The sequence below is a fragment of the Python bivittatus genome, unplaced genomic scaffold (genome assembly GCF_059951505.1).
Source record: "Python bivittatus isolate LINGU-HERP-01145 unplaced genomic scaffold, Pbiv_v1 ctg000700_np1212, whole genome shotgun sequence".
NCBI lineage: Eukaryota > Metazoa > Chordata > Lepidosauria > Squamata > Pythonidae > Python > Python bivittatus.
Window position 1 is genome coordinate 1,363,579 of NW_028277098.1, and position 144,179 is coordinate 1,507,757.

At 37.7% G+C, this 144,179-nt stretch overlaps 2 protein-coding genes across 3 annotated transcripts; both read left to right on the forward strand.

Annotated features, from left to right (window-relative positions):
- The first annotated feature begins 1,878 nt into the window (after window positions 1-1,878).
- On the forward strand, window positions 1,879-96,671 carry ADCY10 (adenylate cyclase 10). Its single transcript, XM_088153430.1, has 35 exons — window positions 1,879-2,353; window positions 2,847-2,951; window positions 5,234-5,272; window positions 9,046-9,189; window positions 9,611-9,816; window positions 17,592-17,688; window positions 18,369-18,457; window positions 24,814-25,005; window positions 25,610-25,731; window positions 27,471-27,547; window positions 27,987-28,176; window positions 29,697-29,752; window positions 32,543-32,696; window positions 40,416-40,608; window positions 40,947-41,033; window positions 42,453-42,736; window positions 44,918-45,054; window positions 47,167-47,286; window positions 55,399-55,668; window positions 55,859-56,215; window positions 57,307-57,378; window positions 63,414-63,485; window positions 63,596-63,649; window positions 64,939-64,981; window positions 68,224-68,461; window positions 73,060-73,167; window positions 73,886-74,061; window positions 76,510-76,669; window positions 78,894-79,098; window positions 79,642-79,738; window positions 88,192-88,307; window positions 90,154-90,271; window positions 91,054-91,249; window positions 94,962-95,150; window positions 95,545-96,671. Exons 1-35 carry the CDS (start codon window positions 2,206-2,208, stop codon window positions 95,728-95,730), a joined length of 5,097 nt encoding a protein of 1,698 aa, XP_088009556.1. The 5' UTR covers window positions 1,879-2,205; the 3' UTR covers window positions 95,731-96,671.
- Window positions 96,672-102,176: 5,505 nt separating this feature from the next.
- NUF2 (NUF2 component of NDC80 kinetochore complex) lies at window positions 102,177-137,088 on the forward strand. Of its 2 annotated transcripts, XM_088153951.1 has the most exons (14): window positions 102,177-102,312; window positions 102,879-103,002; window positions 103,846-103,920; window positions 107,917-107,993; window positions 109,007-109,068; window positions 111,255-111,352; window positions 120,340-120,413; window positions 121,633-121,729; window positions 123,655-123,717; window positions 127,065-127,202; window positions 133,175-133,315; window positions 134,179-134,354; window positions 135,248-135,383; window positions 136,581-137,087. In XM_088153951.1, exons 2-14 carry the CDS (start codon window positions 102,880-102,882, stop codon window positions 136,698-136,700), a joined length of 1,380 nt encoding a protein of 459 aa, XP_088010077.1. In that variant the 5' UTR covers window positions 102,177-102,312; window position 102,879; the 3' UTR covers window positions 136,701-137,087. The 2 variants fall into 2 exon arrangements, with proteins under 2 accessions (XP_088010077.1, XP_088010078.1); XM_088153952.1 differs by lacking the exon at window positions 103,846-103,920 and having other exon boundaries at window positions 136,581-137,088.
- The last annotated feature ends 7,091 nt before the right edge of the window (window positions 137,089-144,179 follow it).

Sequence of the window (144,179 nt, forward strand, 5' to 3'; positions counted from 1 at the left end):
TTTCATACTCTTGTAACAATAATTATATTATTACATAGCACAGTAATATTTACACAAGATAGTTTCACTGCTTCACATGTGAAATGTATACATTACATGAGGCTTTAGCATTTATATATATGCATTTGCATTTATGTCCATGATGACCAAGATTCTCAAAACTATGTTTTCTACAAGGAGTAGCTGAGCAGATGGACTGGGCTGTAAGCAATGAACATCAATGGAATCAGGTATAATTCCTAGTTAAGTTTACCTGTTTGTTTTCCTCCAGTTCAATGTATACGTATCTCTCCAGGTGTCCTAGTTGTAGCAATAATTGAATTTTTGGAAGAAATCTAATACAGTATTGTAATACTAATTGTTTATGTTCAACTATCTTGGCTGTAGATTATAACTGAAGAAAGAAAGCAGGATATTGATGTAACAACAAACATAAGAATTCTTTTTTGAAATCCCATGGGATGATGTAATCTTTTCTACTGGACATTCTAGGGTGCAACATGTAGCATAAGGAAATCTTTCTCCACTGCAAAACCTTGAATCCAAAGTCCTGTAGTCACAGAGAATGTATCAGTCTGCATCTCCAGATTGCTGCATCTCCAGATTGCTGCTTTCTTTGTGGATAGAGAAGGTTGGCTCTCCTTTTTGCAGCAATGACATTGGCTATGAAAGAGCAATCATGTCTCCTCCCCTTCCAATATCTCTGTATTTTTCCTGTGCCTAGATACCACTGCATATATGGAACTCTCTGGAGCTGAAGAGAACAATGTAATTTCTCCTCCTTCATGTCTTCCCTGCAGGTGGAAGACAAGCACTCTCTTTCTGTGTGCAAGGGCAAATGGGACGTTCGGCTTAAAGAGGAGGCGGCTCTGACCCCTCCCTCTCCATAACCAGATGCTCTGAAGAGGAGGAGATTTCAGGGGAGAAATCCCCATGACTCCTTTTTCAGGCATGGGCTTCAGACATAAGTTCATTCTTCAAAATCCATATTCTATGGCAGGAAAATTAATGGGGAGAAAGTGCATAGTATTTAATAATATGGGGTATTTATGTTATCATTATTAATATTCTTCCCTGCATTTTAAAGGTCATTTGGTGCACTATTAAAGATACAAGGCTATTTTTGGTTGCTTTGTATATTTAAATGAATTCTGAGTTTGCTTTGCTTGATTATAATCCATTCATACATGTATCATACACTTCTTAATTAAAATATAATCTTGGGAATTGAAAATGGTGATTCTCCGTAACCAATTTAGCATGGCTCACCTGATTTTGGGTGTGGGTAAAGGACCTACCTCCTAGTGCCATTGCACCAAGAGAAAAGGGAACTGCTGCCAGTGGTGCAGAAAGAGGTCTCCCTGTGTAGAGAGTACGGAAGATGACCATGACAGAGATATGCAGAAACCATTACCTAGATAAAAGGGCTGTAGCATTTATTAAGTGCAAAATAATGAATGCATTCATTAGTTGGTCATATATGATTATTTAAAGCATAAACATTGATAATTTCAGCATGAAAAGTTGCATAATAACTAGGTTAAATTGTTAGTAAATTTGTCTGGACTTAGAACTTTTTGAAATGTGCATCAAAATGTCTTTAAAAGAAGTTTTTAGAGTTAATGTTTCCTTATATAAATGTTTATATACTTTTATTTATGAGTGGAGGCAAAGCAAATTTGGTATTTCACACTGCAATAATTCTGTTCTGCTATACCTAACATTATATAAAATGTAGAGATCAATTGTCCATTAATCTTGTTTATATTCTTAATTATAAATCTATATGGATTTATACATTTATAGAACTCAAAAGGGTAAATAAGAAAGCAGTAAATAACTGGATATCTTTGTGTATAAGAGAAAAGTTTGCAGGGTGCTGTCCAAGGGATTCAGCTTGAGTGATAGCTATTTTCCAAGAGCATCAATTGGTATTTAGATCCCATATCTGGAATCTGTAGCTAAGAGAATTCACTGGTGAAAAGGATATGCTTTAGCCTAGCAACAGTTGTTAGGTGAACTATAATCCAGTTACTGTAATTGGAGGAGAAGTTGCTGTCAGTTCATTGTGACACATAACCTGACAATGAAGATGCTATCTAAGTACACAGAAGAATCTTCACAGTATTGGGGCACCACAACAGCAGATCTAATACCTCTATAGTAGCTGAGTAGGCCTTGAAGTTGTGCTACAAATCAGAAATAATGCCTAATGAGAAGAATCAGACTGAGATTTCAACCCTTGGTAAATTAGCTGCTCATGTCCCTGATTTCATTGTGTATGGAGATTTCTCTCAGGAAGTGCCTTTCATTGAAAGCTTTGATGGTGTTCTGCTCTTTGTGGACATTTCAGGTAAGCAAGGGAGATCAGGGTGCCACTGAGGGAGGAGGACAGATTTCAGAGACTTTTTTTTTTTTTAATGGAAACTTAAAGTATTAAGTGAGCAGAAATAGCCCTACATCTTTGCTGCTCATCCTGAAAATAAAGCAAGATTTTAAAATATCCATATAAACACACATTAATCCTCAAGGGAATTACTGATTCTTCAAAATGTACATCTATTTAGCTATGATTTTTTCTTCCCTGGGCAAAAAAAAGCCTTACTTGGAGGATACAGTAATGCACAGTGCAGGAAACAATGCTCTACATGTTAACTGCCATCAAGGGGAAATTCTATGGAGATTTTCCTTTGTCAGCTGAAACCAATAGCTGCTTGTTTCTCTCCTCCAAGCCAAAACTTTCTTATGAAAGTCTAATGAGTCAACTCCTGCCTGTCCTTCCTTCCTTCAGCTCTAATCACAGTCTCAAACTGTTACACTGACAGCAATTGCTTATGATTTTCAAGGTTTCACAGCTCTGACAGAAAAGTTTAGCATGAACACCAGCTTGGATCGTGGTGCTGATGAATTAACACAGACCCTTAATCACTACGTGGGTGACATTGTTGAGGGTGAGTCTAGAACTATGTATGATCTGACCTTGAAGAATACCTATCTTAGAGTCTAACAGAGTATTTTCAAATTATCATTGTTTGAAAACAGGTATTTACTTTCTAGGAGAGAGAACAAAGCTGTGCACAGAAAACATGGGTATGAAGCAGGTGCACAGTTGTTACTTTGTTGTAGAGCTTCAGCTTCCGAAATGCCAAATTCTCCCACTGATCATATTGCAACATCTTGTTGTTGGAAGAATGTCTCAATTAGTTATACCACTGAATATTTATTAGACACAACTGTGTGTTTTGCCACACTGAAATGTGTACAGGAGATTCAGGGTTTCAAATGCAATGAATACACTAATGGAGTAAAAGCAAAAAGGATTAAGCAAAGCACTGCAAAGCTATAATTTACAGTATAATATAGACTGGGAATACCCACAGACAAGGCCGTGAAAAAAGACATGGCAACATTTGACAAAGAAATGTAAATAGAGGATAAAATCTCACTTCCCTATGATAGCTGGGAGCCCCTTGTCCCCAGATTATTCCAACTAGTGTAAAGCACCCTCCCTGGGCAGGCCTCTTCCTTCATCAGTTTCTGAAAACTTGTATAATATTCTGTGGCAATTACTCATCCTTCTAATTGTGCACATTTATTGTTTAGACTTCTTGCCTAGTAGTTATGAAATGTTTATGTGAGATAGTAACGGCTCATCTATTATGTTCTCCTCATTATCTGGCTACCCTTGGCAAAGCACTTTTAAAAGACACAAGCCTCTTGAATTCAACTATGTGAGAAAATGACCAACTAAGGTGTTGGGGTAGCAAAGAATAGAGGCCTGTGAACTTTTGAGAAGGCCCAAGCTTCACCTGGCCATACTTTGCACAAGCATGCAGAAGAGAAGCCATTGTGTACAGAAAAACACAGAGGAAAATGGGCTGCACCACTTAAACTTCCTCACGTTGGCAGAGTATTTTTTACACATTTAGAGTTGGCTTCCACAATAGCACTACAGCATGACATTTCTGATATGTTGCAACCCTTGTGCCTCTTCCCAACCTGCAAATTTGTGGCTTGCAAAAGATCTGAAACCAACCTGTGACTTGCGTGCACTTGTTTTAATTTGGCTGCAACTCCCTTTTGGCACACTGAATACTTTCTGGTATGGAAGACTTGAAAATGAGTAGGACAGAAGGAAAGCACTTCCAATTTATTATGTATGCAAAGGATATTTGTGATATTATTCTCTTTGCATTGGGAATAGCCAGACAGTTTGAAAATGGCAGGATCATCTGGATAAATCCTAACCAGAAACTTAAGAGTAACTCAGAATTCCCTAAACCTAACCTGGAGTTTCCCGTATTAGTAAAATGACAGCAGCTGTCATTATCTCTAACCAGCACAGACATCTGACAACTCATTCCAGTCTGTGCCATCCTTTGTGGCTCTTCCAACTTTTTTCAGACCACAGAGGTCTGACTTATTTCATAAAAGCAGAGCATAATATATTCCAACTATTCTTTTTAGTCTTTATGACAGTTGGATTGAACATTTGATTTAAATCAGCATTACTACATCATTATAATGCAACAGAATGTAAAAATTAATGGCAGTGCTGTACCTCCCTTTCACCTTTTTTAAACACAGGGAAATATAGTATATTAACACCATAATACAAAAGTGCTGTGGTTTTTTTTTAGTGATACTGTCCTTTATTATATCATTAATTATGTGAACTTTTAGAAATGATGAATGGTGCTGTTGTGCTACTTCCATCTTCCTTCAGAAAGAAGTCCCTCTGAGTTCAGTGGAATAAGCTCCACTGAGTCATGGAATGGCAGCCTATAAACACCTCCCATGAGCAGAAAGGGAGCTCTGGGGTTTAAAAAAATTTTTTTTTAACGATGTGGTTCTAAGGTAGCTCTCTTTCATTTTAGCCATAAAATACCCTAGTAATAACTAAAAGTTAAATTTATAAAATAAATTGGATCATAAAATGGCACTCAGCATAAGTGTCATAATGAATGTATGCTACATTTCAAATATTTCTGCCCCCATTGGCAGTTTCATGCCCAGTTGGGGTGAACATAGTGGGGATATGAAGTGCAGCACCCCTTGGATGTGTGGCAAGTCAACTGCAGTTCTGCTTGTACAATAAAAGAAAGATGACTGGGGGAATACCAGGACATCCTCTCTGGAAGCAGCTAATTGGAAGAACCATTTTTCTCATAATTTTTTCTCTGTCATGCAGTAAAAGATCTTCTGTAAATCTTTCTTTTTCTTTCATGTATAGAAGTACTGGTGTTTGGAGGTGATGTCCTGAAATTTGCAGGTATGAATTGTGAAAAATAAAATTGGAGTGACTTTATTATCTTTACGTACACATTGAACGACTGAATTATTATCTTTTCTTTTATTGTGTTAGTATAAATCTTGATAGATCATTTCAATGCAATGATATTTATATAATATACTTACATTTTTACCATTCTCTATCTTAGAGTATTGGATATAAAATTATGAAAAAGAGGAAAAAAGGTGGATATTGTTATTGATATTAGTTACAATTTAGGATATCAGTGTTATGATTATTTGGTTTTTTCATTCAAAGTTAAGTATAACACTGGAAAATAAGAGCATACTGCACATCGGGGTATTTGTTACATAATAAAGGTTTTGGTCTTAGGCTAAATTACTTGATAATTGAAATCTCCACTGTATTGTTACTTGGTACATATCTGTGAGCGTGTGTGTGCTTATACATGTTAATAGAAGGAAAAAATAGATGAACAAGACAAGTTTAACAAATTTAAAATAAGAAAAAAGAGGAAAAAAGGTGGATAAAGGTGGAAAAAATAAAAATTTGAAAAAAGGAAAAAAGCTACTAAGTTTCTGACTTCCCCCTTTTTATACATCTGCTGATTTGCAATATTTATAAGCATTTAGGCCTCCTTAAAAGCCAAACTATAGGTGATTATATTTACTGTGCTGTATATATATGCATTCTTGCTTAAATTTAGTTAAAATTCTATTGTGTGTTTATACTGCTAGTTTTGCCATTGTTGCGTATTCTCCAAGTTTAAGTTCCCAGTCAGATATTGTCAAATTGTATCTTTCTTCCAATATTGAGCAAAATTTATTCCTGCTGCTACTGTATAAGCATATTTCTCATTAAATTATGTTTCTTGTTGATTTTTTTCCAGAGATTATTCCTAGTAAGAAAAATTATGGTTTCATTTCAAATTTAAATTCCAACATTTTCTGCATTATACTATGTATGTCTTACCAGTATTTTTGGTTTTTTTTTACATGTCTACCACATGTGATAAAACATTCCTATAAATTTTTGTGGCAGACTTGGATGAAATTTGCTGACAAATAGGTGGAAGAGGTTTTTGGGTGTTTGATGCTGTGTGTGTGTTTTATCTCTGTGTGCTATGTTTTAAAAGAGGAGTTGATGTTTCCTTTTTTTATTTCTTAGGTGAATTAAAAAGAATTTCCAAACAAAATTGCGTAATTTGAGAAAATCAAGTGTGCAAAGTTTTAGGTGAATAGAGCCATATTTTCTTGTGTAACAGCAGCCTTTTACCACTTGAAATTTCCCCTCAAATTGGATGTGCTTATCCTCTTATGTATTTTTGTGGATAATGGCAAGATTACATGTTGCAGACATTTTCCCATTGTTTAAAAGAATCCATAATATTTGAAAAGGCAGGTACAAGTGAGAAGCAAAATTCTGATGTATTTGGAGTTATCCACTTTTTAAATCTCTTTTGTTCTTGTCTATTTGGATGTTTGGTAGTTTGCTTTTGCAATTTATATAAAAATGGCACAAATTATAGAGGTAAGATCTGCAAAATTTCAGGAAGGATACTGATGCTATGGAATTATGATAAATAATAAAAGTTAAGGGTTTCTCATTTTCAGTTGGTACTAAAGTAACAGGCAGTGGGTAGGATAAGAGTGGGTGACAGATGGCATCTAGTAGAAATGGCAGCATTTTAGTTTAGTTTAGTTTAATTTAGTTTCCAAACACTCAGTCCACTGTTTTCTAAGTAGGGCAGCTGTTTAATCAAGAACTCCCAATTATTTAACAGAGTTGCACACAGGTCCTTCAGCCCCTTTGGCATGGAACTCTCAGAGGGCTACTTGATCCTATTATAGGTAGTCCTCAGTTAACAACCACTTGTTGAGCAACAGTTTGAAGATACAATGACACTGAACAAGGTACTTTTGACCAGTCCTTAAAGTTCCAGCAGTCCCAGCACCCTTGCGGTCATGTGATCACAATCTGGGCACTTGGCAACCGGCTCATGCTTACGACAGTTGCAGCATCCTGCAGCCATATGTTTGCCATTTGTGACCTTCCCTGCTGGCTTCCCACAAGCAGAATCAATGGGAAAACTGGCAGGGAAGGTCACAAGTTGCTCAGGTAAGTTTTACCCACTGCAGCAGCCATCCCCAGCCCCGCTGTGCTTACGCTGTGCCAGCCCCCCACACCCTCCCACACCCTGCAGCAACCACCCCAAGCCCCGCAACCACCCCAAGCCCCGCTGTTCTTGTGCCATGTCAGACCCTTGCACACCCTCCTTTACCCTGCAGCAGCTACCCCAAGCCTCACCACTCTCATGCTGTGCCATACTGGCCCCTCACATACCCTCCTGCACCCAGCAGCAGCCACTTACCTGCCCACCAGTCTGTTTGTGAGCTGCCTGAGACTTGCAACTTCCTGCCAGCTTCCCTACTAACTTTGCTTGTTGGAAGCTGGCAGGAGTTGCAAGGAGGTCCTTGCTTAACAACCTGCGATCCTTACTTAATGATGGCAACGGTGAATGCTGAGATTGCCATTGGTAAGTGATATGGTCATGTGACGTTGCCCTTTACGACTGCATCACTTAGTGACGGAAATTCCAGTCCCAATTACCTTCATTAACCGAGGACTACCTATAGTACTTTTGACATGTTGGTAAATGGTAATCCTGCCAAGTTGATTGTTGGAAATAGGGGGGTAGGTTGCTGCCACATTGGTAAATATGGATTGAGGGAGCCATCAGGAATGGCCCCCTTGAATCAGTACAGCCAGATCTTACTCAACAGGTTGGATAGTATTTGGCTCAGTATGCCTCCATCTGTCTAAAGCTGGAGCATAGGAACTCTGTGTTAGCCAAATATAATATTATCTGTAATATCAGCCCATTATAATTCAGTTTATTTTAGGCTGTTTCTTCACTAGTGATTTATAGTATCATCCAACCAATGTACTGATATAGTAGTAAGGAGGACAGGATTTATACAGCCTTAGCAGTACCTAGGAGACTTTAGAAGATACTATAAATTACAAGTGAGGAAATGACCCTAATTGTATAAGGTAATATCCTATTTTTACTAAAAACAGTATTTTTAAAAATGCTTATGAAATTGCTGCAATTGCAAGTGTCTTCATAACTTGCAAGAGTCTCTGAATCTTTCCACTGCATTTCTGAGTCGAGAATTATCTTGGATCCCCAGCTAATTGGCACAGTGTGTTTTCTATAGTAATCTTGATCCAGCAGAAGGGTACCACTTTTTTAAATTAAAAAATGGTAGATTATATACTGTAGGTGCTTCAAGAAATGGCAGCTATGCTGGCTGGGGAATTCTTTGCCAAGTTTGAAAAACACTGATATAAATTAACTTAAATAATCGGCTTTCCTAATTTAAATAACATACTGACAGAGAAAAAGGAAGCTAACATAATCATGAAAATTAACATATGAAGTTTTTAAAAAAATAAAACATTGAAATTACAATAACATAAAGTAAAGCATTAGTAAAGCTTTACTAGCTAAGCTCAGACACAGTACAGTAGTATATAACTTCCCCTCTTCTGAAATGTGCAGACAGAATCCAGTTAATAGTTTTTTAGCAGTGCTGGGGAATTCTGGGAATTAAAGTTCACACATCTTAAAGTTCCCAAGGTTGAGAAACACTGATATGGAAGATCATTGTGTTATTCCAGGAACAAGTAGTCGTGCAATGATGCTCATTTTTTATAATTCTGTTAAACAACTGAAAATACAATCTTGAAAATACAACAAGCTCAATGATTTGTTCTCTTCTTTCCAGGCGATGCACTGTTGGTGCTCTGGAAGGTGGAGCGTTGCCATTTAAATGACATCATCACTCTGGCACTGAAGTGTAGTTTCAGCATCCAACAAGAGTATGGTGTTCGTGATACTGAAGTGGGACTCGAGCTACGAGTGAAGATAGGTACCACTCCCTTGCTCTAGAACAAAGTGTTGAGCCTATTTCTTATAAAAAGGCTGTAATATAACATGTGTGTTAACTTCATCCTGTGCTGAGAGAAACAGAAGCAAAATGAAAGCAAATGGTGGCTATAGCTAATAAATAACCTCTATTAAATTTCTATTCCTGTTCGACAACACTTAGGGTCAAAGGTAAAAAATAATGGAACCATAATTTTAAAAATGAAGCAAAGATCAGTCAAAGAACCCATTATCTTTTATCAGCAAAGAGAAAAGTTCATTAGTAAAAGTATTTCTGGATACTTATGGACTGTGAATTTATTTCACCTCCAAGCAATTATCTCACTTGCAATTCCCCTTCCCCCCATTTTATTTCAGTATGCTGTAATTAGCTTCTCTAATAAAGAAGTTGAATCTTTTCTCAGGACTCTCTGCAGGTCACATCTCAAAAGTTGTCATTGGTGACAACAGGCAACAACATTTTGTGGTAACTGGCCGGGCAGTGGATGAAGTACGGTTGGCCCAAAACTTAGCTAAAGCAAGTGAAATTATCCTGTCCCCCAACTGCTGGGAGCTCTGTGACAGGAACTTAATTGAGGTAGAGAGAATTAAAAATGAACGAGCTGTCAAGGTTGGTACCTTCTTGTGTAATAGCCCACTCTGCTTACTGTGATATTGTTTTGTTTCTAGGGAAAATCAAAGGAATGTGATTGATTTTAAACACTGTTCATGACATGATAGTTTTCACATAAAGGGTTGGAATGAGGTCAGTTCATCTGTATTAGCATGTTTGTGTTATTTTTTAAGGGTACTAGAAAAATGTAAGGTTTTTTTCCCCTCTCTTTAAGACCAAAACCGAAAGTATGCCTTACTTTGATTAACCTTGCACATTCATCTTTCTTTTCTAAACAAATGTTCAGTGGGAATGGTGGTAACTCAGGACACTGTAGCAGGCATTGTATGGGAAATAAAGCCTACTACATTCAAACCTGAATGTAGTATAGAACTGAACTGCTTTTTCAAGGAACTGGGCTGGCCTGAATCAGTATCCTCATGTATCCTCATGTATGGACAAAATTCACACTAAGCCCAATGTTTGTCTTTAACTATGGTTTATTGGAAAGCCATACATTGTAATTGCAAACTGGCTTAGATTCACGCTTCAAGCTGAACTAAAACCAAGATTATGATTTAGTGCACTATGTGAACCAAGCCATTGATATATACAACTTGTCTTCTTGCATAAGAGAGGCAAATCATTTCTTATACAAAGTGCAGTCAAGAGAAAAGTTGCAGTATGTAAATTCAGTCAAGATAAACATTTTTTCATAATCAAGATAACCTATACAGGTAGTCCTCGAGTTACAACCATTTGGCAACCATTCGGGGTTACAACAGTGCTGAACTAAGGGACTTACAACCGGCCCTCAAAGTTATGGCTGTTGTAGTACTATGATGGAATGGAATTATGAAGGCCAGGCTCAGGGAGAAAAACATTTTCTTAGCTCGCCGGAGGAGCGTGGGAGATACAAGAGGATGAGACTGGCACCTCCCTGAGGAATTCACAATGTTGTGGCTGGCTGGCTGACTTGGGAACTGGGGTTTCAGTCTGGGAAGATTCTCGCTAGAGGTTGTAGCTAATAAACATAGCTGAACTGAATTTGCATTGTCTCTTGGAGTTCCTTGGGCTAGGCCTGACAAGTACCCCTGTAATCACATGAACAGAATTTGGGTGCTTGGCACCATCTCGCACTTACGACCAGTTGCAGTGTCATGTGGTCACATGATTGTCATTTGCGCTCTTCCCTGCTGGCTTCCCACAAGCAAAGTCAGTGGGGAAGCCCCCAGGGAAGGTTGCAAGTTGCTTGGGTAAGTCTCACCCCCCACGGCCTTTCTTTGTTTGCATCATGCCCTCCTTCCCCCCTTCACTCACATCCACCCTGCACCCTCTTTCCCTGGCCTCCCTGCACTTGCACGCACTGCAGCACCCTCCTCCCCCAACTCACACGCAGCCTGTACAGGGCCTCCCAGGCCTCCCCCACCCCCTTGCAGCACCCCCACACTCCTTACCTGGGACTCCCTCCACTTCCTGTTTAGCAACCCCTGCATCTTGGGTTACAACAACAACTGGGACTGCCTGGATAGCCATTGCTAAGCGATGCAGTCCCAACTGAAATCGTAACTTGAGGACTACCTTTATGTAGTACACATTAATACACTATAAAATCCTTCCTTTAATAATTATTAGCAGAGAATGGATTGACCAGTGACCTACCTCAATTGAAGAGGATGTTAGCGGTGGGGTTTGGGGAAAATGTTACTATCAGTAGTGGGGAGCTTTTACAATGGCTGTGCTGAGATGACACAAAGATGGATTCTGCCACTGATTGTGGTTATTTTTGTTTCAAAGTGATTATTGATGGTTTTATACGTGTGTATAATGATTTGGAGGGGAGGGGTTGTGCCTTTGAGTCAGTGTTGACTCCTGGCAACTGCCCGGACTTGTCCCTGCAGTTTTCTTGGCAAGGCTTTTTGGAAGTGGTTTGCCATTGTCTACTTCCCAGGGCTGAGAGAGAGGGACTGGCCCAAGGTCACCCAGCTGGCTTTGGGGCTATGGCAGGACTAGAACTCAGGGTCTCCTGGCTTCTAGCCTGATCAGCTTGGCTCTCATACTAGTTTTTAACATGTTTTTACTGCATTGTTGTTTTTTATCTGCTGTGAGCTGCCCAGAATCCCTCAGGTGAGATGGGTGGCCATACAAATTGAATAATAAATAAATAAAAATCAGCATCAGTGGCAGTATAAACAGAGCCTGATTAGGATACTGACTTGTCCCTCCACACATAAGAAAAACAAAAATACACAGAGTTCTATGGATTTCATGTTATTGGCAAAACCTTATCTTTGAAGGATTCTTAAGGATGGTTCATGTACTGGATGACTGGAGGAGGCCTTCAGAAAGGAAACAGAACTACAGAATAGTCAGTCTGACATTAGTACCAGGGAATATTTTAGAGCAGTTCATAAAACAATGGTATGATTATTAGAAATTAGCATAGATTTGTTAAGAACAAGTTTTGTCATGTGAATTTTATTTCGTTTTTTGACTGAAGAGGTTCCTTAGTGGATTGTGGGCATAAAATAGCAACTTCAGTAAGGTAATTGACAAAGTGTCAAATGACAACATGTGATACTCTGATTACATACTGTACACACATATATACCCAGCATGTTATTCTCTTTCGCATGAGCAACACTACAGTATGCAAAATGAAGTAACTGCAAAGTGAAATTATGTAAGAGAAATTGGAGGCAGGAAACTAGAGAAAATAAAAAGAAGTACAGCAGAATCTAGTTTACACCACCACCATACCTTTTCATACTGGTCTGTCCTTGCAAACCATCCCTGCTTCTACTATATTCATTCTTTGGTTTTCTTTTGTTCTTTAAACTTCTCAGATGTCTCTTTCTCAGGATCTCACCATTCACAACCTTCTTGGTTACCTCCTCCCTTTAAATTCATCTACTCTTTCTTCATGTGTTTGTTTTGTGATTCAGTCCTCATTTATTCTCTCTACAAACTTCATTTGTACTTGTCACTCACACTTATATTCAATCCATATTCCAGAACCAATTTATTCTTGACCCTATGTACTCTTTGTACCACGCACACTCTTAAGTAACATATTCTGCATTCTCCTTACTTTTACTTACTTACTTACTCCTAACATTCCCAATTTCTTCCATATTTGACAAACATTCATTCCTCACAAAAGACAATATAATTGTGATGGAATGGAATTATGAAGGCCAGACTCAGGGAGAAAAACGTTTTCTTTCATCTCCTGAGGCGCGAGGGAAAGATAAGAGGATGAGACTGGCACCTCCCTGAGGAATTCACAGTGTTGTGGCTGGCATTACTTGGGAGCTGGGGTTTCAGTCTGGGAAGATTGATGTCAGGCCTAGCCCAAGGAACTCCAAGAGACCATGTAAATTCAGTCCAGCAATGTTTATTAGCTACAACCTCTAGCAAGAATCTTCCCAGACTGAAAACCCCAGCTCCCAAGTAATGCCAGCCACAACATTGTGAATTCCTCAGGGAGGTGCCAGTCTCATCCTCTTATCTTTCCCTCATGCCTCAGGAGATGAAAGAAAACGTTTTTCTCCCTGAGTCTGGCCTTCATAATTCCATTCCATCATAATAATGCCCACCACCTTTCTGCCTGCATTTGTAAATATTAACATTTCTCTATTCATTTTTCCATGTTTAGTAATTTTTAACATACACAAATTAATCTATTTGCTCAATTTTTGTCATTTATGTATAGTTTGCAATCATTCACTCTATTTTCGTTTGCAAAGACAACTACTTTGGACTTTAGTAAATCAATTTTCAGACCCCTTGCTTTATCATACAGCCTATCTAACTTTTACTGCAAATCATTTGGACTCTCGGGCAACAACAAGGCATTACCTGCGTAAAAAAGTACAAGTATATTTATGTCCCCAACCCGTTCCTAATATCATCACTAGCATTCCTTTTTCATTTATTCATAAATACAGTAAATAACCAGTGATATACATCTTGTCTTACTCCCTGTCATATTCAGTTCTTCCACAGTTAGACCAGTACCATCTGATATCACTTCTAGCCATTACAAGAACAAGGGACTGATGGAAACTGGGCCTCCCGCCCGAAAGAGATAGCAAACTGTCTGTTAGGGCAGCTGAAAGAAAGGTGCAAAAAGACTTAAATATTGATACTATAAATAAGCTTTGCTCCTGAAACAGCATAGTCACTGGAATTCTTTTCTTATGACCTTTTTTTCTTTTTTTAAATTTAACTTTCTTCAATAAAAAACAGTTATCAAAGGTGTAGTGGGGAGCAGCTGGCCCTTCAAAGAACATACCAGTCTTATGTGCCCAGAGGGAGTCACCTGACCCCTGAGAGCCAATAAAGAAAAGGTGGGGTATGATGTAATGGTATGTGGGAATGGCCTTGGGAGACAGGAGGAAGATCCACAGCCTAGACAACCATCATGCAAAAGGTATCTCAGCATGCAGGAACAGAAGGGGTGTTGGAAGTGCCCAAGAAGGGACCCCCTCTAGTCTTCTGGAAAGCAAAAGTAAAGGAGGGGAGAAATACTTTGAAACTTGCAAGATTGATGTCAGCCCTTCAAGGGAGTCCAGACAAGAAGCACAAACTATGGGTACTAACACTACCTTTATTGTGAGGTTACAGTAACAGAATCTTGCAAGTCTGAAAGTAGAAAGAGAAACCACAATCATATAGACCAATTTCCTTGTTGAATGTATAAGTTTTTTGCTACTATATTAGCTGATAGACTGAAGAAATGTGTTTCAGACATTATACACACTGACCAGACTGGTTTCATCTCAAAGAGAAATATAAAGGACAATAGTAGGTTCATAATCAATACAATAGAACATATAAATAAAAAGAAGTAGAAATCTGCAGTAACCTCCTTAGATGTGGAAAATGCCTTTGACAATTTGCAGCAGCAATTCATGCTGGCAGAACTGAATAAAATAAATCCTGGAAAGGAATTTCAAGCTTGAGTTAATAGTATATACCAATGGCAAAAAACAAAGATTATGGACAATGGAGCACTTTCTGCAGACTTTCAAATCAGTAAAGGAACAAGGCAAGGATGTCAACTCTCTCCTTTACGATTATCATCATGTTAGAAATACTGGCAGAATAAATCCAAGGTGATAACAGGTCTCAAAATCCATGGAGAGGAATATAAGCTTAAGTGTTATGTAGATGATGTAGTATTAACTATTACAGAACCACAGAAGTCAATTAAACAGCTAATGAGCATAATTCATAAATATGGAGACTATTCTGGATATAATATTAATGTTCAGAAAACAAAAATAATTACAAGATTTTTAATGCAAGAAGAAATTAATTTTCTGCAATAAGAATCTGGCTGCCACATAGCCCACTCAGTGAAATATCTTGGTTTGCACTTGACAGGAAACACTCAAAAAATATATCAAAATAATTATACTAAATGATGGCAAGAGATTAAAAAAGATCTTGAAATGTGGTAGAATCTAAAGCTATTTGGTCAGGATCATTTGCAATAATTAAAATAAATGTTTTACCCAAGATAAATTATCTATTTCAAATGGCACCAATTAGAATTTCTGAGGGAACTCTACAAGAATGCCAAGACACTGTCAGTAAATTCATATGGAATGGGAAAAGACAGAGTTAAACAAAAAATTCTACAAGATTCTAAAGAGAGAGGTGGCCTTGCCCTTCCAAATTTTACATTGTATTAAAAGCAAGCTGTCTGTTATGGAATACAGAGTGGATAAAGCCTCCAAATAGCAGAATGGCAATTCTGGAGGGAGGCAGTTTGGCCAATGGATTTCATATATACAGTACTTATGGTACAGAGACACAAAGGAGGATAAACATTTAAAAGAACATATTATCAGATAAAGCCTGATAAAAGTATGGAATTCTACCAAGGGAATAATAAGCCCAACAATTTCACCTTTAGCTTCTCCTTCAAATGCTTTTCATGTTGGAGACAATCACAGTAAAAGGAAGTTAATTATATATGTGGACATGGTCCACTCATATTCTATGAACTGAAAAAAGCCCCAGCAAGAATTACTTAGTAAAGGATGGAATATGCCATGGTTGTTGTATTTACAAATAGCCAGAAGGATAAGATCAGATCTTAAGGAGAAAGGAGGGACTTTAAGAAAAAAACAAAACAAAAACAAAATTTGAAATGCTAATACAAAATCAACATCACTTATTATATACAAACTTTTACTTAGACATGACACAGAGACAGAACAATCAAGAAACTGCATGATAGAATGGATGCAAAATTTCAAAGAAACAGTTACTATACAAGAATGGGAAGAATTATGGACTAAATCACACCAAGTTATAACCTAAAGGAAAATTGGTATAAAAGTTTTATAGATGGTATACTACTCTATGAGTAATAACTAAGATAGATAAATCATGCAGCAAATAGATGTTGGAAATGCCAGGAAACAGAAAGAACATTTTATCACATGTGGTGGACATGTAAAGAAAACAAAATACTGGAAAGACATAATAGTACAATGCAAAAAAAAATTGGAATTTAAATTTGAAATGACATCACAACTTTTTATTAGGAATATTCTCAGAAAAATCAACAAGAAACATCATAATTTAATGAGATATATGCTTACAGCAGTGAGAATAAATTTTGCTCAACATTGGAAGAAAAATACAATTCCCACTATACCTGATTGGGAACTCAAATTTGCAGAATATGCAGCAATGGCAAAACTAACAATATATATGTGCAACAGAAGTTCAGCAAGAATGGTTCCGATATATACAATAATCACCTACAGATTGGTTTTTAAGAGGGCCTAAACGCTTATAAATATTGCAAATTAGTAGATGTATAAAAGGGGGGAAGTCAGAAACTCAACAGCTTCTTTTTTTCCTGCTTTTTTCTTGTTTTTTCTCTTTTTTGCCATTTTTTAATTTTACTTTTTAGTATTTCAAAATTGTTAAATTTCTTTTCTTCATTTATTTTTCTTCTATTAACAGGTACAATATATATATATTGTTCATATATATATATATATATTTATATACACACACACACACACACACATACACATACATATGCGCACACACACAGACACACAAATACTCATATACACTATGCAACAATATGATAGAGATTTTAATAACAAGTAATTTAGCTTAAGACTGAAATTTTATTGTAAAATAAATACCTTGATGTATACTCTTCCTTCATTTATATTTCATTATAAATTCATTATATTTAATTTTGAAGAAAAGTCAAATAATTATAATGCCTGTAACATTAATATCCAAAACTGTACTTAATATTGATAGAATATCCACTTTTTTCTCCTCCTCTCTTATCTACATGTAGTACTCTAAGCCACCTAAATAATAGAATATTAAGAATCTAAATATATTATATAAATATCATTGTATTGAAATAACATATTGTACCAAAACTGAGAAGATGGAGCAAGAGATGGTCTATATGGCTAGATTTAATAATATGTTAAAGGATTGAGCTAGTACTATATTAACATTTTATGGATATATTTTTCATTTCTACAAATGTTACTCAGTTATTCATTATTCTACATATTCTTTTCTGATTTTATTAGCACTGTTATATTTCTGGTTGTATTTTATATCTTCTGGTTGTTATATTTACCAATAAAATATATATATTAAAAAAATCATGCCTGTGTTTAAGAGGCACCATACAATATATTTTTGGTATCTCATGTTGGAAAAATGATTGACGGTGGCTATAGATATCAGACAAAACATTGCAGAATAGCTATAATTTTATATAATTCCAGGTTAGATATATCCGAAATGTCCCTGAGTTTAATACCGAAGAATTCTTTGACAGATGTGCACAGTACCTGCATCAAAATTACATTTGTGAGAATTTTGGTGAGTTTTTCAGGTATAATTGAGATTTAGAGTGACTTCTCAGCTCATGTATTACTATTATCCCATTGCATTTGGCCTTCTAACTGAAATACCATCTTATTCTTCAGTAATCATAATGATGCAGGAAAATTTCACTCTAAAATTCATCAAAGATTTTAGATTACCTTGCCCATAAATAAAGTATAACAGCATTTTTTTTTATGCTTTATGCTCAAGAAAAATTCTATATAACTAACTATATGAGAGTTGTATTTGACAGTGGAATGCTGCTCCCATTTCCCAACCGCAACTATCCAATTATAAAAATAACCAGGAACTTCTTTTACTTGTTTTTGGAATACATGGAAGGGGGAGCGGAAAGAGGACCATGCCAGCTATCCACACTTTGGAATTGTTCTGGTTACTACCGCAAGGTCCACATATTCAACTGAAAGCGTGAGAGGATTCACAACTCCTTTCGGACCAGAAATAGACAGTCAGCAAATGGTGGCACTGCTGCCACTTACACGCACCCCCCGCCCCCCCATCTCAGAGTCGCTTCCCTACTCCTCTTTGTGCATTAGCAGAACAGGATAGAACATGCACAAATTCCACAGATAGGATGATAAATGCACCAATACTGTGTGTCATCCAAGCAGACTTCACTCATTGTCTCATTTTTTCTCACCTTTCCTTGCCAGAGATTTTGAGAACAGCCTCTGTGTTGCCTCCAAATGAAGAAATTGAAAAACGCTTGCGAAAATACGTGATGAGGAATGTCCTGAGGAAGGTACTTCAGCAAATATGCAGTTACCAGCAGTTTCATATGAGTGTAATTAATGCAACACTTTTCACAGAGGAAATGCTTCTGTAGGAATGCTATTATCATTCTGCATGATTTTTGAAAAATATAAATTTAATGTTTCCTCATTATGAGCAGTTGACCATTTTCACCAGATATTCTGAAAAAGAAAATGGAGAAGGGAGATAAGGATTTACAGTTTACATGCTTAACAATTTCCTTGCAAACTTTCTTCAATATTCCTGGAAGTGTTGAAGCTGGGCCTATATCCCAGTCAATATTCTTTTTCTTTCTTTTTTTTTTTCAGAATGCCCAAAGAGGCTTTTGCTACAATAGAATCTGGTTCTATCTGGAAGTAGAAGACTTCTAGGTTAAGTCTCATGGAATTCATATACTCACTGGATGGCCTTAGAAATATTACCCTCTGCTTATGTTAGATACAATAATCCTTCTCCACCCAATTGTTTCATAGTGCAGAAGAATTAGAGGAGGGATCACCTGGAGTCCTACTTTCCCCCTCTGGTCTACTACCACTATGTACATAAAAGGGTTAAAGCTGGAATAATGAAAGGCCACTCCTTTGGGACTATACATGCTAATTACCCACAGTGCTTCCAATGGCTCCGAAAGTTGTGTGATAGATACTGGTAGCTCCTCTGCTTTTTTATCGCTTGTCTGTTGTATTTTGCCAGTTAACTATTTTTGATATTGCTGAAGTTTAATAAATAAGCATTAAGCTATATTTTTACTGGCTGAACTGAGTGGCGTGTGTGCTTGCTCTTATCTGGATATAAGGATTACAGTAGCTGGGAGTGTTCTAAGTGCAAACTGAAGTGGAAATTGCCCAGTTATTTTTCCAACATGTTAAAGGTAACTCTTTTCTGTGCTAGCATGGCTGGCTGCCAGGAAGCTATAAATCTGCCACCACTCAGAGATAAGCAAGTTCAGTCTCCATTGTAGCTATCTGGAATAAAGCAGCCTTTGAAAAATTCCTTTTCCTTCTGTCCTTTGAGGATACAGTAGATTGTACTTCCCAAACAGGCAAGCAGGGATTGAGAGCTGTAAATTATCAGGTGATGAATCGAAAGGAGAAACAAAATACATAGTCAGAAGAAATCCAAGGTCCAAGACACAGCAATGCAGGACATTGCCTTCAAGAGCTGAGGTTTGGAGAAGTTGGTCTCAGCACCATCTAAAGGAAGTGAGTGCAATAAATAAGCCACGGTGAGCCTCCACCCATTGCACAACTGAGATTCATTAACAGTAGCTGCAGCATCTGTTAGCATTTTCATGCCTTTGGGCTAGCCTTGTGGATCTCCCAGGTTCAACTCTCTGGTCCTGGATCTTCATAAGCACCTCTGCCTAGGACTAAGTGGCTGAACTTCTCAGTCTGAGTTAGTGTCCATCGATGTGGGTGAAGGGTCCAGGGAACTCGCTGGGCCTGTCAAAATAAGAATGGGGTCACTGGGTCCAGCAGTGCTAGAATCTCCAGCTACAGGACTGCTCTTGCTCGGCGTGTTTGGCTCCACTTCCTCCCCATCCTCTCTAGCAGGATCATAACAAGCTCCCCATTTCTATCTTGGAGATAAGGATGCTGCTTCTTTCCCAGGGCTATTACAGGAACTTTAGAAGAGAGGACATGTAAAATGCCTCGAGCATTTTAATCAAATTGAAGATAAATATAACCTACGGTATTATATCTGGTTTGAAAAATCAGGACAAGCACAAGCTGGCAGCCAAGAGATTCAAAAACTTTTTTGCTGTGTCTAATGGCCATTCATATATTTGTAGCCAGACACGGTAGCCATATTATGGCCAAGTAATTGAAGGGCCTCAGGAGGCCTGGCAGTGATATAGGACTTTTTTCAGCCTCTGTGTGAGTGTGTGTGCGCGCGCACACACACATACATGTGTACATGTCATGTTTTGTTTTTCCACTTTTAAAAATAAGTGCATTTGGTCTATCAAATATTTATTTCAGTAGTTCCATGTTTGGAAAGTTTGCGGGGAAGGGGGTGGCATTGCCTGGAAGGCCTTGTTAATTCAACCTTATCTATATAATGTGAGATTTAGGATTTTAAAACAATTTTCACTTAATAAAGCACAAAGGTATATGTACTTTTTAAAAACCAAATACCATTCCAGGAATCTAATTCTTCTCAAGACTATTGTACTTTTTGATATACAATATGATTGTTTATATTTGTTGTACGCCACCCAGAGTCAAGTTGGTTGAGTTGGGCAGCCATATAAATGCTTGAAATAAATGAATAAATAGATAAATGCATCTATATGTATATTAGGCCATTGGTCTTTTTGTGGGGCTGGGAATTTTTAATTATTGAAATATTAAAGAATATACCTCTACGTTATATCAGACACACCCTGATATTACTGGGAGGTGGGACTGTAATTTAATCTGCAGGGACCTTTTATGATAAGTGTTGAAGAGAATGGACCATTTCTATATCCACTACTGTACCTCCTTTCCGACTCACAGTGTAACACCATCCACACAGTAGCTAAATTTGTCACTGCAGCAATTAACTTCAGGCTGAGCCTGATAACTCAAAGTCCTTGAACTACTTTATTTTTATTTCCCTTCTCTTTTTCTCTCTCCTCCTCTTATATAACTCTAAATTAGTATCATAATAAACAACTAAATAGGTACTAAGCAAGCATCATCAATTATACTCAAATATTCTAGGTACAGTCGTGTGAAAAAGAAAGTACACCCTCTTTGAGTTCTATGGTTTTACTTATCAGGACATAATAAAAATCATCTGGTCCTTAGCAGTTCTCAAAAGTAGGTAAATACAACCTCAGATGAACAACAACACATGACATATTATACCATGTCGTCATATCTTTTACAAAAAGAAAGCCAACATGGAGAAGCCATGTGTGAAAAACTAAGTACACCTTAGTTATAATGCCCTGATACGTAAAACCATAGGACTCAAAGAGGGTATACTTTCTTTTTCACAAGAATCTAGAATTTTATTATTTTAATGTATTATTTCTACATTTTATCACTTTATTTAACTTAATGTTTTAATAAATTAGTATTTTAATACTTTACTAGACTGTCATTCAGCAATACAGTATTGTACTTAGTTAACAGTTAAGCACTTCTTGCAATTCCCACTGCCTTACATATACTTTAAATAGGGTCTGGTACTCTAGCTCTTACCTGCTTTTCCTCCTCTTTCTCCCTTCTTTTGTGTAAATTGCACAGTTACCTGCATCTCATTCCCCTTTCCTCCCTGTAATATTGTTGCTGAATTGTACCTACATCTGATTGTTGACCATTACTATTACTATTATTATTTAATCCCGCCTGTTATATACATAAATATAAATAAATAACTCAAGAGGGCAAATATACCTAATACTCCTGCCTCCTCTTTTCCCTACAACAACCACCCTGTGAGGTGGGTTGGGCTGAGAGAGAAGGACTGGCCCAAAGTCACCCGGCCAGCTTTAACACCCAAGGGAGGCCTAGAACTCACAGTCTCCTGGTTTTTAGGCCAGCACCTTCACCATTACACCAAACTGGCAAGCAAGCAATAAATAAATAAAATAAAATAAAAAAGTATTTTATTTTGATTTGAGTCTGCTTTTCCCCTTCCCCTTCTCTTTGTATTTTTAAAAAACTAAAATAGGTGCATTAAGCCAATCAGAGACTTAAAACAGCTATCTTAGTGCTTGTTTTAAAAAACAATGGGATATACCAGTCTAATTCAGTGCTAAATGGTTGATGTGATCTTAGGAGGTTATGAGGACATTAAAGAAAAGATTTAAGGCCACATGTAGCTCCTGGGATTAAGGCTGTCTATCCCTAAATTAAACAAATACATAAATTTGCCACATAGGGGAAATTGTCATGTGTCTTACCAATACCAATAGAATATTACCAATAGAAGTGAATATGTGTAGCTCAGGGTTGAACTGTGGAGTCCTTGGGATTCTCTGAGCTTGGTTGTTTTCTTTCATAGCAAAAGAAGTGACAAAAAAGCTTGGACATCTCACAGAGAAGAGTGAATATTCTACCAACTCCTCACTACAGTGCCTCCAGAAAATCAAAGATGTACACATAGATGAAGATGAAGTTATGGTCTCATTTGATGTCACAGCACTCTTTACATCCATAAACCCAGAACTAGCGAAAGAATTCATATTAGCAATACTACACAATACCCCCGACCTAACAAAATACACCCAGATTGAAATACCCAGATTGAAATACCCAGAATCATCAACCTCTGCCTCACTACCTATTTTCAGTTTGATGGACAAATATACTAACATATCAGAGATTGTAATGCAACACCTAGAAACTATAGCACTTCCACACAACCTAAAGTATGGATCCGGTATGTAGATGACACCTTTGTCATAATAAAAAAGGAACAACTAGAGAAGACACATGAAATCATTAACAACATCTTCAAAGGAATAAAATTCACCAGAGAGGAAGAAAACAACACGCTACCCTTCCTGGATATCCTCATCAGCAGAGGAAACAACAGCAAATTAGAAACCGAAGTCTATCGGAAGACAATCCACACTAATCAAGTACTCCATTACCAAAGTAACAACCCTACCTCCCACAAGAGGAGCTGTGTAAGAACATTATTCAAACAAGCACAAACACATTGCAGCAACCCAAAACAGAAAAAGGAAACAGACTACCTGTGCAGCATCTTCCAACAAAATGGATACCCACACAACTTTATCAAAAAGTGCCTGAACACTCAACCTACTACAACACAACCAACACAAGCTATGAAAAGGATAACACTGCCATACATCAGAAGTGTCTCAGCAACTACCAACAAGACTATTACAACCACCTGGCATCTCCGTAGCACACAAACCAACTAAAGCCCTCCAAAACTTCTTAAGCAAACCAAAAGACCCAGTAGCCCAAGAAGAAAAAACAGGAGTCATCTACAACATACAGTGTAAGGACTGCAACAAACAGTATGTAGGACAGACAGGCAGAAGGCTTGCAGAGCACATCCATGAACACCAACTAGCAGTCAGAAGACATGATGAAAACTCCTTACTCTCACAACATATGGACAGACTTAACCATACTTTCAACTAGGCAAGGGAATTCCTGGAAGCTTGGTATTCAGACAAGGCAGCCATCAACAGGCACATAGAGATAAACAACATCTACACACTATTCAAAAGAGACAATAGAAAGGAAAACAAAAGACCAGAACATCTCACCAGCAATCATCACCCAGATAAGCAGAGATTAACACCAAGATTACCACCAGACATACAAGCAGTAAACAATACCTTAATCAAGGAACTACCAGAGGAAAAAAATACAACAAAACAAAACTCACACCCCCGCCAACACTGGCAGGGCATGCCACAATTTATAAACAGAGAGCAAAACCCCATTCCATTCTAGCACTGAAGATGTTACGTAGCCGGGTAATGAAACGTTTGCAAGAAAATAACCAAGCTCAGAGAACCCCAAGGACTCCACAGTTCGAATATTCCCCTTCACAGTGTAGCTAATTGCCTTATATTTTGTTTTAATTTATGTTTGTGACCTTAATAACTTGTTTGCCTGCAAATTTAATTTAGAACACACATTCTTTAAACTAAGCCAGTCATTATCCAAGCCACCTAGAGCATTAGATGATGATACCCAATTTTCTACATTCAGGTACATTAACATTGTAAAATGCCAATAGAAGAATATTTATCAAATTTAAATTGAGCAGAGATCAATACAAATATTGAGTGCATATATATATATACTTATATTTATGCCACATTTTTACAAACAGAGTACCAAACTGAAGTAGACTCCTGATTGTTGGTTAAATACATAAAAATGTATTCATGGAACAAAATGGCTGCTCTCATTAATCAATGGGATGTTCAATAATAATCTCCAGAGGAATAGCTGTTGCTCCAAAATCACAAGGAGTTTTGGTACAGTTAAAGTTTTTGGTACCGTTAAAGACTAATGGTATCCTAATCTAAAACCTAAAGCAAAGAATCACATGGAAGCAGAGATAAATCAGAAAGTTGTACCTTATAGGATTTCTTTTTTCCACTTTATGATAAGAGTATATCCTTGCTCTATAAAATTAAAACTTTTCTTTATTTTTTTCATTAAGTAGTATAGAAAACAGTTGTAAGAAAAATTATGATAATCTCTGATAAAATGTCCACTTTGAGGAAATCCAATTCTTAAAAGAATTTCTTGATTATGAAAATAACTAATTTTCAGCTCAGGGTAATATGCTTGAATATAGTTTTTTTCTCCTCAAGTTCCTGTGAAAAGTTAATGCTCCTTTCCTATTTTTCAGATTGATGATAACCAGCCACTAGATTATTTGTCAGAGCTACGTCCTGTTACCATTGTTTTTGTGAATATGCAGTTTGAAGAAAATGCCAACACACACCATCTGTGTAAGGCTGTCCAAGATGCCAACAGTATGATCACTGGAACAATATTACCCCTCGGTGGCAAGATTAATAAAGTCTTCATGTTTGACAAAGTGAGTCTCCTGTAGAAGTACCTCACAAAGCACAACAATGAACTTTCAATAAAACTAACCGATAATATTTATTTATTTATATATATATATATATATATATATATATATCAAATTTGGACACCTCCCATCTCATGAGGAAGTGACTCTGGGCGGTTTATAATAAAAACAAGTAAATATTAATTAAAATACAATAAAATAGTATAAAATACAATAAAACCAAATTCATAAATAATAGTATCTTCCAAGGTGCTGGTGATCAAAAAGATATTGATGTACAGGAGCATCTTCAAGGTGCTAAAATAAATAAATAAAATAAATTTAAAAATAAAATATGGAATTAGTATGTGAACATAGTAATGCTCCATTTCATTAGGTGCTTTTCTTGGTTTATATTGTTTCTACTGTTCAGCCTTGTTTCTTTTATTATGCTTTGTAATACATGTGTTTACGGTACTGTATGATAAGTTTACTTAGACTACTTTAGGATACCTTGACCTGAAAAACAGCATGCAACACTAAATAAGTAAATATCTTTTATGAATTGTATTTACCTATTCTTTGAAGCAGTCTTCTCTGATGTTTTATTTTCCCCTTCTCCATAAAGGGCTGTACTTTTCTTTGCATCTTTGGTCTTCCTGGAGATAAACAAGCCGATGAAAGCACGAATGCTCTCGATAGTGCCCATAAAATTCATGCTTTCTGTTCCACAGCACTCATGAAAGTAAAGTAAGTAGGTGAGAGTGGGATGTCATTGACATACATCTGATCACATGTAGTGCTCATGCCCTAACTTGCTATATCGAGGAGTGCCATGTCTGTACCCCAATTCTAGTTCTGTATTCATAGCATCATGAAGAGATGCATCAGCTAAGACTTGGGTTTAAGCTTTAGGGAAAACTATTGGGACAATCAGCAAACTAAAGCCCCTTCTACAGATAAGCATTCTTTCTTTCTAAGATCCGTTCTGTGCCCTACATCCATACAACTGTGGGAGGCCAACATGGGGCTTGGGAAGTTGAGTCAATTAACTACTGGTTTATCTCCTGCTCCAGAGTAGCACTGTGAAGGAAGTTTTGCAGTGTGTTCCCTAGAGGTCCAGGATAGGAAGCTGCCTCATCCTTCCTCTCACCCTGGATAGTTCCTCCCTCCTTCCTGCAACAAAGTGCCATGTTGAAAATGCCATGGAGGAAGAATGCTGGTGGTGAACCAAACAGTTTGAGGGGTAGGGCCAGGGGTTGTGTGAAAATATCCCAAGTGATAGGAGAGATGTTAGAATTGTACTGGTTTATCTTTCAAATAAGGTCAAGTCTAATTTTTTAAAAGCTTTGATATTTTCTTAATAGATACACTACATATTTAGCATTTTAATCCTATCTAGGACTCTTCCTTATGGCTGAGAGAAAGTGCTATCCACCATTCCTTGAGATAACAGCAAATTATATCAACACAGAATTTGCTATTCCCATTGGGAGCCCCTATCCTGCCACAGGCACTCTCTAGGGTTCCTCTTTCTGCAACAGTCAATCAATGGTCAGTGAATTGTGTCAGATTGTACCCATATCCAAATTGCCATGACTTGTTGCTTCTTGAAATGAGTGGAAAACAACTAACACTAGAAGAGTTACTACAATGTTAGAATAGCTAAGGACTACTTAATTAATTGACTGCATCAGGTATGAGTTAAGGATGAAGGCATGGTAGAAAAAGGTTGTTGGGACTTGTTCATACTGTGGTTAGGTTCAAGTAGGGACATGGCCTATATTTACCAAAAACAAAGGCAACCCTTCATTTAAAATTATGTCCCATTTTAGGAAGATAAACAGACAATTTATCTACCTCCAATGTCATATTTTCAGAGAATATGATCCCTTTTCCTGTATTAAAGTTATAATATTTAGGAGAAAGATGGTTTAGTCATTTTTCAGATAAACAGAGTGGCATCTTTCCCATTTGTTTATAAGAAACATCTATTATGTTTTTTGCATGACAAAATAGATGTATCTCTCCTACCTTTTATTCTTCTGTGTCCAGAATGCAGACTATAAGTGGCATTGCTTATATATCTAAAACTGCATCACTGGCACAAAAGGAAGGTGATAGCAATCTTTGCTGAGGCAATCCAAGGTTTGTAAACTACAGAAAATCTTATGAAAAAAAAACATTCAGAGAAAATTGTAAAGCAGCTCAAGAATGGTTGAGCATGCTCAGTGGATGCTGGGTGTATGCATGAGTTTGAAGAATGGAACAAGAAACTGAGGGATAGTAGTGAGGATGGTATAAAATGGAGTGGCTGGGACCTTAAGCAGAATTCTTTGTAGATTCCATGTTGGGTAGATAAGTGCAGGTAAGTAATTGTCCCAGGAAATCTAGTGAAGCTTAGAGGTCCAGTACAGCCTATCATTTTCAAGAGAGATTCTTGCCCCCTCTGTGAATTCAGTTACTTTTTGTTCCTCTTTGTGTTGCAGGATTGTCTCTATTGGGGTCACCGGTGGACCAGTTTTCTGTGGAGTGGTTGGTCATCGTGTGAGGCATGAATATACAGGTGCAGCTGTAATGAATCTCTTTACTCTTCCATGCCCAAGACCAGAAATTTGGTGCAACAGATAAAATATTAGCTCCCACCTCACTCTTAAAGATCGTGACAAACAGTGCTTCCTCATCTATCCCACCAGAGCCTACGTTTCTTAGTGCAACTTCTTTTAGCTATTTATTCATATTTCTGCCTCAGAACCTTTGTCCTGTTTGTCCTAGCTGTACTGCATGGGCCTCATTCTCTAATTTGGGAATGGGTTACTTTTTAGAATAGCATGCCCTTCCTTGGACCCAGATCATTTCTTGACATGAAAGTACTATTCTATACAAAAGTTACTTTAGGCAGTTGTTTTAGGTAGCTCAGTCCTAGACCTCATCTTGTTTGCAATACTGCTGGAGGAGAAATGTACATGCAGTTGAGGACTTCTTTCTGTTTCTTTCCATGTTAGTGATTGGGCGGAAAGTTAACCTTGCTGCACGGTTGATGATGTTTTATCCAGGATTAGTAAGCTGTGATGCACTCACTTATTCCAAATCCAAACTGCCACCCTACTTCTTTGAAGAACTCCCATTTGTTGAGATGAAAGGTGTTGTGAATCCTGGGACAGTCTATCAATTTCTTGGTATTACGGAGAAAACGTAAGTATTGCCTTGTTGATAGCTGGAAAAGAATTTGCTCTGGCTGCCTAAAGTTTTGAATGTAGAATAGACCCAGGAAACTTCCCTTCCAATAGATTCAGCTCTCAGCAAAGCAGGCAAATTGATGTTTGTTTTGCAAAGACCTCTTCTGCTGGACTATGATTTCCTCATATCCTCCTTGTTATCTCTACAGACAGAATCCTTTCTTCTGTCTGTTTCAGCAGTTTTGGTGACTACAAGTTACACCAAATAAATAGTATTTTCACTATTTCTTCTCTCAGGCACAACAAATCTTTGCTCATGTCCAATTGGATATATGTTAAACAAAAGAAATAGTTTAGAATGATATTACACATTATGAAGCAAATAATACATATTTTTTTTCTGTTGCAATGATATAGATCTGTAGAGAGGGGAGGACAATGTAATGGAATGCTTCTTTGAAAGGGGGTACAGTTCATCTTGAAGAAGGTGGTGGTGTGTTCCCTTCTCAAAAAGCCATCACTCAACCTAGCAGTTTTAGATAACTAGTAGTCTGTTTCCAACATTTCCTATTTTGGAGAGGGGAGTATTAAGAGGATAGAGTGGTTGCGCTTGCAGAGAGTTCATGAGGAAATGAATTTTCTGTACTTTTTCAGTCAGAGTTCAGGCCCACGTACAGAACCAAATCCGTATGGATTGCTCCCATGGCAGGAATGGAATAGGAGAAGTGCAATCCTCATGTTGTGATTCATTGCTCAGTGGCTTTAGGTATTCATCATTGTACCCTTCTGGACCATCTGCGAGGACTGGGAGTGGAGGGCAGAATTCTGTAGGGGTTTTCCTTCCTAAGTAGGCAGTTCTAGTTGATGGTAGTAGGTGATGAGAGATCAAGACCCAGGAATCTCCATTGTGGGCACCACAAGGATTAACAGTTCTCCACTCCTCATTTAACATCTACATGAAACTGGGGGAAGTCAACCATTGGCATAGAATCAGGTATCATCAGTGTGAAGATGATACTCAACTATGTATCTTAAATCTCGGCTGAACAGGAGGTGTGGCTGAGTTTCTTTCTCAGTGACTGGAGGCTGTGACAGTCTGGATGGGGAAGAATAGTCTTAAATTTAATCCCAGGAAGATGAAATGGCTTTGGGTGTGGGAGCCCTCTGATTTCAGAGATATTCCATCTTTGGTTCTGAAGGGTTGCATTTCCCTGTTCAGGGCTGATTGATAATTTGGGCTCCTCTTAGACTCACAGCTCCTGCTTGAAGAGCAAGTGTGGCTGTAATTAAGAGGGCTTTTGAACAGATCCATCTTGTGCCCCAATTATAGTCTTTCTTGGATTGGGAATCTTTGCTCACAGTCACCTCTATGTTGGTCATCCTTTGTTGGGGCTGCCCTTGAAGACCATCTGGAAGCTGCAACTGGTCTAGAATCGATGTTACTATTAGTTCTTCATCCAAGGCAATTTGAAAAATGTTAGCACAGATTTCATTTTCTTGTCTCTCCCCCACCCCCCACCCCCATTTTTTTAATAGAATGATTTACAAAGCATATTTAACCAAGGAAAGATCTGAACATTACCCTTTACTAGGTATGTGAACTGATCTACCATAACAATCAGTTACTGGGATATTAGAGCAAGCTTGCTATGGGTTTATGAGACATCTGTTTGTTTATCCTGTGTATCACATTTAATCTGCATAGCCTTGCATAGCCCTGAGCTTTTGTGCCAGAATTCCAATGTTCCATCTATGCATATCTTCAGATATTCATTACTGAACAATTCTATAGATGTCTACTCAGAAATCAGAGCTGTTACATTCAGTGATAGTGGGTATAACTATGTGGCAGTTTAAGAAGTATTGCCAGTAAATGCACAGTTGCATGTATTTGTTTATTTGATTTCATACGCATTTATTTATTTAACAAATTTATATAGCCGCCCATCTCACAAAGCTTGACTCTGGGTGACATACAATACATAAAAACAATAAACATCATAAAACACTAAGTAAAAACAGAAAAACAAAAAAAGGATAAAAACTCAAGATTTTTTAACATTGCACGTGGACTCATGGTGGTGCACTGTAACAACAACAACAACAACACAAAACCCCTTTCTTATCAACAAATTGTTGTTTCTTATCAACAATTGTTGATAAGAAAGACAGAAAAGTCTGGATAGTGGACATTGCAATACCTGGAGACAGCAGAATAGAAGAGAAAGAACTGGAGAAAATCACACAATATAAAGACCTGCAAATAGAAGTAGAACAACTATGGCAAAAGAAAGCAGAGGTAGTACCAACAGTTATAGGTGCCTTAGGTGCAATCCCAAAACATCTGGAGCACCACCTGAAGACCATCGGCATTGACAAAATCATCATCAGTCAATTGCAAAAAGCAGCTTTACTTGGAACAGCTCACATCCTGCAACTATACCTTTAACACCATCAAACCAGCAAACAACAACTTTTGCCTATCCTAGGTCCTTGGGAAGAAGGACTTGGTAGGTGGATAAAAATGCCAAATCCAGTCTAAACATCTGGCTGTGTGACCAACCATAATAATAATAATTATTATAATATAGTATAATAATATATTAAAACCAACAGACCATATAATAATTTACTGTCGCAAAACAAAAAATAACAGGCATGCCAATTACAGATTTTAACCAAAGTTCCTTCTGAACAGCTCTTGTTTGAACAGCTTTTCTAAAGATGGGGAGTGATGGTACCATCCAGATTTCCAGTAGGAAGCTGTTTCACAGGGCACGTGCCACCCCAAGACAACATAGGCTTCTGCTCTTCCCCAAATCTCATGTGCAGGAAGAACTCTGGAATGTGTGCACTAGAAGAGTAGAATCCAAGTGAAGTAGATTACAGCAATTACAGTTTCTGCATAGTTTTTAAAGTAGTCTTCAAAGGCAGCACATGTAGAGTACATTGCAATAATCTTAACACCATAATTATCTAGACAGACTGCATCTCTGGCTCCTGGCCACTCAAATCTACCCATCTGACATTTAATCTACACTCTCACTTCAGAGGGACCCATTTTCTTACCTGCCCCTTCTCAATCCCTATCCTAAAAAACTTCTTATTGGTCCCACTCCAACCCAGCCCTCTCTCACTTAGGCTGACAAAGGCAGGAACCCTCACCCCTCTGTTTTCTCATTCTAGAGGGACCTCCTTCTCCAGTCTTTCTTTCATTTAGAACTGCCTGACCTTGGATGGTGATTCTTCTGTGATGGTACTCCCAATTATAATTTGGTCAGTGTCCTAGCCTCTGAAGCCACCCAAGTTTGCTGGCAGGACTTGTGGCCTCCTGGTCCAGCTAGCTGTTCTCAGTTACAAGCTCCCAGGTCCAGCAGCTCAGCCTTCCTCACTATCTGATACTTGCTCTTTCTGTGGGCCTCATGTTTGCACAAGCTTGATGCTGCTAAAGTGGAGGAGAACCTGAATTTAGGAGGAGAATCTAATCTTCCTGTACCAGCCACTTTTCTACCTGGCCCTTTAGCTGCAATTCTTTCTAGCTCTCAGTCACATTATTTTCACCCCTCATGAATTCAGAAGTTTATAAGTGCCATTCCTCTTGTCTTTGCTATTCTGATCCTGTTCTCACTTTCTGTCATTTTTCCCATGCTGTCAACTTATCACAAGTTTCCTTCTTTCCACTTCTCAGTCCATCCCAGTTAAAGTCTGTTTAATCCAACTCTGCCAAGTCTCCTCATCTCAAAAATCTTCCCATATCACCAACTCTACCAGCTTCTCCAACAGTTTCCCATATTTCTTCAATATTACCACTCTCTCCACTTTCAGTAGCACTTTCTCCTTTGTCTATCTGCCATTACATCCCCATGCTTTTCTTTTGTCAAAGGGATGTCAACTTCTAGCCCCACATTTCTTCTCTAAGCCTTTCAAACCTGCTATATGACCCACATGATATAGACAGGAGACCGCCTTTTCTTTGCTGCCTAGCCTTCAACCATTGCTGATTTTGGATTTTACATTTTTTGTATTAATCAAAGAAACTGTGTAGGCAGAGTTTATTGTGCAAAACCTATAGAAGAAGGAAATTTCTGGAAGGAAGTTGCTGAAAAGTTTCTTTAAAGACCCTCAGAAGAGGTTAGAGTATTCTCTAAATGTGGATTTGTGGTTCTTCTGCATGCATACACACACAGAGAGATACATACAGAGACATACACATATCTCTTGTGTTTAGTAACCACGGTGAATACTCCAGTATGCCACCAACTATGCAATAGTAATTATTTGATATAATTTCTCATTCAAAAGCTAACTCATTTTGTGAATATCTGTTTTAGTGTACAAAACTATTATTTTGTTCTTTGTTCTCCTTTATTGTTTTCTTCCAGGTCGCAAGAAAGAGACTGACATCTTTGAAAGCTTACTGGACAAATTTAAAGAATCTAAATTAAGCCATGTTATAATATATGAAGGTCTCATGGGATATGGAAAAAGTCAACTAATAGTTGAAATTGCCTTTTTAGGACAGGCTCCTGGCCAAAAGTTAGTGCTTTTTACCTCTGCTGATTACATATTTTTAGCAATTCACCCTCTTCTCTCCAATCTTTTCATTTTTCCGTGGTGCTGGCTCAGGTCTGAGCACTGCAAGTATATTGTTATGTGTGTGCACTCCTGAGCAAAGAGAAGTGTCAGTGGTACTAAGACTCCATGGGTCTGAAAAGAAATCACTAGAGGTTGATGGCATTTCTGTGATAAATAGTTTATTCATGGGTCTATTCCTCACAGCAGTGGTGATCTGCTTTTCCTCCCATCTTGGCATCAGGAGGAAAGTATGTTGATTTAAAAAGTGCCGCCTCTCTTCCCATAGCTTGCCTTTACTGCATCGCAACAAGGAAGCCAGTCAGTGTTGGTGTCCTCTGCCTGCCCCCTCCCCCTTTAATGCAGAGTAATTTCAGGGTAGTAAGTGATAGACTCTTGACTGTCCTTTGTCATCTTACCCAGTGTCACCAGCAATGGGAAAACCAATAATTAGCTGGAGGTCGTTGTTCGAGTTGTCATTTTTATTATATAGGTATTTTGCCTTATGTTCCCTGTGTGCTTATCAGATGGAAAAGCATAAATACTTTTTTTATCCTGCTTCTTCAAGTCCAACTTTTGCTTCCATAGGGTGTAACAGGAAAAACCTGTTTACCTGCAGAATTCCAATCTTTGTAGATATAGATACATCATGGCATCTGAATATCTCTTTTATTCTGTGTGTGTGTGTCTGTGTGTGTGTGTGTGTGTGTATGTAAAAGTTTTTATTAACACTTTTTTAAAAAAATAAAAACTAATACAAACTAATATAGAGAAGAAAAGAGACAAAGAAATCAAAAAGAAAACAAAAAGTGCAAGAAAAGAAAAAAAGTTAAAAATAGAAAGGAAAGAAAAAAGATACAAAGTAGTGGCTTCCAATATTTTTCACAGCAGTTATAAGTACAATTATATTTTAACCTCTCTCTCTAAAGTTACATCATAATACTCTTCTTTCTATAGTCTATCTTGTCTAATTATCAGAACCATAAATCACAGGCTCATTTTTTTCATTTTTACCTAAAAAGTCCACAAGAGGTTTCCAGTCACCAAAAGATAGTGTCTTTTCTCTAATCAAATAAGTTAATTTATCCATCTCAGCAAGACCTGTCAGTTTCACTAACCATTCCTCCATAGTGGGTAGTGTTGAATCTTTCCATTTGTGTGCATATAATAATCTTGCTGTAGTAATCATATAGTGAAATAATATTCCATGGTTTTTTTTCTGTTTATCCATTTGTCCTAAAAGGAAAAGTTTTGGCTTCAATTGAATATTAATCTTTAAAATCCTCTGTATCAAAGTATGTATTTGAATCCATGTTTTTAGCTTTTTTACATATCCACTAAGCAGGATAAAATGTCCCTGCTGTTCACATTTCCAACATATGTTTGAAGTGCCTTTATACATTCGAAATAATTTCTCTAGCATCACATACTAATGATACATCACTTTATAAAAGTTCTCTTTGAGATCATAACACAATATAAATTTCAACCCTTTTAACCACATATTTCCCATTGATCCATCTGTATATTATAAGCAAAATTCTTAGCTTGCTTTATCATACATTCTTTAACCTGTTTTTCCTCTGTTTTGTACTTCAAATTCTGTCTTACTTTACTCCATATTCTAAGTCTTTTTGTCCATTTTGAATCTTTCTGATAACTTTAAATGGGAAAACCATTGACAATTATATTCTTCTGCTATTAATTGCTCTCTTGATTTAATCTTAAATTCCATTTGATGGTTTTCCAATAGTTCCTGGTAGATCAACCGTTTGTCTTTGTCTGCTGTTTCTCTTCTTTGATATTCTTCTTGAGCTGAGTTCCATAAACGTGTCAATATGGCATGTCTAATAAAATGATTTTTGAAATCCACATTAATTTTAACTTTATCGTACCATAAATATCCATGCCATCCAAACCTCACGTTGTGACTTTCTAGCTCTAAAAGGCTCTTGTTTCTCAGCAACACCCACTCTTTCATCCAGACCAAACAACAAGCAGCAAAATACAATTTGAAATCCAGTAAACCTAGTCTTCCTTTTTCCTTTGTAACTTGTAACACTTTATATTTAACTTGTGGTTTTTTCCTTTGCCATATAAATTTAGATATATCTTTCTGCCATTGTTTAAATGGTACAGCAGTTGTCAAAACAGGTACTGTGTGAAACAAAAACATCATTCTTGGCAAAGCATTCATTTTTATCACAGAGATTTTCTCTAACAGTGGCAGTTTTAATTTTTCCCATCTTAACATGTCCTTCTTAATTTCATTCTACGTCTTAACATAATTATTTTGAAATAGCATACAATTCATATTTGTCATAGTAATACCCAGGTATTTTACTTTTTTCTCAGTCTTAAAACCAGTTTTCTCCATCAGTTCTATGTAATCTTCCAATTTCATTATTTTTTGTTAACATCTTTGTCTTCCAGTTATTAATCTTAAAACCTGCTAACATATCAAATTCCTTTAATTTTCCCATTAATGTGTCTACTCCCTCTAGTGGATCTTCCAAAACTAATCCCAAATCATCCACAAATGCTCTTAACTTATAAGTTAGTTTTTTAATATTAACTCCCCTAATTCTATCATCTTGTCTTATGTCTCAATTCAGTACCTCAACAACTAAAATGAACAAAAGTGGAGACAGAGGACATCCTTGTCTTGTCCCTTTTTGAATCTCACAAGGTTTTGTTAGTTCTCCATGAACAATTATTTGTGCTTTCTGAGAAGTGTAAATCGATCTTAGCCGTCTAATAAAATTATCTCTAAGGTTCATATGTCCCAGAACTCTAAACAAAAAAGTCCACTTCATATTGTCAAAGGCCTTCTCTGCATCTTATACCTCTAGAAATATCTTGTATAAATCATATGTATTGCTGAAATAGATTGAGTCTATGATTTTTTTTGAATTCTAGACTAAAAATTATTTTCTACTATGCAAATTTTTAGATACTAGAGTAAGAGGTGAATATATCTTACATTTATACCTGTACCAAAGAAAGTTGGAAACTACCTTTCTATTTCTTTTTCTATGCCTTTTCTTTATTGATTTTCCTTTCCTTTCCTTTCCTTTCCTTTCCTTTCCTTTCCTTTCCTTTCCTTGCCTTGCCTTGCCTTGCCTTTCCTTGCCTTGCCTTGCCTTGCCTTGCCTTGCCTCGCCTCGCCTCGCCTCGCCTCGCCTCCCCTCCCCTCCCCTCCCCTCCCCTCCCCTCCCCTCCCCTCCCCTCCCCTCCTGCCTGCCCACCCACCCGCCTGACTGCCTTCTTGTATTTTAACCTTTTGGAAATTTAATAAAATTTATTTTAAAAAGGCCTCTGCATCTAAGAATATCAATGCGCTTGTTTTTCATTATGTTGCTCTAAATATTCCAAAATATCCAAAAACATGTCTAATATTATCTTGTAATTGTCTTTTAGGTAAAAATCTGCATTGATCTTCATGAATAAAGTCCTGTAAAATTATCTTCAACCTTTCAGCCAAAATCGTGGTAAACAGCTTATAGTCATTATTCAATAGCAATATTGGTCAATAGCTTCTTGTTAAAGTCAAATCTTGTGCCTCTTTAGGTCTTAATGCTATATTAGCCTCTTTCTAGCTATCAGAAATCTTTCCATTCTGTAGAATAAAATTCATCGTTTGTTGTAAAGGTTGTAAAACCTCATCCTCAAAACATTAATAGTAAGAAGCCAGCAACACATCTGGATCAGGTGCCTTTTCTGTTTTAGTCTTTTTGATAGCTTCACATAGTTCCCTTATTGTTTTAGGACCATTCAAAATTTGTCTCTGATTCTCTGTAATCTTCAGTAAATTCTGTTTATTTTAATATTCATCCACTTTTTCTGAGGAAATTTCTTGTCCTTTGTATAAAGTAGTATAATACTGATGAAACACATTTCCCATATTTGCGTTATCTGTTATTACAGTATTACTTTATTGTAACTTTAATATCACTTCCTTTTCTTTTTCTTTTTGCAGCTTCTATGCCAACCATTTCCCTGGTTTATTTGCAAATTCAAAATTTCTTCGTTTTGCATAGTTCATCTTTATTTCCATCTCTCTCACTATTAACAGTTGCCTCTGTAAAAGCTTAATTTGGTGAGTGATAGTTGTCCTCCCTGGGGAATTTTAAACTCTTCTTCCTTTTTTTAATCTCATCCCAATTCATTTGTATTTTCTCTTGCCTTTTCTTTTTAAATTCACTATGATGTTGTATACAATATCCTCTTGCAAAAGCTTTACTTGCATCCCAAACCATCCTTACTTCTGTGCTTTTATTAAGATTATTGTCAAAAAATTCCTTTAACTTCTTTTTGCAATCCTCCACTACCATTTCCTTTTGTAACAACATCTCATTCAATCTCCACCTAAAAGATCCCTTTTTCCTTTTAAAAGTTAGTTACTTAACAGGCTGTGGAAAGAGGGTGTGTGGTGTATGTGTGTATGCGAGCGCAGGGAGGGCGAGGAAAGAGGGTGTGGGGTGTGTGCTTGTGAAGGGGGGAAGGAGGGCATGGTGTGTGTGAGCAAAGAAAGACTGGGGAGGGGGGAAGCTTACCCCAGTGACTTGCAATCTTCCTTGCTGCCTTCCTATTGACTTTGCTTGGGGGAAGCCAGCAGGGAAGGTTGCAAATGGTGATCATGTGATCATGGGGCACTTGGCAACTGGTTGTAAGTAACAGGTTGCCAAGCATCCAGATTGTGATCATGTGACCGTGAGGGTGCTGGGACAGCTGCAACTTTGAGGACTGGTCATAAGTCTCCTTTTTCAGTGTCCTGGTAACTTCAAACAGTTGCTAAGTGAATGATCATAACTTGAGGGCTACCTGTACTGTCCTTAATAATAAACAGTCAGCATTCCCACGAAGGTTGGTCTGTTAGTCTAATTACTATTGCTATTTTCAAAGGCACTTTCATAAATATATATATATATTTTAAATATATATATATATATTAAAAATATATATATTTTAATCACCGTCCCCTTTATTTATTTAAAATTTTCTTGAATCACAGTCTTGTAAGCTTTTTGCTTTTAAATTAAAATCCTTTAAAATAGTGTTTTTTTCCCCCCTCTTCTTAATTTTAAAAAGAAGCCACTCACTGAGAGTCTTTGACCTTCACTGCCGTTTAGAATATATCTCTTAGGCTGTAAAGTAATTTAGTCCTAAAGTGTTTAAGAAGGTGAGGCTTTTGCCTGTCACATGTCCATTAAGGCTGCATAGCAGTTAAGGGCACATTGTAAATACCTTGGCTCCCAAGCCATTCAACTCACAATTGAGCACAAGAAACTCAATTCCTGTGGTCTCCTTTCAAAGAGCAGCTCTTCCAGAGCGCAAATGTGTGATCCCAACAATTTCTCCTTTCTCCAAATAGATTCTCATCAGCCAGAACCTGGCTCCTGGCCAATGATTCCACTGCAGTGCTGTCTCCGCTCATGGAGCTGCTGGCAGGGACATCTAACCTGCCATCAGTCCTTACCTGGAAACTGGCATCTGAGTATCTTTTCTTCCATTGCTACCCTACTAAGTGCTAGACTGTAGCATATTTGACTAGTGGTTCCCTTACTGCTGATAGGCAAAAAAGGCAGAAGCTATCCTTCATTTCCATATCTTCACTGGCAATTCAAAGAGGGGTTGCTGTACCTGTTATTAGTTTTTTATATTTAATCTTAGTCACATTTTTTTCACAATGCTCCCTGAATTTCATTACCAGAGCTTGCAGATCATTTGCTTTTCATTTTGCTGTGAACAGTGTTATCAGCATAGTGTAGAATACTGAAGTTTCTTCCTCCAGTTTTAAAACCATGCTCATCTTCTTCCTGTCCAGTCTTCCTCAATATATACAGGTAGTCCTTGCTTAACTACCATTCGTTCAATGACCGTTCAAAGTTACGGTGGTGCTGAACGAATGGTAGTTACTCCTGGTTACCAAAGTTATGGCCATTGCAGTGCCCCCGGGGTCATGTGATCAGAATTTGGGCACTTAGCAGCCCACCTGCAGTTACCACTGCAGGGGTGCTTCAACTACCTCATCCACCTATCTCCACCCACCCATCTTTGCCCTTTTGGCCACCCTGCATTCAGCTGCCTCTGCTGCCCTGCCACCCTGCACTCCACTAGCCCTGCCACCTTGCACTCCACTGGCTGTGCGCTCCACTGGCCCTGCTGGACCTGCTGCCCCAGCTGACCTTCGCTGTCTTCTTCCGCTGCTGATGAGCAGAGTGTAGGGCAGCAGGACCAGGGGACTATAGGGTGGCAGGGGCAGCGGAGCACAGGGCAGTAGGGCTGGCAGAGACAGCAGAGTGCAGGGTGGCCAAAAGAGCAGAGATTGGGGGGGAGATAAGTGGGTGGGGGGAGTTGAAGAGGAGGCAGTCCCTTACCTTGGAGAACAAAGGCTCAGAGCTGGGAGGGATCAAGCCGGGAATGGCTTGGATTGGGGTGGCTCCTTGCCTAATGAGTGGGTTGTATTTGGTTAACTGGGACTGCCAGGATTGCTGTCACAAGTAATGCAGTCATGTGATGTGCTTTATGACCACAACACTTAGCGATGGAAATTCTGGTCCCATTACCGTCTTAACCCAGAGACTACCTGTATTTAGCATATATGTTGAATAAATAAGAAGCAAGTATGCAGCCTCAGTCTGTTTTGCCATGTTCTGTCTATACTGTGGCTTCCTGAGCTGTCTATAGGTTTTGCATAAGGACAATGACATGTTCTGGTATTTTTGTTTTTCTAAGCACATTCCATAGCTTGACATAGTCAACACAATCAAAGGCCCTACAATGAAACAGATATTGACTGCTTTTGGATATTCTTTGGTTTTTCTATTATCCAGTGTACATTAGCAATAGTCTCTTGTTCCTCGACCTTTTCTAAAGCCAACTTGAACATTTGAAATCTTCCTTTCCGCATATTTCTTATATTTCACTATTAAAAATTATTAGTCTCGTTATCTTCATATTCCTGAGTGCTTTAATTTTGATAACACTAGATTTAAGTTAACACATTTTGCGAATGTGGCTTTTGACTTGAATGACACATTTAATTAAGTGATAGTCATGCTTAGTCATGCTTTATTGAATAAACTCACAATTAGCTGAGTTTGTCCAACATATTAAGCCACAATCAAATAAAACGTGTTATAATTTTGCACATACATGAAGCAGGTCCACATTTCTGCACCCAAGGTAGAAGTATAGTGATATATACACACAAATATATCAGCTACACATATATTATTGTCTAGTAAGGCCTTGAGACAAACCTAAAATAGGATGGCTTAGGCAGATAGCTAATTAGAAAGAATTGTTATACTAATCTGGGTCCTTTATTAATGGCTTGTGTGAATCAAAATTCTTGTAGAGAAGTAAGGAAATGTTTCATTGACCCCAGGAACTATCAGTCAGTACAATGGGATGTAAGGGCAGTAGTTAATATTCAGAATGAGAAATGACAGGCATGAGCTGGAAGCTCTTCCCCATATTCTTAGGCGCCTGAAGACGCTTTCTTACTTAATGATGTAGGAAAAACTTCTTCAGCATAATCAAATGCACTCCAGTCAATTAACCAAAATCCAATATCAGTATGATTTCCTTGTTTTATCCTCACAAACTGAAACAATAATCTGCTTCTGATTGATTATTTTCAAGTCAAGATTTTCACTTGTTCCTGTAATTGAGCAGGATTGTGGCAATGGAGCTGACAAAGATAAATGCATGGCAGAACTTCTTTGCTGTCCGGACACTGATGGCTATGTTCTTGGGGGTTGATGTCTGTAAAACCTATGATGCAAGACAATACATCCTTCTGAGCAAATTGCGTGGAGTTATAGAAGAACAATATCTATGCCTTTTCAACAACCTTTTTCATGTTAAGGTAAAGATGTAAAAATGGAAGATCTTTGTCTGCTGTGAATTTTTTGTATTGAAAAGTAGATGTAGATACAGTACCAGAGAAAGGCAATGTGAAGGTATAGATCACTTGATAAAGCTGCACAGATTACTTCTGAGTATTTACTGAGAATATATAAATTTGATGTATAAATAAATGAATAAATATCTAATTAAGAGTGAACATTTTTTTTATGGAGACTAAATGAATATTATAAATCTGTTTAAATGACTTCAGGGTTATCTAATTATCATAAGTAAGTGTTACTAGCAGGAATGTTAGTAATCAAATAATTATAAAATTTGTTTTTTTTTTCTGGTTAGTTTCCTACATCAGAAGTGGTTTCCCAAATGGACAATGACAGAAAGAATAAGGAGATTGAAATAATGCTTTTAAAAATTCTAGTTAATGTAAGTAATGTTTTTCCTTGTGCATAACATGGTCTACAAATGGTATGGGGAGGATTAGGTTCTTAATACAGTCCTCACTTAATGACCACAATTGGGACCGGCAACTTTGTCACTAAGTGATGTAGTCTTTAAGCGAAATATCACGTCACTGCCCTGCTTAGCGATGGCAATTCTGGCAGTCCCTGTTGCTGTCATTAAGCAAATCGTATGCGGTCATTAGGTGAGGACCAATCCCGATCCAAGCCATTCCCGGCTTGGTCCTTCCCAGCCCTGAGCCTTGGTTCTTCCAAGGTAAGGGATTGCTTCCTCTTCAGATCCCCCCAACTCTGCCTTTTTGACCACCCCACATAGTGGCATTCCTTGGCAGTGGTGGCGGTGCTGAGGCTGAAGTAGAGACTTGGGACCTTCAGCAGTTTCAGCCCACCACCATTCCTGAGCCTCTACTTCAGCACCACTACCACCACTGAGGAGTACTGCCTCAAGCCCCACACCAGGGCAAGTTGCCCCATTGCTGTGCCATGGCACAAAACCCCATTGCCATGCTGTGGCACAGCCAGCTGCCCCAGCATCATGATGCAAAGCCCTGTTGCCGTCTTGCAGCATGAAGCCCCAGCTACTGCCCCCACACGGCATGCTGCCCCAGTGCTGCAGTGTGAAGCCCCAGTCCCATTGCCACGGCATGGTGAGAAGTGCTGTGGTGCGAGAGCCGCCCCAGTGCCACAGCATGGCATGCCATCCCAGAGCCATGGCACGAAGCCCTGTTACCACAGCATGACAAGAAGCCCCAGTGCCGCAGCCTGGCAAGAACACAATGATCATGCTGAGGAGGAGGAGAGGAAGAAAGGTCAGCTGGGGGCAGCAGTGGCAGGGGGATGGTCGTAAATGTGGACAGGCCCGAATTTTTATCACATAGCTGCGGGAATGCTGCGATGGTTGGAAGTTTGAAGACCAGTTGTAAGTCTATTTTTTCAATGCTGTCATAACTTCAAACAGTCACTGAATGAATGAATATTAAGCGAAGACTAACTTCTGATAAACATAGTGAGTTTATCCATTTTCCAACAATCTCAGAAGGGTTACATTTATCATCTTCATTAGTTTGCACAAGCATGATTTTGAATGAATGTGCAAGTGAATGTATACCGTAAATCAGATCCAGGGAAACACTGGTAGTCAACTGGGATCTACAGTAGAGATCCAGTCCTTTCTATTAACCTCTGGCAATATCACCAGTTTTAGGTGAGGCATGGAAACAACATTGGCCATGGATGTCTAAGAACAAATAACTGCAAGTTTTTACAGTGTAGTTCAGCATTAGTAGAAGCATATAACAGCAGTAAGTAAAAGTTCTAGAAGCTGTGATGACAAGAATTCTGGATATAACATCATCTTATTGTATTTGTGTTATTGTTGTTTTAGGCAGCAGAAAAGGAAGTCCTCATTTTTGCAATTGATGAAGCTCAGTTTATTGATAAAGCCTCTTGGGATTTCTTGGATAACTTGCTTAAGCGTGTTCCGATCTTTGTTGTCATGGCTTTGTCTCCTATCAACATCAAGGGACGACTGCTCTGTTCCAGTGCAGCCCAAATCCTGAACAGTCCCAACACAACTTTTGTTCAGCTAAGGGAGCTAACTCCTTCAGTAATTATTCAGAAAGCCTGCCAAGACCTTGGAGTGGTCAGTATCACCAGGGAGCTTGAAACGTAAGTAGGAAGTGCCCGGCTAGGCAATCATTTAGCTGTTCCTATTAAGCTGAAGGCAAAGACAGTTGCCAGGAAGTGCTAATGTTATCATTTAAATCAGTGATTCTCAACCTTTTTGAAGCTGCCGCCCCCCTAAGGAGCGGAAAATTTTTCAACGCCACGCTTTGTGAAAATCCTGTAATTTAGGGTATGGGGACGGGGGGGAGAGTTACTGAATTATAAAAGGCAAAAATTTTAAGTAATTTTTTTCAGTAGACTTACACACCAAATTTGTTCGATTTAACTCGATACTTTTGCCCTGGAAGATAATTGCATTCCTTTTATTAAAATTAAAATGACTAATCCAAAAAAAAATGCTTAAAATGCTTTCTCAAAAAAATGCTTTCTCAAAATTAATAATTCACGACCACGATAAAGAACTAATAAGTGCACTTACCTAGCCGACTGGCCAAATAAACAATGAAAGTAAATCGAAACTGAGGGGAAAAAACAGAAATGAAGCGAACGAAATGCAACTCAAGAAACACGGGTCAAATCAAGCATTCATATTGAAAGGACGCTCAACGCACGCACTGCAATTAATCGCGCGGGAAGACAGCTGACGCATGCGCTGTGCTGGTTGGGATCGGAGAAGAATCGTAGTGTCGAGTTCTTCAAGGTCAGCCTACCTAGAATACAAATTTGTCTCACCATTCTTAAAAGTGCGTGAGGGCAGCCGTCGCGTAAGTTTGTTTTATTGCTGGTACAAATGGTGTAAACCGGATAATCGATTTAATAAATTTTTTTGGGAGTTTTAAAATTAAGTTTGAATGCCAAAACATGCTCATCGCCCCTCTACCGCCCAAAACATGCCCACCACCCCCCTACCGCCCAAAACAAGTTCACTGCCCCAGCATCCTCCCACCGCCCCCCGGGGGGCAGTACCGCCCCCGTTGAGAACCAATGATTTAAATCAACAACTCTGAAGCTTTTATTTCAAGCAAAACTACCTGACTTCTAGCCTGTTGACCAAAGCCTATAATCTTTCTGATAGCAGGTTATCAGTTACACACCCACTAGGGGAAAGTTCACCCAGAGAGTTATATATTACCACCTTCTACCACCATTTATAACTATCAGCTTTGCTATTAGTTGCACGCCACATGACTCAATTTAGTAACTTTTATTGTTAGGAAAGGGAGAATTTTGATAAGTGTAGGGATTGTGTGTTCACATATTATGTCAGAATGTGAGCTTCCTCAATTGTATTTGTATCAGTCGAGGAGTTGTTCCACTATTATGGAACAGTTGGCAGATTACACACCAACAACCACAACTAACTTACAGGCATAGCAGCAGTTCTTATAATAATGAGATTCTTTTCTTAAGGAATCAGTATCTGTAAGCTACCTACCAAACTTTATAAGGTTTAATAAAATTTTAAAATATTAAATACAGGGAGTCCCCAGGTTAAGAACACCCAGTTTTCAGACCCATAGCTAAGAATGAAGCCTATTGTAGCAAAATTCAAGTTAAATACACAATGATTCGAGTCAGATACACAATGGTTCAAGTTCATTACACAATACTACTTATACAGTATTATACAATAATACTGTTCCAGCTTACATACAAATTCGACTTAAGGACAGACCTTGGGAATGGAACTTGTTCTTAAACTGGGGACTAACTGTATTTAACAAGACCATCTATAAAATAGTTCAGAAAGAGTAGGCAGACCACACCAGCAAACCACAACTATTTTTGGGTCACATATAATGCAAAGACCTAATGTGGCTTCTTTCATCTTGGAATTTAAAGAGATGTAGAAACCATGCCATTGTGACTTGTTTAAGAAGTCCTGGTGCTGTACCAACTAATGAGAGCAATTTCTACAACGCCTGTTCTCATCTCTGGGGTTCCTAGTAGTGAACATGTGATTTGGAGAGTTGCAGTATTACTAACCAGTTCTAGGTAGCTTCATGCACAACCACTGAGGTTTCAGAAGCCCAGAGATACTTGGAGTTTATTAAGTTTACAACTTGCCTGCCTGCTGAAACAGAAGTTGGAAGCACCGTTGTAATGCAGCAGTTCACGAATTATGCCTTAAACCTGACATTTATCTATGATCATTCTTCTCCCTTTGTCTGTTTGCCTGCCTGCCCGCCTGTCTCTCTCTCTCTCTCTCCACCTTACCTACAGATTTTTAATACAAAGAAGTCATGGAAACCCATTTTACTGTGAAGAACTTCTCCGAAACCTCCACTTAAACCATGTGCTTCAGTTCCACGTGCTGGAGGAGGATGAAGAGAAAGAGGATGAGTGGGACAGCCTTTTCAGTAAGCTACTGATCATAAGCTACTAATATGGTATAGTTTCATGGCCAACTCTCAGTTCATGAATGATGTGGTTCTATTCAGGGTACATCAGGACATCTGATGGCAGTGGTGACACAGACCTGCAGTGCTGAGCAGGAAAGGAGCTAGTTGTGCAATAAATCATAACTGTCACTCATCTGATTACACAAATACTAAAGAACTAATAGTCACTGAGATACCAGAAGGCATATTACTACCTCTTGCTTCCTGATTGGCCAGTTATGAGTGGGCAGAACAATATAAACTCTAGAGCAGGGAAGAACAAAGAACTTTTATCGGTGAGGGTCATAGTTCAGATTCTTCCTTCCTTCCTTTCCCCAGGAATTGCAACATCCATGCAGTCACATCATTGAGAAAGGTGTAGTCAAAATGTTCAGTCTGGATTTTCTGTTTTCCAAGTTGGGAGGGTTCCTGTAATACAAATTGGTGCATTAAGCTTAATAAACCTATTTAACCATGCCACCCCATTGTGCTTCTATAAATCAGGAGTTGGAATTGCATAGTGCAGTCTTAGAAGTTCTGGGAGCTGCATACAATGGGCTCTTGGTTGCTTAATCCTGCCCAAGATTCACATAAAAATATGATACTAGATAAATGTCAGTGTCTGCAGAGTGACATGGATTCACTTTGATGAAGTGATTCAGGCCATGAAGGCATAATAATTCACTTCAATGAAACGAAAAGATTACCCAATTCATCCTGACAAAGCAATTCCAGTAGCTTGATCCACTTCAGGGCAGCACTTAGGGAGGAGGCTGCATCCCGAAGAGGGATTCTACCAGTTTTAGTTCTGCAGAAGCAGCTGAGAGAGGCTGTGAAGCACCGTGATGCAAAGGAACAAGGTAACTGTTGGAAATGAGAGGACATTGCTTTGCATCCTCTGAAGCTTCACATGACCTTTCTAAGCTCCCCTGAGTTCCTCCCTCCCGCCTTCATTACTGATGAAGGCACATCTCACTTCCCGGTTTGTCTGCCCATATCCTGAGCGTCATCAGAAATGGCCCCATTCATAATGAACTACCTCATTCACCATCCATGATCAAGGCATTTTAGAAGTCTAGAAAAATTAATCCTCTATGTCTGCTCCATCTCTGGAGCCATTTAGTTTTTATCCGTCATGATGAGAAAGGGGCAAAATGGGTGGGGTAGGTATACTCCCAACTCTGCTTAAGGTGGCACTGACCCCTATTGTGCTATCATGGTTGTTGTTTATTATTATTATTTTCACTTCAGCAGGGGAGAGGGGAACTCAGGAAGGGGAACTCTCAAACCCCTTTAAAGTGGTTTGAACTGGGACTATTAATATGACTGACGGGTAGCTGATCATGATCTGGTTGGCTGTGGAACGGGCTGATTTGATCAGCTAAATTGTGTAAACACATTAATGAACCTCACTCTTTCAGAGGTAATAGCATCTGATTCCTCAACTTCTTTCGTAATGGGAACCTTTCTTGTAAGAGCCATGGAAATACTACTTTTAAGGATCTAGGATCATCATTAATTCCTGTGAGGTTTATCTTAGGTAGTCAAGTAAATGAAGTGGCATGAGATGTCAGTCTAAGCCTGTAATCCTAAAACCACATTCAGAAAGTCAGAAAAAGAAACCATTGTCTAAGTAGAAACAAGGTAAGAAATTAGGTAAAGCAAGGAAACTTTACACCCCTGCTTGTACAGTGTATGATAAGAATTTCAGTTTGTTTTGTTGATATAAACTGGGGCTTGTAGAACTTTGCAGTAGTCCTCTGTGATGGTTGAATATTGGGCAAACACATTCAAAATAGGCAAACTTTTTACAGCTTAAAAACAGAGGTTTGATTTTTGGTCGGGCATAATACTGTATATTTCTCCATGCTGGCTTTAATCTTGCATATACATCTCAGTAGCAAATAGGAATCTAGCTTCTGCCAGTAGTAGTTCTGCCAGCTATTTAAAAATATAATGTTAAATGATAATATTAAAACAGTAATTTTAACCGTTGTAACTTTTTTTTTAATAATAGCCATCTGAAGTGTTTTCTGGGAAGAAAATAATATTAATGCTAATACTAAAACATTTATGATTCTCCTCTGTAAGCCACCACTGTTCTCAAGACTCAAGCATCCAAAATCTTTGAGGAAGAGACTGAATCATATATTTGCACAGTCAGGCAAAATGTGAAGCTTACCACCATCATGCTCCCTCCAACATTAAAAGGTATGGAATGAGACCAGTGCCTGTGATCTTAAGACAGATTGACAATGCAGCTGCTCTAAGAACATATGTAAGGTGTTGCAAAACCTAAGACATTTTGTACACAAAACTTCAGATATCTATCTATCTATCTGTCTATCTGTCTATCTATCTATCTATCTATCTATCTATCTATCTATCTATCTATCTATCTATCTATCTATCTATCTATCTATCTATCTATCTATCTATCATATTTATATAGCTGCCCATCTCACCCAAGGTGACTCTGGGCCTATTACCAAAGGCCAGTGATATAAGTGCTGCCTAATTCCAAACTGACTCTGAGTGACTCACAATATAATAAAAAATAAAAACACAATACAGAACAAAACAAGATGGAATCTGGTCGCTCTATACAAAAACAGAGACAAAAACACATCCAGCAAGGGGCTTCATCCATCTTAACCCAAGGCCTGGGAGAACAATCAGGTGTTCAAGGCCTTATAGAACCCCAGTAGAATGGGAGCCAGATCTCAGATTTCAGGGCAGATCTCATTCCAGAGGGCAGGGATGACTGAGGAGGCATGGTTCCTTGGTGCTGATAGATGGCACCGTGTAAAGGAACATGGAATGTGCCACCTCGATTTTGGTTTTATTGAGTGCATACCAAGGCTAATTTTATTGTGTGATAATTTAAACACATTTCTTTGGGCAAAGACATCCAGCACCCTGTTTTTAAATAACAGGCTATTATTGGTGTTATTTGAGTTCAGAAAGAATTCTGGGGAAAACCCAGAGGTATGCATATGATTGGATAAAAAAATAAACCATTTGGTGTGAGAAGGAGTGGAGAAATTCATTTGCTCCAGGAGGCACTGCTTAACAATTTGGGGATCAGGTAGTTTGAGGAGCCTAGCCCAATAATTAAATGCCTTTACAATTATTCTAGCTTTAATTGAGCGTGTACCAGTTTCTGCATAGAGAAAGTGGATAGGAGTACCATTGGGTACACCTAAAACTGTTCTAACAAGCTTGTTTTGAAAGAATTCCATATCATAAGAGGCAGAAATTCCCATAACTCTACTGCATATGAAAAGTAAGGAACTAACTTGTTTTTAAAAGAGTTAGGATTGGAGGAATTTGTCTACCACCACTTGTACACCAAAACTTTATTATTCCTACCAAAGCTTTCTCAGTTTTTATTTTTTGGGCCTGAAGCATTAAAAAGGATGCCCAAGTATCTGTAGGAGAGAACTTGCTCTATACTATATTCCCCAATTCTCCATTTGTGTCTTTTCCTTTTCTCTCCAAATACCACCACCTTTGATTTTTCCACATCCATAGTTAGACAATTTTCCACATCCACAGTTAGACAATTTAAGGAACAATAGCTATCCAAAGCTCTCAACTGTCTGCATAAGCCTATCTGAGAATGGGATGTAAGCAATAACTCATCTGCATAAAGCACTACAGACAAGTTCCTATTTCCTGCCTTTACTGGAAAAAAATTTCTCCACTCAGGGCTGGAACAATATCATTAATAATTAGATTAAATAGTAACGGTGCAAGCATACATCCTTGTTTTACTCCTTTAAAAGTCTTGATATTATCTGTCAGGTGCCCTACTGGGGTGAACCTAACCTGAATTTGAGTATTTGTATATAAAGCCGTGATCAGAATTAATAACCTTCTATCCAGATTCAACTGATCTAGTTTAATCCATAGTTTGTTTCTATCAATAGAGTCAAAACCTGCCCCAAAATCCACGAAGGCAACATACATTATCCTGTGGGCATGTTTTACATATTTATTTATCAGATGATCCAATACAAAACCATGATCAATTGTTGAATAATCTGCTCTGAACCCTGCCTGTTCCTCTGCAAGGATATTGTTATCAATGACCCAGTCCTCTAATGTACTAGCTAGATGTTTTGCATAAATTTTAGTTGTAATATTAATTAGACTAATTGGTCTGTAGTTCTCTGGGTGGCTACAATCACCTTTTTTGTATATAGCAATCACTGTGCTTGTATTCCAACCCAAAATAGGCTTCCATCAGACAATATTAGCTTTTAATAAATCACCAGGGATATAGTCTTCTCCACAGGTTTGCCTGATGGCAATGCCAGGATCAGATATTCAATTTCTTTTAAAGAGACGGGGGGCAGGGTGTAGCATCACAGAGTTTTAAATCAATTGGGGAATTAGCTGGAGTGGGATAGGGAGCAAACAGTCTAGTATAATGGTTCTCCCATTCCTCTTTGGACACTCTAGTCTCTAAGATGTTCTTATTTTTCCCCATTTACCAGTTTCCAGAATAATGTTGTGTCTTTAGAATCTATGCCAAAGAGTTGTTTGGTATAATGTCTTCTTATGCTTTAGGAGAAGTTCATATTCCCTTTTCTTCCTAAGCAGTTCTGTAATTACCCATAGGGCACAACTATCTTTTGCTCTCCTTGCCAAATCCCTAACCATGCAACGTGCTATTCTACATTCCATATCAAACCAACAGCTATCTATGTTGTTGGTGAATTGAACTTAATTTAGAGGTGTCCTGCCTTAATTCTGGTTTTAAGTTGTCAACTATTTGTTGATAGTGGCTCAGGATAACTGGAGAACGTGAATCAGCATTAATCAATTTAAGTTGACTATCTGCCAGATGCTTTGAGTGAAGCATTGTAGTGATTTTATCAGCTAAATTTAGAGACCATTTAATTCTTTTTTGGCCTGAAACTTTTAGTGCAGGCATGTGATCATTATGTATTTTCAACATTCCACTATCTTCAAAGCCAGTATACTGGAATGTGATAGGTTGGTGATCACTGCAACCTTGTGGAATAACCTCCATGTTTTGAAATTTTCCTATTTTGGCAGAGGGGATACATACATAGTCAGTTATTGATGTTCATTTGTCGATAATATGTAAAATTACCTGGATAATCTCTAGGGCAAGAGCTATTCAGAATTTGGAAATTCTGTTTGTAAAGTAAATTTAGGTTTAAGCTCTGCCAGGTTTGCTTTAGAGTCCTTCACCATATAAGGGAAAGTAAGGTGAAGTTCATCAATGTCAAGTTTCAACTGTTTTGCTATTTTGTGTTTATCACCCCATATTCCTGCATTAAAATCACCCACTATGATAATAGTATCTAGTGGAAATTTGTCCTCTAGAGCATCAGTTGTATTTTCAAGTGTAGCCCAGTGGTCCTGCTTTTGAGATTCAGCACCTCTAGGAGACATATAAACATTTAATATTATTAGGGCAATCTTACTTGTTATCATAAATCTCAGTATAAGGAAATAGGGATTACTGTCCAGGTTTATTTGCACTGCCTCCAGATTCTACTTCCTATTTAACAACATAGCCAAACCCCCAAAAGGGTGGCCTATAGAATGTAATTTCCTTGCTGGGATGACCCATGATCTGGAACCAGCTAAATAAATTATATCAGACTGGTTTTCTGGGATCCAAGTTTCTTGCAAACATACTATGTCATATAATTTTAGTAACTGTATGAAATCCTTGTCAGTAGTTTGAGCATTCCATCCTGCTATATTCCACGCTAGGATGGATAAGCTACTTACAGATCCCTGACTTAGTCATTTGTTATATTCGGTCCTCTTGTTGTTATAGAATCAGAAGGGCATGCCTCATTTGTAACTTGTGCATTATTAGTATCAGTTTGATTTAACCCGTGGGCAGGTTTGTTTTTATTTATTCTCTGACTACCAGATTAATTTTCTAGATAAGACAAACAGCCCATCAGCTACTGTATCCTGTCTCTCGATAGGAAGGAATATAATCAGTATAATTACCAGTAATTATACTGTAAATATATGTATATGTAAATGTACGTATGTAAAAGTATATGTAAATATGATTTACTGTATTACCAGGAAATCAGTATAATTACCAGTAATTTCATATCTTGGGGTAGGATTAGCCATTGGATCTGGGCATGGTGTTATTTCATCTGAGATATTTAGTCTGACCACATTTGTTTCCTTATTAAATCCAAGGGACAAATTTGGATCTCCTGCCTGCTGGATACCACGTTAATTGGATCTTGGAAAATTAAATGCAGATGGATGCAGGGTTCCTAGATCTCTATGGCAAGGGGCTATATTATCTGCTGTCCCTTGAGGAGGGAAGGCATGTATATTGTTTTCATATAGGGGGTTAATCTCTGCTATTACCTGAATCTGTTTCCCTGTTGAGATTGTAAGATCTATATTATCTTTCTGAAGATAATGTTCATTATGTTTTTGGCTACATTATCCCATGTTACAGGTCTTACCTTTATTCTCCTCCCCTTCTTCCCCTTCTTTTACATTTGCCACTGTCTCATGAATTGATCCCTCCTTTTCAGAGCTTTTAAGGTTAGGAGGGAATGTAGTTATATATGGTGACTGTGCCTGTTTATTAATCAACTCTTCTCTTAACCAGGACAATTTAACTAAGATACGATTTTGTTCCATGGGGGCATATCATTAAAAGTATTTATAAGCTCTATTTCTTCAGGTAAGAAAGTCCTGTCTGCTATTGGATTACATAAATTAGGTTTAACTAGAGGGGTTACAGACATATTCTTAAAACATCTAGTTACTCCAAGCCCTCTTGCCTGAAGAAAATATTTAAATTGATAAACCATTTGTGCCATGTTAACAGTCAAAGGTTAACAGCGCTCTAGCTGTCACAACATTGTAGTACAGGTATTCCACCTTTGAAATATCATCTGAAACAAGTCTAAGTGGGGTGAAAGTTTGAAGTAGATGAACCAAATGCAATCTTCATTCCATCTGTGAGAGGAAACTCCATGTTTTGGGAAGTTGATAAATGCCAGCTTAGCATTCATTAGTTGCAAATACCATCCTGTACATGGAACTTTTTTCTTAGTCCTCAAGAGAATGGATGATTTTGCTTAATAATAGAGTCCTCAGCAGGTATTGGACATTGCTGGATTAGAAGGCCCGCATTAGTAATTTCAATCTTATTAGAGTCCTTACTTGCTTCATTGAGTACTTTATTTACTTCTATCTTCTTCCTGGGTGGCTTTTTGGTTGGTCTGTTGTTTCTTTTGTCAGCTGTTCCCAAAATTTTAAATAAATCATTATACTTAAGTTTAGAAGCCTGTTTGGGAATAGCAGTACTCTTCCAGTTCTTACTTTTCCTTACTTGATTTTATGTTTGTGCCTTCTTTTTCTTTTTCTTGGTTTTCACCTGGGGCTTTACTTGTTTTTTTCTCTTCTTATTTGTAAAATGAGTCTGGATTTGGGAATGGTTGTGCATTAGTGAATTACCAAATACTGTGTTTTTCTGTGGTCCTATCTCATCTGAGACTAATTTGATAAGAGTTGTCAATAGATCATTTGAAGCAGATAGAAATTCTTTCAGTAGTAGTAAATCAGACGACCACTTCACGGCAAATTTGTTAAAAGCCTCATGTTGTTCTCCCAAGGTTTCTGTAATCTTTTGCAAATAGGAATCCTGTGAACCTCTCAAATAATTTGCTTCATTTACCAATAAGGGTTCCTAAACCATGTGATTGAAAGGTGTTGAAGTTGCCTTGGTAAGGGGCTTTGTTGTTACAGACTGAGTCCTTATTAAAGATGGTTGTGTGCTATTGTCCATGTGTTTTTCTGTAGTCTCAGAGTTTAGCTGTCGCTCAGCAATAGCTATTTCCTCAGCGATATTTAGAATATTGGAGGTCCTCTTATCTATAATGTTTGTGGTATCTGTCCAAGAGTGATAAGGACCAAAAGACCATTCACGTGGCATGTTGTTTTCCTTTCCATTTTCTTTCATGTCACTGCCCTGGTCATCAGAGTTTATTGGGGTTACACCCCTGGAGAAAAAGTCAGTAATTCTTGATTGTTTTTGAGATTTAATGTACACATCCACATCTTCAGTTACTGGACATAACCCATTTTGTATATAACCCTCTCTAGTGAAGACCATTGTTTTAGTACCTGAGCCTTTCCTTTATCAGCTCAGTTTGTAAACCGCTTTCATTAAGTGCTTGCAGAAGCTCTACAAAGAGGGGGCTATTACTTTAAGAGCATAGTTTGAAATTGCAAACTCTCTCTTTACAGTATTCCTCCGACACTGTCTAGTTTAGATAGCAAACTTCACAACCTTCCAATTTCTTTATGTTCAGTTGTAATCTTCAGATGGAGTGTTAGAGCCCACACATTTTAGTATAACCTCCAGGATGCCAATAGAGCACCTTAAGTTTATTTCCAGGGTTTCAGATAATTTACAAAGCTTTCTATTTCTTTTACACTGTCCTCTCTCTGAGCAACCTGAGATAAAGTTTCATGAATAATTTGCTTTAGCGATTATGCTCCAAAAGGGGGTAAGTTTAATAAAACTTAAGACTCAAAAGCTCACGTAAACTCTGGCTGTTTCATCCTCCACATCCCCTGGAAGTCTCCCTGTCCTAGTCAGCACAGCAGGAAAGAACAGATCATATGGGTGAATTGGGAATTCCATGAATTTGCACTATATACAAATTTTACTAATGTTTCAGAGGTTATAGAAAGACCACTAGTACAACATTAGTTTATTGACATGTGTATCCTATGCATGCTCTCATGTTTTATTGTAATGTGTTATTCATGCAGTTAAGAAGCCATCACAGGTTGTGGTTGTTGTTTACTGCCACCTCTCTATACAAGCGAAAACTTAAGAAGAAAAGAATATGGTTGCTTTTATAGAGCTTGTATCTGATGGGCAGGTTGCACACACACATAGACACATAACACACATACTAGGGCTACCAGATCTGGGATGCAGGCATCCAAATGACTGCTAAATGGTGGAAAAGAGATACAGAAAACTCTGCTGTCATCTACTATTTTTCAAGTTTTTGTAGCCCAGATCCATTAGCCTTAAAATACATATACACAGATTTTTAAAAATTTCAGAGAGAAGAGGTATTAATTGAAAAGAATGTCTGTTATGTAATATATTCAAGTTCTGTAGGAATTATTTAAAGAATCTGAGAAATTATCTGCTATTTCAGAGCAAAAAATCTGGTGGCAGATTTTTTAATAATAGATGTTAATGCAAACAGATTTTTCAGTTAGCAACAGCAGAACTGTGTTCCCATTTTTCTTATGTGGATTTCAAGAATGTGTTGAAAATTATGCCTCTGGCTAATTTTTTCTGCAATATGGGTGATAGGTAGCATTCAACATGGAGTATCACTCCACATATTCAGCAACAGTTGGTCTATTAACATCATTTCTTATGTCTGTAATACTTGAAATGTTTTGATGGAATAGTGTACACTCAAGTCAGTTGAGTGTAAAACATTCTGTGGTGGAAAACATTTCAGCATGTTCACTCAATATTCTGAGTGAAATTTTGTTTTTTTCCCAAGCTTTTTTCAGAACTTTTTTTTGTTCACATTCCTAATGTTGAAATACTTGCTAATTCAATTATTCAGTCATAACAGCTTCCAAATAACTCAGCTGAAGCAAACATTCTGATTAGTAATACCACTATAAGATAGTTCTGTTAAAGTCTGAAAAAAATGTGTTGTATAAGGAGATATTGTATGTGTCAACTAAGTATTCCATGTTCTGACTCAACAAAATATGTTCTGGGGTAGGGGCATCTTTGGAGGAGGGAGTTGCAGAGAGTGTACAAAAAGTCAAAAAGGCAATTGTGACCCCATCCTTTGTATGTTCATGTGACATCAACACATGTAAAAAGGGGCAGGTCTTTCATCACAGTCATGCCTGCTATGAATGGATGGATGGATGGATGGATGGATGGATGGATGGATGGATGGATGGATGGATAGATAGATAGATAGATAGATAGATAGATAGATAGATAGATAGATAGATAATTTTTAGACTACCCTTCCCTCCAGACATCCCTGTTCTGGGAATTTCCTTTCTAGTAACTTTCCAGCAATTTCCTTGTACAGAGTGTAGAGTCTATCTTTTAAATAATATTCTCTTTCTTCCAGTTCCAAATTGTGTATCTCTGCAACTGTCTATATAATTGTACTATTCCTAGATGTTGTTTTTAAAGTTTTAGATATAAAATTTGGAAACTGTGGCCAATTCAGACACTGTACTACTTCTTTCACAACTTGATTTGACTTTCTTTGTGATTAGGAATTGCTCTGGCTGAGTTAGACAATATGAATCCTTCAGAGCAGATGGTGGTGAAATGTGCAGCTGTCATTGGTGTGACATTCACTACAGAGATGCTGCTTTATATCCTCCCAGAATGGACAAAAAGGAAGATGTATCAGACTCTGGCAGCACTGGTGGAATCCCATATCTTTAAGTGTTCTAGTGAAAGAAAAGAAGTGAATGTTACCCAGTTATCCAAAGAGTTCAGCGTCAGCAATAATGAATTGAAATCAATGGGGCAAAGATCAGGTAGGCAGGTTCCTGGAAAACTAGAAACCTCTAGTTTTAGTATCATGAGAAAATTAGCTGCTGTACCCATGTTCTTAAATCTACCCAGAAATAGAGCTTTAGCTATTCCTGCATAGCAGTAGGTTTATGCAGGGGGATTGCATTCTTTGATTGTGCAGAGACTAAGACCAAGACTCACCTTATTTTTCAGATCTTGGATTAGTTATTTCCAATAGGCTTAAGCAAGAGGAGGCTGTGATGCATTGCAAAATCATGGAGTTCTGCACACCACTATTACAAGAAGCAGCCTATGAGCTATGGCTTAAGAACCAGAAAAAAGCCTTGCATCTCAAATGTGCCAGTTACCTGAAGTGGCTAGCTCACCGATGCAAGTGTTGTGGGGAAGGAGATTTCATTCCTTATCACCGGTATGCAGTAGATGGCATGCTTCAAAAATTAGATACACAGGTATATAAAGCTAAGAACATCAAGGAGAATTCATTGAATGAAGCTGCCGTGATCCTTGTTTCTGAAACACTGAAAAAATTGGAAGCATCCTACCAGGAAGGTAAGTATTAATTTGATGGTGCTGGTACAGCAACTGCATTTCCCAGTCTAAATACTATCCTTGAAAACTGCCCAGGTAGACTCTTACAGGTTCTCAGAGGACTATACATAAGTATAGTCACTTTTGCAGAAAGCTCAAATATCAGGGCAGGAGCAAATAAATAAGGAAGATGTAAAGAGAAGTAAATAACAAATGAATCCAGAAGTGGATTTGCAAGACCACAAAGCTGAAGAGAGACCATTCAAAGTAGTCTGGTTCAATCCTCTCTACTCAGTGTGTTCCATGCAGCAGTTATATTTTCCTCTGTCTGGATAAGGTAGGCATCACTGCTTGTTTACAATGGAGAACCCAATCCAGGCAGTGGGCAGAACCAAGAAATAGCTGTTACACTCAGCTTTGCCTTTTCAACATGTGAATATTTTATAGCATTTAACTGCAGAAGTATTTTCCACTTGTATGTGTGTATGTGTGCCCATGTATTAGGAACAGACAATTCTCAGTCATCAGTGCTGTGCTCAAAGGCCTGCTCTCCATATATTCTACTTTGAAATAAAGAAACAGTTTTAGGGATTATACTATTTATTCTTATAGTGATAAATTAGGAATATCTCTCTATATAATTTTTATTGAGGAAATTTTTAAAAGAATGAAAACAATACAAATTTTGAAAGAAAAAAGTAAGGAAAGTAAAGTAATAAGTAAGTGAAAAAAGTGCAAAGAAAGAAATAGAGAAGGGGAAGGGAAGGGAAGGGAAGGGAAGGGAAGGGAAGGGAAGGGAAGGGAAGGGAAGGGAAGGGAAGGGAAGGGAAGGGAAGGGAAGGGAAGATTTAAAAAAGCAGCTTCCAATCTTCTTAACAGCAGTTACAAGTACATTTATATTTTACCCCCTCTCTCTCTAAGGTTACAACATAGTTTCCTTCTTTCAATAGTCTACCTTTTCTAATCATCAAATCCATAAATCACAAGTTCATTTTTTCTTGTTTCAGCAAAAAGTCCATAAGGGGTGATAAATTAGGAATATTTTTGGAACCTTGCTGCTTACGTGTCAAATATCAAACCAAGTAGTTTTCTGATCTCTATTTAATTGGCAGGTGCCGAGAATCAAGAGAAGAAAGATGAATTGTCTCCATCATCATATAAAACAGGATTTTCCCAAAAGGGAGGTAAAAATAAAAGCGTTCTTTTGAAAGAAATCTATACTGTACCTTAATCATACATTCAGGCTGAGTTCAAAGGGAATACTATTGTTATTAGTAGGCACAAATCACAGGGCAAGGCACCATTCATTTTCCAAGTCATGCTTCATAGCAAGGACTAGATACAGCCAATGCCAGCTAGAGCATGATTAAAAGTGAAGTACACTGCACACCAAGTTGAACTGTCATGGAGATTTGTTAGACTGCTCTTAAGTGGAACCTTGAAAACAGGAAGCTCTTTTTTTATAATAACTTTATTCAATTTTAAAAACAGAAAGATAAAAACTAATATGAACTAATAATTAAGAAAAAGAGTAGAAGAAAAGAAAAAATAAAGAGAAAGAAGTGCAGAAAGTTAAAGAAGAAAAAGAAACAAATACAAAAAAAAAAATGACTTCCAACTTCTTTTACAGCAGTTATAAGTAAAACATACATTAAACTCTTACTCTAGGATTACAACTTAACATTCATATTTTCTATAATCTATTAATTTTATTAATCATCAAATCTATATATCATAATTTCATTTTTTTCTGTTTCCTGCAAAAAGTTCAAAAGGGGCTTCCAATTAGCATTAAAATTAGTCAATGTCTTTTCTCTAATCAAAGCTGTCAATTTAGCCATCTCAGCTAGCTCCATCAACTTTAACATTCATTCTTCCATTGTAGGTAATATCAAGTCTTTCCACCTTTGCCTGCAAAATTTTAAAGGCTTAGTGGATCTGAGTTCTCCACCTGCTTTTTTTTTTTTTCTTTATACTTTTTCTTTTTTTATTTTTCTACAATGGCAACATGTAGAACCCGACTGGAGGTTAGAAAAGCCACTGCGAAGCAGCCATCAGAGAGGGAAGATAAAGAAGATAAGGCAATCTCTTCTAGTTTAATTAAATCAACATTTGATGAATTAGGATCTAAACTGGCTCAGTCATTGGATGCTAAATTGGATGCTAAATTTATGACTTTATAACTTTATGACAAAAAAAGATGGAAGAAAGATTGGATAAAATGGATATTTTTGTAAAACAAATGTCTGCAGATATGAAACAAATGTCTGGAGAAATTAAACTAACAAAAGAATGGAAACCTTAGAGAAAACATTAGGAATTAGAGATATAGAATTTGAAACAGGAATGGATAATTTGGCTCTGTTGGAATTTAGAGAGAAAGAATTTTGTTTGAGATTTAGAGCCATTCCAGAGGTTCCAGATGAAGATATTAGGAGAAAGGTGGTCTAGGCATTGTCAGATTTTTTAGACTGGGAAGGGGATGAGACCGGAGAGGAGATTGACAAAGTCTATTGGATTAATTCACATTTTGCCACAGTAAGACATGTGCCAAGAGATGTTTTAGTGCATTTTGTAAGGAGAAGGACAAGAGATCAAGTTCTGCAACAGCATTTTAATTCAAGATCAACATTTGATAATGCAGATATAATTATTTTAAAAGAAATTTCTAGTAGAATTTTACGTAGAAGAATATATGTACATCAATCACATAGTTCACATAGTGCCTAAGTTATATATATTACTGAGGTATTAAAGCAGAAGAAGGTCCCATTTCATTGGAAGAAGTTAGAGGGTATAATTTTTACTTTTCAACAGAGAAGATTTTGACTAAAAACAGGAAGTTCTAACCTCACTCGAGCAGAGCTAATACTGATCAGTCCTGATTTCAAGCACCAGGTTGCTCTGCCTGTGGCACATGCTTCCTTGTGTGACTGACTGCTACTCTGCCTTCTTCCTTTCTGACCTTTCATCCAGAGAAAGTGGTTGGTATCCCTGTGGGCTGGAGAGATGAACTCCAGTTCAGAATTTGAATCAGAAAAACCAGAAATAGTAAGTCCTGATAAAACTTGCCACTGTAGCTAGGACCAGGATTTTCTGTGTCTGTGTCTCTGTCTTGTCCTGGTCTTCCACTTTGTCTGAGGATGGTACTTCTGTCAGGGACATGACATAACTTTCTTCACCTTTTGCTCCCTCCTTTGCTGTGAGGGAACTGATTTAGTTGAACAATGTTGGAGGAATTAGAGATCTTTTCAGGATTACAGACGGCTTCTGCATACTCCCAGGACCAATCTGCTGGCCCTCAGCCTTTTCAAATCATAAATCCTGTAGCTGTCTGCAGTTAATATGGGAATCCATGATTTATAAGAATCCAATATTTGTGCTGCTTGTATTCTATTCTCTGCTAGTATGTGTACTAGCAGAGAGGATGAATGGGAAGGAGCTGTAAAATCAGGAGAATACATAGCAAAAGGGATTAATGGAAGGCTGAGTGGATCTGGAATGAGGAAGACAGTTGCAATTTATAGGTGATAGGATTTACTTGTATAACAATAGCAAGTCCACTGAATTGCAGACTTTGTTTTCATTCTAATCCCTTTATCAGCAATTCCTTGGTAACCAAATCTTGTTATACATCTGAACTGTTCTTGGCTTGCATGAATTGTTCCTTCATGCATGCTCTGAAGCTCCTGGAATATTCTATACAATGCTGGAAATGCAGAGGAGATGCCCCCCCCCCCAATGGATTGAATCTATGACTTGCAAAGGTAAGGTCCTGCTGGATTGAAGCATGCCAGGAATTGTTATATGAGAATTTTGCCAACGACAATAATTCAGCCAATTATTTTGTTGGTAGTTCACATAGTGCCTAAGATATTTTTCCAAAAAAACATTAGTAAGCTCTGTTGTCTATCACTTGGATGACAGGCAATGGAAATTTATAAACCATAAAATCATAAACTGGAAGGGACCACATAGGCTATTGAGTCCATTTCTCTCCTCAGTTCAGAAATCCAAATTAGAGCATCCCAGACAGACAGTCGCCTAGCCTCTGCATGAGCGCATCAAATGGAGTCTACCAGTTCTTTGAATAACTGACTCCATTATCTGATAGTCATCAACATGCATTATATATACATTTCCTGCAATCTTTCTTCAAGTCATTAATAAAATATGGAAGACTAGAGGAATCAGGACTGATTCTTGTACCACCCCACTTGATATCTTTCTCCAGTTTAAACAGGAACTACTGATGCATACCTTTTAAGTATGATTTTGAAGCAGTGATGTATTCATGTAATTCTCATGCCACCAGCCACCACTTAACTAGCTTGCTAATCAGTATGTCAAGGAGTATTGTACTTTGTTAATGCTTTGCTGAAGTAAAAAGATATCTAGAGCATTCCCACAACTTGTTAAGGAAGCTACCCAATTAAGAAACGAGATAAGGTTAGACCAACAAGGGTTGTTGCTATAATAACCTTCATTTAATAGTATTTTTTAAAATATCTGATATAACTACTGTTCAATATGGGTTGTCTTCCAAGATCATCTGGAAGCAGCACTTTGTGCAAAATGCAGTGGCCTGAGTGCTTATTGGTGCTTGTTAGTGAAGAACACCAGGACCGTATTCCAAGAGTATATAATCCCAACAGGATCACCCAAAGCATGAAGGTCATCCAGTTGCTGATGTTGCCATGCAGGAAAAGAATATCTGAAGCTGCAAAGACAGAATTATAGTGTAAACATGGAACATACCCAGTGCCTCTAACAATTCATATGTTTTTCCTCCCATGACTTTTATCATCTTGATTACTTTCCTATGGCTGCAGGTTGTCAACAGCCTTCCTAAAATGTGGTGCCCATAACTGAACAGAATATTCTTAGTGTAGTGCAAAATAGAGAGGAATGATCATGTCTCTTAATCTTGACACTAAAGTTCTGTTGATGCAGATTAGGGTTGCACTGCTTTTTATTCTATTTAACCTAATGGAATATATGAAATAAATTATGTAAAGGAGCTTTGTACTCTGTCATCTGTCTGCCTGCCTGCTAGTGAGCAAGATAACTTCCTGAAAACTGAATACAGTAGAATAAAACCAAATTTGATACGGTGGAAGAAGCCAGCAAAAGAAAGATCAAATTTGAATATAGGCTGGATCCAGTTGGTCTGCAGAGAAAAGCTTTTCAGAACTTTTTTCCCCAATTCTTCACATAGGAGAGGCACTTGGGAAATGTTGCTGACTGCTCCATCCTAAGCCCCCTCCCTCCTCCCTTCTAGCCACGTGATACAGAGTGGAGTATGTACAGCATACTGTGCTTCCTAGCACAGATACACTTGAAATGAGGGCAGAGCAGAAACACACACGCACACACACAATTACTTCTTTACACCGAAGAAAATACAGAGGTTTCCTCTATGGCCACTGTTGGTAAAGTGAAGGAAAGGCCAGAAATCATGCTCTGAATGCTTTCCCTGCCTTGTTATTCTTCCCAGCTCAATGGAATGATCAAAAGAAATTTTGTAAAGGGGCTCAGGACTCTGTCTGTGTGTCAGTCAGCAGGTTTACTTTCTGAAAACTGAAGAGAATGGGACTAGATTTGATGTAATAGGAGAAACCAGCAAAATGAAGATCAGGTTTGAAAAAGGCTCAGAACTGAGTATCTTCTCCCTTCCCTTCCATACTCATCATTTTGGTTCTTCTGCCCAAATGGAGGATACAGTACTGCATTTGTTCCTGTTTAAATTCTTCTTGCTGGGTTTTGCTCATTTTTCTACATCAAGATTCTCCTGTTCTCTAAGAAGTTTGCTACACTCCTTATGTTTGTGTTGTCTGAAAAATTGATAATAGTAGTTTCTAGCTCCTAGTCCACGTTATTTGTCTTTTCCTTTTTATTTTATTAGAATTTTTAAATACAATAAAAGTATAAAAAATAAAGGAAAAATGAAAATAAAAAGCAAGAGATGGTAAAAAGAAAAGAAAAAAGTGAAAGAAAGAAAAAAGAAAAATGAGAAAGAAAGAAAATGTAGAATTATGACTTCTGCTGTTCTATTGAGTACCTGCCATCTTATTCTTTCCTCTCCCTATTTAATCCTTTTTAATCTCCAAATCCATAAACTATAAATTTAGTCTTTTCTTCTGTCAACAAAAAGTCCATATAAGATATCCAGTTTTTCAAAAAAATATTTTATTGTTTTTTCCCTGACCAAACTGGTCAGCCCTGCCGTTTCTGCAAACTCCGTCAATTTCATAATCCAATCTTTTTCTACTGCGGGTATTTCATAATCCTTCCATTTTTGTGCATACAATAATCTTGCTGCAGTTACCATATACAATATTAATTTCCCATATTTCTTTTCTAGTTCAGTGTCTATAAAACCCAATAGGAATAATTCTGGTTTCGTCGAAATGTTGATGTGCAATAACTTTTGCATCATGGTATGGATTTGCACCCAAAATTTCTTTGCTTTTTCACAAGTCCACAATGCATAGTAGAAAGTTCTCTCTTCCTTTTCATACTTCCAACACTGGTTTGATATCTCTTTGTTCATCCAAGTTTTTTATCAATATGCTGAAAAGCACAGGGCCTAGAATGGAGCATTGCACTATGCTATTTGACACTTACTTCAGCTATGGATACATAGTTGAATCCTTGACCAAATAGCTGAATCATTGACCTTAATCCTTGACCAGATAAACAATTTGATCATTGTGCTAACATTTGCTCCACTCCTGTTTAAGACAGAGAGGGTCGCAGTGATGAATGCAGTGTCACAGCACCGCAGTACAAGTCCTGCCTCTTTTCTACATGTGTCATGACAACTCATACAAACCAAAAAGGATGGAGCTTGCAGTCTGTAGATTCCACTGATTACAGGAAAAAAAGCCTATTTCAAATGGGAGCTAACCAGTGGAAAGAGCAAGCTATGCTTTTGCCTGTTTGACTCAATTAATGCATATTCTGTTTGCATAGCTACTCATCTTGTTCATGTCTGCATGTGTTAAAAGCAGCAGTTTGTTTGGAATTGGTTTATATATTCTTAGTAAGGGGGAATGACAAATTATTATGTTTGAAAATGGCACATTTGTTGATCAGTGGCTTTTGGTATAGTTGTTTTTATATGCTGTTGGCTGAAGACACTTGATTTTCAGGGATTATGGATCCAGAATTGATTTCCTATGGACTTATTCTAGAATTATATTTGTTTCCATTACAGAAAAAACAGCTTATTCTATGTTCTTCAATGCTGGACATCCTAGTCTTACTGCTCTGATGGAATCAAGTGGTGGTAAAGTGATTGTATTTATGCTTCTGATGTACAATAACACAGGCATTCTGTTTCTGAATGATGGAATTTGATCAAAGAGATACCTTTCCATGTGTTATTTTTTTCTTCAGATACACTTGCAGAATGGAAGGATTCTAGAATTAAAAAACGTCAGCTTACTAGAGGTAAAGATCTTTTGAACATGACAAGTAATATTAAAAATAGCGGAAATGGCAGATTGTTGTTGAAATGAAGCATCCACTTAAAAATCCAGAATGAGGGAAAGAGCCATCCTTTCTCTGATACAATATTCCAGATGATACCTCTAACCCTAATCTCCCTCACCTAAACTATTTCTGTTTGGAAAAGAAGAATCCCTTTCGGAAAGAAAAAAGTGACTGTTTTTGTGTAACGTGTTAATAGAGACGATAGGAGATATTTTCACTGTTATAGACAAAGCTGAATTGATCATAGACCTAGGTTACTAACTTTGAGAGATGATGCAATTGGGCCTCAGTAGTCAGTCAGGGTTCCTGTCTTTTGCTTCCAGGTGGATATTTACAGGAAAGCTCATGATTTTGCCATTTCAGATCTCAAAAGGGCCTTTAGGGTAAGGGATACTGCACTTGTCATCCGCTTCCAGTTTAAAATTGGTGCTGTTCTACCAGTCCATTTGGGCTGCAAATTAATTTTTAGATATTTTAGAGAAAGAAGCAGTACTGTAGAAGAAGTCATGGGACTGATGAGAGCTTGCAATAAACATTTGCCTCCTAATAAAATTGAGGATAGGGGAACATATTTGTAGAACACCATCTACTATATCCCGCTTACTTTGGCTTAACATAGCCCAAAGAAGTGAAGAATGTTTTTTTTTACATCTATCATCTTATTTTGCCAGTTCTTGATAGCCCTCTTCACACACAGAGAACCATATTCTTATGTGATGATATCTGGCACAGGAGCATGTGAACAATGTATGTAGGGATTGTTGATGTGATTTTTTTTTTTTAATACAGGCTCATGTCAGCTCTATTCAGGTTATAGCATCATTACCAAGGATCACACAGCCATGTGGAGTTGCATGGGAAAGCAGCTCATAGTTAAACAAGACTATGCTAATAGGCAGTGCTGACTGCCGTACCAATTTGTACTAGGATAGTTAAGTATTTGAAAGTACGCTTTTGAGATATCTACCATATGTGGGAGTTTGTATGTGATAGATATGGAAGAGTTAAGTTCTGCATATGAAAAAGCCTACAAAACAGGTACAAAGATAACACCTAATTTATTATAGTTTCTGTCCAATAAACATTAATGCAATACAATCCCCATTCAAACATTCAACCCAATTCCCTAAGTCCTCCATTTGAATCTGTGAATTTCATTCACTTTCTTACTTCAGAAGAAACCACAGCATATATTACAATGTTCTAGGATGAGGCATTTACCTTTCTTCAACTTTGTTCTCATGTAGGAGACACTCTGCGGTCGACCTTCATCCTGCAAGACTCTTTTAGGTGTGAAGGGAGTAACCTTTATGTTTCTGATTGTCTGGCATTGTTAGGAGTGACGCTATGTGGCACTTTGTTAAGCCTCCAAGGAACTGTTTTATAAGGAATGGAAGTTACAGTTCTCTAGTATCAAAAACTCTCACTAGTTTCACACCCAATTATTTAAGGATAGTTTTCCAAGAAATTTAGTTTTACATTGTATTCATTATTCTTCCTCCAGAAAGCTAAGGGAGAATAGAGCAGAATTAGATATACCGAAAACATAGGTGTGTGCCCCAAAATGACAGTTCCATGTTGGTTTATCATTCCTTTCTTATGGAGTTTACTGAAACTCACCATGTGATGTCCCAGTAGAGTACTCTGTTTTTTCCTATCTATAATTATGATGAAGAAAATTTGATAAACTCATAGTTACTCTTCCCATAATATATTTCACCCACCCAGCCAGATCTTCTTGTTAGTAGACAGAATATAGGTCATTTCCCTACTAGTGACTTACAGAGTCTTCATAGCATTACCCAGCTATCACTGAAATGAAATAACTGAAATGACATAAAACTTTTCTGCATTACTGTTATTTTAGCATAACAATGGTTGGGTGACTCTAGAAGATACCATAAGTCACTAGTGGGGAATGACTGTAGTCAATTGAATCAAAACTCACTGTATTGATAATATAAATGCCTGTATACTTTCTCCAAGTTTCAGGAGATCATTAACCCCCTCCCCAAAAACCTGGCAGCACAGAGTATTTTTCCCAAGCACTGACTGCTTGCAGTGACCAAATCATGCCTACTGCTGTCTGCCTGGCCAATGGGAAATGGCTAGCGATGTCATGAATCCTTGCTAAGTACTCTTCTGGCATAAGGCTCATGGGATTCTATACACTTCTAGGAGAAAGTGGGTGGGGGCTCTGTTCCCAAAATGGTGATTTTTAACTCAGGCTACGCGGTGGTGCATTATCAGGAATACTGGTAAGAAAATCTGACAGGGTTAAGGATATTTTGAGTACCTGACCATAGATTATCCCTTTTTTAAAGGTAATCTTCTGGGGAAAACATAAAAAACAGGCAATACTTCATCGTAGTTTTAAGTAAAATAAGGATTAGGTCTAACAGCATCAGAGGTGATCTCATACCCATTGTAGTAGCAATGGAGGAGGAGAGAAACTAGTTATTTGTAAGATCTGGGACTTAAATGTTTTAGATAAATTGCTAGGGAATTAATATTTAGCAATTACTTCTACATGCATAAACAGCTTACATAAATTTTGTGCAAATATGTCCCCTCTTAACACAGAGTCAGCACAGTGTAAAAGTTAAGGTGGAAGACTAGAAGGGGAAACCCAGAGTTTAGTCCTCCATTAGGTATAGAAGCCAGCTGAGTGACCTTGGACCAGTCACTCCCTTATCCCATCTGATAAATAAAATCCTTTGTCACATCAATGCACTGATAGTTTCACTGTGTGAACTAGGTGAGTACAGTACAAAACAAGTGGACTCTGCAGCTAAGCAGGACAAATACTAAGAGCAACAACAGCATATGTCCTCTCACCCTTTTTTTTTTTTAATAAGGCTTATAGGCAACCTTTTCTCTATATACCTCTGTGAGACTTGTGGCACCCCATTTCTGTGACACCATTCTTTTCTTTGGACATATCCTGGGTGCAGGTAGAAGATGCCTTATTAACTGTTCTTTAACATGTCTTCGTGATACAGCCTTTTTCTCATCCCCAGCACATAGCTATTGCCATATAACTCTGGATTTCTCTGATCCAGCATGAATGTGGTGCCTTCCCATCTTCTTTGGACACAAGCCTTTCTTAAATGCATGATTTGTGGTGCTTTGCAGTGACAACAAGGCAGGGGCTAGGATCTGCCCCACTCCTCTTGGCTGCTTTTGACCCCTTCCCTTTTTGGACTGGCTTCTTCCCCCATGGGTTTGGGCCACAGGAATTATCATCTGCTCACATAATGTCTTACTGGTGCTTTGTAAAGCAGCCATTATGTGGGCACTTTAGTTACATGGGTCTAGTGGTCTCACAAGAAGCTGCTGTACACATGTAAAAAATGCCCTGCCCAACAGGCAGCTTGTGCAGCATAGTTGAAGACTCACCAGCATCTGTCAACAGCCCCCATCAGCTATTTTTAGATAGAGCAAGAGAAGATAGTGAGTGAGCAAGGGATTGAGACAATATGAGAGAGGGCTATAGGAAAAGTCATAGAGCAAGAGTGAGGGAAAGCAAGAGTAGGACAAGGGATCAAGAGAGGGTGATGAGAGTGCAAGGGAGAAAGTAAGTGTAGCACAAGCAAGGGAGAAAGATGAGTGAGACAGAACAAGCGCACCAGATGAGTGTACACAAAAGGGAAAAACACGAGTAAAAACAGAAGACGAAGAGAGAGTAAGAAAAAGGAAACGACTGAGAGAGAGAATATCTATGGATCATCTGAGGGCTAGGGAGCTGCAGTTCCTGGTCTGCAGGGAGAATGGAAGCTTCCTGGTAAAGCAGAAGAGGTGGAAGACCACCCCCTATTCTGCAAGATCAGGGTCTGAAAGATGGCCAAACTCCTAGGTCTACTCATCTGTCAAACCTTGCCTCCTCCCTCAACCTCAGCTGATGTTAGATAGAGCGATTGGCGCTTGTAGGTAGGAGTGGGGACACATGGAAGGAAAGCCACAACCACCAATTGCTGCTGGCCCACATTCAGTTCTCAGGAAACCACTGATTTTCCTTGTTAATGAGGCAGAACTGAGGTTGGCTATGGAGACAGACCAAATTTATGCGGGCATACATTGTGCCATTTCATGAACTGATGCCCTTAAATCTTTTTCAGCTGTCCCCCCCCCTTTTTTTTTGGAGTGGGGAGGCATCCGGGAAACAAACTGTCTTTATGCATAAGTTCTGTTCTAAAAGAAAAAAAAACTTAACTATTTTCCTTTAATGGGGCAAATATGTGAATTAACTAACAAGGTTGCCTCCTCTCACATTAATTTAGCTTTCAAATTGTGTTTGGTTCCAGATGACCCACCAACCTTCATGGCTAAGTAGGGATTTCAACTTGGCTGTTACTGATCTGAGTCCATTATTTTTATTCTTACACCTGATTGGGTGTCATCTAGTAATCATAAAAACTCTAAAGATCATTAGGCTTAGGTATCTTTCTGTTTCTGTGGAGGTGAGAAGTGGTAAGAGATTAAGGTTGCTGTAAGGGTCTTTGGAAATTCCTTTCTCCTTCCCTTCTTGCTAGAGCTGAAGATACAGAACTGGAATTTCTAAAAAGAATGGATGAAATAATCTTGCTTACTGGGATGGGCAAGAAAAGGATCAAGACCCTGGGCTCCCAGGACTGTGAATGCAAAGAGATTGTGGAGTCTGTCACTGTGCCTTTATATCAGCACTGCCTGGCTCTGGGCGATCACGGTCCAGCTTTTTATTACCTGATGGAATCTGCATCTGCTTATGTAAACCTCTCCAACAACTACATGGTAAGTAGGATTCACCCATTCTTTTCCCTTCCAACCAGCCTCTTCATTACTCCTACAGCAAAGGACGTTCTAGATTCATGTAACTTAAAGGTGTCTGCATTTTTGTGAAGGCATTTCTAGATGCATTTACCCAGTAGAAGGCTAGAAGTCTCAAATTTCTTCTCCGTGTCTTCATACCCTGGTCCTCTGGTCCCAGCTTCTGCACTGGAGAAGTAGCTTGATAGTACCTACTGTTACCACCTATCTTTCAGGTGACACTCCCCTGGGATCCACTCCCTAGCTCTGTGTGTTAGAGAGAGATATCTCTTACAACTTATGCTGTCCTTCCAGCAATAAAAAGGCCAAAGAGCAGAAAGTGAAACAATGTTGATAGTGATACCTCCTGGCCATTTTCTGTAACACTACTTCCTGACCATAGAGTACTGGGGCAAGTGGCTAGAGGATTCAGTCCTTGTCTTTTTGGCAGGAGACTAATTTCACAATGATAAGCAAAATCTCTTAATTAAAAAAAAAAAAAAAAGATAAATACCCTTTTTTGGGTCTGTGTGCCTTCGAGTCAGTGTTGAGCCCTGGCAACTCCCTGCAGTTTTCTTGGCAAGGTTTTGGAAATGGTTTGCCCTTGCCTGCTTTCTAGGGCTGAGAGAGAGTGACTGGCCCAGGGTCACACAGATGACTTCATGCCTAAGGCGGGACAAGAACTCACAGTCTCCCAGTTTCTAGCCTGATGCCTTAACCACTATACCAAACTGGCTCTTCATAAATATTGTCAGAACCCTAGCAATCAATTAACCAACCTGCTAAATTGCTTGCTTCATTTCTGCCATTAGAATATAGAATATAGAATACTTTATTGGCCAAGTATGAGATGTACAAGGAATTTGACTTCGGTGCAAAAAACTCTCAGTGTGTTTGCATAGCATCAAGAAATAAGGAATAATAAAAAGTAATAACATTATATACTAAAACTATGCAGTCAGAAGAGGAGATCTGGAGGAAGAATAATACTACGGCTATTGACTAACATATACAGTGGTACCTTGGGTATCGAACGCTTCTGTTCATGAACAATTCGGTTCACAAACAGCACCGTTTGCAAAATTTTGCTTCTGTTCGCGAACTCCGCATCGGGTGACGAACAGGATCCGCGGCCATTTTCCCTGCTGTGACATGTGGTCGTGGCTTCCTGTAGGGAGGAGGACTCTCCCTCCAAACACTAACCGCCTCCCCACCCGCCTTCCTGTCCTCCACGCCAGAAGTCGCCACAAGCAAGGTTAGCGTTCTCTCTCTTCATACTGTACTGTACTGTACTTGTTTCATATTTTTGTGATTTAAAAAAAATATACATATGGTTCAGAACGGATTAACCGTATTTACATTGAACCTTATGGGAAAATTTGATTCGGGTCGCGACCAATACAGGTCATGACCAGAGTCGTGGAACGAATTAAGTTCGTGACCCGAGGTACCACTGCATTCATTTTTAAAAGGAGAAGCTATTGTCTAGCATATATTCACATTTAACAGAGCATTATCAGTCACGTCGTAGCAGTCATATCTTATCATGCAATATCAATCAGTTTGTCATGCTGCATTAATTAGGTGTTCAGCAGAGCAATGGCACAAGGGAAAAAATATAAATATAAAATATTATATTATAAAATATAAAATATAAAATAAAAATAAAATATAAATATTTATTAAAAATATATATACAAATATAAATATCTTACTTATAGGTTAAAATAAAGTTTTCCATGTAGGTGAAAACAATTACAGCACTGTTCAAATATGAAGAGCAATTTAAAATAAAAATTACAAGGGAAAATGAAATGCTCCAGGTTCATTCTCCTTGCCAGAACCTTTGTAAAAAGAAAAAATAATAATATTTATCATGCCCAGCCTAAAGAATGAAAAGGCCAGGAATATGCAGAGTTTCCTACATTGTGCATATCTTATCTAACTAGTAGATAAGAGACTTAAGTTCAGCATAGAAAAACAAAGATCAAAATCCTAAGGTTAACTCCTCACTGGTCTCTCTATATTTCTACTTCTCTTTCTACAGAAGTAGAATCCTCTGGAAAGAGACATCTCCTGCTTCAGTCACCTGAGCTTCCCACTTCTTGGAAATTCCAGACCTTAATCAAAAGCTGCTGGGGAGATGGGAAGTTCATAGCTTCCGCCTCTGAAGCATTCAAGGGTCTCAAGCAGAGGGAGGGGCTTGGGGAACCTGCCTGGCCCTACATGCAGCACCTCTCCCACAGGGAGTCTATGTCTGAGTGAGTCCAGTATGCAGACTGACAGCTGGGGAATGCCTGAGCCTGGAGTCTGCACATTCACCCTGCAAGGGATAAAGATAGGTCAAGCTTTTGTTATATGTCATAGTGCTTAAATTTTTTATAATAAAAATTTTATTAAGTTTCAAACAAGAATAAAATACACAAAGACATCAGAGGAAAAATAGAAAAGAAAGAAATAAAGAAATGTGAGGAAGAAAGAAAAAAGGTGGGGAGGAAAGAGAAACAGAAAATAAGAACAACTTTCAACTTTCTTCGGTACAGTTATAAGTAAAATAATACATTAACTTCTTACTCTAGAAGTTATCAATAAAACACAATATTTCTATAGCAAAAACAATTCTAAATGTCAAATCTCAAAGTCAAAATTTCATTTCTTTCAGTTACAAGCAAAAATCCCAAAAGTAATTTCTAAATAGAAACAATGTTAAAGAAATTTATACAGATGTATTATCCCAAGGACCTTACCAACATTTGAAGTATCGGTTAATCTATAGTTATTAAACACCTAAGTCTATTTTCTATAACAATAAAATCCATAAATATTATTGTACGATCCCAATCCAAGAATAAATTCCAGTATTACCAATCCAAAATCATAACTTGTACGTTTTAACCTTGGCCCCATAAGTCCACATTAAATTCCTTTTTCTTCTTTTCAGGGAGCTTGACATTTAATCTTTTCTTCAAGTGAAATCTCAAATAGTAGTTTCTTGTCACTTTGTCCTTTTTTACTATCAAAGTCATCTTCAAAGGTTTAATAAGTCCTTCCTGCGCATCCAAAATGAAAAAAAAAAATCTCCAAAATACTGTTCTGCTTTATGATCTGGATATTTAAAAAAAAAAAATTCTGTTGTAAATTTGGGCTTTATAAAGAACTCATTATCTCCAGGATCAAAATAAACTAACTGATCCAGCCCTCCATTCAAATCCAGATCTCTTATTCCAGTTTCCTGTTCTGAAGGGTGCCTTACTTCACATCGTGTAACATCATCAATATGCTTATTTTCATTATCCAATTTTGTTTGCAAATCAATATCACTATCAAATCTAATTCTTTTCTGAAAGGCTTCAAATTTACAAAGTTTAAGTTTACAAGTTTCTATCACTTGTAGAATTCTAGTAGTGAGATCTTCCAGTAAATGTGTGTCTCCTTAAATTCCCTTTGCTGAACTGCAACCACAACAAACCCTGGAGACAGAAAAAAAATGGGTAAAAAGCAAAGCCTCAGAAGTACTTTTGTTTACAAAGCTCCTCCAATCAGCATTGCAACAAAGTGAGAAAAAGCAGCTTTCCCACAGAAATCTTTAACCAGCAATCTCAAGCTTCAATCTCACAAGTACAGATTCAACAAACTTAAAATTTTTAAAGTCCACAAAGAAAATTCACTTGTTTCATAAAAACACCCAATAATTCAGCCCTTCACATCTTTGCTTAATATATAAATCCCAAAGTCCAAATCATTTTTTTTAGGTAAGCATTGAAAATATGAAAAGCACCAAGAAGATACACTTATCTGTTGCTGAAAAAAGCCTCTCTTCATCTGAAAGAATAATAGACCATTTAAAACGTGTTTTTGAAATGGGGAGGTCCGCTTCAGTGTCCTAAATTTTGGCTACACCACAGCCTCAAACAAGATGGAAAAGCCCTGTCTCCCAGCCGCTCACCACAAGTTGATCACAAAGAAACGGCTGCCCGGAGAGCATCTGGGTTGATTTCATGGATTCTCCTTTACAGCCGGAGATTTCTTCAGGATACAGGGATCCTGCCCTAGCCCCCAGAGCTATGGTGTCGATTCCCAAACAGAGGAATCGGTTGAGCTGCCATTAGGCCCCCATCAGAATTCGGGTCATTATGCTTAATTTTAGTGCTGAGGGGAAGCACTCCACTAGTGTTTGCAAATCAGCATGGTATTTTAGTTTACTTCAAGTCACTTTTTATTTGAAGTGACCTTGTTCTCTCTTTTTCTGTCCATTATATGCTGAGTAGGTTAGGAAGCTAGCTGACCAAAAAATTCTTAAACCTGGCAAATTGTTTGGGCTTGTGTCTTGCCAAAAAAACAAAAAATACAAAACAAACCCCCAAACCACTTCCCCCTCCATAAAAAACTGGAGATTATCTTTTTCCTTTAAGTTCTACACCTGTGATGAACAGATGCTACATCTGAACCCTGGGTTCACCCCCCGCCCCAAGATACCTGAATATTTGTCCTTGAGAATTTGAAACCTATGGTGAGGGGGTTGGGGATCAACAGATACAGTATACAGAAAATGAATCCTTCCTCTTGTGTTATTCTTATTTGAGGCCTTTACATATCTGAATACAGCAGAGAGCCTCTTGAGATCTTTGGAATACAAGCATAAAGTCATTAGCCGATTTGAGGAATCCATTTTGTACAGCCTGAAGGGAGAGGTAAGACGATTGTGTCCGGCTGTAGCCATTTGCGTACTCACCGCTCCTCTGAGTACTGTCAAGCCCACTACAATATCACATTCTCTCCAGTTGCTCAGTCAGAAGCACAGTGTTGTCATTTTATGATATGGTATGCTTTCATGCTGCAGTGCTTGACCTATTAGAATAGAAATTCCTCCACTGCTGCTTCTAATCATGGGTAAGCCTCTCCCTACATTTACATGGATTAGAGAAGTGGCCTCAGAAGCTTTTCACAATTAGTTTGTGATTTGTCAGGCATGACACAACTCTTGATTTTATTAGGTTTTTACAAGGCTGTGTTATACAAGCCCAACCTTTCTAACATAATCCTGACATATCGTTTATCTCCCTTCCTATCCTCCCTCCCAATTTCTGGGGCACCCACGAAAACAGAGGAGATGGACAAGATGCAGGTGGAAGACCCCATATGTGCTGTGTCTTCTGCTTCAATAGTACATGTAAGGATATAAAGACAATTTCATAGAAGTGCTTAGTACATAAGAAGCTTCAATACTTTTTTTTAGCTGATTTAAATATATGGGCTTGAGTTTTAAGTATAATTAGCCATGCTGCAAGATCATGATTTTATGAGGAGAGGCCTTCATACATTTTTATGCATCATATATGGCACTGGAGTGATACAAAAAAAAAATCTAACCAATTTCTTTTATCATTGTCTACCCATATGTTTCTGTAGGTCTGTTACAATATGGGTCAAATTACTTTGGCAAAAAAACTGATGAAGAAGGCCTTGAGCTTACTGAAGAGAAGCTTCCCAATAACCATTGTAGGAGCCTTTTTTATGTCTATGGTGGAAACCTCCAAACATTTGTCTCATCAGAAGAAACAAACTTTATGGCAATTACACAGTGGGTAGGATACTGGCAAAATGTTTATAAAGCCTGGGTGTGGATGGTCTGCAGTGGGACAAGGGAGCATTTTTAGTCCAAAGGTCTCATGAGCATACAAGAATGATTTTGGGAACTACAGTAGTCTTGGGCACATTCATTCATATTTGGCTCAGTCTAAAAGCAGTCACTCTGCTAACCAAGAGCTGGACAAAAGATCAGGGCTGCTTTATGCCTTTCAAAGCCATTCCACTAATTTTCTAATCCAGCTCTCATTAACTTAAGTCTCAGACCCATGCAAGAAAACTTTCTAAGGACTGGCAATCTTACCTTTTCACACAGTAGCTTGCAATAGAACTTTTAGATGCTATAGAGATATACAGATTTGCTAATCAATACTACTGTATGAGTTCTGCACTTCCTTCTCTCCCACTACAAATCACACGCCTATTTACTTTTACTAGTAAGCTTCATTTAGGCAAAAATGTCATTTCTCCTATTTGGAAGCAATAACTTTCATCCGTGCTGACCTCCTCATTACTGTCTACTATAAGAGGAGTTGAGTAGAGCTGATTGAAGCACTGATTCAGGTTCTCAGAAGCACTTTGAAGTGGCAGATCCATTTGAGAGATAGCTTCACTTCTCACCTTCTCCCAAAGGAAAGATGAACTCAGTAAAAGCTAAGGAATTGCCCCTTCAAGGCATTTTTGATGAGGCAACTTCACTTGCTCTTCATCTTTCCTTATAGAAAGGTGAGCCTGGGTGAGCTCAGTGATAGCTTCTTGGAGGTTAACATGGAAATTCCTTTGGCCTGGATTTCCTTTAATTTGATGGAAAAGCTTGATGGCTGAATTTGACCTCTGGACTGGAAGTTCTATCTCTTCACTATAGTGTCCCACAACTGAAAGGAGTTTGTCTTATTTTATATTTAAAAGCACAATCAAGAAATAAAGAAATAAAGGAACAAAAAAGAAATTGAAAACAGATTTACTAGCTGTATAAAATTGAATAAGAATTTCCAAAGTAATATAGTTTTATGTACCACTTAGTCTATCCCATAACTTTCAAATACTTTATAGGTAAATGTGAGTCCAGCCTTTACTGAAAAACCTCCCAGTTCAGGAGAATACACTACCATATTGCCTCTTTCACTAGGATCACATTTCAGTTTCTCTTTGATCATCCTAATTCTTAAAGGCTATCTGAGCCCAGTTTAATTCATCCAGGACAAATCAAGCATGTTTTATCTTATTATAAACACAGGCCTTCTCAGCTAACCAGGATGACAGAAAAAAAAACCCAGCATGCACATGGTGATGTCACAGCACAAACCCTGCCTTAAATACTTGCATTCTAATGTCACAGTTTTTACATCAAATGACATTTTGCCATTTCCACCCCCCCCCCCTGTTTATGTTGATAAAAGTGTTGGGATGCATTCACAGAGATACAGTGAACAATTTGTTCTTTATAAAGGCTATCCTTTATAAGGCTATCCAGTTTCATTGGACAGTTTCTATCCCGGGCATGTTTGTTTCAGATGACGGAGGGTGCCAGATTGGAGAAAGCTATCTTAGATGATCAGGAAAAATATTTTAGATATTTAAGTAAATTAATTTACATAATATTTAAGACTAAATATTAAATTAAAAATAGTTACAAGAATAGCATTCTCCAGGCTCTTTTCTATAGTTCTGCTTGTGATATTGGCCTCTGCTGCTCTCCTATCAGCTGAAATAGGAGGAGTCAACTTCCATTCTTATCGCCCTAAAATAATCTCATTGCTTTTACAGCAGTGCTAGGAACATACCTTTACTCAGAACATAAGCCCCCAATATTCCAGATGCATAGAGAATACAAGAAAATACATATCTTTGTGTAGCATAAGTGGGCAGGGAGGAAAATGTGTAAATAAATGCAAAGATAGAGCAAAATAAATTGAAGGCTATAAAAATGGGACATTGATTAAAATGCAGCAGACTCAACCATCTCTGTTCCTGATCATAAAGAAGTGCTGTTCTTACAACTAGCCATTTTAAGGCTCAGGAATGCCTTTGCTTTTCCAATCACGTCATGTACAATCATTCTGCCTTAGTCTCTGTAAGGTTCATATAGCTTCCAACGTATCATGCGTCATATAAAAAACAAACCAACAACACTATATGGGACACCTCAGGAAACCAATAAACCTCCAATTCTTGTTGTCAAGTTTACTTGGTGCATTACCCTGTTTATGTATCAAATTTTGCCCTAGGAAAAGGAGCAGAAAGGCCATGCTATCACATTCTTCCACTACAGGTATTACAGAGAAATGGCTTGAACGAAGGACTTGACCCATATGCATTTTTCCCAAGCCAGCTCTCACTCTGTATTACTGGGGTTCCTCAGATTTTCTCAAAGCTAGTAAGTTGGGGGTGCTTGGGTAGACCTGATGTTCTCCAGACCCTCTGAATTGCTATTCCTTCTTTTACAGCAGGGAGAAGAGACTAGCGGCTCTGTTCCAGCAAGGTCACTGTCTCTCCCTGCTGTGGCAGCTCTACAGCCTGGATGTTGCCAGAACCAGCAAGAAGTTCTCCCGTTTGGCAGCCCTCATGCAGGTGAACTGTGCAGAGGAGTCTCAAGATGAATCTCAGGTATACTTTAATAGTTTTCTTTCCTGCCTTTGCAGACTATCCCCATCCTTCTCTGCACTAGAGAGAAAACAGGTATTGAATAATGACTGAGAATTCATGCTATAGATAGTTTTGTTTGGATTAGCGCTGTCATGGTTTGGTCAATTCTTCTTTGAGTATTCTGTCCATATGATGTATTCACAGTGGGGATAATTAAAAATCATACCTTTTAATGCAGAGGTCAAGTGCAAGGATTCTTGTGCACATTAATGACAGTACTACAGAAACAGGACTTGGGTACTAATTTAACTACTGTAAGTAATGGAAATATACAGGTTTGACTGGGTACATATATAGTACTGGTTTGCTGAGGATGAAGCTACTGCACTATTAGTTGATGCCTGATTTTCCCATGATCTTACATTCTAACATCAATCTACTGCCATATATTTATTACTTATTTTACAAAGGCTTACTTTATTTTCTACAAAGCATTTTAAATAAAAAATATAGTATAAAGAAAAATAATAAAAAAGCAATGTAATAAAAAGCAGGCACAGTAGAATTAAATTCTCACTTCACAACTTTAGAAAAAAGACAGTAATGTTGATATCATCCAAATGTATATTGGAAGGAAATGCCACAGTTATTTCCCCTAATGTTCAAGCTTTGTTGGCTCTGTCATCTGAATCTATTATACAGGAAGAAAGACATTGAGACCATTGACACAATCTCACTTTGTATGTGGGTTCTTGTGGGGATAGTGGGGTTTTTAAGTGTAATGACAGTACCCAGTGCTGGGTCTGGAAGCATTGGGTTTCACCTGGTGGACCTCACCTGGGGGACTGGCACAAAACAGATTGTAAACATACAAAAGAGAACTCTGCACCAGCTGAAGTTTCCAGGTCATTCTTACTGAGAGTCTTGCTGATGATTTAGTCTGAAAGGAGAGAATCTTGGGTCATTCCTGCAACTGTAGATTAAAAAGGCATTTTTAGGAATATGTTTTCCAAAAGCAAGTACACAGTCTCCATCAACCACAGATAGGTTTTGCTCATTTAAAGCCTAGGCCTTTTCTTTCCTATACAGTGGTACCTCTAGTTACGAACTTAATCCGTTCCGTGACTCTGGTTGCAACTCGAGTTGGTTGCAACTCGAGGTAAATTTTCCCATAAGGTTCAATGTAAATATGGTTAATCTGTTCCGCCCTCCGAATTTGGTTGCACCACGAGGCAAATTTCCCCATAAGGTTCAATGTAAATACGGCTAATCCGCCCTCCGAATTTGGTCACACCCCGAGGTAAATTTCCCCCATAAGCTTCAATGTAAATACAGCTAAACAGTTCTGAAACATATACATTTTATTTTTAAACCTCAAAAACCTTCCAAACGCCACAAAAACCTTCCAAACGCCACAAAAACCTTCCAAACGCCACAAAACACACCACAAGCCTCACTGAACGTCTCCTTGCCACCGTGATCTCGCCCACAGGAAGCCGCGACCGCATGGCAGCACGGAAAATGGCCACGGATCCGGTTCATAACTTGAGGTGGAGTTCGCAAATAGAAGTAAATTTTTGGGGTCGGAGCTGGTTGTTTCTTGAAAAATTCGTAAGGGGCGTTCGTAACTCAAGGTACCACTGTACTGCATCACCTTTATCTTGCAGGCATTCTTTGTCAATCTGCTTTTTCTTGTTCACCTTGCCAGCACCTTTAGACACTGACTTGAAACTCTTCTGGATCCTTAATTAATGTTGTTTAAGTCTGAGGTTCATCAGCATTTGGAAAGCCATAACCCTAAAATTACAGATTGTCAATGTTTCATGTAAATACAGAAAAACTTTACTGATTACCCTGGTCTTTCTGAAACTTCTCACAATAATTCCTAGGGAATAGGCAGGTCTTTTAAATTATCATGCTCTCAAATCCGTCAGATAGAAAAGAGTGACACCACTGCGTTGCAGTGCTTTTCTTGAAATTTCAGCCATTTGTTTGAGGCAACTTAACAAGATACCAGAATTCACAGAAACAAAAATCACTGAGAAATCCAGCAAATTCATGTGTACGTTATTCTCCTTTTTAATATCAAAGATCATCTTCCAGAACTATTTACTACAATTTTGGTTTTCAAATTAGGGTGGGTGCCAAATTGAAAAAGTTCAAGGAAAGATTAAGATAGATTCTGCAAGTTTCTGACTAAACCAATAGTAGATTCTTGTTTGTGTCCTTGTTTACAATATCATAGATAATCTCCTCCTACATGGATTTCTCCCTCTGCTGTCAAATGATGGGTTGTCAACATGAATGGATGAAATATGAGTTAATGGCCATCAAACGTAGTTCTCATCTTCAAGTTGTTGGAGAAGGGTTACTGACAATTGCTAAGCTGGCATTATCACTGGCTTACATGAAGATTTGCTTGGGGAACATGCCCTTAGCCATCCAACTGGGTAAGTTATCTTGACAACTACAGTGGTACCTTGGGATACGAACTTAATCCGTTCCGTGACTCTGGGCGTATCCCGAGTTGGTCGTAACCCGACGCAAATTTCCCCATAGGGTTCAATGTAAATCCGGTTAATCCGTTCCGCCCTCCGAATTTGGTCGCACCCCGAAGCAAATTTTCCCATAAGGTTCAATGTAATTACCGTTAATCCGTTCTGGCGTCCGCGGACCACGCGTTAGGGGCGGGAAAACGGCCGGGCGCGGTGTGGCGGGAAAACAGCCGGGTGCGGCATGGCGGGAAAACGGCCGCGGACCACGTGTCAGGGGCGGGAAAATGGCCGCGGACCACGTGTCAGGGCGGAAAAATGGCCGTACCCCGAGGCGGAGTTCGCACTTCGAGGTAAATTTTTGCGGCCGGAGCTGGTCGTAACCCAAAAAGTTCGTTATTAGAGGCGTTCGTATCCCGAGGTACCACTGTACTAATGCAGCAGCTCTTGGGCTCAAAAGATAGGCAGATATTTTTTTGGCTGCTTTTTTTTTTTTTTAAGGTTATCGGGCACATGAACTATGTGAACAGCTGAAGAAACCTAACCTTGACTGTACTGTTCTCCATGACCTTTTCAAAGCTCTTTTTCTCAGCACCAGGTACTTGGTTGTATCTTTCTTTTTTACAAAAAAGTGGCTTTCAGAATATTTACTTTCAGTGGATCCATTCCAAATTTCATTTCATTTCATTTCATTTCATTTCATTTCATTTCATTTCTTTGCCACATTTATATAACTGCCACCAAATCTCTTTATGTGTGCCATGGAACCCTCTCTATTTTAGAAAGCTCTGGTTTTTTAAAAATAATTTTTATTGCTTTTTAATTAATAACAGAAAAGAAAAAAAGAAACACAAAACATAAAACACAAAAATAATAATACATTATCAAGAAGAAAAACATTAAAAAGTGCTATTACAAAAAAGTGACAATGCAACAAAAGAAATAAAGTTACAAATCTATATATATTTATTTAATGCAAATATTATTCAGATGCATATATATTTCCAAAACATTTATGTGACTATCTTTTTTTTTTAACCTACTGTATTTTGTATAAATGAGTCCCATATTTCATTGTACTTGTCCATACAAAGTCTATGTCTATAGGCAATCCGCTTGTAAGTGGCAAGCGCAATCAGGTCTTCAATCCATCAAATAAATGGGGCTATATGTTTATCTTTCCAATGCTGCAATATCAGTCTTTTGGCCATAGTAAGGGCATGGCGAATCCATTTACATTGTCCAGATGTCAAATTCCATGTACTAGGTATATATATACTTTGTGTGAGATGGGCAGCTATATAAATATGATAGATAGATAGATAGATAGATAGATAGATAGATAGATAGATAGATAGATAGATAGATAGATAGATAGATAGATAGAGTTCAAAAGAATATTATCCTCTGAAAATTTTAGCTTTTGTTGCACAATCATATTTATATTGTCCTTATCACATCTCCAACAAAATTTTGACAATGCTTTTCTCTACAAGCATAGTGGAGCCCAGTAAATTCTAAATATTTTTTGTTGTATAAGTCATAGTTGATACTCTTGCTATAGAAGTTAAGATACTCTCCCATTGTCTAGGCAATACAGAAGCCTCTAATTCTTTATTCCACTCATCCCTTAACATCTGCATTATTTCAGAAGATTCTGTATCATGTTCTAAGATGCCTAGTTACAGAAACATTAGCAAGACCTCTTGGATCTCATCCTTTCCCCACTTAAACTGAGAACACATTTTCAAACATTTATAACAATCTCATGTAGTTTTGTACTATATTAGGCTGGTAGTGGCTGTCAAGCAAATGTTCAAGATCACTTGTCTACTATAATTACTTAAAGTTGGATGCCATCTTTCCTCCAAAGAGCTAAAAGTAGCATCCATGACTCTTCTTCCACGTCTATCATCCCCTCAGCAATCTAGTAAGATAAATCAGTGAAGGAAAAGCTCAAGGTTACTCAGTAAACTCCTTGAGTGAGTGAAGGTTTCTCCTGAGAGCCTCAAAGTGGCTTGGATATTGATAAGCAGAGGTTAGATAACCATTTATCAGGGAAGCTTTAATTTAGTTTCCTTCTATGGATTGGGGTAGGACTTCATGGCCTAAATGTCCCCTTCCAAAGCTGTTTGATAAGATATTCTCCTTCCCCAACATACAACTAAGCATCCCTTAGTCTTCTGATGTTTGGAAATTAAGTATTCAGCTGGCAGGTGGAGCTGGAGGGAGAGAGTGAGAGAGAGATTGACTGACTAATTTTGCAGTGGGAAAGAAAAGCAAACTCTTTGCAGCAGCAGCTGCTTCTTAAGCCAAAGGATATGGCCACTGTAGCTTTTTGACAAAAATGTCAAATTCTCAGATTGTGTTCATATGACACATTTACTGGTTAACTGGTTTTAATGATACATGGAAACAGAAACAAACTATACAGACTGGGTTCACATATGCTAAATTTAAATACAATTTGGCTGGTGTGGGTCTTCCGGGCTGTGTGGCCGTGTTCTGGAAGTTTTGTTTCCTAATGTTTCGCCAGCATCTGTGACCGGCATCTTCAGAGGGCAGGAGCACAGACAGGAGCAGTTCTCCCTGTGCCCAGGGCACAGAGCACGGCCACACAGCTCGGAAGACCCACACCAGCCATCGTATTCCGGCCGTGAAAGCCTTCGACAATACATTAAATACAGTTTGCTAGTTTGTAGTTAGTGAGTTCTGTAAATACAACTTTAGTATTATTTGTCTAGCTCTGGGGCAGGCAGGACCTGGTTAAATGACCATATGCACTCTCCCCCATTTTTCTCCTTCACAATTCTTGTTGCAAAACCAAAATTGAGAATTTTTGGTGGGGAAAAGCATTTAAAAGGTGTATAAGCTTCTTTAAGTGTAGAATATGATCCCAAAAATTCACCATTGTCCAAAACACACTCATGTAATCAGAAATCAAAGGTCAAGGCCAAAATCCATGTATAAGAAATCACAGCATCCCAATTAAAACACACACACTCTTCTTTTTTTTCATAAAGCTTTTATAATGATATATAGAAAGTACAATTAAAATACAAAACAGAGAGTATAGCAAAGAAAGACAATAGAACTAAAAGAAAAAAGACAAAAACTAAAATAGTGAGGATAGAAAGATGAAACAAAAAGTGACTTCCAACTATCTCTAATACAGATATAGATACAAATTAAAAGAAAGTTAATCTTTTACCACTAATTGATCCAAATTCACATTATTACTATCAACGCAAACCATCTAATCATTAAAACCCACAATCAAAGTCTCATTTTTTCCCCACACAAGCACGTAATCTAAGAAGGGTTGCCATGAGGAGACAAATTTAGAAACAGTATTATCAACGCTGTTAACTTCACCAGTTGAGCCAAGTCCATTAGTTTAATGATCCATTCTTCCACTGTAGGTATTTGTGAATCCTTCCATCTGTGCGCATATAACAGTCTTGCAGCTGTGATCATATACAAAAGCAAAGTTCCATGTTGTTTCTCCAATCCTTTCTCCATCAAACCCAATAAAAACAGTTCTAGTTTTTTTTGAATGCTCACTTTAAGAATCTTCTGAATAGCAATACATATCTGATCCCAATTTTTTTTAGCCTTTTCATAGGTCCACCAAAGATGATAAAAAGTTCTTTCACCCTACAAACATTTCCAACAAACATTTGTTACACCAGCATACATTTTTGATGACTTATCAGGAGTTAAGTACCAACAATACATCATTTTATAAAAAAATTATTTTAAATTATAATTCAACGTAAATTTCAAACCCTTGTTCCACATATTTTCCCATTGTTCCAACATAACATTGTATCTGAAGTTTTAGCCCATTTGATCATACATTCTTTGACTTGTTCATCTTCTAGAGTCATCTGTAACAACATCTTATACATTTTAGCAATAACATGTTCATCATTTGTATAAAGTTGAACCTCAAAATAAGATGTTTCATTACCAAATCTATAATTCTTTTTGTCCAGCTTGAAATGTTCAAACAATTGCATATGAGTAAACCAATGACATATAAAACCTTCTAACTCTAACTGTTCTCTTGTTTTGAAACTTGGTTCACCCTCCTCAAAATTTAACAAGTCTTTATATTTTAACCGCTTCATTTCTCCCACATTATCTCTTCTAGTAAATGCTTCCTGAGGTGACAACCACAAAGGTATATTAGGAGACAATCTTACCTTATATTTATTCCAGATCCACACTACGGCATTCTTAATATACTGGTTTTTAAAATCCTTATTAACTTTAACTTTATCATACCACAAATAAGCATGCCACCCGAATCTTAATTCATGACCTTCAAGTTGTAATAATTTTTTATTCTCCAGGGTTATCCAGTCCTTCATCCAAAGCAAACAACAAGCATCAAAATACAATTTTAAATTAGGTAGACCCAAACCTCCTCGTTCCTTGGCATCTTGTAACAATTTATATTTAATTCTCAGTTCTTTACCTTGCCAAATGAACTTAGAGATATCTCTCTGCCACTGTTTAAATGGTAAATCTGTAGTCAAAATCAGTAGTCTGGAAAAGAAACAACATCCTAGGCAAAACATTCATTTTAATCACAGAGATTCTCCCCATGAGAGACTGTTGTAATTTTTCCCATCTTACCAAATCTTTTTTCACTTTGTTCCAAATTTTACCATAATTATTTTGGAACAACACACTATTTTTGGTTGACAAAATCACCCCCAGATATCTCACCTTTTTTTCAATCCTGAAGCCTGTCTTACTCATCAACAGATCTTGATTAGGCAGAGTCATATTTTTTATTAACATTTTTGTTTTTTGTTTATTTACTTTAAAACCTGCCAGTGAACCAAATTCCTTCCGTTTCTTCATCAGATGCTCGGCAAATTCCAGAGAATCCTGTAGTATCAAAACTAAGTCATCAGCAAAAGCCCTCAGTTTAAAAACCTCTTGTTTGATCTTTAAGCCCTTTATTTGTTCATCCCTTCTAATATCTCTATTAAAAACTTCGAGAACCAAGATAAAGAGCAAAGGCGATAAAGGGCAACCTTGTCTTGTTCCTTTTTGCATATGACATGGTTCAGTAAATTCTTCATTCACAAAAATACTAGCCTTCTGAGGCATATAAATTGACTTTATTCCCTGTATAAAATGTTCTCCAAAGTCCATGCTTTCCAAAACCTTAAACATAAACATCCAATTCAAATTGTCAAAAGCTTTCTCTGCCTATTGAAACCCATATCATATCACTTCTTCAAAAAGATTTATGTCTCTCTGAATAAAAGTAAAGTCTTTTGCCAATCCATGTTTATATCTCCATGAATCCACCAATGCCAAATTATCCATTAAATCAAAAAAAGACTTCGGTAATTTTCCTTGCTTAGTTTTAATTTGCTTTTCAGATGTCCTATCAATCAATGGTGAAGCAACTCCATTCCAATCTCCCATCAAACACCAACTTTGGTATGAGAAAGCTGACAATTCATTCAAAAGCTGAATAAAAAATTTGCTCATATCGTTCGGAGCATATATTCCCACAACAATCATTTAAGTCCATATATCTCCACTTCAACTGCTACCATGGTCATCTATTAACAACAAATGTGGTTTCAAGTAATTTTTAACATATAATACAAGTCCATTTATCTTCTTTGAATTAGCTGAAACAAATTCTTGTCCCAAATTCTTATTTATCAAATACTTTATATCTTTCCTCATTATATGTGTTTCTTGTAAGCAAATTACATCATATTTCAATTTGTTCAAATAGTGAAAAACTTTTTTTCTTTTCTGTGGAGCATTTGCCCCATTTATGTTCCATGTAAGACACTTCAAAGCCATCTTTATGCAGATGATTCATCACAGTCTTTGGAAATGACAGCCGTCTCTTCCCCATATGTAGAAACATCCATTTGCTTAATTCCAGATGTGTCCTGTTCCAAGTAAGTTCCAAATCTAGCTAAAAATTCCTTAGCCTTAGGGATCAAAGTTAATTTAAATCTTTGTTGATGATAGGAGAAACTTGTCCCTTCCAGTTTTTCCCAACAAAAGAGAATTTTATTCTTTTTCAAAACATTTGTCAAGAAGGCATATTCTTTTCTCTTCATTAAAATCCTTGGTATTTCTTTAAGGACCATTATATCCACATTTTCGATATTAAGTTTAGAATCAAAATGCACTTGCAAGATCAAATCCCTTGTTTTTCTCCTAGAAAAATGTACCAACATATCTCTTGGCTTGCCACATGCAACTGCATATTTAGAATTTATACAGAAACTTTTTTCTATCTCATCTGATTTTATCTTCTTCCCAATCAAAAAGCACCTGTAATCATGTTTGTTAAATTTTCTTCTTTAGCTTCAGGGATTCCCCTGAGCCTTAAACAAAACTCTATCTCTCAACTCCAATAATGCAATTTTATCCAGCTCTTTCTCCCTTTCACCTTCCAGCAAATCAACTCTATCATTAACATTTTTAATCCCTCCTTCCAATTTCTTTTCCATTTTATCAATTTTTTGATCAAGCCTTTTTTCCAGTTCAGCAAACCTTAAGTCAGGTGCTTAAGTAATCATTTGTGTAGTTTTTAAAGTATATCCCTCAAACATACCTTTCATCCAGTCAGATTCACCCGATCCACGCCTTGTTTGCTTTCTGATAGCCATTCTCTCTATCTTCTTCTTCTCCCCTCCCCCCCACCCTATTGCTTAATTATTTTTTTTTTTTAAAGCTATTTCTTACTTTCAGTATTCCAGTAGTCCAAATTTAATGCTTTGGCTCCCTCTTGTGGCCCAAAGTAATATTCCCCAAAGTCAAATGTAACCAGATAGCCACAACTAATGACAAAGCGGGGGGGGGGGGGTCAAGTCAACAGCCAATCACAGCTTGAGAAAATCGCCAGACCAAAACTCTCCCACAGCATCTAAAAATAGATCGTTCTCAACTCCACGAGAAGCCACTTCTATAAAAATCTACCTTTTTAAAAGCAAAGGTAAGGTATAGATAAAAATAGTATCCTAAAAGTATAGAAAACTTCCTGCAAAACATTGAAACTCCCAGATTGCATGCTCGTATTTCAATCCTTCCAATCCAATAAGACGCACTTTAGAAGTCCCCAAAAATAATGAAAAGCCAACCAAGGGAAGAAATATTTCTGTAGTGGGGATAGCCTCTTTAAATTTTTTAAATAATGTACAACAAAGGTGATTTTAGAAGTGGGGTGGCTGGAAGTAATGTCCCTTTAAGGAGGCTTTAGACTCGGCTTCCTCAAGCTGTTCCGCCCGCTTCCCAGCTGATTGCTCACCATCCAGTAGCCATCCAGGATCCTTCCGTGAGTTGCAGCCGATCAAAGACACGAGGTGCAATTCGATAGATTCTCCTTGCCCGGAGAATGCTTCGTGTCTCGGAAAGTCCTGAGACACTCAAATTACCGCGCTAAAATCCCGGCTTCAGCCAGAACTTCGGGGGAAACTAACCTTCTACCATTGCTCCTCCACTGGAAGTCCCACAGACACACACACTTCTGATGTGGCCTTGAAATGTTGTCTACTCTGGTCCCAGTAAATGCAGCATTTCACCCATCTCCCACTGGATAAATCTCCCAAGAAATGCTAGGTTCTCTGCAAATCACTTGACAGACAACAAGATATAGTTTTTACTTGATTAGCACAATAGAAGTAGCAGTATACTTAGTAAAATAACGAACAAGTATGCCTAAATAAAAGTTACATGGAAAGCAGAAGCCCTAGAAAATCTAAATTACTAAAAAGAGTTTCCTATTTCAGATGGGTTAGTCAGAGTTGATCCTACAAAGTAACTCCTCTTTCTTTAGATAATTACAGTTATAAACTGGCCAATGTATTCTTTCTTTCTTTCTGTAATACTGAAATTCAGATATGAGGGCTAGTATTTCTATTTTGCAGGATAAGAGAATAAAAAGCCAGAAAAAAATAGTTTGCAGTCTCAAAGCTGAACAGAAATCTGAATGATAGTCCTCTGCAAGTTCAGCAGAGTGCCCAGTGGACTGGCAAACACGCTTTTTAATTCTGCTTTCTTAATTATGATGATGTCACCATGTACAGCACATCGGTTCCAGCTTTCTGCTTCTTCAGTCCCTGTTCCTCAGTTCCACCCCTCTTCCAGCCACCATCACCACAACTCCTCTTTTCCTTCTCCTTCCTTTTCCCTAGCTTCAAAAACTAGAAAAAGAATAATGGTTGTCACGAGATAAGGAAAAGCAAGGGTTTAAATCTAAACTGATGTCAAAGTAGATTAACTGCCAAGTGGAAAAGTTTGTCTGTGGGTTATGAGAGAGCCTCTATTGCAACCTTTCTTCAAATATTTTCCCCACTCTGCAGTGAAACTTTAAAATAGTTTTGATTGACATCAGTGGAAGCTGTTTTAAAGCTTCACTATAGTGAAAGGGAGTGTTTTTGAGAGGTTAGTCACTGCTGGAAGAGTGACGTGTGTGTTTTTAGTGTGATTCCACGCATGCACAAACAAAGCACACACTACATGGATGCGCTTTGCCCACTTTGGGCTTTAACTCCATCCCCTCCTGGTATGTAACACCAACATACTTGTCCAAACCAAGTCAGTCCTCAAGATGAAATAGATTTCTTATGTTGCTGTAAATGGTGGATAACATACATAAAATATTTAAACACCCCTATAAACGTGTATAATGTAAACTACCTAAGTCTTACATACATTAGAGAATGTTTTTACATACACACATTACATACATAGGGAGAGAAAGAAAAATAAGCTCGGTATGTGAATGAACAATGTGGCCAATATATTTTATTTATTTATTTGGCAGATTTATATAGCCATCCATCTCATGTGTTTTGTTTTGATTCTCAGCACAAACCACTTTGGCAACAACAGTTAACAATAAATGGTTAGAAGATCCATGTTTCTATATAATACTTACACTGCTGTCGTCCTCAGGCACACACGCAATCATCAGGTTTTCACAACAAACCAAGAGAGCCCTTTTAGGAACCAACTTCTTGCAACTAACTAGAGATGTTTCCCCCTGCTTCTTAGGTATCAGGATTCTGTGCAAGTGTTAAGTTGGCTAGAAGAACTCGCCATTCGAGATGACAATGTCATTGGGCAGTCCCTCTTCATTTCGGCCTGTCTGAACGTTATACTTTACGCTGGTAAGTACAGAGTCCTTTATACAACATCTAAAATGCATGTTTGAAGTAGGGAAAACAAATTAAAAACAATTATATCCACCTTTCAACAAAATGTTCTCAGGGCAGTGTGCCTGTACAATAATTAAAAGGCAAACAATAAAATAAAAATGATAAAAGAGTATCATCAAGTTGTACAATGAATTGGAGGAATGGGACATGATCAGTTGTAATAAAAGGGCATTGTTTAAAAAGAAATTATCTGTGGAAAGACCAATTACGTTAAATCATATCTTACAGAATGAGTATTAAACACTACTGATTTCAGTGGACTTACTCAAAGGAAAAATGCAGATTGAGCCTGTGTCTCAAAGCACATTGCTCCAGGAATCAGAACTGAGGAGATTCCATGAAGTGGGCTACTTCATGGGATCCCAACAATCACTGTTTGGAGGCTGTGTTTGAGCTCTATAAATCTGCTCTAATCTCTGCACTTTCTTACTACAGAGTTCTGAAACATTCAAAGTCTACAAACCCTCTTATACCATCATTAAGTTTAAATTAAATGTAATTTATGTTATTAAATAACCCACTTGTTTGGTTACACTACATACATGCCTTAGAAGGTAAGTCACTATCAATATTAACATTAACGTATAATCAGAGAAAACAATCTGTTATAGAAATGAACTGCCTTTTCTGGATCCAAATGGTAATTTATTATCCTTGACAACCACTTGCTAACATAACATAAGCCAGTTCTACCTTACAGCCAGTAATGTGACCAAGTCCTAGTCATGTCCGTATAGTCACCAGGAGTTGAGATTGACTTGAAGAAAGCTTTACTTCTTAGTTTATTTATTTATAAATTTATATATAAATAAATAAGTTTGAGAAATATAATTTCAGGTGAGATACCACAGAAAGGTTTATTAGTAAAGTTACATATTATTTCAATATCAAGGACTTCGTGTAAATATTGAAAGGCCAAAAAAGAGTTCACTTTGAGATTAACAAATTAGCCAAGATAATTGCCTGTATTGATTACCATCAGGAATATTTTGAAAATAAAAGGACACCAGCATGAGATACCAGTCAGTCATCCCAGGAGAACCTCTATCTTTTGATGCATGGCAAGTTAGGGTCTCTCACAGTATTTCCTTGCTGGGCATGGCTTGAGCCAGGAGCAGGAAGGAGGGCAAAAAGGCCTAAGTGCCAGAGAAGAAAAGGTTTATTAATCAGACGCAACATATTTTTGACAGAAACATTTTTCAAGGGCAAATCTTGAAAACCTTGTCAGGCCTCATTAATAAGGATTTTCTTCAGTGGAACTTAGGATTTTTAGCCCTTCCTCTTTTTCCTCTCTGACTTCTAGTGCATGGCCTCCTTTTGTTGTTTTACTAGGGGCATACCAAGGAATAGTTTTATTAGGGACAGCTTTAACCTGATCAAGGTTAAGGATGCTCAGGTTAGCAAAAGGGCTATAAAATAAGGAATGAAGCAAGATAATTTTTTAGCCAGGCTTAGGCTCCAATGGTGCAGCTTTATATATTTAATTATTGTTAAAACTTTTCTGGCCTATTATCAGGAACCTGATCCTAAATATACTTCTTCCTCTATGTGCTCAGAGACATTAAGCATACTGCCAAATGGGCATTGTGGAACTGCTGATATTTCCTATGCATACAGTATTGTTAGATTCCATGGACAGCAATCAGTGAGTTGCATTGAGTCTTTTTTTGAATGAGACAACTGTTAACAATGTTGACGTATATTATCCACTATGTGCTGTTGAACATTTGGAGATCTCAAACTTTGACTGTAATCATAGCCAGAGATGCCTGCTTAATGATACTTTAATTTTTTGCAGGATTTTCTTTTAAGCCATTTCAGTACTGCCAGGATTTTATTCTCGCTAATGAAACAAACTGCATCCTTATGTCTCAAAACAACATCATGTTGGGCCTGTATTCTTCTCTGGCAATTTGGTAACTTTAATTTTCTGTAGTGCTATTATATGGCATGATAGTCTTCCCTTTTTTTGCTGTAAGATATGTAAGTTGATCCATGTCTTGCTGGAACTCAGTCTTGCTGTTGGATGCTGTAGTATGTAGTATCTATGGATATGTGTATCTGAGTCTGCCTCTGACCTGAGCAATGATTAGTGAAACAGATTTTACCACTATAACAGAAACTGAGTTTTCTATCAAAGAGTCATAAGGGCAGACGTAGAGAGGAAATGGTTAACTCTCTGCCTACACCCTACTTGCCGTTTTGTGGTCTATAAGTCATGAAGTGCCGAGGAATCAAATATGCACTTCCAACCTCCTAGCCACAGTGGGACATAGAGCTAATAAGTTCTTGTCATCTGATAGTAACTTATGTAATTGAATTTAAATACTGTAAATGCATGACTGAGCCAGCTGGAACTTTTTATACTGAATGGCCAAAAAAAAAAAAAAAAAAAGGAAAGAACTGTAATGGATTTCCAGGGACTAGTGTTACCAATGTATAGTGTAGTTCTAACTCTCAATCTTATAAATCACATTCCTATCAACTTCCAACGTCCATTTCTCTTTTTCCAACATTACCTTGTTTTTGAGAAATAAGTATATTTCTAAACTGCCTTAAAATATGAAAGAGTGTACAATAAAAAAATACTATACACTTTTGGCCTTAATGTTTTTTCATGCTGAGAACTCAGTTTCTATATATCTAGCTAGAGAAGGGCTGAGTCTCCTCCCATCTAACATGTGAGTTTATCATTTAGGTTTGCGAGACTTCAACACTGGGATAAATTCATAGTACCATTTGAAAAAGCAAGGCGGTTAGTGAGGAGAACATCTGCTTCTCTCTGTGCTAACCATGGATTCTGCAAGTTGGTGGAGTGTGAGTCTCTGTTGTTAAGAAAATATATTGAAGAGAGGCCTGACAAAGTCCGTGAGATGCGTAACAGGATAACAAAGGTGAGGGACTCAGAGATAAGTATACAGAAATGTATTTACTTATTTAACAATTTCTTGCAAGCACAAACAGTGGACTGTCAAATCAGCCCTCTGGATGTTTTCATAATCAGTTTCTAATCAACAGTGAATGGGCACGGGACTGCTGACTAAGATTTTGCCCAGAACCTTCTTTTTGTTTTACTTTAACAGCTATTAAATAATAAGCATTATTATTTTAATAACAACAACTTCGGCTTGTTTCCACTTTCCAATGCTGCTTCTAAAACCCAGAAAATTGGACTTTAAGGTACACATTTTATAATCCTTACCATGTAAGCTGTAAAAACTTTTTTAACCTTTAAAGCTACAGTGGTTCTGTATACGGAAGGGTTTGGGATGGACTGTCATCCTGCTGACTTATTTAGTTAGTTCTTCTATTTTTATAGTGCTAGAATCCAAATTATGATAATATGTAGAATATTCCTCAGGGATATCTCAATCAAAAGATTGGGAAAGCTCTTCCTATTGAATATCTGCAGGAATAAACACTTTCTAACTTAAAGGTAACTCAATAGACTAAAGTGAACTGGGTACAAGGATCTTGACTTGTTTTCTGAATGGCTACTGATAATAAACTTCTCTTTGCTGTCTGTACCTTCTGTCTTTCATTTCTTTCTGACTTAGCTGTCCAGAATTTTTCTACATCTGAAGTATAACTTCATAATTCTCAGCCATCATTATCTACAGTATTGTTGCTGTGATTTATTCAGTAAATTATGATCAACCAAACAATAGTTTAAGGTGTTGTGCAAGTTAAATGAGACTTCCAATGCATGGTCTTCCAGATGTTCTGAATTCCAGCCCCCAGCAGCCTCAGTCACAATGGCCAACGGTGAATAATGCTGGGTAATGTAGTTCACATATCTATGAACTACAGATCTCTGGAGAGCCACAGACATTGCATTTTCACTCCAAGGCCACAGAATAACTCAGGGTTCATCCTCACATCCCTTTAACCATGGCACGAAGATGCCCTGCAAATCATTTTTAAATAACATCCTCATTACATTATCTTTATCTCATCCCCAGCCCAAAGTAGAGGCAGCTTAAAGTCATATCTAGATGTTCCACTTTTTAAAACAGTGTTTTGCCTTTTTCTCAACACATTTTTTTCTGTGGACATGATCTAGGACACTTGACAATATGGTTGATTATTCTGTCAAGGACCAAGATCTGCCCAATTCCTATTTATTTATTTAAAAGATTTGTATGTCCGCCTATCTAAAAAAACAATTCTGGGCAGCTCACAACAATAATAAAACCCAGAACTATAACAATCATAAATCAGAAAACCAGAACAAGACCTGGTGCCTTAATCATCCCCTTGGGATGTCCCACAACTAACTCCAGACATCCTCACTCCACCCCAGTGCCAGGGTAAAAAGCCAGGCCTTGATGGTTCTCTGAAACACTAAGAAGGTAGGGGCAGCCATGGGAAAGGCATGCTTCCAAGGTCCCACTAGATGGCAAGATTTCAGGGAAGGGATCTGGAGCGTGCCTACCCTATCTAATCTGGTAGGACAGGCAGATGCTCTCAAGGAGATGCTGTCCCACAAATAACCTGATCCTGTGCCATGTAGGACTTTAAAGCTGATAACCAGCACCTTGAATTGCACCTGGAAGGAAACTGGGAGTCAGTGCAGCTTGTGCAACAAAGGTGTAAAGTGGGCGAACCTAGAAACACCCGATACAGTTATAGCTTAGAGTGGTCTTCAAGGGGAGGCCCATGTAAAACGCATTCCAGTACAGGTAATCCTTGTATAACAACCACAGTTGGGACCGACAACTCAGTCATTAAGTGAAGTGGTTGCTAAGTGAAACCATGACTATGCTTATGATTTTATTTCAGCTTTCCTTTGCTTTACAGACCTGTGAAGGTTGTAAATGCAAGGATTGGTCCTAAAGTTACTTTTTCATCACCATAATAACTGTGAATGGTCGCTAAACGAGGCAGTTGCTAAATGAGACCTACCTGTAATCCAAACAGGAAGTGACTAAGTTGTGAGTGACCGTGAGTAAGGCCTCCCAGTCTAAGAAAGGGCACAATTGGTGCACAAGAGGAATCTGCAAAGGTCTCCCTCGCTGAGCAGGAACCATGAGTCCAGGAGAACCCGCAAATTATGCACCAGCTCAGTCTGGGGAAGTGCAACCCTGTCCAGAATCAAAGATGACAAATCACCAGACCCTGGGGGGCCAAAAACCCCAAACCACTCCATCTTACCAGAGTTGAGTCAAAGTTGGTTCCTTCCCATTCAAACCCTCAAAGCCTCCAGGCACTTGGTCAGCACTGCAACAGCATCACCTGCCTGGCCAGGAGTGGAGATGTATAGCTGAGTATCATCAGTGTACTAATGATATCGCACCCCATGCCATTAAGTGACCTCACACAGTGGTTTCATGTAGATGTTAAAGAGGAGAAGAGAGAGACTCAATCCCTGAACCATCCCACACTGCAGGGACCTAGGGCTTGACCTCTCCACCCCCGCACCAACACTGACTAAAACTGGCCGCAGAGAATCACCATGAAACAGTGCCTCCCACTCCCAACCCCAAAGCTGGTCCAGAAGGATACCATGGTTGATGGTATTGAAAGCCGCTGGTATTGACAGCCAGGAGACCCAAGACAGTTGCACCACCCCCATCCCAAGCCCTCCAAAGTTAATCGGCAAGCATGATCAATGCTGTCTCAGTGCTGTACCCTAGCCTGAACCCAAACTGAAAAGGGGCCTCTGAAGCTGATTGCCAACCACCCTCTCAACAACCTTCCCCAAAAAGGCAAGGTTGGAGACTGGACAAAAGTTGTCTAGCATGGCTGGGTCCAAGGATGGCCTTTTGAGAAGGGGGCACACTACTGCCTCCTTCAACAGGTGGTACCACCCCCTCCCCCAAAGAAGCATTAACCACCACTTGGACCCAGCCACATGCCACAGGCCTTAACCAACAGGAGGGGCATGGGTCCAGAACACAAGCGGCCAAGCTCACACCCACAAGGACCCTGTCCACTTCCTCAGGATCAACCACCTCAAACTCCTCCAAAATAACAGAGCTCAGACATGTCTCAGTCACTTTCAAAGGATCTGTCCAGCCAGACTCCAACTCCAAGTGAAGTCAAGTCACTTTATCTGACAGATGCTGAGAATATTCCTCACAGTGGCTCTGCAGGAGCAACCCCAGCTCCTCCTTACCCAGGAGGGACCTGGTCACCCAAAACAGGGACACTGGGCAGCTATCTGCAGTGCAATAAGAGCGGAGAAATAAGTATGCTTCGCTGCCCTTATTGTCACAAGATAAGTCCTAGTATAGGCTCTTACCTGTGCTTGGCTGACTTCATTGTCTGCTTCAGACTGCAGCAGGCATAATTGCCTCAACTCTTGCTGGGTGCTGCCCTCTGTGGCCATTTTGGCTTGGGCTGCAGGAGGGACTGGACACCTAGCTTCTGCAGAAACATGTGCTTGAGTAATTCTTGATTTACATGGGTTTAATTCTTTTAAAAGAACGCTAGGCCTGTTGTAACCTCAGAAACCAACATTTCTACAGACAAAGGTAGAGAAGAAAAGAGCAACATTTTCTATTTATTTTGTTTCTCTTCAAGACTTTTTCTTCAGAAGTTGTCTTCTTGCCTCTGGTTATACACCTGGTCCTGCTTGACATGACTATTCATTGTTTTTAATAGAATTTGGATCAGATAATGACTCAGTGTTCCACAAGCCCAGTGTACTACTCCAGGGTTTACCATCTGAAGGCCTATGTCCAGCTGATGCTTGGCAATGATGAACTCAGCCAAAGCTTTCTTGAGAAGGCATTCCAAAGTAGTGATATATATGGGAATCGTTTGGAGAGATCCTGGCTAGAGATTAGCAAGGTATTGCTTTAAAACTGATTGCAAATCAGAGGCCAATAGAACTCAGATAATGGACATTCTTGTATAAACTTATTATTTCCAGTTTTCAGAATGATAAATTTAAGAATCCAGTCCTATTTTTTTATGTTACAGTTATGATTGTTGTGTGTATATTTGTGAATAGACAAATCGATAGATTCATTAAAAAAAAAAAAAGGAAATTAGCAAAGTTTAAAACAACTGACTGGCAATCAGATTATATGTTCAACCACAGTATGTACAGCAAACTGGATATCCTAGAATAATGTGCACTACATAACATATTTGAAGGTAAACTAATCAGTGATCAGTAATCAGCCACCTGCTCCCCTCTAATCATCTTCTGATCAGTTGTCCAACTTTTCTTGTTTCCTAGGAGTGGTGGTTCACTGGAAGAAACCCCATGGAAGATTTTTGGTTAAAGACAGTTCCAGATTTCCCTGTATGGAATGTAAAAATGACAGCTCAAGAGATGGGAGCTTTTCATAAAAACATGTATTTGCTGAAGGTGCCAGAACTGGATATAAACAATCCATTCCCAGAAAGTACCATAGAAGAATAATAGCGAACTGCCCAGTTGTCAGGAAATCTCCTCTGAAACAAATTTTGGTGCATTTGTTCTCTTGTACAAGCTCCACCTTTTCCTGTGTTAAATCCAGGTTCTAGCATTTGGTTTGTCTGTTCTACTTTTTAAATTTCATATCAATAGAAGTCCTTTTATCCTTCAGCACTTTATTATTCTTTACTAGAATTATATCCCAGCTTTCAGGTTGCTCATTCTTCAAAAGCAACTCGCAAGTAATTTCAACAATGATTAACTCTTGAGACTTTTCAGTAATACTGTATGTTGAAATATTTGGACAGTAGTTACATATGGTCTAATGATTTGCATTCCATAAAAACTCCCCAATTCATATTTGTTGGTCCTTAAGCAAAACAACTAAAAAAAAAAGACTCAAATAGATATAAACAACAACTGTAAAATTTTAAAGCAAAATATAGACATCTAAGTAGTAGTTAGTAGTTGGGGAAAAAAAGAAGGGGTAGAGTGCACTGGAATGCTATTTTTACAATGATTTTTTTTTATTACACTATGTCTTCTTGCATCTCCATTTTTATATCCAATTTGTATAGTACTTCTGCAATAATAAAACTAATCAAACCATTAAAAAACTATTTCAGAAACATAGTTATGGTTGGGGGCTTGTCTGGAAAATTCTTAGCCATTCTACTCCCTTCAGTATAAATCTAGGAAAACTAGAAAGAAAGTTGCTTTTGGATCTTCCTTCCCAAAGTGCAGAACACAAAATTTAACAAACGTTGTTAATCTTGAAATATTAAGGGCAGCTATGTAACTGTGCAATCTTACATATGTGGAAGGTTTATGAGTAACTACCTTATTAAACATCTACAGCCAAATCTCGAGATGTTAAAAAAAAGTGTATGGGGGAAGGGAAATGAATAGAACGCACAAGGGAAAATAATAACCACATAACATTTATAAATAAAAGAAATACAGTCAGCTAAATTGTTAATTACTGTATATCCTTGAAAAAGATATTGGATTTCACATGTTCAGTTCACTTCAGAGAGGATGGTTAGCCTCCTGCTTGGAGAGAGAGAGAGAGAGAGAGAGGCAGATGATAGATGGATCTTCATTCTTTTTATTTTTGAACATTTATTCTCACTTTTATAGAACTGAGGGACAAATATAAGCCAACTTCCTTGGAGAGACTGCTGCTTTGTATAATCAAGGACAATGCTCCATCCCTGATGTCCTGAGTCTTGCCAAGAAATTAGGAATTGTCTGGTGGTTAAATCCACCTTCCGTTTAACTATCCTTGGTGGACCAACTAAGTAGCAACCTAGTTTTCATAGTATAATTGTATACTATGAAATTTGTATAAATGGGATAATATGGGAGAAACCTTTGAGTGAAAAGTGTTGAATTCCATCTATTTAGCTCAGCATGGTTTAAATGTATTTGGTGGCCCTCTTGAATCATACCAAAGATTAAGGGGTTGGCACAAACTTGCTTGTTGAGCCCTTCCTATGAAAACTGCAGCCTTTGCAGACGATTCTTGGGTAAGGAATCCTATTCTGAATCCTATTCAGAAAGAAAAATGGAGAGTTTACCGAATTAATCTCTTAAGTTCTAATTTTATAAAACAGGAAAAAAATGTGGCTTGAAATATCTGTCAGAAAGACAACTGTGTAAAACAAGTAGTTTACTTTATGGATGGTTCCTAAAAACAATTCTTAGGTTATATGATTAACATTTTCTATGTTCAAACCTTGTGTTGAAAGGACTTAACAGACAGAATTGATTTAATTTCCCCCTAATTTAAACTCTATCCTCTGAAAGTAATTAACTCAGTAAGTGTATGTTAGCAGCTTCATGTCAAGCTATAGGGAAGTATCGAGGCATCCTCAGGTCTCTGTTCTAGGACCTGTGCTATTCAACCTATTTATAGATGGCATGTATGAGGGGTTATAAAATATGGTTACCATATATGCAGATGGTACAGGGTTGAGAGAATAGCAAGCATTTTATTTATTTCTTAATTTATTATTCACATTTTTTTAGCCACCCATCTCATATATATGACTCTGGGTGGCTTACAAACAATTAAAACAAATATAAAAACAAAAAAGAATACAATTTAAAGAAACAAAAAAAATATAAAAGCATATAAAAACATCATAAAAATTCATAAACTTCATAGCCAAGGTAACCACATCTAACAATAACATTCAATACAACCACTCTGCTGGCTCTGCCACATTCCATGGTCCCTATGCCCATTGGCAAAACCAAGTTTTCAGGGTCTTTCAACAGGCCAGCAGGATGGGGGCCAATCTGACCTCCAGGGGGATGATGTGTCACAGAGTGGGCATCATGGCAGAAAAGGCTCTCCTACTAGGCCCCGTCAGATGACACTCTTTAGCTGACAGGACCTAAAGCATGCATTTCCTGCCAGATCTGATGGGATGGGTAGATGTAATTGGGGAGAGTAACCTGGTCCCATGCCATGTAGGACTTTATAGGTCATTACCCTTAAGGCTCAATTTAGAGGACACTATCAAGATTCAGGATATTTAGAGGCAGGAACCATCAAGATGACTTTCAACATATTTGGGTAGGGAAATTAAAGACATGACTACAGAATGTTAGGGAACCACATTGAGTAGCAGTATGTTAAAAAGCATCTGGGAATCTTGGTGAAGTACAAGTTGAACAGGAGTCAACAGTATCATGCAACTTTAAAGAAATATAAAACAGTAACAATGAAAACATTCAATTCTAGGCTGCATTAACAGAAGTATGATTATTAATAATAATAATAATTATTATTATTAATTAAACTTGTATGCCACCTGACCTCAATGACTCTGGGCAGCTCACAACAATCAAAGAAATTACAATAAAATCAATAAAAGATAAAGATAAAAGATGGCAAGCACAATGAAGCAAGGGGTCTCATTCTCCCTCGTTAAAGGCCTGGATGAAGAGCCAGGTCTTCATGGCTTTTCTAAACAACAGCAGAGTGGAGGCCATGTGGATCTCAGGGTGAACCTCATTCCAGAGGGAGGCGCTGCTACAGAGAAAGGGTCCATCGTCCCAATACATGACACTGTTTAATCAAAGGAACCCGGAATGCACCAACCCTGCAGGATCTAATTGGCTGGGCAGATGTTATAGGAGACAAGCAGCCTCTCAAATAACCAGGCCCTATGCCATGTAGGCTTTTATAGGTAACAACCAGCACCTTGAATTGCACCTGGAAGCAAACCGGCAACCACTGCAGCTTGCAAAGCAGAGGTGTTACATGGGTGTACCAAAGCATGACCATTACTGCTTGCGCCGCTACATTCTGGACAAGTTGAAGCTTCTGGGTAGTCTTCAAGGGCAGCTGCAAGTCCAGGAAGACTCCCAGATTGTGTACCAACCTTGAAGGGGAAGTGCTACCCCATCCAAGGACAAAGATGGAATATCCCCAGATCTGGGTGGCCCAAACACCCACAGCTACTCGGTCTTGGAAGAATTGAATCAGATATGGTTCCTCCCTATCCAAACTCACACAGCCTCCAGGCACTGGGACAGAACCTTGATCGTGGCTGGCCCGGGGTTGAAAGTTACAATTAGGTATCATCTGCATAGTGATGATACTGAACCCCAAACCAGTGGATGACTTACCCAGCAGTTTCATGTTGATGTTGAGAAGAAGGGAAAAGAGAGCAGAACCCTGTGGCACCCCACACAGGAGGGGGCTAGGAGTGATCTCTCTCCCACAGCCAACAGCAACTGGAAGTGGCCCAGGAGAAAGGAAGAGAACCACCATAAAACAGTGCCCCCATCCTCAGAGCTGGCTCAGAAGGATACTGTGGTCATGGTATCAAAAGCCACTGAGAGATCAAGGAGCACAAGGATGGATACACCACCACCATCCTGGCTCTGCCACATGTTATCAACAACTGCATCCAAGGCTTTCTTAGTACTAAATCCTGGCCTGATGATTGATATTTATAAATCATAATGTATAGTTTCCAAGCCAATGCTATTTTTATTCCTTTTTCTTTCCAGGTTCCATACCTTTATGTTTTTGTAGCAGGAAAACTTTAAAATAAAATTTAAGTTAAAAAAATTAAAATTAAGGGCTCATCCTGCCAACTGCAGCATGAAGATCCCTTTCTAATTTTTTAAAGAGGTGGCCTGATAATGAAGCAGTGATGAGCTTTTGGGCTGAGTGGCTGTGGTCTAGTTGTATTTTGTTCCACCATTTTGTCAACAGCTGTGGCTGGCATCTTCAGAGGAAGAGTGAGCTACTTTGTGGTGTACCTCTTGGCAGCTCACAGCCAACTGAAATGGGCTGAATGGGCTCTGGGCGATTGAATGATGTTTTGCATCATCTTTGTTGGCTTGTAAATTGTTTTGGGTTGTGTTTCTCTAATAGTTTACCAATATAGTCTGTCACTTTCTCAATATAGGGGAGAAACAGCTTTCCTGTTAGAGGTGGTTTGTCTTTGGATGTGTCTTTATTGCTGTTGGATTGCATTGCCTGCCTGATCTCACCGGTAGAACACTCATTAGCTTGCAGAGCAGTATTAAGATGCCTCAACTCATCTGCTAATTTTTTGGGCTCACAGATGCATCTGACATGGTCACTAAGAATTTTGATGATGTTTCTCTGGCGGGGATGAAAGTTATGTGGGGATGGTGGGGATGAAAGTTATGCCACTGTACACATCCTTGAGAAGCTACATCACTAAGCCAGTAATTCAAACACAGAACTGACCATGGAGCACTGACCTGGCTACAAGAAGCCCAACATAAAAAAAGTTTGTGCGCTGCAAGTGTGTGAATTTAAGACTGAATATATTCAAGAGAAGACAAACATAGTGGTGGTTTTCCATTGTCCCTTTGAAGAGGCAAATCTAGTGTCTATGTCATATGTATATACAGTATGTTTTCTTATTTGCACGTTCTGTATATAACAAGTTAAGAGTCAAATCTCAGCATCTGTCTTTCTTGCAGGCATTCCTGGAAGTTATAGGGTAGTCTTAACCCATCGCTGACCCTCTAGTCTCCTTTTAAAAGGACAGTTGTGAATATCAGTCTGCATTCACAATACTGCAGACTGTCAGCCTTATGCCAGAAAATCAATCAATCAATCAATCAATCAATCAATCAATCAATCAAATTCACTCAAAATGGAGCATGTCTTGGGATCATGGCAGATAACATGAGCAACTCCTCTCTTTGCTTGCAAAAGGACATTTTCTAAAATTTTGGCATAAGGCTTCTGTACTGTTTTGTACTGTTAATGCCTTTTAAATAAAAGCTGAACTGGAGAAGGGAACAGAAGAAGAAGCCGGGAACTAGAGCTGGGAGAAGCGCTGGACTAAGATAATTACCAACAACCTCCAATTAAAATTTGGACTTGCCAGGAATCTGGAGAATGTCAAGGTAATTGAGACAAATGGAACAACTGTTTCATTGGAATTTTAATACTGTTATTTTACTAAAAGTCTAGCCATAAACCTATGTGACATTCTTGAATGTTCAAAGTTCTATTTTTTTTTATAATGTATGAAACTGGGTGCTTAAAACTCAGCCTGAATTCCTACTTCAGGCTTCCAGAATTCTTTTCTCTGTAGAAATCTTTTAATCTGTAGTACTGATTTCAAACTATCCATCCTTACAGAGAATCTAGTGCAGACTAGATCTAGGGCTCTATTTGTAGCAGACTAGCACCATCCTGTGGCCTCTTCCAGCGTTGCATTTACTTTTGCATTTTAGTTATTTAAAGTTTAAGAGGATTTTATCCAGCTGATCTTGCTTTTCTTTCCCACCAAACTTTGGTTTCATTAATCTCTTATGAGATTGGCCTATCCCCCAATGAGGGAAAGATAGGCTGAAAGCTCTGGTGATGTGCCTGTATACTATGAGATAAAGGGGCTAATATTATTAAAACTATTATTTTTATTTATCCCTTGTTAATCTCCTGAAAGGTGACACAGGCTGTGAGAGCCCTAGCTCCTTCACACCATTGAATTAAGTGGAAAACACCAGTAGAGGTAGATTAAGTGGTGGCACTGGGAGGTAACAAGCTGCTAACGCAAAGCAGGAAGCAGCGCCAGGGTGTGAAGACACAGAAGATTTCTGGGAGGGGAGATTGGAGACCCGCAGCTCTCTAACTTCGGAGCTCAGCAACTGCCTACAGGAAGTTACTGTGCCAATTTTTCTAGCTCCATATAAGATTTTAATTGGATGGGATGGAGGTCATCTATGCCAGCCTTGCTCCGCTCTTCAAGAAAAGCAGTCGGTATATATTAAGAAAAGGAAGAGCCGGCAGCAGTGTCTTTCTGCTCCCCCCACATTTTCCCAGCAATACAAGCTCTTTATCTTTTAAAACCAACGGCCGAGAGCCAAGACAGACTACTACGCTACCCGCCAGCCTTTTCGCCGTGACGTAATACTACGTGCCGGACGGGGTGGAGCTCCCGCCAAATACGAACGGCTTCCTCCGTTCTGCGCGGCGGCCACGGAGGAAGCGTCGGAAGTTTCCTTCCTCCGCTGGACCGTCTTCTGCATTTCCGTGAGCGCAGCTACCTCCGGGGAAGGAAGAGCGTCTGCCGCCGCGTAAGAGCAGCTCCAACGAGGCCGTGCTTTCGGACTATGAGGAAGGGGAGGAGAACAGTTTTCGCACTCCAAATGGGCGTCCATGCCCAGAGAAGGATGGCTGGGCGTGCAATCGCCTTCCTAAACTTGCTTGGGAGCACCCGGCTGGGAAAGGGGGAGGATTAGAAGAGACTCTTGAACCTTAGTTTTTTTGGGGGGTGGGTGGGTAGCGGTTGGCATGTATTTCATTACAACTACTTGGGTAGCCCTTAATGTATTATAGTAAGTTTGGTTGTCTATATAAATAATTCTACCTGTAGGAAAATATATGGTATGAAGTGGTCTTCTCTTGACTCTGGTGACGTCAGGAGTGGCTATGTAGTTTTTAAAAACAGTACGGAAGCCAACTTTTGGAATTTTTTCAGGTTCCCAGTCTTTCTCCTAGCTTTTATATTCAGTGGATATATTTTATTGAAGTATTAACCATGTCTAACCATGCTTAATTTTTGAGCCCAGGCAAGATTGGCCAAGTAGTGATACTTTGTAAGAGTTTGTTTACATTTACACAATATTTTATTTTTTTCCAGGATGGATAATTGTACATTTCCAAGATACAGTGACAGTGACATTGCGGTACACATTCGCAACTGTTTATTGAGTGGAAATGAGGCTAAAAATTTTTCAAAAGGTGATTTATTTCCAAATGTTAAGGTAAGAGCTTTCACATTCCATTAAACTGGAGCTCAAAACTATGGTATATGTATTGCATGTAGGTTTATGTCTTTTTTCGGGGAGGGAGCCTTCAAGTCAGTTTTTGATTCCTGGTGACTGCCTGGACTAGTTCCTGCAGTTTTCTTGGCAAGGTTTTTTGGAAGTTCTAGATTCTACCTATGAGCAAAAATAGGCAAGATTGGTTGCAATAATGAAGGAATTCATTCATTCATTCATTCATTCATACATTCATTCAATTTATATCCCACCTTTCTTCCTCAAAATATATCCACTGAATATAAAAGCTAGGAGAAAGACTGGGAACCTGAAAAAAAGATGGCATTCCCTACAACAATAATCCTGTGAAGTAGATTGGACTAAAAATGACTGGCCTGAAGTCACCCAATGAGCTTCCAACATCGAGGGATGGCTTTGAACTGGGTCTTCTCAGCCCTATTTCTTACATCTTAAATACTATGCCTCCACTTGATTGGGCATGTAAAGTAATTTTCAGCCCCAAGTGAAATTATATTCCAGTCTGCTATAATTGCTTTTGTAGAATTTTATACTTATTTTGTTCTAATAGTTTAAGAATTTTTTTTCATCAGCTGCACAATTAGGCTTGAAGAAGACTTAGAAATATTTTCTGTTGCCCACAGGGTTCATTTTGTATCCAGGAATGATGGCAAAATACACTGCATTGACATAGTTTAAGTTCTTGCCTTGAATTTCTCTTGAACTTTGTGGAGTTCTCATTCTGGTAGTGTAATCAAATTGAATAGCTTCTAAGTAAAATGAAATCCATACATTGTTCATCTTGTTAAATTGTACTTCTCTTTTTAGCCTGAAGTGTTGCATATGATTTTCATGAGAGCTTTACAAAGTGTGTATGGGATCCGTATGGAACATTTTTACATGGTAAGAATACATTAGGACATGTGGGGAAATGCACTGAAACTAGAATGAGGTGGAGCCTTAGTAGTTCCCTATATTGTCTTACTTCACCTTTAAAGACAGATTTATTGTATTCATTGTTGTCTTAAGATTGATGGTACACAAAATCTTTGGTCTTTAAGCTGCTATCACAGTTTTTGTTTGTTGCAACAGACTAATAGCTCCTTATCTGGAAGTCATGGTTTTTATAGTTTGTGGAGGTGGGAAAATACATATTAATTTGAGCAGCTATGCTTCATACAGGTAGTCCCCGGGTTAAGAACACCCAGTTTACAGACGACCCATAGTTAAGAACAGAGCCTATTGTAGCAAAATTCAAGTTAAATACACAATGGTTCAAGTTAATTACACAATACTACTTATATAGTATTATACAATAATACTCTTCTGACTTACATACAAATTCGACAAGGACAGACCTTGGGAACGGAACTCATTCTTAAACTGGGGACTACCTGTATTTTATTTGGAAGCAGGGAACTGCAAGTTTTGTGTGCCGTAAGTTATCTAAGTGAAAAAATTTGGTTCCCTGATCCTTCTCTCTGCCTGATTGTCCCTTTCCCACAGTAAATGAGATAGAACTAAAGCACTGCTTCATATTATTCAACATGAATTTGTTTTGCATGCTATTCTGAAGTAGTAATAGCTTTCTGCTGGGTATAGACATTACAGGAAGCCAAAAATTTCTTAAAAGTGGATTTTAAAGCCATTGTTGCGATCTAGTTCACACATGGCACTAAACTGAAAGCAAATAAACTGAGTAGTAGCAACTACCCATTGTCTAGAACAGGGGTGTCAAACTCAATTGCACAGGGGGCCAAAATCCAAAACGCACTTTAGGTCGCGGGCCGAACAGGATAAACATTTATTGAACACACTAAAACTAAACTTTTAAAACTTTTAAAACTTAACTTTTTTTAACATAAATATGAATAAAAACAGACAGGAATATTATTCTGGAATAAATCAACTCAAACCTTAAATAACTTATGATATTTTGCTCTCTAAAATATATCCTGTCTAAATTATACAAGTTAGAAATAAAGTAAACGTTAAAAGAACAAACATTCACATTTCTTTACTCTTATGTCATTTTATATAAAAAATAAACTTAAATTTTAAATATCCCAAAAGATTTTGCTCTCCATAAAAATATATCCTGTTAAAATTATACAAATTCAAAATATGGACATGCTGCATAACAAAACCTGGAAATATAAATAAAATTTGTGCTTTTCAGCAATAACAAATCAAATCATTCAGTTGTCTGCTCTTATGTCATTTTATCAGAGCTGGACGCCTGGCATCTTTTTTTGGCAACAAGTTCGTTTATATTTGGTGTGAGGTTCTGTGTTGTGGAGATTCTCAGGATGGACTGCAGGTGCTCATCAGTGAGATGACTCCTGTGTGCTGTTTTGTTAGTCTTCATCACTGAGAAGAGCTTCTCACACAGATATGTGGTACCAAACATGCACAAGGTTCGAGCCGCATGTAGACGGAGCTGGGGCATTTCTGCGGGAATGGAGTGAATAAACTCTGCAGGCCATGCAGTGTCGTACTTTGCCTTCAGTGTACCATTACACTGCAGCTCAATCAGCTCCATCTGAATCTGCACAGGTGTGGTTTCCACATCGACGGCAAATGGGTTGCGAAGCAACTCAAAATTCTTTTTTTGTTCTTCAAAGTCACCAAAGCGCCGTGCGAACTCAGTGCGCACTGCGCTCAGTTTATCAGCAAAGTGCGTATTTGGGAACACCGTTGTGCCGACTTGGTTCAACATTACTTGGCAATGCAGGGAAAGTGGGGCAAGTTGCACTGGTGCATTTGTGTCTCCCATAAAAGCAGCTTCACTTGAAATGCCTTCACTGTGTCATACATGTCAGCGATCATGCGGTCACATCCCTGGAGCTGGAGGTTTAAGGCGTTGAGATGAGCTGTTATGTCAACCAGAAATGCCAACTTGCATTTCCACTTTTCATCCCTAAAATTAGTGGAGTCTTTTCCTTTACTGTTCATGAACTGACAGATTTCGTTGCTGAGCTCAAAAACTCTGTTGAGAACTTTTCCCCGACTTAGCCAACGCACCTCTGTATGATAAGGAATGTCAGCAAACTCTGAATCTATCTCCCGCATAAAGGACTGAAATTGCCGGTGATTTAAACCTTTAGCTCGGATAAAGTTGACGGTTTGTGTTACAGGGCTCATTACATTGTCCATCTTCAGGACTTTGCCACATAGTGCTTCCTGGTGTATGATGCAGTGATATGCCGTTAACTCACCAGTACAGTTCTCCTGCATCTTTACTCGCATCCTTCCCACTAGTCCATTTTTTTCATCACACATAGATGGTGCTCCATCAGTTGTAAGTGCAATAAGTTTGTCCCAGGGCAGTTTCATGTCGGTTATACTTTGACATACATTTTCAAAAATGTCTTTTCCAGTTGTTGTCCCGTGCATCAATTTAATGTCCATTATTTCCTCTTTAACACGCAAATTGGAGTCCACTCCACGGATGAAGATGGCCAGCTGTGCAGTATCAGTCATGTCAGTACTTTCATCCACAGCAAGAGAGTATGCGATAAAGTCTTTGCTTCTTTCACTCAACTGTGTTCTTAAATCAGTGGCCATCTCACAAACTCGATCAGCAATCGTATTTCTACTCAGGCTTACATTTGCCAGCATCTGCTTTTTGTCTGGACATAAGACGTCAAACACCTTGATCATGCAGCTCTTCAGAAATTCTCCCTCGGTAAATGGCCTGGCTGATTTGGCAATCTCCTCTGCCACGATAAAACTTGCTTTCACAGCAGCTTCACTTTGTGATTTTGCACGGGTAAAAAACGTCTGCTGAAGTGTCAGATTCTTCTTTAACTCTTCTGCTTTCTGTATCTTCTGCTCTGCATTCAGATCTTTCAGGTTATCCTGATGTTTTGTCTCATAGTGCCGTCTTAGATTAAATTCTTTAATTACAGCCACATTAGCTCCACAAATGAGAGACACGGGTTTACCGGCAATGTCAGTAAACATATACTCAGCCTCCCATCGGTTTTTAAAGGCTCTGTTTTCAGAATCAACTTTTCTCTTCGGCATCGTGAGGGCTAGCTTCACAATAACTTGCAGCATCATAAGTTAGACTTGATTAATGCGGGAAGCGTTTGGCAAGGCAGCTGAAGCGCTGCATTATGGGATCTGTAGTTTATTGTGTTACCAGCGCTTCATATCGCCAGGCCATTAATAACAATAATATATAAAATGATCTCGTGGGCCGGATATAATTACACGCCGGGCCGGATGTGGACCGCGGGCCTTGAGTTTGACACATATGGTCTAGAATCTTTTCCAATGTTTGGTTCCTAAGAGACTTAAAAAAATAAGGAATTAAACACAGTCATTCTATATTTAATATTTTGCCTGCTAAAATTTTGTATTCCATGCAAAGAATGTTAACATTACCTGTTATTGATATTAATATCTAATTAATCTGTAGACATTTTATGTTGTATTTTAATGAATTTTTATCTTGCTGTAAACTGCCCAGAATCGTTTCACAAGATGGGCGGTGACAAATTTGATAAATAAAATAAATAAATATAGTTAAAATATAAATGATCTGAACAATGTGTTGCCTTTTATTTTTGTCTTCATGACTAGGTAAAGATTTGTATCATGTAATTTACTAGAAATAAAATAATTATCACACTCTAATTCTATACATTCCATAGATGGATTATACCAGTAACTGTGGCAGCTGATTATTGTAAAATGACAGTGTTCTGGAATCAAATGTATAGTCCTGAGGTATATTGCAGGGGTGCACAATCACATGAAAATGTGGACTGTGACTCTCCACTGTGTGTGGACAGCCTGCCATAAATGAATTTTATATTATCAGAGGAACTGGGTGAAGAAGTTATATCTGTATATTTCATTAGTTATTTCTTACTGATTCTACCCAATTAGATGCCAGTGACATTTGAAACAACATATCCTCAGATTTTTGAAGGCTTTCTACCCATAGGAAACCTACTTATTAACATGTGAGTATCCTGAAATCATATTTTATATTAATTTGGGTTTCTTTGTGGTTTGGTTTTGTTTGTATGAATTTGTGGGGTTTTTTTTCCTGCAGTTAAAAAACTCAGTAGAGCAGATGGTTCTTTTATTGCGATAATATACTTTTTGTAAATGTCAAGCATTCATTTTGTGTCCAGTGAAATTGATGATGATATTGTAGGGCTGTGTAGTGCTTTGGATTTGAAAGTAAAAAGGTGCTCCGGAGCATACAAAAGCATTCACGTAAGCACTTGCCTGGCACTCCTTAAGCCAAATGCATATTTCTGGAATCATGTTGTGATTGCTTTAACTTGTCTGAAGTGCAGCACAGCCTTGCTATTATGTGACTATGCATGCGGACAGAACTTGCCGCCCCAAAGGATTCATTTTCCTCTTGGTGCTGTACTGCCTTACAAAGGCAACTTTGTTCAAGCAGACAGCTGAAAGCTGGTGGAAGAGTTTCAATGGATACAGCTATTAACGCTTTAAAAAAAATCTGTTAATAATTTTGGTATGTTATGATTGTTAGTTCTCCATGAATATTATGATATGAATGTAAGATCAGTATGTTCACAGTTTTCTTAAGTAGATAATATTTGTGCATGCATTTAATTTTGTCTGATAAATCTGCAAGCAGAGCACTCTAATATTTAGGGTTTGAGTAGGGTCCTGAAAGCTTTTTTTTTAATTTCAGGACAAAGTTCTAGCCAGTTGGATTTTATTAACATATGTTTAATGAGATTAGCATATGTTTCTCCTAGATAGTTTCTGCTTTAAATAAAAAAAAAATGAAGCTAACTAATCTAACTCAAGGGGAATATTAAAATAGTGGGGCTCTGCAGCATTATTCTGTAACATTTAAGACTTGAGTTACAGTTGTTTCCCTTATTATCAACTCATATAACAATGGCAAGGAAACTTAATTACACTATGAATTATACTGGTGAAATAAATAGTATATGTAGTCTAATTAAAGAATATGTAACAACTTTGACAGGGAGCGACTTTTTCCAATCTGTCGTGTCAATGACTTCCAGATTGCAGACGTTATAAATCCAAGTAAGCATAAAAATTTTCTTTGGTTTGTATGCTTCATGGCTCAGATATTCATATATTTTAATTTACCAAAGGCGGGTTCACTACATTTTACTTTATCTTTTCTATGGTTAAGTTTCCATTGCGATATTAATTTTTTCAGGGGCAAGGGTTGGTACAATCATATGGAAATGTAGCATGTTAGCACATTGCCAAACTGCAGGCAATGTGGTATGAGAACAGGGCCTTACTGCATGTTCTGTCTAACTTACAGGAATGTAGCTTCTCCTGTAATGGGGATTCCAATTGTGTGGAAGAAGTAGTTATGCTTCAGTAAGAAGAAATTGTTCCAAGTGTATTTATTTCATTACATTTGTATATTCTGTTTCCTCCAGTCCTAGCCCATTTACTCTTTGGAGTAATTGAGAAGAAACACTGACCCGTATGACTTTGTATACTTTATGATAAGAAGGAATTTGTTTATTTTTATTTATAGGGCGCTTTTCCATTCCAATGAACATTTATATCTCCTTAAATTGTTTCACATAAAACAGTGAAACATATATCCTGAAATATTAATAATAAAATCACTTATCGTTACAGGCAGATCAAAATAGATATCTTTGCAGATCTTCCTAACTTAGAAAGATTAGGAGGAAATGCATTCTGTCGCCTGCAAGAAAACAGTCTCTTCTTTATATCTTAATGTCTGAACAGATTTGAAATCTATGAAATATAGTTTAATAGCAGTGTCTTAAATTGTACCCATAAAGCAAATTAGGAACACGTATTTCAACATAAACCACATTTTATCACAGAACTCTCTACCAAATTGCAACGTAGCTCCCATATTTCGCATCAGTTACAGCTTCTGGACACTTCTCAAAGCATAGTCCTTCATAGAGCATGTTGCAGGAGCCTAGATGGAATGTGGACATGATCAAGGCATGATTTATTGTTGCCAGTATAAGCATCTCATGCAGTACTGTGTCTGCGACTGTACTCTTAATCAGAGCTCCCACCTTGTAAAGCCATTCAGGAGCAACCTGCAGACTTGTTCTTTCAGAGGAGGTGTAACTCCAGCCAGAACGGGCTCGAGTTATGAACCCAAGTTTGAGAGAAAAAGCTTTTTAAGTAATTGCTTCCATTGTTCTAACTATATAGAATCTACAGAATTTGTAGATGCAATTCTTGAAATTGAATGGGATCTAGTACAGGGGTATATCAGTAAGGAAATAAATCAGTTAGAAACAAATCCAAGCTCTTGCAATTTGCTCTTGTCTGGTTTCTGCTGATTTCTTAATCTTATTTAACAATGACATGAAAGAAAGAGCTTCTCACTTTTAGAAATTGTTAATGGTTTAATAACTGTGAATGAACACAATAGAGTCAACATGGAAATTTGAATGATAACAAGACTAATCAATATCTAAAATCAAAGCTGAAAACATCTCACCTCATTTCTCCCAGTCAAATCAAACACTGGCTATGGAAAAGCTTTTCAGGTTGTATCTGTAAATTAATGACAACTGGGTTCAGTTTTGCTCATGATGTAATAAAGCATTTGCTTCTACATTTGAGAGCAGTACCTTTGATTTTTGTTGCTGCTGATTTGCACTGGATTGCTTAGTCATCTATGAAAAAGTTGCTTCTAATTTGTATAAAATATCAGAACAAATATTTTTCGGAAGCATGCCACCCCCATGTTCAATTTCAGAACTGGGAACTACTGTTTTAGAATTGAATTCCAAAATAAATAAATTGAAGTTCTTTGCTGTAGATATCTGGGTGTTTGGTAGTGGCTTGATAATGGGATTAGATTCTTAATTGTTTAATAGCCAACCAAGCCACTTCCCTCCTTACAAAATTATTAAGATACTAAATTAGACATAAAAATGGAAATCTGAATGGATTTTTAAATGCAAGGATTGCGAGTTCAATTATATGTTTCATTATGAATCCCCAAAAAGAGTGTATTATCCAGTATTTGCCTTTGTTCATATACCACAAGACTTGCATTCAAATATTGTGACCAGCTCCCAATGAAACTCTTAGCTGAAAACATTTAAAGTGCATTTCTGGTGTACAATTTAATAAATACTCAATATTTTCCTAAGCTGCTAACCTCTTCCTGGTTGGTTTGTTCTCAGACAGATATGAGTTCAAATCTGGGTGTCTTTAAACTGTTTTATTTTGTATTTGTATTGTAGAAGCAAAGAGGACCGCTCGGTTTTTGAGTGGCATTCTTAATTTTCTGTTCTTCCGTGATTCACGCCGTGAAGTCTACTTGGAAATCCAGAGTATACATGTAAGATTAATTTTTTCATGTCAGATCTTCAAAAATGAAAGTTCTGACAAATTGAGTGTGATGTATTTGAAAAGTTTTTCTAGCTTCGTGCATCTTTTGTGTAGCTAATTTTCGTATGCTTTTATCTTTCCAGTTTTTTATCTGTTATACATATATGTGTGCTGAAATGCACTTAACAGTTTTGTGAAGGCTCTTATAGTAAATAGCTTGGCTACCATTTTCTAGAATGTAAATGAATTGCTAAGAAAGTCAAGCTTTGCAGTAAGATGTATACAACATTTCTGTTTCTGTGAGCAAAGGTCGGTTTAGTATTTCTGGGATAACAGATACATAAAGCACAGCAGATACTGTATGAAAAGGATAGGATTAAGGAATGGAAATATTAATTGAAATTCCACTTTTGGAACCCTATCCTATAGGGAAGTGTGTAACTTAGAAAATGCATTTTGTTTTGAGCCTGTGACAAATAGCATCACTTGATACATTCCAATAGAACATTTCAACATGGCTGCATTCCAGTGGAATAAAATTTTGAATCAGTTGAATCTACTGTAAAAGTAGTCCTTGACTTACAACCACAATAGGGTCTGAAAAATTCTTCGTTAAGTGGTGCAGTTATTAAGTGAGGCATAGCATGACCGCACCTGATTTTATGAATTTTTTGTGGTTGTTAAGTGAACCTCGGTCATTAAGTGAATCACACAATTCCCCATTGATTTTGCTTGTTGCAAGCCAGCTTGTATGGTCACAGATGGCAATCATGTGACCCTGGGATACTGCAACTGTTATAAATACATGCTGGTTGCCAAGTGCACAAATTTTGATTACATGACCACAGAGACACTGCAATAGTCATAAGTTGCTTTTTTCAGCACTGTTGTAACTTCATATGGTCGCTAAATGAATGGTCATAAGTTGAGGACTACCTGTACTCTATTTGAACAAAACTAAAATGTTTCAATTGTTCCAGACATAGGAAATTCAGAACAAAAGTAAGTGGGGTGGCAGTCCTTGATGATTGTTGCTGATTAGCCATCTTTGCAGAAAGATTGGGATAAGGGAAGATTTTTTAAATGTTTGGAAGCATAAAATAAACATTGAAAGTAGTTTTCAATGAGGAATTAAAAAAAAAAAACCTAAGGCAACACATAGGACGGGACACAGTACCTTAATGAACTGAACATATTTTTCTGCAGGATGTTTGGTCAAATTGTTTTCATTTATTTTGTTGTTTGGTTTGATTGAAAACTGCCTTGAGCCTTCAGAATTAGGCAGTCTGAAAATCTGTATAAATAAATAACCTTTCCATTAGTGCCTCCTAGTCCCAGTGTAAAGGCGGGCAAATTTCACTCCACCTGGCTTAGTGCCATTGTCTCTGCTTTTAAGAGATTCATCATGAAATAAAATGGCTTAAGCCATGAGTCTCCAATCCTGGGGATAGAGGAGAGGTACTTTGCTGTATCATGCACAGCCACCTGCAGTTCCAGCAATTGCTTCCATAACAGAAAACTTGAGTTCCATTGGGTGGGGACAGCCTGAGGATCAGATGTCAGGTTATGTGGTGTTAGTTACCTGGCATTAATATTGCACTGTCCCCACTTTCATTCCAGTAGAAGTTAGGCAGCACTTGTCCATAAGAGCTTTGGCAGCAATGCTGATGGCCAAAAGGTGGCCTTTCGAGACCAAGGCCATCTTGCACAATCCATATAGTCTGTGGGTTCAAAGGTCTTACAAAATAAAAAGAGTTCCACTTAGCCCTTTTCCCCTTGTCCACCCAAAATAGATGGGATGGTAATTGTCCTATCATCTGATTTGCAGAAAAAAGGAATTATTTATCTAGCTATCTATTCATTTTGCATCTTAGTTCATGAGACTTGGAAATTGCTCTTGAAAAACCAAATTTGTGGACTTCTGGGTGAGTCATGGCTGACTGAAGATGTCTCAACAGCATAGACAATGATCACTGAAGAACGAAGGACCAGTGAGCAGACTGGTCCTTCAGAATTTCTCTGGAGAGGGGAGAGAACTGGAGATAGCCCACAAGCACTCTGAATGGCAGCTCCTCGCAAGGGGACCATAAAACAGTGGTCTCCCGTGGGTTTGGGAGCTGAGGAGATGACATCTTTGCTCTCGGCAACGGTGTACCCTTAAATAAGGACACTAAGCCAGCTAAACTCACTTTCTAATCACATTTGAAAATGTTCAATTTAACTGCTTTATGGATATTAGAGACCTTCAAAATGGCAAGCTTAATTTCACACCTGGTGAGTTATCTTCTTTGGGTTTAAGGAATTTTAAACAGATTTAAGAGTTTAAAATAATATACAATTGACAAAAAACAAAAAACATTTTTTTGCTAATTTAAGAAAGTTTTAAATGGACTGGGAGACCAAAGAGATTTGGAATATTGGTTTTTGTTTTTTGTTTTTTTGTTGTAAGATTTGAAAAACAAGTATAATTAAATAATATATCTGTAGGAACCAACTGAAACGGGACTAAATCCATGTTAGAAATTGAGGCTTAATGAAGGTTGCAAATGGTTATTAGAGGGAACTAAAGGACCAGGCAGAAAAGAGTTAAAATGGCTAAGCTGGCTATAACTTTTACTTGTCTCAAAAAATCATTTGAAAAATGGACTGAGGTATTAATAACTAATATCTCAGAAATGATACAGATTTCAATGATTAAACGTTTAGAAGATGATGAGAATTTTTTTTAAAAAAACAGTTGTTACCTGACGCAAACATTATAGAATTTGAAGGCATGGAAGGCAACAAAATTGAGATTACCAAAATGGGGATACAAAAGACAAATCAAGAAAAGGATCTGGACATAGAACAGCTGCAACAAGAAATCCTGGACGATGCCTCTTTATGGGATTTACAAAGTAGGCTGGTGAAAGCTTTGAAGACTTCTCTCAATGCTAAAGATTGATGAAGGATCAAATCCTGCAATACCATTGGAATGATTTAAAGGTTAAGATTGTGAAGAGCAAAAAGAAGGAATATAACGTTGGACTATTTGATCAGGGATAAACTATTTGATATTTCTGGCAACTCCTAATGGATGTTTTGCTGAACCAGGATTGAAAAAATGATTTGTGGATTGTGCATAGATAAAAGTTAGGCTATGGGAAGAAGAGGGTTTTTTTATTTGTAATTTTAAAAGAGGGTGAAAAAGTTATATTAGCTTATGCTCAGTGCGATGAAATTTGGAAGCCACTTCTTTATTATTGTCTTTTCTTTTCTTTTCTTTTCTTTTCTTTTCCCTGCACCTCTGAATTTTTCTTTTACTTTTCTTTTTTCTTCTAGTTTAGTTTGTATTACTTTTTACTACATTTACTAAAAACTTCGATAACATTATTAAAAAAAGAAAAACCAGATTTGTCAGTTGGACTTGCAGTTTTCTTTGAGGTCTGCTTTTTACAAATTCAGCCAGTTCTACAAAAAGCCAGATTTTAGAACTTATCAAATTCTAAATAATATGAAACTTATTAAATGACCTTGAGCCAGCCTTTAACTTGTTCTGTAACCTTCCTGACAAATGTGCAAGAGAGTAAGAGAGCCTTACATAGTGTTTTGATGGAAGTATACATACTGTATATTTGCAAGAAACAGGGCCAAGTAAAATCTGGATCCATTCCTTTTTTTCTCAGTAATAAGACTATCTTGTATTGCAAGGCTGTTTCTGTCTCATCTTGCCTATAATATCACAGTTATGTTCTTTCTTAAGACGCTGAAAAATTGGATAACCAGATTATTACCACTTGGAATTCATCAATCATCTGGGTGTCATGTAGTCAGGCAATCCTAATCCCACTTTTTAGAGGAATTATGAAGTGTTTGCCTTCTTCATAAATCTGAAATACTATTCCTCTTAATACTTCATACTCCTGAAACATCTCAGTGCCTAATTTCTATATCTGAAAGGAATAACAGGTTCATACTAAATGGTCTCATGCTCTGCTACCATCTCTGTAATACAGGAGAGATATTATTTGCTCTGACGTTCTTGAAAGATCTGTATCTTCAGTGACCTCACAGCACTGGTGATGCTTCGGTTTAAAATATGATGGCAAAACATTAGTGTTATGTCTTCCCATCAGGGTTTGTTGTATTACAGCTGCTGCTTCTCATTTTTACACCTGTTGGTCATTATATAGATAACTGACTTCTCATGATTTCATCAAGAAATGGAATCAGAACTTTAAGGGGCATTTAGTTCATCAACTCCAGTGTACTACTTAATTCAAGAATCCTTATTTACTTACTTACTTACTCCCCTGCCCATCTCCCCTCAATGGGGGACTCTGGGTGGTTCACACAAGCATTAACATTTAAAAAACATTACTAAAAAAGAGGAAGAGAGTCCAAGAAGATGAAGGATCTGGGGCTGAAGACAGCAGGCCTCTATGGGGCTAGCCATCCCCACGCTTGAAGTATTCCCTCCCCACCCCAGGCCAAGTGGCAGAACCAGGTCTTCAAAGCCCTCAGGATCAACAGGATCAAACTGTTCCCAGATAACTGGGTAAGAACGGTCCCCCGCTATCTCCCCAGACCCTGCCCCATGTTCAGAGTCTAACTTGGAACGAATCCAAGTGACTTTGTCCTGCAGATGCTCTGAAAATTCCTCCAAGCAGCCCTGCAAATGAACATCCCCCTTACCAAGGAGGGACCTAGTGATCCTGAACAGGGCCGCCGAGCAGCATTCTGCGGACGTGATAAGAGCGGAGAAGTATTGGTGCTTTGCCACTCTTATCGCCACAATGTAGGCCTTGATAGCAGCTCTAACCTATGTTCAGTTGGATTTGGCCTTTGTCTTCCTCCAGCAGCACTCTAGACATCTCGACCCTCTTCAGCACCCTCAACTCCTCTGTAAACCACAGGGAGTGTCGGGGCCAATGTGGCAAGAGAGGTCGCATAGGTGCGATCCTATCCAAGACTCACCCCCACCAAACCTTACACTCCCTCACACCTTCTACCCCCCTGCACGACCTCTCACTAGTCAGAGCGGGCATCCCACTCCCTCACACCTATCTCCCACCCAGGAGGTGAATCCTAATATCGTCATGCACTCCCAGACTCACTCCCAGGAGAGAGTCCCAGACTCACACTGGAGGGACCCCACGGTTCTCCACTGACACGGGGGGGGGGTTAAATGGGGGGGGCTAGGTTCTAATCCCTAGTTCATCAGTCTTAAAACCAAGAGCTGTTGGCTTCGTATGCTGTCTGGCTGCTGTCTTAAAGGATTAAAGCATCCTCAGCTGTCTTGCGTCCACTAGAATACATCAAATGAAAGGGAGCCCACCAAATCTCTAAGTAATTAAGTCCCTTGTCAATTTACTCTTGCAGCTATAATTCTTAATCAGAATCTCCCTCCCTGTGGTTTGAATCTGTTATTCCATGCCCTGTACTATGGAATGATAGAGAATTGATCTGTGTGGCAGCTTTTCTGGTATTTCCAGAGTGCTATCAAATTTTCCTTCAATCTCAAAATATTCTCAATTCATTCACTCTTTTTATAGGACTTACATTTGAGTTCCCTGATCATCGCTGCTTAGGACCTGTTGCAGCTTATCTAAACCCTTACAACTGTTGTCCTGAACTTGGCACAATACTGACTGGAATCTGACCAATGCAGCACTCCTATTTTCCTTGATTCAGAAGTGACTGTTGATCCAACCTAAAATTGTATTCACCCTTTTTGAAGCTACAGCATATTGCAGACAGCTACTATTCCAATATCTTTTTCACAAGTACCATTGCCAAGCTATCCTATATCTATACATTCTGTTTGTTTTCCTAGGTGAAGAGCTTTGCATTTATTAAATGCTAAATTCCTTTCTGTAAGTTTCAACATATTTTTCAGATATGCTAAAGTAGTTTTGAAATCTTCTAGAGTTTTATCTAGCCTACCAAGTTTTGCATCATTTGCACATTTAATAAACATTACCTCTTCATCCAAGACATTAATAAAAGTATTGAAGTATATGGGCCTCAGAGAGAAGCTTGTGGCACATAACTCAATACCTCATTTCAGTTTGATGAAGACTCCCTAGATGACCACTCTTTGAATATGATTTTTGAATCAGCTATGTATCCATTTAATTGTCATTGCCATCTAGCTGCTATCCACTACATCTTATTAATCAAAATGTATGGAGTGCTTCAAATGTTTTGGTGACATCAAGATGTATTATGCTTCCAGCATTCTCACAAGCTGCCAAGGTTCTTAATTTATCAAAAAATGAGAAGGATACCCTGGCAAGATTTGCTCTTGAAATATCTATGGTGATTTTGGTAATTGCTGCATTGTTTTCAGAGTGCTTGCTTACAGATCAAGCAATGTATGATCTATTCCAAAATCTTCCTAAGAATTGATATCAGGCTGATTGATCTATAGTTCTCTGGATTCTTTGCTTCTCTCTTTTTGAAGACTTTGCTTCTCCCTTTTTGAAGACTCTTGTCACCTGCTATTTTATCTGGATTTCTCAAAGATACATCAAGTTTCAGTCAGATAATCATGCAGAATTTGGCTGTCTTTGAACATGCAAGACACAATGTACTTTTCATACCTTTTTAAGATAATTGAACTTAACAAAATGTAACCCAGTCATTATGATTTGTAAATTATGATTGATGAGGTAGTGTTACATGTGAACCAGGTCACTATAGTTTGTTCAACAACTCATGGGTAAAACAAGCCATTCTTTGCACAATCTTTGAACTTAGTGTTCTGTGTTACTTGCCACAATGACTCAGAAAATCCAGTCTTACAACTTTATGACCTATAGTCCCTTCAGTCACCCTTGCTACTGATTATTTGCTTTGGCGGTAGAGAAATTAAGTAGTACTCCCTGTCAATAAGATTTATTTGCAATAGGAACAGACTGCTATATCAGTTTTTTTCAGGCTTTGGTGAAATGTCATGGAGCCTACCTCTTTTTCTATTTCTGTTATGGGGCCAGACAGTTAAAAAGCACCCCAGATAACATCCATAAACATGTATATGAACAAGCAAAGAAGAGTGCTATGATTTGGCTATGTATTTATTGCAGTGCTCTGAGAGTACATATAGATTGCATGTATATACATTGCATGTATGTGTTCAGAATTAAGAATTAGGCACTGTCAGTAGGACTTAGTAACTTAGGATGAACATTCCAAGGTTCTCAAGTTTTGACATTTTTATGTTTACGCAATCTTTTTTTAGAACCAGTGATTATCTTTCAGTTATGTTTCTCCTAAGGGAGTGGGGTATTTCCTTGGCATTTCTCTAGATTAACTGTTGTAGCCCTAAATCTGTGTTGTGAAATATTTGATTAGGTACTTCCACAACTTGTCATGTCACACTTCACGCTGAATGATAATAAAAAGAAGAAAGGCCCTGATGTAACTGGGATAGGATATAATATTTATTTTTAGATGTGTCAGCATTCTAATCTCCTATCAGTTTAATTACAATGAGAATTTGGCAAAGAAAGGTGCCTTTAGACTATTAAGGAATATTCTTTGAGTGATCATTTATGTAGTCAAATTAAAAGCATTTGAAACAAAAAGGTTTTAAGTGTACTTTGAATTGCTGGTTTTGACAGTGATTGTAATATTGGAAATGGCATAATTGCAGAGACTGTTGCCATTCATTCGATCGAGGAGGCAACCACTCAAAATTTTCTAAGGAAATGGTGATGGTGATCACTACCTCCCCCGATGAAAAAAGATGGCTTGAGCTTTGATTTTGGTGTCTGTCATTATTAGTAGAAGGATGCATCTGCCTCCATTTACGCAATATTCAAGTGAAAAGTTTGCAACGACTTGCACACTCTTGCCTGAAAGAGCTATTCTGAGATGCGATACAGTGCTGTCATATATTGCCTTTTCCAATGAAGAAGAGAAACTCAAGTGTTTTTCTACCGCTAAGAATTGTCTGGCTTCTTGGTTAAGGGCACTACTGTAGTGGGATCACCTGTAGTAGAGATGCACATCTATACATCTAGACACAGTCAGGAGCTTCCAAAAATTCCTATCGTATTACATTTTAATATGGCAGAGTACATCTGGAATAATCATATTACAAGTAATCCTTAATTTAATCTTAATTAAATTTAAGCTTAATTTGATTTAGCAAGACTGACAAATTCAGTTTTAAAATAACAAGATACCCAGTTTAACACTATATTTCTCCCTTCCCTTTCCCCCCAAAAAACTCATTGGCAACTACCACTTGTTTTAAATGGGATGATGGAATTCAGTTAACCCTTACAGGTAGCCCTTGTTTAACAACCACAATAGGGACTGGAAAATTCATCATTAAGCAGGGCAGTCATTAAGCAAGGCATCATGTGACTGCATGCAATTTTACAACATTTTTGCAGAGGTCATTAAGCAAATCACTGTGGTTGTTAAGTGAATTATGTGATTGTTAAGTGAATCATGCAGTTCCCCATTGATTTTGCTTGCCAGAAGCCACCTGGGAAGGTCGCAAATGGTGATCATGTGACCATGGGTGCTGCAATGGTCGTAAGTGTGAGGACTGGTTGTAAGTAGCTTTTTTCAGCGCCATCATAACTTCAAAAGGTTGCTAAACAAATGGTCGTTAAGAAAGGGCTACCTGTACCTCTAAAAATTTCAAGGTTGAATCATTCTACTGGAAGTCCTCCTATTTCCAGGTTTAAAAAGCATTCATCTATTTGATATTCTGATCTGCTGAAGAACAAGAGAAGCTTTTTGCGATGTGGAACTGCTGCCATTAAGAAAGTGACATTTGTCTCCCTTTCCTCTCTAGTTTAATTAATCTAGGAGACGTATCCAGTTTTCATTTATTAGTAGCCACTATTGTTGGTTCAAACTGTGTGGCAAAATTTGGAGCTTTTACTGCCTGATTTGCAGCTCAGCAGAAGAATATATTCTGACTAATTTCACTTTTTATAGCCAGTTGCAATTTTTCTATGTTGAATTGCATGTAATGTAAGTTTTTCTTTTTCAAAGAAATCAGCAATGGAAAAAGAGCAACAACTTCAGATGGCAATCCAGGATGCGACACTGAAGCTGGAAAAGTTGGAGTAAGATAACTATTGAATGAGTACTTCATATTAAAATTATTATTTGAAAATCAATTCATAAGACTGTGCCTTCTCCTATCCGGCATAGAATTTGTAATACCATTTGGAGTATGCATGTCTGAATTCTATTTATATGCTTTTCATGTGGATTATCTTGTCAATGAGGGAAGGCATTTGAGCCAAAGATTGAGCCTTGCATGTTGTTACAGGGAGTGTTGTAAATTGGCCCTGGAACAGATAACTAGGTGCTCTTAATGAGTTTTTTTTGAAGTACTTCTCATAAGGAAAAAAATTTGGACAGTTTTTCTGTAGGCTTGCTCTTGATTACTTCTGGTCTTTTATGGAGATTATATTTATCTGTAGTAAGTGCTATAATATGAAATTAAAGCCTACATGACATTGTAATGGGTCAGGGCACGGTCAGAGGAAGGGAACAGATATTTCTTTCTACGCTTCTTTTCTTTCTCAAATTTGGCTTATTTCTCCCAAGGAAGAAGTCAGTGAGATTCCTTCTCCTCCAGCTTTTCCATTACATGTACTTCTGCTCATACCTCCTAGTGGGTAGGGAAATATGCTCATACCTCCTAGTGGGTAGGGTACTTCTTATCTTTTCTGTCATTCCCAATGGGAAGCATGGTTGAAATGGTTTTGGGAAGGACACATTCTCACAATGACTTATTGGAGCTGAATTTGTTCAGTTTCTACAATATAGCCCCAATAATATAGGGACTTGCCTTCAGTTAAAAAAGGAATGAGATTGTGCTTTTCTTGGGCCAAGTCTCTGGAGCTCCAATAACCACTTTAGATGCAAATATCTGTTGAGTTCTCTTTACACACAAAGTGGTTGTGTAGATGTGGCCTGGGTTGATGAGAAGGGGCTATGTGCTTCTTTGTGTCTGTCGAATCATTGTTTACCTCCCCTGCTATTTTCATGCAAGCTCTCTGTAAGTTCCATCCTTTCCAAATTAATAATTTTTATTTTGCTTATTGAATTAAATTTGTTTGAGCAAATACATATAGAAAGACTATTCCTTTAATATACTTTTCTAAAAATTTACAGTAAATATCCTCTTATATTACTGCAGAACCTAAGGTTGCCAGGTAGCTTCATGAAAAAGAAGCAGCTTTTCTAATAAGTGAAATGATATATACATTATATGTTATATTTACATATCAAATCCATTTTTCTCTATGCTGAGCACTATTTCTGTCTACTCAGTACTGTTCCTGCAGACCAGCAAGTAGAGTTCAAGGAGCTGTCTCAAGATATTCAAGAACTGCAGCAAAAACTCAACCAAGAATATCGGCAGAAAACAGTATGTATCCTTCTTACTAGAGTCCACTTGATGTGCACAATCTGTGCTGTACTTAGCTCTTCCATTACATAACAACTTAAGAGGATTTGTAGTAAAATATATATTATGACCTGCTATTTTTTTAGAACATCACATTAATGGTTTAGGATTTAGAAAACATGCACTGATTAGCTTCAGTTATGTTGTTTCCATTCCCATTCTTATAACTACTTTGTACCAGAGGTGTCTGACTTACAATGACTCAGTCTGTCCAGAGGTTATTCCTTCCCTGTTTCCTAGCAAAGCCGTCATAAATTGCTTCTGAGGAGTTGGATTGGACAAGCTCTTCTGTTTCTCTATATGGCTCATATGCTCATAATAGCTGGGTTCAAGCATTATTGTAAAAATAATATTTTTAACCTTGGTTTGTTGAATAAACTGTAGTTGGCTGGGTTCACATATAGGGTTAGGTTACTTTACAAACCATATTATAGCTAACTGTGATGTGTGAAACCAAACCTTATTTAGCCTTCCTAGAAATGCCTTCATATTATGGAAGAAAAAAATGTGTGATTAAAATTGAAGATATTCTAAAGTGAAATGAAAATAGAAGACTCTCTTAAAACATATATCACAAGCTAAGTACAACATAGATTTCAGTTTGGATTCGGGTTCATTAATAGGACAAATACAGAATTGTTTGCTCTGGTAGACCTTCACCAAGACCTAGATGTGGGGAATACACCCTTCTTGGTCTTGTTAGAGCTATTAGCACCTTTTGATAACATTAAGCATGGTATCCTGGTCCACATCCAAGGGTTGGGAGTAAGGTTCAGCTCTCATTCAAGTGAACAATTCCATTTGATGATTATTGTGGGGGAGTCTTCAAGTCCACAGGAGCTCCAATGCAGGGTCCCATATGGATCAGCACTGTCCCATATTAAACCATTGGAAGAAGTTATTTGTCAGTTCAGGTGAGGTGTCATTTAATTATGCATTGCCACCCAGGTCCAAGCCAAGATGCCATGGAAATCCTGGATGGGAAGAAACAAGCTCAGATTAAATCCTACCCTGATAAAGTCTGTAGGTGTCAGTAAGCATTGAATCAATATCAGTTCCAGTAGTTACTCTTAATTAATTATTGTTAGCCACCCAGAGTCATGAACTTGAAATAAGAAGTCATATAAATTGAGATCATTCATACATACATAATCCCACTGAAGAGGTGGTTCATGGCTTGGGGGTCCTTCTGGATTCTCACCTCCTGTTCAGGCAGCAGGTAGAAGCCATGGTCACAGGAGCTTTTCCCCAGCTTTTGCTGGTGCACTACTTACTGCCCTACCTGAACTAGGATGCCATGACCACAGTAACTCATGTCTTGATCACAACCTGATGGGGCTTCTGCAATGTGCTTTTGGGTGGCTCTGCCTTTGAATACCACCTGGAAGCTACAGCTAGTACAAAATGTGGTAGCAAGACTGGGACAGCCCTGACAGTATAGAATAAGAACTATACTAAAGTTGTGCATTGGTTGCCAGTAGGCATCTAGGCCCCATTTAATGTAGTGGTCATTATCTTTTAAGCTGTATATGGTGCAGCACCATGATGCATTAGGCAATACTTTGGCAGGATTGAATCTGCCCATTCAGTCCAGTCATCTAGATTTCACTTGCCCATGGCAGCCCCATTTTCTGAAATTCTTTCCCCACCCCATACCTTGTTAATATTCAGTAAGCAAGTCAAGCCTATATTGTTTTAGCAACCCTTTGGCTCCTAGTGGTCCTGAGTGGGAGCATTTGTCCTTTATATTTAATTTTTGGATTTTATGATTAAATTTTTTTATTTTGTACATTGTTGTCTGCCACATACAGTCCTCCAGGACTGGGCCAGATTATAAGCATTCCAAATAAATGTTCTTAATCGTCATGCAATTGTTCTTTTCCTAGAGTGTTCTACAAGAAGTGATCCACCAAAAAAGAATGGAGATTGCAGAAAAAAATCAGAGTCTAGTAAGTGGAACTTAAGCAAATATCAGTAAATTTAGGAATAAATCTGACTACAAAAACTGATAAGACTTAGCATATGCCTTTCCATAATAGCTTACATACTATATATTGTGAGTATCTTTTGAATATTTCAGATACATTATATTTTAAACCACTTCATGCTTGTGTCACTTTTGAGCTAAGATTTTTTGCCACTAGGGATGTGCAAGCCATTCTGTATACAGATCAGGCAGCCTCTGCACAGATCAAAGTATGCTTTGCCCTTGAAGGGATCCAGAACATGCATGTTTGGCCTGGTTGCAGACCTGGAATGTCTATGCTGTAACAGAGGTATTTTGGGGTGGGGGGAAAGGAAAGCTAGCTATGGAGAGATGGGGAGGAGGAGGAGAGGAAAGACAGGTAAGTTATACCAGCATTGGCCTATTTGCCCCTTTAGCCTCTTTTGGCTTTCCTTGACTGAAACTTATTTCAACCCATTTCACTTAAGTTAGACTGTGTTCTTTCTGGAATGGTCCAGGTAAACTTCAAGGCACAGCATATTTGCTTTGTGCATAGAACAAAACACATTTTTTGCTCTGTACACGCTATTTGCTGCTATGTTTACCTACTTAGCAAAATTACACTGAACTACACTGTTGGCTTTCATTTATATGTTTGCACATTTTTAATAAACTTTCCAGATGTGATCCATAGTGTGATGATTAGAATTTACTGATAAATCAGGACTAATTACAGAATGTTCTTAGTGTCTACTGTACTAATACTTAGAAACAAGACTGGCTGCTAACCCTGAATTTGAGTATTTTCCCTCTGAAGCTGCTTAATTATAAGGCTGTGCAGCTCTTTGGATTCAAAGGCAAAAAGAGATTTTGGAGCATGCAAGGGTGCCCTTGTAATATCTATTTGCAACTTGTTGAAACAGCTGAGTCTTCTATCATGATCATGCAGTTGCTTTGCATTCTTGGGAAGTTATGCATTTGATTTAAGGAGTTGCTGACATATACTAACATGCACATCCTTGTATGATCCAAAGTACCCTTTTGCTTTTGAATTGAAATTACTACATATCTCTTTAAAAGGGGGGGGGTGTTTTAACCTATTGGCAAATAACCCCTCTCCTTGCATAAAGCACAGTTCAGAAATACTGCACGGACAGAGGTAGACCAATTTCCTTTCCATCTATCCTTTTTTCTATTTTATCTGTCATCAATCAATCAAAATGTATTTACAGTCCAAGGCCAAACACAAGAAAAAGACCAGCAATACAATAAGTATAAAAAGGATTTTTTAAACTTGTAAGAAAATCTGTAGTCTTCATTATATTGCAGATTGATTTGATAGACTTGATTTGCTCAAATTTAGGCATTTGTTTCTCTTTGCAAGAGAAATGAAGGATGTTATTTAAACTGAAGTATTGCTGTGATTCATGAACAGCATGTTCTGTACCTTCACACCAGGTAGGGAAGTAGAGTACTCTTCCAACACAAGCCCCATTGCACTAAAAAATGGCAATAATACATGAAATACCAAGTACAGTATCTATCAGAAAGGAAGTTGGCTCTGAATTTAAAATAACACTTTCTTTCCCACCTTGAAGATGAGCAAGAAATAAGGTTATTCTGATTGCTGTATCTCTGTCCTGTCAGCTAGAATTACCAAATCACATTTCACCCCCCTCCCCCTAAAAAAGAATGTGTATGTAGCATAAAAGGGCAGGGCAAGGACAAAAAAGTTTAAAAGTGATAGAATTAATGACTGCTAATTAAAATAGCCTGTAAAATAAGGTACCTCCTTTATAAAATTAAACCTCCATTTGCATACTTATACAAAATCTCCTCTTGCACACATATACATGTGAGTACACATACTAACGTAAGAGAAAAAGACTGCAGAAATACATAAATTTACATGCCCTTACTCTGAACTAAGTTGAGTTCAGTGGCTCTTATGCTGAGATAAGTTTGCTTAGCCAGACTCATCCTCTGCATGTGACAGGATGACTGGGGGGGGGAGGATCAGTATTCTGGTCCTGACCTTGACATTAGCAATTTCATCCCTCATGCTTCCCAGGAGACTACCATTGCAAGTACTCACACTTTTATATCTATTCTGGACTGGTTGGTTTTGGGGTGGAACAGTGTCCATTACTGCCTGTTCCATGTTGTGTCAACCCAGAATCCAGAGCAGTTCTGGAAGTCCTAGATATTGCAATAGCAGAATTTTGAAGCTGCCGAAGTCAGGGATCACTAGATGACAGCAAAGAGATAACCAAAAAAAAAAAAACCACCTGACTCTTTGCTGCCATCTGATGATCACTGAGAAGAAATCATGTTCTTTCAAACATCTACCAGTATTGAAAGAAATAGGTACCTTTCTTTTCCTTTTCAGCAGCCTGGTGCTGGGTGGCTGCCAAAAAAAGCTATTTGTGTTTCTATCAGAAAGACTGACTGACTGACTGACCCTAGGAACCACATCTATCCTAAATGTAAATTACATTTATCATCATTACTCCTTAGTACACATAACAAAAGAAGAGTAATCACAACCAGAGTCAGACTCATACTCTGTTCAGCAAACAACAAATCTTCCTTTAACATTTGAAGGAAGAAAAGCTGCAGCAAACAAGTCAAACCATTATAGACAAAATGTACCATTGACAGCATCATCATAGAATATTGGAAGTGACCTTGGAGATTACATAGTCCAACCCTTTACTTGAATTGACTACTAGCATCCGTAACAGATGCCATCCAGCCTCTCTATAACACTTTTGTTTCATCAGCAATGCACAAGAGGATGAACAGAGCTCATACACGCATGTAAGCTTGGAGGCCAACCTCAGTAGAGTCTTTTATATGTTTTGAAACGTATGCTGCAATCTCCAAGACCATTAACAAAAGTATTCAAGAGACTGCAGCAATGCAGAGTGCAAGGATGAATGAAGAGTAATTGATTCTGGCAACAACATTTTTCAACCCCTAAATCTGTATAGAAAGTGTATATTGACATAGTATTTAAATATAAAACAGTGCAATGGAAGAGCAGTATTAAATCTGGCCAAATATAAAAAATATTTAAGAATGAGTATTTTATGTATGTTATGTTGTATATTTCCTCTAGGGAAATTAACAGTCCTGCAATTTATTCATTCTTCTTTTAGTAAATTCTGGATTCAAATTTTTTTTTAAAAAACTGGAAATAAATGGCTGTGTTTTGGGCTCCTCTTCCTTCTCTCCAAAATGTATATGCAAATATTGAAGATTTAGCTGTGTAAGATTTATTTGATAATCAAATGGTTCTAAACTACTGAAAGCATTAAGATTAAAAAGGGTTGTGTTCCCATTAAATAGAATGACCTGAAATTGGCAATCTGTTATCTAAAAGAAGAACAAGAGCAACTGAAGTCCAGGATTACAGAGTCTCCAGAGGAACTGACTAATTGCAGAGAACGGCTGAAGCAGACACTGCAGAAGATTAAAAAAGACAAGGTAAATCTTAATATTATGGGTTTTTTGGTTTTGTTTTATATTTTAGCAGCAATTAAGATTGATAACTGAGCAAAATCAACATTTGTCAGATTTGCCTCCCACAGCTTCAGCTTCTATGGATTCCTAAAATTAAGTTAAATTCTTAAGAATTTTTTTCCAAATTAATACAGCTAATTGGATCTTACAGATTTGTTATAATAATGAAAGCCAGTACAAACATGTACCAGAAGTACAAAATTTGACAATTGTCTCAACTTGGTTCTAGCTTTTCTGTGCCTAAGGAAATATTTAAATACATGTCCCCACAAGCACTCTGATGTAATGCAGGACTGGTGTTGTTCCTAAAGTATTTAGCTCTTCAGCAGTTGAACCAATTTACTTCCAGCTCAGATACACCATGGAAGGAACTGTTGGGAAGGCAGGTTTGCGGCAAATATGCTGGAGGTTGGGAGCAGTCTGTTCTCTGTTACCAAGATCTCTTACATCCTGACATTCCAGGTTAAGGAACCAGAGTGCCACACCACTGTTTCACCAAATGTTTCGCAATTTTGTTGCATTCTTCCAGTGAATAATTGAGGTTTGTTTGTTTTTTAGTCCCCCTAGTATTTGTGGGGGGTAATGAAAGTTTATAATCCTTAGTGATCCAAAAAGAGGTGAAAAATATATTTGTTCAAAAAAGTAAAATATAATAAAATGATTTTTTTCTTGCAGAACTCTTCTAGGTCAGAAATATTCTTAGGTCCTTGCTCTTCACCCCCATTGCTAGCTTCATACTGATGGGCACCAATAGACCCTAACATAGCATCACTTATGTTCCAGCAGCCAGTGTTCCCATTGCGTTTGGTCCTGGCAGGTCTCCATTCTCTGCATTTGTATTTATGTATTTGGTATATTCTTTCATTTCTGGGTAATGGGAATTGGGATTCCAATTGTTCTCATAAAACCTGAAGGACCAAGTTAGGGACAGATTGCCATGGAGAAAATCTATGTGATTGCTAACAGTTGACACTGACTTGATGGTATATAGTCAATCATTGTTCTCATAGATTAAACTCCCCTTCTCATAATGAACACTCAGTACTGACACCAAGATTTTCTAACATACTATAATTAAAGATATCCAGTTGGTGTAGTAGTTATGACACCAGGCTAGAAACCAGGAGACTGAGTTCTAGTGCTGCCTTAGGCCCAAAGCCAGCTAGGTGACCTTTGACCAGTCACTTTCTCTCAGCACCAAAGAGAGGCAATGGCAAACCACTTCCAAAGTTTTGCCCAGAAAACTGCAGGGAATTTTCCAGGAAGTTGCCAGGAGCCAACAGGTGACTCAAAGGCACCCCTCCATTATTAAAAGGGGATGAAGTCTCACTTTACATTATTCTGTGGCCCACTGTTTGTCCTGTTCTAGACCCAGCAATCACACTAGCAAGTTTGCAGCTGATTTAATAACAGGATTTTTAAGTCAAACAACTAAGCAGGCAGATATAATGCTCGGATTAAACAGTTTGCACAGAAGATCTGGGAGAAATATAGGGTAGGTGAAATCTTGCCTTGAAGCCAGGCTACAGCCAATTCCAGTTGAAGTGGAGAATACAGGGAACCAGAGGTCCACAGAATCCAGTCCAGGGTTCTATTGTAGTTGTAAAAATTAAGGACAGATCTTGAAGGAGGGGTGCCAATGACACGTATGTCTGGAAGAAACAGGGTGAGGTACTGGCAGAGAAGCAAGAGTTGTCACATCATGGACTAAAATAATAGCCTTTCCTGGAGGCAGAAATATATCTTGTGCAGCACAGAAATTTTAATGAAGAGAGAAACTCAGGAAAAATATTTTGTTTTTTTTATAATATTAAATTAAAAAAAGAAAAATGAAAACTAACAAAAACTAATACTGAGAGAAAGAATAAGAAGAAAAAGAAAATTGAAAAAAGAAAAGATCAAAAGTGCAGAAAAGAGAGAAACAACAAAAGAAAGAAAATTGACTTCTGACCCTCCTTGCAACATATATAAGTAACAATATACATCAAACTCTTACTCTAAATTTTAAAAAAATTCCATTATTTCTATTAATCCATATTATTTCTAGTCATCAAATCCATACAACATAATTTCATTTTTTTCTGTTTCCTGCAAAAAAAGGTTTCCAATTATAGTACTGAAATTACACAATGTCTTATCTCGAATCAGAGCCATCAATTTTGCCATCTCAGCCAACTCTATCAGCTTTACTATCTATTCTTCCACTGTAGGTAATCTCTTATCTTTCCACCTCTGTGCATATAACAGTCTTGCTTTTTTTTGTTTTTCCATGAATGTTTTCCAACTTTTTGTCCATCAAACCCAAAAAGAAAGTGTCTGGTTTTGATTTTATTAATCTTTAAAATCTTCTGTATACAAATATGTATCTCATTACAGAATTTTTTTTTGCTTTTTTACAAGTCTACCAGAGATGATAAAATGTCCCTTCTTGTTCACATTTCCAGCATACATTTGAAGTACCTTTATACATCATTTTATAAAAATTCTCTTTAAGGTTATAACACAATGTAAATTTTAGTCCTTTCTGCCACATATTTTCCCATTGTTCCATCTGTACATTGTACCAAAGTTTTTAGTCCATTTTATCAAGCAGTCCTTAACTTGTTCATATTCTGTCTCTAGTTTCAATAAAAGTTTATACATCTTTGCAATAACCTGTTCATCTTTAGTACATAATTCTACTCCAAATTCAGTCTTACCATATTCAAAACCATAAGCCCTTTTATCTATTTTAAATCTTTCTTGTAATTGTACATAGGAAAGCCATTGACACATGTATTCCTCTGATATCAATCCCTCTCTTGTATTTATTTTAAAGTCCCTTTGAGAAAATTCCAATATATCACCATAAGTTTACTATTTATTTTTAGTTATCATTTCTCCTCTATAAAAAGCTTCTTGTGACAACCATAAAGGAACCTTCGGAAACAATATAGATTTATATCTATTCCATATTCTCAATATGGCACGTCTAATAAAATTATTTTTAAAATCTACATTAACTTTATTGTACCATAAATAGCCGTGCCACCCAAGTCTTAAGTCATGCCCCTCTAGTTCCAGTAACAGCTTATTTCTCAAAGTCACCCACTCTTTCATTGAAACCAAACAACAAGCTGCAAAGTAAACCTTCAAATTTGGGAGACCTAAACCTCTTTCTTTAGCATCTTGTAAACCTTTGTACCTAATTCGTAGTTTCTTACCTTGCCATTGTTATTTAGATATATCTTTATGCCGTTGTTTAAACGGAACATCAGTTGTCATAACAGGTATTGTTTGAAACAACAATAACATTCTAGGTAAAACATTCATCTTAATTACTGAAATTCCTCCCAAAATGCCAATTGTAATTTTTTCCATCTTAACGTATCTTTTTAAATTTCATTTCAAGTCTTAGAATTATTTTGAAACAACATAAAATTGCTATTTGTCCAGTTCATCCCCAAATATTTAACCTTTTTTTCTACCTCAAAACCCGTTTTGTTCATCAGTTCTTCTTGTTCTTGTATCATATTTTTCATTAACATTTTAGTCTTTTGTTTATTAATTTTAAAACTAGCCAAAGCAACAAATTCTTTCAACTTTTTAATTAAAGTTTCAATACCAACACCAAAACCAAATAATCTGCAAAGGCTCTCAACTTATATATCTCTTTCTTGATTTTTATACCCCTTATCTTCTCATCTCTCCTTATATCTCTATTCAAAACTTCCAAAACTAAAATAAACAACAAGAGAGACAGTGGGCAACCTTGCCTCATTCCCTCTGATATCTCATATGATTTAGTTAAGTCCCCATTCACAATAATTTGTGCTTTCTGTGATGTATAAATTGATTTTGCTCCTTTTATAAAATTCTCTCCAAAGCTCATATCTTCCAAAACTTTAAACATAAAAGGCCAATTGAAGTTTTCAAAAGCTTTCTCTTCATCCAAAAAGATTAATGCAGCTTGTTTTTCATTATGTGTTCCAAATATTCTATAATGTCCAGTACCATTCTAACATCTTTTAACTGTCTTTTAGGTAAAAATCCACACTGATCATCATAAATAAATTCTTGTAATATAACTTTCAATCTGTCAGCTAAAATCATTGTGAACAGCTTATAGACATTATTCAATAAAGATATTGGTCTATAATTTTTAGTTAAAGTCAAATCTTGTCCTTCTTTAGGTAATAGTCCTATGTTGGCCTCCTTCCAAGACTCTGGTATTCCACCTTCCACCAATATAAAATTCATAATAAATTGGAGCGGTTATAGAATTTCATCCTCAAATTTTTTATAAGATGATCCCAGAAGCCCATCTGGTCCTGATGTTTTACTTGGTTTAATCTTTTTAATAGCTTCAGATACTTCCATTATTGTTATAGGTCCATTCATAATCTGCCTTTGCTTATCTTCATCTTTTTCTTCTTCCCAATTTAAAAATTCTCCCAATGCTTGAACTACCCTTCTTTTAATATCTTCCCCTGAAATTTTCGGAATAGCTCTGAATCTCAGGCAAAATTCCTTCTCCCTTAACTCCAGCAAAGCCACATTATCCAGTCCTTTCTCCAACTCAACATCTCTGGTTTCTGCTTTATTCTCCAACATTTCCGTTCTTTCAGTAACCTGCTTCACTTCTCCAGAGATCTGTTTCATCTCTTCAGCTATTTGTTTCACATAACTGTCCATCTTATCTATCCTTTCTTCCATTTTTTTCCCAAAGTTGCAAGTTTAACTCCTAATTCATCAAACATTGATGAAAACTTTAAAAAGCTAAAAACTTAAAGCAACCATCTTGTCCTCTAACAGTTGCTGTACAGAGCCTCGTCTTTCTCTCATTTCTTTCGCAGCTTTCCTAGTAGTCATGATCTTTTTATTTATTTTTCTTCTTTTGCACAAGTAAAAAGTCTAGCCAGATATAAATAAATACAAGAGAAAGTAAACTGACTGTTCACACCCTCTGGTGTCTTTCAAGCTGGAATCGCAGGCATCAGTCAAAGGAAACACACAGGGATTGAGTCACAGTCTTCTGTTTTAGAAACCCAGTCAATCAACAGACATAATCCAACAAGAAACTTTCCCGTGGAAAAAGCAAACTTCATTACTGCAAATGGAGTTTTATAGAAAAATAAACTTCTAACAAATCTTCCCTTTTCACTGTAAATAACTTTTAAGTCTTTTTTAAATTCCAATTTTCATCCATCTTTTTGCAAATTAATCAGATTCAAATTAAAGCTCTATTTCTTCTTTTAAAAATAGAGTCCCAAAAATAAGGATAAGCCCAAGAGAATTACTTATCTGTTGCAAAGGAAGGTCTCTCTTAAGTTGAAAAATAATTATAAACCACAGTGTTTAGCAGTGAGGTTTAGTTGGCTCTAGTGTCCATAAATGGCTGCACCACAGCTGCAAATGGAGATGGATCCCCGCCTCCCAGAGCCATTCACAGAGGCTTTTATCTCTCTGATTAGCTTTCAAGAAACAATCGTCCAGAGGGCAGAGGGGTTGATTTCTCGTTTCCTCCTTGATTCAGAGCAAGTTAAATGGCCAGTGCTTGCTGCCAGCCACTGATCAGCTATGATGTAGTCTCTGGTATTTCGAAGATGTCTAAGCCACCATTAATCCCAACCGGAAGTCTCCCCCCCCCCCCGATTTTTTTTTTCTGAAGCATTTTTGATCCTAACAAAATTGAGAAAAGGATTATGAAGTAGCAAAATCATTCACATGTGAAACATTGTTCAGTGTCTGAAAATTCATTATATCAAGAAATAAGCTAAAGTGTAACAGTAGAAAACTTTAAATCACAAAATAGAAGAAAGGAATTGCTGACAGTGATAGTACTTCAGATTCAGAACGCAGATTGATTAGACAGTTTCATGTGGCTATAGGTATATTATGAGTGTTGCAGCTCCACCCCTAACACACTCCTCAATTCTGATTTTTTTATTATAAAGCAAGAAGTAATTGAGAAGTATGAAGCTTATAGAGACTTGGTAGAGATGTTTCCATCGTGTCAACAGGAGGTCCAATTGTACCAAAAAAAAATGCAAACACAAGGAGCAAATGTGGATAAGCTATCAAATATATTGGCTGAGGTTTGTACTGTTCCAATATATTATCTGTGGAACTATTGTTGATCAAATATTTTGAGGTACTCATTCTTCTTGGTAGAATGTAGCCTGAAATAAATGTGAATTGAGCAGAGTTAGACAGAAGGGTCATAAAGGAAGCAGGAAATGTGTTGCTCCCTTGTTTCAAAGTAATAGTTGTAATATGGCAATCCTTGCTGTATAAAAGGAGAAAAGAAGGAATATTCTTTGCTGAAATTTGTCAAGTTCCTCTTCAAGTGAGAGGGAAGTATTAGAAACTCATTACCTACCCCCATTTTTCTCTATTTAGATTAAGTCTGAACTGGAAAAAAATCCTCACCATATCCCTGTAGGAAATGGACTGGAAGGCAAAATCATATTTAAGATACATTCAGGGAGAGTAAGATTTTGCCTGAGACCCCAGTTTTCCTAGCAGCAAACAGACTTGTCCAAACAGAATCCTAGCAAGGTAATAGATACTCTTCCACAATGCAGTGAATTACATGTTGCATAAATAGCTCATTTAATGTCAAGCCAATCTGGTATGAGCAGAATAGTGTTCATTTCTTTCTTTAAGAACCCACAACAACTCAACAAAACATTTGAAAAGCAGTCTTTGAAACCTTGAGGAAACAATAATGTTGTATATCTCTATATACTCTACATTGTTTTCTCTTTGCAAGATTATTATGTAAACATTACACCATTTTTAAAAGCTTTTTTCACAAAATAAATTGGCTTAATATATTTGGATTGTCCAGGCATTGCATTAGTTTAGCCCTATAGCATTTTAAGTAGTATTTTCTCTAATTAGTAACATGTTTATATATATCTGCTACTTCCATTTTTCCAAAACATTTGCTTTTCAGATCCGAACTTTAGAGGACCAAACTGAGAATAGCAAAAGTGGATTCAAGAATGCTAAGACGGAGGAAATGTCATTGAAGAGATTAGTTACTGTTAAACGTGAAAAAATTGCTGCTGTTGAAATCAAACTTAAAAAGATACGTGAGGATACGGAACTACAGAAACAGTCAATAACTGAGTATGAATTACTGGCATTTAGGTTGTTTAATTCTGCTTATTCTGCTAGCACCTCTTTATGCAATTCAAAATTAGCAATCTGAAGAAAACACACTAAAACATACTGCCTTGTGGAAAATAGGCAAATTCCTGAAGACAAAACTTTCAGTGTAGTTCAAACTTAATGCTGCTTTTTTTTCTTTTAGCTCTCTGGGAAAAGTCACAGTAGAATAACTTCATGACAAAGACTTTAATAAAATCTATTTGCCATTCCTGAATCATTCATAATTTCACTGTCACTTCTCATTATCAGACACCTCAAGGTCTGTTGGGAAATTGGGGTTCGGATCCCAAAGGAACATAATGGTTCTTAAGTGAAAGGGAAAATTATGCTTGATCCTAGACAGCCTTGTCTCCAGTAAATGCATATGACAACATTTACAACGAATGGTAGTGCTGTATTCAAAGAACATTACTAAGAGACTGAAAAGCTATCCTTTACTGCCGCTGATACTTCCTGGAGTTGATCAGTAAGATATGATGGATTTGTTAAGCAAAAATATTCTTTCTCAACTCCCAGGCATCGTTCTCCTTTTTCTCACACTCCCCCCACTACGTAGAGTGAAGTGGAAGGAACTTGTTCCATATTCTAGCCCTGTCTGGTCTTGAGAATTAGGGCTGGTTGACTTTTGTCCCAAAATTATTTTGTGTGCTAGGCTCATTGTTCTCCCAAATCTCAATCCCAAGTTATATAGAAGAAGTAGAATTTATCAGGGATGCCCTCAATCCATTAAACAACAAATCGTAACATCCCAGCTTCTTTATACTTATAATCCACTTTTTTCTGCATAAAAAGATTAATTAAATGTTAATTTGGGGATGATGCTTCTAAATAGTAAATTTTTTATTTTCTAGAAATTGCAACAAATTTCAAGAGAAGAGAGGAGTTGTCTGTGAAAAACTGACAGCAACGCATACAGAAATTAAGCGTCTCAAAGGTGCCATTCAACAGCTCAGTGACAACGTTGGGAAAGAGAAGGCAAAAGCTCAGGTGAGTGCGTGCAGTAGGCCCTCATGCTGATGTGGCTTTTGTGAAAGCTGCTTCAGGCATGATGTCATCCAGCATGCTCATGTCTTTGCAATGATATCTCCAGGGAGGAAAGGTTTTATGCATTTGGCTGTATATTCATTGGATTCCCTCCCTGCAGACATAGAGACTGAGCGCACAGATCCTTCCAGGGGGCAAGTATCATCTGAGTGACATTGATGGGGCTCATCCAGGCATTCATTTGCTGAGTGCTTAGGATAACATAATACCTGAACAGAACCTATGCAGCACAACAATAAAAAGTTCATCCGACAACTCATTCAGGAACTCGGTATTGTTGAGCTCTGATACTGTGGAGTAGATACATGTTCCTTCTACATAGATGTGTACATGTATATACATAGTCAAACATTTTGACTCCATTCTATGGTGAAGCTGATATTCTGGTTAACAGCATATAATTTCAGGGAGGGAAATGGTTGAAACGTAGAAGGAAAATATTTTTTGTCAAATCGTTAAAAGTGCCATTAGAAGTAGGTTTAGCAACTCTGGTACAAGTTTCTATTTCCATTGACAACTTGATATCACTCCAGAATGACATGCAGCATAGTAATGGCTGGTGTTTTTGAGGTTTTGTAATCCATGTTCAGCCGTTAAATGGCTCTAGAACAAGGACAGAAAAAAGTGTAGCACAAGGCTTCCTATGGCTCACCAGTGTCCCATTTCTTACCCGGGAGGCCCACATAAAATAGATGGAGTCAAACACTTGGGGCAAAGTTCTTTTTGCATTTTTTCTGTAGCTGGGAAAGTTTGAAGGGACCAAATGTGTGCAGTATGACTTGCAGTTGCTTAAGAAACCCATTTAGCCATTTAAAACTCCTTGGCAGCCCCCAGCCAAAATGCACTCTGAGTAGGGTGGTCTTTGATTAAGCTCATCCAGCTCTCAAACCTAAAGAAATTAAACCCCTGCTCCTGAGCAAGTGTGGTGTAGATGAGAAGAGACTATTCTGTGAAAACTTTCGCCCCAATTTCTTTTAAGTAAAAGGTGCTTGACAGGTTTAGCAAATGTCTGTGCTTTGTACTTTAAAAAATGACAAATATGTCACTTATTAAAGGAATGTATATAAATATGCCTGGTATCTTACGCCTCTCTCCTAAAAAATAATGTTATCTGCTTATCTTTTCTTCCACCTCCCCAAGGAGATCTACCTCAGCTTGAGGGTTGGCTTGGAGAAATATCATGAAAATCTGGCCAGGATAGTGGACAGCTACACATCTTCCAGAGAAGACAAAATTGCTCAATTAACTGGATTTTTTTGATGCCATAATTCTAATTATTTTATACATACTCTTGTTTTTTGATGCTCAGTTGCAGGCTAACTTTGAACAGGGAAAAATGTGGACCTGTTTAATGCTGGATAAGTTATACTAGTTAATGTATTAGACTGAGAATTTAATATTTTTGTCAATACATCATTTTCTTGAGCTAAAAATGTGGAGTAGCCTGCTGATTGCAGCAACTCTAAAGTTTACAAATCTCTGGTGAAGAAGTATCAGGACTATCTTCTGGTTTCCATTACGTTAACATTTTCTTAGTAGAGCAGAATTGAGAGAGGCAAACTTGAATCTGCTTTTACTGGATGATAATAGTACCTTAAAAATAGACAAATTTGTAAATTTTCTTTAACCATATAATAAAGATTTGTGAATATAAGGTTTGCTGATTTTCCTTATAACAATACAGTAAATTTGAGAGTAAAGAACATGTGATTACAAGTCATACAACATTCTGGAAACATTGGTCTAGCAACTTTTTGGTAACTGTCTGATTCCCTATATTTAGTTCCTTTTAAGTCGTTTGGGTAAGTTATGAGAAAAAGTAATCAATTCTTAATGGACAGTCCTACATTTCCTCTATTAGAATGCTTCTTTTTAGTCACATTGTAAAAATCACTTGAATTTTCAGCAACAAATTTTGGCCGTTTAATTTTTTTTTTAATTTTGAGATCTTATGCGTACTATTGCAGATAGTTCCTGTGGGCACCAAAATACAACTACTTTAATGGCCCAAATCTCAGAAGATCACTAAATCCTACAACATTTTGGGCTCCTTGCAGAAAATCTTGTGAACATTTGAGTGAGTGCGCCAAGCTTTCCTAGGAATTTGTAGTCATGAGATCTGGGGTCCTCTGAACATCCTGTGATTGGCATGCATGCCCACTGGCATCATGTTTCTGATCTTGGGCTTACATATGATGATTTAGAACTCTGCTAAAAGGGGGAAAAAAGATTAAGAATCACTAGCCTATATGTTTCTTTTTCTACATAATAAAGCCCAAATTTCATGATCTCTTGGTGATGCGTTAATAGACTAGAACATAACGTGGATAAAATATTCTGTAAAAATTGTGGATTATATCTAAAGGAATCTTTAGTCCAATATTAATCAGCAATTCCAAATTCAGTGTACTGAATAAAGATTATATTTATATTCGGATAGATGTCCATAAAAAGTAATTATTTTAGTCATTTTAATGAATTACTGTAATAGATAAAACAATATTGGTTTTCAAATGTGTGTGTGTCCACATACACCTGCCTTTATTCAAATAAGTCTAATGCCAGTACAACCCTGCTAGTAGTGGGGAGTTCTGCCCTGTGATTTTTAGGTTAGGCAGTTTACAACTAATGCAATAGAAAACGGAATGCAATGTAAGAAAACAATCATACTAATTCCTACCTCAGTGCTTCCATAATCAACCCCAAGAGCCAGGCCTTTACTCTTTCCTGGAAGGACAGACGGCTTCATAGGAGGGGCGCTCCTGCTGCCTGCCCTCCTTTCACGGCACCTTCTGGGAGGAGGGGACCCTGAGTGGGTACCCTTTTGCCGTCTGGGCTGGACAAGTGGAAAGAATTTGAACGCTTTGGGGTTTAAAGCTAGCCTCGTAGAGCTTTCAAGACAGCTCCAGACTTAAATTTAAATACTGATTTTTGATCTAGCCTCAAATGCATCACGATTTTTAAATAAGAACCTCCATTGTATATCACTGTGTATTCCAAAACAGTGGGTTATGTTATTTACCTATTTATGTGTTAGCTTTATATTCTAACCTTTCATTAAGGGGCTCAAGGCAGTGTGGATAGTACTCTTTCCTACTTGTCTTTACAATAGCCCTTTGAGGTAATGTTTTCAAAGCATTGCCCGTTTCCATTTAAATCCAGATCTGAATAACATGCTTATGAAAAATTGGATTTAATCTGACAGTCTTGTAATGATTATGTAATTGTATTCAGAAGGGATCAGATTGGCCTAGTGATATGAAAAATGAGAAATGCTTTGCTTTTATTATTTGTAATACATTATCACATTATTTGCAGTGTCAGCCAGCTGTTGTAGACATTTATAATACCTTTCTCCCACTCATCCTTTCAGTCACAGAGTACAGAAGTATACTTGCTAAAAGAAACCCATACGTTTGCCCACTGGGTGACACTGTTGCACTATCAAATATTTACTTTTAGTTTGAATATATAATTATTTTTGGCCATAGGATTGCCAGAAGAAAAATCTGCCCCTTGACAACTCCTCCAAACCAGCTTTGAACAGAGACCTGAAAGTCGCAAGAATTGCTATAAGAATATACCATATTAAATTGTCCATTGATCCCTTAGTGAAGGTTTGTGGCCGATTTCTTATGTCAAACCTAGGATCTCAGCAAGTTCTGGGAAAACTGAGTGACATGCTTGCTCAAGTGGATTTGTGTAGGACAGGGATTCTGAGACTGAATTTGCAGATTCTTGGGGAATCTGGTTAGATAAGAATATAATTGTCTTCCTATTTTAGGACATAATCTCAAGTTTCCTGCTTTTTAATATTTCTCACAATTACCAAAACAATGCTTCCAGAAAAAAACATAACCAGGGCTTTAAGGCAATACAGGTAGTCCTTGTTTAGGGACCACAACTTGGTTGCTAAGTGAAGTTGCTAAGTGAAAAATGTGAACTTGGCTGCTTATGATTTTACTTCAGCTTTCCTGTGCTTTACAGTGTCAGAAGGATAGGACCCCAAACAGCTGGGTGAGCCCAAATGGCAGGGAAGGTTTCCAGAACTGGACTCAAGAGGAACTGGGTAAAAGGGCAAATCTTATAGCCCTTTTTCCTCACTCCCCCACCCTTTGGAATGCTCACCCCAGTGCTGGGATCATTAACAAGAAGAGAATTAATGTTTGTATTTACATTCATTGGAGAGGAAGGGATTACAGGAGTAAGCAGCCACACAAGGGAGAATACATATCAAATGGAAGGTGGTGGCCCCCACTGTTTGCCTAATATTCTGACTGCTGCAAGAGCTTAGGCAAACAAAAGCCTCTGGTATGAAACTGATCAGGGTCTTGTCAATTTCATGCAGCTGCTGGAAGTGGGCCAAAGGATTCTGATCAACTAATTAAGGTCACAGAGCTGAGCTTGTTAACCTGAGGTTAGCACCTTTTGAGGAAGCAGGGGCTGCAGAGAAAAGGAGCTCAGGAAGAGAGAGCTTGTTTAAGCAATCTCTCTGCTTTGCAAGAGAGGGAAAAATTTAAAAAATGTGTCAGGCACAGGACAATGCATACTGACTGACTGTAATGGCAAACATGGGAGGGAGGGAGGGAGAGACACACACTCTGAAAGTTGTAAATGCGGGCATTAGTTGGAAAATTACTTTTTCATCACCATCCTAACAGCAAATGGTTGCTGTCCAAGGAAGTCGATAGATGAGGACTACCTGTACCTCTGGTATTCTTGTTCACTGAAAATGGAGTCAACAGGAAAAAGCTTCCAAAGACTGGGCAAATGCTTCTGCATTAAGACACATATATTAAATCCAGAGAATTGGTAGCAATGTGGGCTTAATGTCCTTGCTATTAACATTTAGAAGACAAATGACTTGCTTGGAATTCCATAGCACTGAAGCTGACATATCCTATATCCACTTGCATAGTTCTCATAGAACCCCATGAAGAAATCTTGGGCAATTTTTGATAGACCTCAAGTAAATTCACATTTGCCCTACAAGTGATGAATCATGTGGCCAAACCAACTAAGGACTTCCAGACGCAGGGCAGATCTTGGCACAAGATAGAGATGTCACTGTACATACATAATAGAAAGATTTGAACAGTATGGATTTGAGTGTTCAAATAGGCACGCATATTTGTCTTATTTTGAAGTGCAAATGAATTGGCACTTTTACAGTATGGCAAAGCCTCTAAGGCATTACAAACTTTGAGTCAAGGTCTTGCTATCCAGTTTGCAAAGCCTTCAATGTCCTGTGGATTCTTCTCCCCTTGGGTGACTAGTGCCTCTAACAACACCTCATACGTTCCACTCATTATCTGTGGAAGAATGTACACTGATTCTAGATCAACTTTTCTATATATTACTCCAAACTATTGTTCGAAACTCATGAGATATATTATGTTCTTCCAATAGTATACTGCAGGTACTACAGTCTGGGATATTAATCTCACTATACCTCTTTCTCTTCATGAAATTGGTGCTATAATAAATAAAACTGGGAAAGGGCATGGCTTGGATAGTTTCTTAATTTATTGGTACAAAAAGTACATTGGGTTCATATCTGCTATTCTATGGATGCCAAAGCTTTTTCAAATAGACTCCTGTCTCTTACTTTCAGTGATACTTTCAGATGTTAAAGTCCTTCCTAGGGAAAGTCTTATTATCTCACTGTCTGTTCCATTTATAGACCTATCTCTTTGGTAAATGTAGATACTAAAATTTTAACAGCTACCTTGGTTATACTGAGTTGTTCCAACTATTGTGCACCCAGTTCAGGCTGGATTTATAGAGGGCCATTAAGCTTCTGATATGAGGAAGAGATGTTATAATTGTAAACAATGGATTTTCTAAGCTGTTGAAGAAATATCAAATGAAGATGGGTATTTCAATACTTATCAGATTAAAAGATCAGCATCTAGAATTATTGAATCTAACCAGGGAGTATGTTTTATCTGACTTCTAAATCACATGTGATTATCATTGGTATGTTATGTTGATTGAAGTTACGCTGTAAGTGATGTCAAGAATGTTCCTTTTTTTATTATGGCTATAGAAGTCTTTGCTTGTACAATTAAACATTTTAAAAATATGAAAGGGATCACAATAAGGAAAGCACAGTATAAGATTTTTCTATATGTGGATGATCTATGTTATAGTTAAGCCACAAGCTTTCATTCTTAATATAATATTGCTAGCATAAAATGAAACAAATTAGACTTGACAACACTGGGCCTCAGTAATATTTCTGACAAAATTAAAGGGCTGGGGTTTCAGGTTGTGTTTTTTTATTTCACTGCAAGCATTCCATAACTGGTAGTATCTTTAATAAAATCAACTAAATGACTAAAATATGCAGTTTTGAATTCCCTACATAACAGGTAAATAACTGTTATAGCTAGGAAATAACTACCAAATTTGGCTACATTTATTTACTTAGTACGAAAAGCATTTTTGTTTAGCTTCATGATATAAAATTGTAATGGGTCATTTTTTTTCTCACTATGTCTTGCCGGTGTCTTCTGTGTTGGCATTAGGAGATAACAGACTGGAAATTTAAAGTGTGTGTGTTATTAGAGCTGGGAATGCAAATCTTTCCTGCACTACTAAAAGATCAGGGGAAATCTGATACTGATTATCTACATTAATATTGCATTCAGTATCATATCTTTGAATCTAGAACTTCAGTTCTTAAATATCAGAAAGGCAGAAAGAGGAATATATATACAGGCAGTCCTTGTTTAGTGACCACACTTGGGACCGGCAACTCAATTGTTAAGCGAAATGGTTGCTAAGTGAAACCGTGACTGCGCTCATGATCTTTCTTCAGCTTTCCTTTGCTTTACAGACCTGTGAAGGTCATAAATTAGAGGATTGGTCACAAAGTTACTTTTTCATCACCACTGTAACTGCAAACAGTTGCTAAATTAGACAGTTGCTAGACAAGGACCACCTGTACACAAACACAAGTTGTTGGTTCAGAAAATGGTTTGAGACAGAACATTATTGTAAATTTTTGAGATAGACATACCTCTAAGGTTCTCTCCTGGCAGAGGGAGATTTTAACTCAAGAATGGCATGCATGACAAAATATTATTTAGGAAATGTAATCTTAATCCCACTGAAAGTGAAATAGCACATCCCTTATTTTACAACAATGACGCAGTAAGTATTTATTCAGGTATCTATGTGATCCAGATTGATATTCTTGCTGATTATCCAGTTTAGTTTATGTTTTGGACTAAACACAAGTCTCCAATCACTGATTACATGGCCTTTTCTCAATGCCTTCCAAATCAATATCGCATACTAAGCATACTAGATAGTGATTACTCATAGTGACCTATGCGTTCCCAAATATGAACTTTTTTCCGGAAAAACTCTCTGTTTCAATCCTGAAATTAGTCTTTCTTCTACCCAGGCAAGATGGTTCTCCACCATCAGTTACCATAATGGAAATGTTTTCTATTCAGAAGCATTTCCTTCAGGTTCATTATATCATAGCTAACTAGGCCATTACTCTCCTCAACAATTTTGAACAGCTCTCCCAAGCACTACATTATGCTAGACTTCCAAATCAAAGTGTCAAACTAATCATTATACAGAGATAAGCACTACTTTGATTATGTTTGCTTAAATGCAAAAAATTCCAAAACTTTACAGAAATATAAAACCACCCCAATGTTGAACGCAGTAATTAAATGTGTTTTGCTGTAACAAACGAAATCTTATAAACAACTATTAAAGTAAAAGAGAGAGAGAGAAGTCAGCCTCTGCATTATGGGATCACATTTCTTCTGTGATCAAAATCCTTATTCTGGTAGTGTATTATGTAGTTGCCAGACTTTCCTCCCAGAAGGCCTCATGTCTAAATTGTCCCATTTCCCTAGTTGTGTGGGAACACCATACTCATAAGTGCCAAAGTGTGGGATGGAAAGCTAGCTGTAGATCTAGATATTGCACCTGACTTGCCAACTAACTGGATCTCTGAACAACTTCTGATATTGCCTTACTAGTTAAGAGACTGAAATCAAGTCCAGTTTCAGATATTGGTTTTATTCCTGCTGAAGTAATTAAGAATCATCTAAGTTGGTGGGTGGCAATCCTGCCCTCTTTATTTACTTTTATAAATCATTCAGCCAAATTCCAAAAGGCTAGGGAATTGTGATAGTTATTCCAATTTAGAAATAACATGGAAGAGAACATCTTTTTTATTATTGTCCTATTAGTTTTTTAAAGCATAGTAAGTCAAATGAATGCAGGCTCTCCTTATGAGAGATTTTTGAAGTGAATTGAAGCATAAAGTATTATGGCAAATTAATAAGTATGCTTTTGCCCAGGCTGTTCATCCATAGAACAGATTTTAATTTTATTACATTTGGTTAAAAAAAAAAGTTCCAGGCCAAATACTACCTCATATTTAACATTTGTTGGTGTTTGATTTAATACCTCATCATAAATTATGGCAATATCTATTGAACTCTACAACTGACTGCTGTTTCCTTTTTTGATTTATAAGATATTTGAAAACACTCATTTGAATGTCCACTGTTACAATATGGCACATATAAGAAGAAAAATTCTAACTTTTAGAGATGTTGAACAGGATTACATTTTAGTGCCACTGCTATTTAATTATTACATAAATTTGATGGTCTCACATTTAGAGAGTTCCAATTACCACCTTCCAAAGCTAACTCTAGGCATCTAAGTATTACTATAAGCAGGTGATGCCACTATAATTTC

Coding starts and splice junctions, on each gene's coding strand:
- ADCY10 (XM_088153430.1), top strand. CDS start 2,206: ATGCCTAATGAGAAGAATCAGACTGAGATTTCAACCCTTGGTAAATTA. Junction 55,669..55,858: donor ATCAATGGGGCAAAGATCAG/GTAGGCAGGTTC, acceptor CTTATTTTTCAG/ATCTTGGATTAGTTATTTCC. Junction 73,168..73,885: donor TGTACAGCCTGAAGGGAGAG/GTAAGACGATTG, acceptor ATGTTTCTGTAG/GTCTGTTACAATATGGGTCA.
- NUF2 (XM_088153951.1), top strand. CDS start 102,880: ATGGATAATTGTACATTTCCAAGATACAGTGACAGTGACATTGCGGTA. Junction 103,003..103,845: donor ATTTATTTCCAAATGTTAAG/GTAAGAGCTTTC, acceptor TTCTCTTTTTAG/CCTGAAGTGTTGCATATGAT. Junction 127,203..133,174: donor AGAAGATTAAAAAAGACAAG/GTAAATCTTAAT, acceptor TTTATTATAAAG/CAAGAAGTAATTGAGAAGTA.